Consider the following 134,074-nt stretch of genomic DNA (forward strand, 5'->3'; position numbering starts at 1 on the left):
TTATCCACGGATACCGCAAGTTCTGTAACAAGATCTTCCAAGCTACCAAATATGTTCTGGGAAGTCTCCCCAAGGACTTCACTCCCTCGACGTCAGGGGTTGTCCGTGGCGAAACTCTTGCCGAGCGGTGGATTCTTCACAAGATGAACACCGCGGCCAAAGAGATCAACCGTGCTCTTGAGGATCGCGAGTTTTCAAAGTCAACATTGATCGTCTACCGCTACTGGTACAACGAGCTTTGCGATGTCTACATCGAGAACTCAAAGGCCATCATCCGTGACGGTACTCCAAAGGAGCGTGAGTCTGCTGTCCAGACTCTCTACACTGCTCTCGAGGCCGCTCTCGCCATGATTCACCCTTTCATGCCCTTCATCACTGAGGAGATGTGGCAACGAATGCCCCGACGACCTGAGGATCAGACCAAGTCTATCATGGTCGCGAAGTACCCCGTCTACCACGAGAAGCTTAATGACCCCGAGTCTGAGCGCGCTTACGAGCTTGTTCTAGGCTGCTCCAAGGCCGCTCGCTCACTGATGGCTGAGTACGCCCTCAAGGATGAGGCTGAGGGCAAGTGCTATAACCCTGTGATCCCGTAAACAATTTTACTGACTCATTCATAGTTATTATCCAGGCCTACAACGATACTGCTCTCACCACCGCTAAGGAGCAGTCGTCTTCTATTAAGACCTTGAGCGGTAAGGGTATCAAGGGAGTCGAAATCCTCAACCCCGACGCTAATAGACCCGCCGGGTGCGTCGCCTATCCTGTCTCAACCGAGGCCTCCGTTTTCCTTCACGTCAAGGGCCGTGTTGACCTTGATGCCGAGATCGCCAAGGCGCAGAAGAAGCTCGACAAGGCAAAGAGCAACATCCAAAAACAGGAAAAGATTCTCAATGACCCTGGCTACCTTGAGAAGGTCTCAGACGCCGTCCGCGAGACAGACGAGAAGAGATTGGCAGATGCCAAGCAAGAGCTTAACAGCTTCGAGGAGACCATCAAGCAGTTTGAGCAGCTAAAGCTGGAGTAGATAAGATAAGATAAAAGGAAGACGTGTGAAAGAGTGTGTGCTTGGCAGTGGGTGTGCTCCAGATATAGGAAAGAATTGATGCGAGATGTGCATGTGATATTTATAAATGGGTTCACTCTGCAGATTCTTTCTTGTAGTTGACGAGACTAATGGATTCTTTCCATTTCAATTATTTCATGTCGCCTAAATTATTCTCCAGGATCAGTGTCTACCAGCCTCCTTTCCCTAACCCTTCTTCCTTGTCTTTCCTTGATCCTCCGCCGTCAGAACGTACTGGTTTTGACTGTGCAGCCTCATGTCTCTTCAACTCTTCTGGGACCTTGGAGATGGAGCTCTTGCTGAGGATTTGCTTGAGATCGTACATAGTATCAGCGTCCTCAGGACCCAGAAAAGTAATGGCAACACCACTCTTGCCAGCACGACCTGTTCGGCCGATACGATGAGTGTAGCTATCGATTTTAGGGGCCATATTGAAGTTGACGACGAGGGAGACATCGGGAACATCGATACCACGGCCAGCAAGATCAGTTGCAACGAGAACTTGCGTCGCGCCGTTGCGCACTGACTGGAGAGAAGCTTCTCGCTGTTCCTGGGTCTTGGAACCATGTAGTGTGGCAACCGTCCAACCCATCTGCTTAATGTCCCGGGCGACAGCATCACAGTTGCGCTTGATGTTGACGAAGACAATGATGGGTGGCGCAAAGTCGTTCGAGGCAAGTATCTCTTGCAGACGCTTCTTGCGACGGTCCTCGCCGGGAATGAACTCGACACGCTGCTCGACAGTGTCAACGGCTTCGCCTGCGTTACCAATGGTGACGACGGCTGGACGGCGGAGATACTTCTTCGCAATCTTTTCCACCTGAGGCGGCATGGTTGCTGTATACATCATGGTCTGTCTGTAACGATCGTTTCCACCCAAATAACGCTTCATTTTTGTTGCGTCCTCTGCATCTTCCGTATCCGGCTTCTCGTTGTTGACTGGTAGTGCTTCGAGGATCCTGTTAACAGGTTCCTCAAAACCCATGTCGATCATACGATCTGCTTCATCCATAATGACATAGCAACATTGTGCTAGGACGAGCATTCGTCGATCGAGACAGTCGATAAGACGACCCGGTGTAGCAACGATGATCTCAGCACCATCGCGCATGTTGTACATTTGTTCCTCGATAGAGTGGCCACCGACGATGCTCACAACGCGAAAGCCGAGGGGACCAGCAAATTTCCTGGCTTCAGACTCGATCTGCTGCACCAGTTCTCGAGTCGGGGCCATTATGAGAGCGTAGGGGCCATCGTTCTTATTGAGCTCGTCGAGGGGCGGTAGATCAGAGATGTAGACTAACAGTGGTAGCAGGAAGGCGGCTGTCTTTCCGGAACCGGTGACAGCTACGCCGATTAGATCGCGGGCTTGGAGCGCGATAGGAATTGCAGCTCGCTGAATGGGCGTCGGCTCCTTGTAACCCACATCCTCGACAATGTTGAGCAAACGCTTAGGGAGATTCGATTCTTGCCAGCTTCGCATGGGATTCGGAATCATACCGCCCTTTGTAGCGATTCCAAAATCTTCTTTGAAAATTCGCCAATCCCGCTCGCGCATATCTTCCAAAGACTTTTCAGTCCATCGCTTGCCCAGTCCTGTTCGATCAGCTCGTTGTCTCGCTTTGTCGCGTGCCCGGAAGAAGTCTTCCATGATGCCCTTTGCTCTCTCTTTTCCATTTTCTGGATCTCTCTGCTCTATCATTCGAGCTCTCTTACGAGCGCGCTCCTCGGCTTCATCGTCGAATTCTCCACCAACACCGGCGAATGATCCATTGTGGTTGACGGCCTGACGAGTATACAAGGGATCGTTGTCGCGTGACGTATCTTCATCAGCGTCCCACTCGAAATTGAACTTTTTCTCTGTTGTTCGCATTCGTTTCTTCTTCGCCGAAAAGTTGGACTGCTGGTTGACTTGGGGCCCCAGGTATCGTGACCGGAGAAGAGTGGCCTCGATATCCTCTGCAGACTGCTTATCCGCGGCCTGTTTATCTCCCTTCCGACCTTCTCTTCCTCTTCCTCTCCCTCGTCCTTGATCTCTATATACATCTCGATCACGCCCATTCTCCTGGTTCATAGCCTTGGGCCCCGTCGGTACGCGCGATGATCCATTCGTGGAATCGTTGTGCCTTGAAGGGCCGTTTGATCTGGCGGCCCATTTTTGTTCTTCCTCTCGCCGTTTCTGTGCGTCTTCGGAAGCTTTTCGCTTCTGCTCGTCTTCCTCCTTCTTTGCCTTTTCAGCTGCTAGTCGCTCTCGTTCGGCCTTGGGGATGAACCTAGGCTTTGCAGCTGCGGCATCTGCAGCCTTCTTTTGCCGCAAGATTTCTTCAATATCGAGGGGCATTTTGTGTGATGAAGGATTAGATACAAGAGAGCGATACGTTATAACAAAATTTGTATTAGGCAGTCGCCCACCACAAATAGAAGCGATGACTGATGATGTTGTTGAATGACAAGAGTTGACAAGGCTGAGGAAGTATGGATTTAGCTCCTGGTGCTTTTACGAATCATTGGCTGATGAAAAACGACGGGGGTCCACCTGCGTGGGCGGGCCGGGGGTCTGTTTAGGTAGGTAGGCTCAGTAGTTACCTGAAAACTTGGGGACCGTAGCCTTGAAGATTAGAAAGCTCCAGATTCGTGACCATTCTTTCAGTTCCGGGGCATGCAACCGGTTGCCCTTCAGCAAATTGCCATGGCGTCAACATCACAGTTCATTGGGCTTGCAAAGTCGCTGCCCGCACCACTACAGCGCTTCTTTGCCCGCTATCCTCCCGCCGCCATCCTCCCCGAAAATACCCCAAAGACCCGATACCAACAGGAGAGGCCGAACCCTTTCCGCTTCTACAAGCACCCAGTGACTGGCAAATGGCAGGATCCTGTCTACTCGCAGCGTCGTCAGGCCGAGTTGGTCAAGATGGCCCGTGAGAACGGCGTTGAGGATCTGCTGCCAGAAACACGAAAGGGCACTGAGTACAAGCTGGCTCACCGGGTTGAGCATGGTCTGAGAGTCAAGGGTACTGGTGTAGGACAGAAGGTCAAGGGTCATATTCACGAACGACATATGATTGCAAAGTAAGTGAACGCTCCCATCATGGCCATCACAGCTGTACTGGCTGGCTATAGGTTGCAATGAGCCTAGAACAACATTGACTAACTATACTGCAGGATGGAGACGAGAAGAAAAGCCATGCTGGATATGCCCAGTCTTATCAAGCGCTGGAAGAGGGTAAGAATAAAGATTAACTGCCTTGATCGTCCAGGGAAGCATGTTTTGCTAACTACATCAACAGGTGGGCAAATACGGTTGGACCAAGTTCCCCAAATAAACAGCAAGAAGAGAGATGGAATGCCTGCTTTGGCTCGCCCTATGCATTCACCATGTATTTTTATGTACAACAATATCAGCGACCGTCTTGTCGAGAACGGTTGTGCACTCGAGATCCAGCCTCCCTTCCGTAGAGTACAAACCATCCAACTACCACTGCGTCTGGAGGTTCTAGGACATGAACTTCTTATCTTGTGCACCAACTAACATTAATATGACACTCATTTCTCCACGTAACCCAAGGTAGATGGATATCTACGATATCACCAATAGCTCCATCTATCTCCGTTGAATGTGTATCACGTGATATCAAACGCTGAAGCCTTCAAGCTTTTAGCTGTCCAGATTTCACTTGACAAACGCGCATCTACATCACTCGACCCTCTAGCATGGCCTCTTCACAGGCTGTAGTCACCTCACCAGAGGTGGCAACACATTATCAAGTCCTCGGCCTCACGCCCACGCTACTCGACACACAGCACGATTCTACATCTCTCATAAAGCGCGCCTATCACCGGGCCCTCCTCCGTAACCACCCAGACAAAGTCACAAATTCAGATCCATCCTCTGTTTGCTTCACAGTCGACCAAATCACAACTGCTCTCAACACTCTTTCCGACCTTTCTTCTCGAGCAGCTTACGACGCCGCTCTGCGGGTGTCTCGCCAAAGCGACAAGAGAGATGGCTCTTTTCAGACCGGCGTGGAAAATGTTGACCTAGATGACCTGGCATTTGATGAGGATCAGCAATGCTGGTACCGCCCTTGTCGCTGTGGGAATGAGCACAGCTATGAGTTTTGCGAAGCAGACTTGGAAGAAGTGAGTGATGAGGGGGAGCTTGTGGTTGGCTGTCTCGACTGTAGTTTGTGGCTTCGAGTTCACTTTGCCGTTATTGAGGATGAACAACAACCACATCCTTCAAATAAAACATTGAAAGACTTGACTTGACTTTGCGGCTTCCTCATAATCTTATTACGGTTGAAACCCTATCCGCTTATATCTTGGCAAGGGCATAAACTAACCAAGCCAGGATCCATGATCCAAGAACCCGGCCAACAATCAGACAAGATACCTTGCACCATAACCTAGTGTTGTTGCTTGCATGCCAAAAACATCCCAATTCAGTTTCTTCAACTGCGTCATCACTAGTCATATATTTCGTGTGTTGAAAGTAATTTTAGTATTTTTATTGTCCAGACGGCCAACGCATTAACAGTCTAAGAGCAGAACGTAAAAGTGTTCTGTTATAGACTCGCCTAGCCAGCCCGTTGGTGAAAAACCCAGTCCTTTCCATGGCCATTGTCTGTACTGAAACGATGCCGAAGCTCTTGATCAAAAACGAGGTCTTCCGTCCACACTCCGTAGACACCAGTCCACCTGACACCTGCATAGACAAATCACTAGTCGACTCCTTACTCGGCCTTAGGCTCCTCGGCCGGGGCAGCTGGCTCCTCGGTAGCGGCCGCAGGTGCGTCCTCCTTGGGAGCCTCGGCCTGACCAGGAGCGGAGGTCTCGGCCTCAGAGGAGGTCCAGAGAGTCTGTCGTTGTGTCAGCTGTCGTCGAATAGGTGAAAATAGGCGATTAGAAAACTCACAAGATTGTCACGGAGCAGTTGCATAATCAGTGTAGAGTCCTTGTAGCTCTCCTCGCTCAGGGTATCGAGCTCTGTGAAAACCGTGTCAGTATAATGTTGGCCAAGTGAAAGCAGTCGCGAGTCGTACCAGCAATAGCGTCGTCAAATGCCTGCTTGGCCAAGTGGCAAGCCTGGTCAGGGGCGTTGAGAATTTCGTAGTAGAAAACTGAAAAGTTGAGGGCAAGACCCAGGCGGATAGGGTGAGTAGGAGGAAGCTCAGTCTGGGCAACCTCAGTAGCAGCCTTGTAGGCCTCGAGCGACTTGTCGGCAGAGTCCTTGCGGCGGTCACCGATGGCGAACTCAGCAAGGTAACGGTGGTAGTCACCCTTCCTGCAAGACTGGTCAATAAAAGTATGCAAGAGGATGTGATGAGTTGGCGCCTACATCTTGTGGTAGAAAACCTTGGACTCGCCAGACTTGGCAGAGGGAATAAGGTGCTGGTCGAGAACCTCGAGAATGTCGTCGCAGATTTTGGCAAGCTCGGCCTCGATCTTCTGTCGGTACTCCTTGATAAGGGTAACCTGAGAAGAGTTGCCCTTTGACTCTTCCTTCTGCTCGATAGAGGTGACTATGCGCCAGGAGGCACGGCGGGCGCCAATGACGTTCTTGTAGGCAACGGAGAGAAGGTTTCGCTCCTCGACAGTGAGATCTCGATCCTCACCAGCGACAATCTTCATGTTCTCAACCATCTCTGCAATGGGCGCGCGCCCCATACGTTAGCGCGCGGTTGACATATTGTGTTGAGTCCTAGAACATACCCTCATATCGCTCAGCCTGCTCGGCGAGCTTGGCAAGGTAGACGGCGTCTTCGTGGCCCATTTTGTTGATGTTTGGCGACTGTGTTTCAGGACAGTTAGTAAAGGGGGTGGTCAAGCTTGTCAGACGAAGCAAATAAAAGCGATATTTGCAGACACAGGCAGGCAGGCACAAAGAGAGTGGTAGAGTCGAACGGCGCAAGCTCGTGTATGCGTTGGTGAAAGCAACGGTAATGGAATGATGAAGGAAGCTTCGAAGTGGGCGAGGGGCGATAAGTCGACGGTTTTAGGCGATACAGGGAGAGGCAGTTGCGCGCCTAGTGCGTGGCTAGAGCGGCGGCGACGACTCGGTGAGGCTCCCCGCTCTTAGGCCTGTCAGTGGCGGAGGGGTTTCTCAGACGACGGCCTCCTGAGATGGGCGACAAGCGACAACGAGTACCGCAAGGTAACTAAACGATGAGTAGCCTCGAAATAAGGCGTTTTCGTCGTTGGCAGTACAGATAGGGCGGCTATCGCTTAATCGTAGTGGTGAAGGCGCCCGGAGATCCCAAGGGGGATAATGGGTGCGTGTTCGTTTCGGTCTGAGGAGGGGAGCAATGACGACAGAGGGGGTGGTGGAAGGGCACAACGAAACACAAACACAAACAACAACAAGAAGACGAGATAGCCGCAACAGGACATGGCGAGGGTTCTTGCTCACAAGTAGAAGTGTTGAGCTGGGCAGAAGTGTAGATACGTACCTTGAGTCGTGGAAATTTATAGTAGCTTGAGGGATTGTTTAAGGGAAAGCGAATAAACAAAATTCGGCTGAGAGGAGCTTCAGTTGAAGGAGTTGGCAGATGGCGAATGGGGCCAAGAGAAAGAGAAGAGAGATGGGGAAAAAAGAAGTGGTTTGGTTTTGCGGAACGAGTTGAGTTGAGAGAGTTAGACGGCGGAGTTATTGTCAAGTTATTGGTTGGGGGTGACGAAAGCGCGAGAGATATCGAGGAAGGGGCACCTCTGGGCAGTGACTGCCAGTGCCAGCAGCCAGCAGCCAGCAGCCGGGCAGTCAGCCCCATGTACGTACATTGATTAGCAGCACCCCCACCCAATAGGTGTTCCTCCACCTACCTGCCATGGTGATCCATTGAAACTTGCTGGGCCTTGGAACTTCAGTGGACACCCAACAATGGACAATCTTTCTTCTCATTCATGCTTAATCTCATTAGGTTGTCTCGTCACGATTAAGTTGCCAAACGAAATGGGCCTCCATTGAGGCCTCGCATTGATGGGTGATGGGTCTTGGATCTTGGCATCCTTACTACATTATCTCCCTACCTATGTAATTCGTCTGCCGAACAGTCACGCCTTACTTTTCAGCTTAGGTGGTCCCATAGAACTGTCCATGGTTCTTTTTAGTTCGCAACTCGACGTTAAGAACTATGTTTTTGGCCTTGAATCTCTGGCCGACAAAAGCCGTTAACAATAGCGGAAAGACACGTCAACGGCTAACAAACGGGCACGTTAATAAACAAGGCGACTTTACCAAAATAAAATTAAAAATTAAAAATAAAAATGAATGAGGGGTCCATGGTGTCAAGTGTCATCATCGTCATCATGCGACCCGACCTGATTGCTTCTTTTGCCTTGTTAGTCAGGCTGTTGGTGTGCTCGGAACAACCACAGAAGTGCCGACACGAGACTTTGGCTGTGGGACAGGAACGGCAATCTCAATGCTGCTGGTCAGACTCATCATTCTCATGTTGGAACACGAAGGAGATCTCGCTCTCAACTAAGTCGATTGACTGCTCTGCAGTGGATACACCTCGCCTCGGACGCCTGTATCGCCTCAGTCTTGCAAATCCGCGAGATAGCTAGCATTGCACTATATTACTCCGACAAAGTTGAGGCATCCGATTTCATTGATGAGTATTCTGGGGTACTAAGTCATAGAACTATGAGATGACTGGAATGTATATTGGCGGGGCACATACCCGGGTTACAGTTGGATTGCGTATATTATGTTGCTTTGGTAGTTTATCTACCTGTTTCACTGACGTCATTATCCAAAACTTCCAATATAACTTCCTCTGCCTGCCAGAGTAGTTGTCCTGAAACTCTCGAGGTCTACATATGCTGATAACTCAATCAGCTAGTGGGTAGCATGGAACACCGTACGGTACCTACTTTAGTACCTATTATGGTATTATGTCTAGTACTACTTAAGTACCTAGGTATTGAGAATAAACCCTGATAAAAACCCCCACCTTGACGAGAGCTCTGATGTCATGCCATGGCTACCTATGGGACCAAGCTGTGTGTGTGGTACATGTGATGCGCCATCCATAGGTACCTAGCTTGTGAAGGTCGAGTATCAAATGCAAGGAAAACCCGAGCTTCATACTATCTAAAATACCGATAAACTAAAGTGCGACTTCGTACAATCTAGGGTAGTTATGCCTGGTCCAGGCACCCTAGAGCTATATCCTGGTACCTGGCTGGCTCAATTCGGTTGTCTCGTAGGCTGAAAGATCATGACCCAGATCCGAGCTTGCAGGCGGAGGAGGCCGGGATTTACCGCTAGGCCGGCCACGATTGTTAACCCAGTACCTGGTTTTACCAGCCGGTCATGTGCTAATATCAGGTAACGGCCTAAGGCGACCATGGCATTCTACCCTTGGCCTGAGCTCGTCGTCAGATCATGGCCGACTCTTTCACCAGCAACCCTCCAACGTCATCGGCTACAAAACAAAGCACATCTCCAATCCTTCCTGGTCACTAGCAAGCCAAGATAAAAAACCAAAACTTCAACACCAACATGCTTCGCACAACCTTCCGCCAGACAGCCGCCTTCCGGCCTGTTCGATGCTTCTCTACCACTCCTCGCGTCATGACTGAGGGAGCTACTGGTTCAGTCCGTCCCACTGGTGGTTCCGGGTGAGTTCTCGGTCTACGGTCCAATTGACAGGGCGATTGAAGCATTCTGACATTTGTCATTCTCTAGTGATGCCTTCCAGCGACGGGAGAAGGCCAGCGAGGATTACGCTATCCGCCAGCGCGAGAAGGAGAAGCTCATCGAGCTCAAGAAGAAGCTCCAGGAGCAGCAGCAGCACCTTGACCGTCTCTCCAAGCACATGTAAGCTACCTATGTACCATCCGTGCAGTTGACGGGCCCGAGTTGAGCATACCTCTAACTTCAATTCCCCTTCAGTGACGAGATCACCCGTGAGCAGGGCGGCGAGAAGAACTAAACAACTCATACCTCGGATTACCGGATAACCCCCGGCAAAGGCTGCGGGGAGGAACCATCAGCTCTGAGTGAGGTTCAATCCCGCTCGCCAAGATCGATGGATGTATATTTATCAATTGGGGGAACTCGACCTGACTTGAGATTGCACTTCTTCCAGTGCTTGTCTTTTTCCCATAGTCTAAGGTAAACTAGTGTACAAGAACAATCACGCATTTGCACTCCTCAACAGCCCGCATCCCTGTTACTCTCAACTGAGCTCTACTGCGCGTCTTCTCTCCGTGTTCATTCATGTCTGATACAGAATTACCCGAATTCCTTGCCTAAAACTCCAAGCCAATAATTATTACTCCTCCTCATCGTCGACCCATATAAGAACGATAAAAGCTCTCTGCCGCATCGTTATCAGAACCAGCATAATGACTTCCTAGGTTGCTGCTTGATTTCTGAGCAGCCGCAACCTTGGCTTGCAGCGACGAGGCATTAGCATCAATCCACTGCAATTGTGTAAGGTGACCATTCAGGACCCGAACAATCTGGCTCAGCTGTGTACTGGGTTAGCAAACCTTATCCAGGGTAATAAAAATGGAATGTAACTTACAGGGTCCTCAGGCTTAGCACCCTTGTTCAATGTTCCTGAGATGTCATTGATTTCCTTGACCATCTTGGAGAGATCGCGCGACTTTTCGTCCAATTGTTGCGTCAGCTTCTCCGCAAGCTTGTACGTACGTTCCCGTTCCTGGTCAGGGCCAGCTAACTGCTCGCCAGGACCAAGCTGTTTCGCAAACATATCCTGAACCTCAGACTCATATCGGTCCAACCAAGCCTCGAGCTCATCTTGCTGGCTTTCTACGGCAGCAAGTTGTCGCTCGATTTCATGGCTGGCTCGTTCAGCCTCGAATGTATCCAAGTACAACTTCTGAATCTTCTCACCGTTATCCACGAGGCTTCTGTCCCAGGTCGACACAGTGGTGGCTTGCTCCTTGAATTCCTTCTGATACTTGGAGAGATCGGATGCCCAACGTGTAACAATGTCCTCCATAGTTTTGTTCTTGAGTCGCGCCATCTGGGATGTTGGGCCAGTTGTAGAAGCGCCTAGAGCCCCAGGGGTGGCACTGGAAGTCGCAGACTTAGCTGCATCCTTGCTGGTGTCTGTGGCAGGCTTCGCACCAAACAGGCTGCTGGCAGCAGCAGGAGTTGAGCCAGCCGCAGGGGCAGTAGTAGTAGTTGTTGCACCAGTTGTTGCAGTTGTGGTAGCTGCAGAACCGGCTGGTTGACTGGATGCAGGTGCTCCGAACAGACCACCGGCTGGCTTCGAAGTAGATGACTCAGTAGATGGCTTGGGGGCGCCGCCAAAGAGACTGCCAGCGCTTGCTGAAGTTGTGGCCGGAGCTGCAGTAGAAGTTGCAGTCGTTGCAGATTTGTTTCCAAACAAACCTCCAGCTGTTGTTGTGGCAGAAGCTCCTGAGACAGCAGAAGTTGTTGCGCCACCACCGAAGAGGCCACTCGCCGGTGTCGAGCCTGGAGTTGTAGTCGCTGGAGCTGCAGGTTTGGCACCGAATAAGGAGGCCGTGCTTCCGGCTTGCGAAGTCGCAGCAGGCGGAGCCCCTTCAGTCTTTGAACCAAATAGGCCTCCAGCTGCGGGGGTAGAGGCTGAAGCCGGCTTCGCTCCGAAAAGACCCCCGGTAGGAGCAGCGCTTCCGGACTGCGCACCCCCGAAGAGACCGCTGGGTGATGCAGCAGCTGTAGTGCTGGGTTGGGCAGAAGGAGCAGACGTGCTCGCAGGTTTTGCTCCGCCGAATAGACTAGAGTTTCCACTAGATGCTTGCGCGCCTGTGTTCCCAAATAATCCACCAGCAGGCTTCGAAGAGTCGGCCGGTGGTGCCCCTGCTGGAGTCGTAGATGGTAAAGCGAAAGTTGGTTTAGCAGGCGTTGCCGCCCCAGAGGCAGCGTTTCCGAAAAGGTTTGTGGGTGCAGAAGAAGGGGTAGCTGTCGCTGCCTGGTTGGCATTATTCTGGCCGAACAGACCAGCGCCATTACTAGTAGTGGTAGAAGAGCTGCCACCGCCGAAGAGACCAGTGGCTGGCTTGTTTGCATTAGCCCCATTGTTTCCAAACAGTCCTGAAGACGCAGGGGCCGTTGAGTTGCTGGTACCACCACCGAACAATCCACCGCTAGAAGGTGCTGAAGTAGCCGCTGGCGTGGTAGACGAAGCACCCCCAAAAAGACCACCTGTCGCAGGAGTTATAGAGCCACCAGCACCGAAGATACCGCCAGAAGAGGGAGTGGTAGAAGTGTTGACCGCGTTTGCGCCGCCGCCGAAGAGATTGCTGGCGGGCTTCGGCGCCGAGGTACCGCTTTGTTGACCAAACATATTGGTTGCGCTGCTGGTCGGTGTTGTGGTGTTACTGGCAGAGCCACCAATAGAGCCGAATGAGAAGCTAGGAGTTCCTGTAGCTGCTCCAAAAAGGCTGCCCGAAGCTGGCGCAGTCGACGTCGTGTTGTTGGGCGCGCTGGAAGAGCTTGCGTTTCCGAAGCTGAACGACATCTTGGGAGCTGAATGCCGAAATCAGCCTGCTCGAATCGGGAAATTTATCGGTCGCGAGTACCTAACCCAGTTCAGAAAAGTATCGAGATTTCGAAGAAGGAGTTTCCCAGTAGTCGAAAGCAGGAACTGGGATGATGACTATGTAAATCGAAATGGGAAGATTGTGGTCGTTGATGGCAACGGATGTGTTGGAGGCGGCTGGTCCGCATAGTATTTGGGAGCTTTTTTTGTGGAGACGCGTCTTGAGATGAGCATTTACCGCTGGCTGCACCGTGTCAACGCTAGTCTACTTCTGCAACCGTCTCACTCACTCTATAGGTACCTCAGGTACGTTATAAACGGTATTTACCTTTCCAGTTTGGCTCTAACTTCGGATCTTGATCAAGTCAAAATATCAACAAATTACAACAGGTGAATTAATAGAGCTTGGGGCATGACACCCACGAATTAAAGTTCTATAGTGGTATAATGTTTCATCGTGGTAATACAACACAAGTCATGAGCTACGCTGCCTTGGTTTGGCTTTCTGGACGTAAGCATTCAGTATATGGTGAAACATTTCGAATTGAAGATGCTGTATATGTATGATAGAGCAGTCTTGAAGTTAAGATCCTTTCGCTTATAACAATGATAGGAAGCGCAATGGGAGATGCGGCATTGTCTCAATGGGACGATAGGTATTATGTTTTATGTAGGTCTATTTGAACATGGTAAGCATTGTGCTTCAGCTGCAGATGAAGGATATATAGATCTTGTGCCAAAGCTTGACAATGAACCGCCTACAGGTAGTAGTCATCATCTCGACTTTCCTGATCTAGGTATGCTAATGCACCCAAACAGTAGAGTAGGTAAGGTAGGTACCTAAGGTTAGTAGGCAGGCCGGTAGCAATGAAGGTTACGAGCATCGAAAATTACTGGTTGCATCGTTCCTCTCAAGTTTCATGCAGTCTCACTAACATAACTAATGGACCAATATGCCAAGGATCGTGGCGTCAATCGAACCGTACGACCCAAACACGGTGACCATGCCGTGTTCTAGACTAAGGGTGATACAGGGATAACTCAAAGCCAGGGCTCGCGAATGGATGGGATGGACAAGAGCCGCCCAACTGAGTTTACCTAAGGAAGTGGAAAGAGGCCAGCGTCGGTAGCCCCACGTGATACTTGACCACTTGAGCTCTACCAGGTACCTTAATATGGGTAATACCTACCTACTAACCTTAGGTGAGGTAGCTTCTCACGAACTGCTAGACCTCTTTTCTTGATCTATTCGTACCGATCATATTCTACCATAAATTTCGTTGCTGTAACTAGCATCGAGTCGTTCTGTGCGCGAGCCCTTATTGAACGGCAGTCGTATTGCACTTTACCGCCCTCACCTCAGCACCTCAGACTTCCCCAATACCGCGTTAAAACCATTAAGCCTGCTCAGCTGTGTTCCTTGCACCCTACGCCGACCATCAGTACCGCACGTTCCAGTTAGATCTTGAGACACCATTTCAATCCAACTCGTCATCATGACAGACGCCGAGAAGCTTGAGCTTCCCAAGGGTGCTCCCGTTGAGGACCCTGGAGCCCACGAACTTGGTATGATGGCACCGATTATCGGACAATCGACTACCCTTGCTGACATGTTGTAGCTGAGGAGTCCGAATCCGACGACCAGTTTACCGATGCGGCATCTGGCGCGGGAAGCCCCAAGATTAGTTCACCAATTCCAAAGACACGAGTCGAGAAGGTCGACGATCAGCCATCACACGGTGAGGTTCCGGGAACTGAAGCATACGAGATGCGCGGGCAGGATGCTCAGCCTGACGAGATTGCGATTGCTCCAGAGACGGGCGCATCTCAAAATGCTCCCTCTACCCCCGAAATCAAAGCGCCCACGACCATCGTAGAGGAGGCTCCTGGGGCCAGAAGCCGGTCGCACTCAATTCAATATGAGGAGAGGCGCAAAGCAGATGCTTCCCCAGACATTCTCGTGGATTCTGATGGTCAGGTCAAGGAGATTCAAGGCGAGAGCGCACATGTTGACAGCAATTCTGGTACGGGAGTAGCAAAGTCCTAAAATCCAAAAGAATGATCATTGACCACTGAGACTCGCCCGCGTAGATAATTCAAGACCGTCACCCGATACTGCAGACTCGAAATTACAAGAAGATGGACCTTCTGAAAGCCCCTGTGCCATTGCTACTTCTTTACGAGATGCTGACGATGATGATGGCGATGACGAACCACAACAAGATAATGATGGCGACGACGATTTCGGCGACGACTTTGATGATTTCGAGGAGGGTAATGAGGACGATGACTTCGATGACTTTGAAGATGGCTTCCAGGAAGCAGAGACACCAGCGCCCACTGCCACACAGCCTTCGCAGCAATCAACATTACCATTCGTAAGATATATCTAGCCTATGCCCCTTGTACTTCGCTAACCACCGTGTACCTAGTCCATACCCGATTTTGATGGACTCGATCCAGAGGCAGTCGTATCTGCCTTGGAGCCTTTCCTCGCTACTCTATACCCCCCAGAAGAACTCGATCTTCCCACATTCCCACCTCTCTCCAAAGACTCGGTGTTTTTCACAGCAAGGTCCGCATCTCTCTGGTCACAACTGGTAGCGCCACCTCCTCTCGCACCCCCTGATTGGATCCGCTCTCGCACACGCCGCCTCTTTCTCGTGTCACTCGGTGTTCCCGTCGATCTCGACGAGATCCTCCCAGCCTCTAAGCAGAAGAAACTTGTTCTTCCCTCTCTCAACGTCCCTTCATTGTCGCCTAGAACGTCCACAGATTCCCGGTCTGTATCTAGGTTACGGCAGGGCGAAGGTAACAATTCATCTACATCAGTTGATACCCAAGGGAAGCCATCAGCCTCGACAAGAAAGCGGCGCGGGCCTCCACCACAACCCGAACTGGACCTTGTGGCTGCTCGTCATTTGTGCCAAACTACAGATGAAGCGCTTGATGGTATGACTGATGAGGAATTGAAAGCGCACGTAGCCAAACTGGAAGGTTTGCAGGAAGCGGCCAAGGAAGCATTGGAATATTGGAAGAAGAGAACCGACGAAAAGATTGGCGATCGAGAAGCATTCGAAGGCGTCATAGAAAACTTGGTCAAGCACGCGCGCAAAACGCGTAAATAGATGCTGCATATGAGTTTAGTCATGAAATCTCTTCATTCGTGCTATGAGCGTTTGGCTAAAACTTTTGGGTCTCCCTGTGAGGTTGGTGTAACCTCGACGCATTGCCAGCGTAACTACGTTTCTCATCCACTAGTCACAGCACAGCCACATGCTCTTTAGAGCTCGTGGCATGGACTCATCTAGCTCCCCTTATTCTTTCGTCCCCATGCTCTCTTGTAAAAGACCACCAAACACCAGGCCCCCCTCCAGCGCCAACCGTCTACTCAAAATGTCGCCTGGGGCTTTGCCTCTGCAATTGGGCGTTCTTGAGCTCTTCATGTCATGTAGCCGGGAAATCATGCGAAAAAGCTGCTTAAGTTGTTCGTTGGTCTAGGTGGATAGTCTAAGCAGTACTGGGCTCGAGGGTCACACCACTATAATGGAAGTCAGTTAAATTATTCTGTAATAGGGGGACTCATGAATGTGGAAACTTACGCAGCAATGGTAGCCCAACCAATGAGACGCCAATGCTTCTCAATACGTCTGCTCAGAGCAACCTTCTCGCCGATATTGGTACAGGCGGGGCTGGTCAGGACAAGCTTAGCAGCGTCGTTCTTGATGGCAGCAACCTTGGCGCCAGTCGAGGTAGAGCCAATGTTGACCATAATAACCTCGTTCTTAGCGAGCTTAGCAACCTTGGCTTGTTTACCATCGGCGGTCCTCACACCGAGCAGGCGGCGGAGAAGGTAGAAGTTGACCTCGATCTCACTGTAGATCTCGGGAAGGCGGCCCTTGAGACCCAAGACGAAACCGACCAGACGATCGGCTCGGCACAGAGTAGGATCGATTCGGGTGCCGACACCGATGAGACCGCCGGGTACGGCGTACTTGAGGTCGTTGGCTTCGGAGTTAAGCGAGACGACTCGACTGAAAATGGGTGTGCACTTGAGGGCACCGCTATCGTCTCGGGAGACAATACCAGGTCGGATCTCGATCTCATCACCAAGCTTGACAACACCGTGGAGAATAGAACCACCGGCGACACCACCTTTGAGGTCATCAATCTCAGAACCAGGCTTGTTGACGTCGAATGATCGAATGACGATCATATGAGGATCTATGCTGAAGTCTCTGGGAGGAACGGGAATGGTGTTGACAATGGCCTCGTTGACGGCATCGATATTGAATTTGAGCTGGGCAGAGATGGGAATGACTGGGGACTTGCCGGCGACAGTTCCTCGGATGAACTTGAGGATGGATTGGTAGTGCTGCTGCGCAGCCTCCTCTCGCATAAGATCGACCTTGTTCTGGAGAATGATGATCTTGTCGAGCTTCATAATCTCAATAGCAGCCAAGTGCTCGGAGGTCTGGGGCTGAGGACAAGATTCGTTACCAGCGATGAGAAGGAGAGCGGCGTCCATGACGGCGGCGCCTGACAACATGGTGCTCATGAGAATATCGTGACCGGGGCAATCGACGAATCTGTAAACATCAGCCACTATTCCGTACACGAGTTTGAATTAAGGATCAACTTACGAGACGTGTCGCAATAGCCTGTAAGTACCGCTACAGCCATCTCTCTCACAAGGAGGGTCAACTTCCTTCTCACTCTTGTAACTGCGGTAGCATCCAGGGCGAGGGCATGCTTGGTTGTCACATTTGTAGATCTTGGCGTTGGCATAGCCCAACTTGATGGTAATGTTGCGGATTAATTCGTTCTTAAAACGCACTGTCTGGACACCAGAGATAGCCTTGACGACGGTGGACTTTCCGTGAGCTACATGGCCGATGGTACCAATGTTGATAGTAGCTTGGCGGGCAATAATCTCGGGCGTCAAGGGGGTCAGGCTGGCAACATCGAGATCTTTGGGGTCTGTTTGTGGGGGCAGAGGAGGTTTTTGAGTCGCGGGCTCTGCGATAGCTGGGTTGGATTTCTTGAGAGCCGACTTGAGGGGCTTCTCGTCGCCAGCCTCGTTGTGGCCGACAGACTCGCCGGAGTCAGACTCAGACTCGATGTCGTCGTATTTGGGGTCGCCGTTGGCAGACATGATGAAGGCGGGGCAATTTGGACAGTATTTCAGAAGTGGTTTTTCGGTCGTAGAGTAGCGGGAGAGCGGTTTCGAGTAGGGAAATCGGTCGGCTGGATCGGTAGAAAATTACAGCCCAGTGTTCGAAGGTCTCACGAGTGGTTCTCCAGGTTGCGGGTCGTAGAGAGCCGAGATTTTGCGTATTTCGCCTTGGTGATGGCAAAATTCCTCGTGTGCAGTCTCTCGAAATGGCTATGACTCTTACGCTAAGCCCGATTAGGCACGATAGAGCGATAAGGATTTGATGCCCCTCCTCGGGCGAGCTTCGGCCAAAGTATTCAACGTGTCTCACCTCCAGGCATGATACCGGGCAGTGAAGGTTCCAGATTATGAGATAAATCCATACTATAAGATACCTACCTAACCTAGAGACTTTTGAGCAGTATGTTTCCTCACGGATTGGCGTTGATGGGTGTTGGTTGTATGGCTATTTTCCTTCTTAAGCGACCATATAGTTCTAATAAGAGGCGGGCATTATCAATTATGTCAATTGTTTCGTGCCCATCATAGGTCTTGAGGCAAAGCGTACTACAGGGTATCATCACGGTAATGGTTTCGGAATGAATTATTGCCTGTCAAGACTTAATTCGTCTCAAATCCTCCTCTTTTCTTTCATGTCGGAACAATCAGCCTATATATATACCTTGGGCACTTGCTTTGTGAGAGGACCTCCCGAAGCTCATGGAATGAATCAGGAATCTAACAATCATTGTTGTCAGCCGCTTTCAGCAAATGAGTAGCTTATGGATATATATATGTTAACGACTATATGATTGACGATGCGTCTGGGCTTAGGAGCAGATTGGCAATGATATACTGTAGACTACCTTACTCCTAGGTGATCACGTGCCAGGGATTTAGCCTTCCACTAGACGCCAAGATGAGGGGAAGCAGTGGAGGTAATCAGTTATGGAATGCATCAGCCAGCCTCCTTGGATTATCAAACATTCAAGTCAAGAACTCTCGACTTCTCAAGACGGCGAGAGACTTCTATGAGAATTGCTGCACAATTGGAAAAAACTTCTCAAGTCATGCTTGCATATGCCATGGGGCTTGATGCTATCTTTATCAACTTGTGTATCCCGAATCATCACTGACCTTCCTAGAAAGTCTTGACATGTAACCTTGGATGGGGATATAGCTTGTTGTGTTCATGGTGTCTCACTGTTACAGCACAGCCATGAGCGACCATGACTGCATTCTGCATCTTGGACAATTTTCCGGATACCGTGTGCAACCAACTACCAACTCGGCCAATGCCTTGAAGCTGAAAAGTCACTCATTCGGCTGCCAAGATGGATAAAAACGCTGGCCACCTGAGGTGCCCAGGAAAATGCATGCATTTGCTCGAAAATAAAGCTTCGGTAAGCGTGGATGGACCGAGTCACCCTGACAGATGCTTAATGCAACATCCTTGGTGGGCCACACCCCAGGCTCAAGCATGGATCTCAGCATATCGAAACAAAACTCGTTTGTTGCCGCCGAAGCCTGCAGGTGGCTGGACGGCCATCTGGCTCATCACGGCCCCCACAGTGCTGATTGGTCATACAGAAGTAAAGATGTGAAGCGCTTGCAGGTAGCAGCCTATCAGACCGGCAGATCAACGTCCAGGGACCAAAGAGCGGCTGCCTGGCACAGCCAATAGGGCAACAAGGGTGCCCTCTATCTAAGACCCACACTTCAACACCATGTCCTTTAACCGCCGGGCACCTTCTGCCATCCAGTGATGTTGCTCAAGCATGGGCAATCGACATGAGGGACCTACCCAGGTACCATGCAAAAGATGTCCCGGACAATTCCAGCCGAGTATCGCTGTTTCAATGGGACAATTGCCTTGTTGGTGTCTCGAGGTCATGGGAGGACTGGGTACCCTGTCCGCACAATACAGTACCGCTTCACATAACACCGCAGCTGTCCCAAATCTCTCTTGTGATCCCCTCTCTGTTTCCATACCGCCCGTGATCCTAAATTATTCAAGATTACAGAGGACTCAGAGTTCATACCTATATTGGTATTAGGAACCTCAGCAGCACAAAGTTCTCAAGCGCCGACTGCCGCTGACAAAACCAGGCCAGCGGAGTTTGACCTCACATCCTCACAATCACTTGGGCGTCTAAATCCAAACCGAGTCACTTAACGGGCGCCTGGCATCTGCCTATCACAAGTCTTGCTGCTATCTGCCCTTCTTTCTGGTAAGGCCATCCTCTGTTACTATTCTCGGCATCTCCCCCTCTCTCATGCACTGTCCCGTTGCTGGCGTTTTAATGGTGTCGAATGAGAGTGCTGCTTCCCTATGTTGCCGCCAACCTCAAAACTCGCCATTTCCCACTCGAGTCCGCCAGGCCGGACTTCTCTCCCAATCCTTCGATAGCTGGTCTCTCTGTTCTTTTGCAATTTGCTCTGTTCTATTGCGGCTGTGAGCTTGGACTGCGTCGAAGCTCTTATACATCCACTTGCACATCTTTCTGTTGATTTCTTTCTCCTCTCACACATTCACCTGTTATAAACATGGCTGGCCCAGGTTCGTCTTTGATCTGAGGGAGAGAGCCGATGGCGATCAACGATCCATGATGCTGACTCACCATTCTCTAGAAGATAGGAGGCGGCCTGCCGCACTCAACCTCGCTTCAGCACGGCCTGGTACCTCGGAATCTTCATCCTCGGACGGCTCTTTGAAACCCAGAACTCCTCGATTTGCTGAGGCTACTTCAGTTCACTCACCCGTCGAGGCTCGGTCCCCCTTTGCCGACCCCGAGAAGTCGCACGTTGCTCAACCTCAACCCGCAGACGTTGGGTTTGGCTATATCGGCCAGCGAGAATCCATTCCCGTCCCAATGACTCCCAAGACGCCACTCAAGAGTGCCATGAAGGTGCCAGGGACGCCTGCTCATCTCAAGAATCCCTTGAGCCCAACATTTCGGGAGGAAGATATCCTGGAGAAGCGCGAGGCGTCAACTGACAAGGAGCAAGCGCGCGATGTGGTATGTAACTCCTCCATAACAACTGACTCTGCGACATCCCACTTACACTTTGACAGAAAATCAAGGCCCGAGTCCGCTTGGCCAAGTTCGCTCTCCGTGGTGTTAACTTTAGCTGCTCTCTTATTATCCTTGCCATGCTTTCTGCTTCATTTACAATCTTTAACGCTACCAAAGCTTTGCCTGATCAAAGCAAGATGCCTTCATGGGCCAAGAACACCAGCGCATGGCCCCAGAAACTTGTTCTTGCCATGGCATGCGTGTCTCTTGTCGCTTGTATTGTTGTTTTCATCTCCTACTGTCGAGGTGGTCATCGACGTGCCGAGAAAGTCGGTACCTACTATACCATGTTCGCCATTGGCTGGGTAAGTCACGTACCTCGTGGGTTTGACCTGAGCTAGCATTGACTTCATATAGTTCATTCTTGCCTTGATTCTATGGGTTGTCACAGCTGTTATATTCCAGAACTCAAGGAACAACAGCGGAAACCAGGATATGTGGGGTTGGTCTTGTGTTAACAACCATCGATCTGAAGTCTTTGGTGAGAAAGTCGACTATGCTCTTGTTTGCCGTCTTCAGAATTGGGCCATGATCTGCATCATCATCGAGGTGGTCATCGAGGTTCTCTGTATTCTCCTGTACAGCGTCGTCTTCTATCGTTACTACACAAAGCGACGCCTTTTTAAGTCTATGGACATGCGAGACCGTGCTCGATCCGACCTCTACCTCGCCCAGCTCCGCAGCCAGTCAGCTCCAAACACTCCCGGCTTCGGCCCCAAGTCTCCCGCTCTCAGCGCCTATGCCATGTCCCCCCGTCACCCTCCCGCTGCCTATCGAAACCTGTCCGACATCAGCGAGAACCCCACCACATTCACGCCTGGTACCCAATTTGCTGAGCCCAAGTCTCAATTTGCTGTCCCGGAGACTGGCTTCAAGCTCCAGGCTCCTCCTATGAAGGCCCCTTCTGCTACTCCCAAGCTAAATCAATCTGCCTTCACACCCACTGAGGCCTCGCCTCCTGCCATCCCCACTGTTCAAGTCTCGCAACACGGGCCTGTGAGCAATGATGAACCCACTTATGAGGCTGTCCCTATCCCTGGTGCCTATGCCGGCCAGGCTGTCAGGAGTCCACCTCCTACGCAGACTCATTTTGGTCAGGGCTACTAGATGGCGTTGACTTTTTCCCGAAAAGACAAAAATGCAGGTTTGATTGATTTGTTAGTTCTGGCTCAGCGAGCTTCAGCCGCGTTCTTTAGGCCACGGCTTGTTTGAGTTTATATATTAAGGGGCGGCGATACCACACATGGCGTTACGACGGGCAGATCCAAGATTTGACTCGGGTCCACTTTATCTTTGACTTTTCCTTTGTTTCACTCTCCTCAAAGATAGCAGGAGTCGTATATAGTGTACTGTAATTTGGGTTTAGATGTACATTCGAGCATGTGCAGAGGATGACGAAGACGATGGAATGACGAGCTACACACAGTACTTTCGCTTACGAGGGCTTTGCAGGCTATCGGACTAGGTACTTTATTTTATCATCAAATTGGTATCTAATTTGTCGACGGTACAGTGACCTTCAGAAGGTAGCATTCTTCAAGTCGTTAATGTCTTAGAGACGCCTAGCACTGAAGGAGTGAATGAATAAATGGTAATTATGGATATCGGCATGTTATTAGACCACAACTCAGATACATCCTATCAAGTCACTCGGCATTTGTATTCACGCGAAATTTGGTCAAAATCTTGAAATAGAAAAAGGAAAAGCATTCATCATGATAACGACACCCTAAATAACAGAGACAAAAGCAGGTTTAAAAAAACCGTTGCATTACTTTTGGTAGCCCCCAATGCACCCCCCAAAGGTATTAAGGGCGCAAAGGACTGCCCCCGAAGCCTTTTGCCCCGCGGCCAAGTCGAAGTTCTGACCTCCTCCCCGACGGTCACCTTCCGGACCGGCGGCAGCTCGAATGGGAAGGCCTGCCGCCCTTCCAGCGCGGTACTCTAGAAACGAGATCTATCAACAACTGCCACAAGAGATTTCTCCGTAAGCTCCTCCCAAAGATGTCAGGCTGCCCTGTATCGTCCACTCATAAATAGCTGATGAGGCAGCCTGGTAACGGATATTGGAAGACTCGTGTTGCTTTTTTCAAATTTTTTTTAGCTTAAACTTAGATGAGGTCGGCAACGTTCATGGGCATCTCCTCAATCTGGGTGCTGTAGAACTGCTCAATCTCACGCATCATGCGGACGTCTTCAGCGGTGACGAAGTTGATGGCGACACCCTTTCGGCCGAAACGACCACCACGACCAATTCGGTGAATGTAGTTCTCACGGTTGGCAGGGAGATCATAGTTGATGACCAGGGAAACCTGTTGAACATCGATACCACGGGCCAAGAGATCAGTGGCGATCAGAACACGAGAAGAGCCAGATCGGAACTCCTTCATGATCAGGTCACGCTGAGCCTGGTCCATATCACCGTGCATGGCGGAGACGGTGAAATCACGGGCAGTGAGCTTGTCGGTGAGCCAGTCAACCTTTCTGCGGGTGTTGCAGAAGATAACAGCCTGGGTAATGGTGACAGTCTCGTACAAATCGGAGAGGGTGTCCAACTTCCACTCCTCCTTCTCAACGGCAATATAGAACTGCTTAATACCCTCCAGGGTAAGCTCGTCCTTCTTGACCAAGATGCGAACGGGGTCACGCATGAACTTGGTGGTGACCTCCAGAACGTCCTGGGGCATGGTAGCAGAGAGAAGGACAACTTGGGTGGACTGGGGGAGAAGCTGGAAGATATCGTAGATCTGCTCGGTGAAACCGCGCTGAGATGATGTTAGCATTTGGATCTCAATGGTAAATTGTTTTCCTTACAGAAAGCATTTCATCGGCCTCGTCGAGAACGAACATCTTCATGCTGTCGGTCTTGAGGAAACGGCGCTGGATCATGTCCTGAACACGACCGGGAGTGCCGACAACAACCTGGGGGCCGTCCTGAAGGGCCTTCATATCCTCACGGACACTGGTACCACCGATACAAGCGTGGCACTCGATTTGCATGAAATCTCCGATGGCAACAACGACCTTCTGAATCTGCTGAGCAAGCTCACGGGTAGGAGCAAGGATCAGAGCCTGGCACTGCTTAACGTTGGTGTCGATCTTCTGGAGAACAGAGATGGAGAAGGTGGCGGTCTTTCCAGTACCGGACTGGGCCTGAGCAATGACATCGTGACCCTTGATAACGGGCATGATAGCACGCTGCTGGATAGCAGAGGGACGCTCGAAACCGTAGGCATAGACTAAGAATTATTGTGAGCGGCATGCGAGGGATTTGTTGAGGTGTGGGAGACACTTACCACCTCGGAGGAGCTCAGACTTGAGGTTCATGTCATCGAAGGAGTCGACGGTCTCATCGTAGTTGGACTCGATCTGTCCTGCAAGGCATGTGTGGTCAGCAAGTCTGTTGGTGATAGGGGTGGCTTGTTCTCATTGCACGAGCCGCTCAGGAACCCAAGCGCATCGTGAAGGCGATGGCAGCGTGAAGGACGCAATAACTCACCCTCGGGGACATCCTCAAGACCCTTGTCAGCCATATTTGCGGTTGAGGCTTTGGAAAATCTAGATCAAGCACAGCTCGATCTAGAGTTGATAAATCGCGGGGTGACGGAAGCGAAAAAGGAGGGCAGAACTTCTACTGGAGAAGACTGCGCCGTTGTGTCGTTTGGTTGAGAGAAAAAGCTGGTATCGACTAGGATCAGGAGTCTCGTGAGAATGACGAGAATCAACAAGAACCTAGGATGGGGATGGTTATTTGTGTTGTTTCCTTTGGATGGAGTATGAAGGAGAAGAGGAAAAAAAAGTCGAATGAGGGGCGGTCGTGGAGGCAGTATATTTTTTTTCATTGCTGCCCACCCGCTTACCTCAAGAGAGGCACTGACCAATGATAGAAGACCTTAGCGGGGCATCGGGATTAGGGTACATTTGGTTCGGTGTCTCTGCCTTGCATTGGCAGGGCACTCACCAGTCACAGGGCAGCCACCAGTCTAAGGTCTTTACAGCACGGTACAGTACAGTATGGCGAGTAATTTTTTTTCCCTGAATTTTTATTTTATTTTTATTTTTATTTTTATTTTTTAGCTTTGGGTTTTCTAGCAACGTAGGAATTTTTTTACTTGCCTCATGCTCACCACCTACCTATGATAACACAGGCTGCAGTCATCCCACTATGCCCCGCCCCTCGCTAGAACCTTGAAAGAAAAAAAATGCCCCTCTACCCACGGATCATCGTCCGCCACCTACAACGCTGCTTTTTGGTGTTTCTAGTGACTGATTGTAGCCTGCCTGTGTGTGGCATGTGGCATGCCATTATTCTCAACTTCAATAAGAAGCTTGTCATAGGTTGGCCCATCCATACCCAAGGTATACACAGGATAACCGCCTAGTGTCTTTAAGGTGCAGGGGACGGAAAAAAGGATGCGGGTGACTCCTACTTTTGTTATGAAACTATTGTTCACAAAAGAGTGCATTTCCTGTTGCAAATGTACTATAACAATTATATTCCAAAACTGTAGAGAATGGTATATCAATCTTCGGGGTTGTCATCTTTCACCACACATCCAAGATATTCCCTCGCTCGCTGAGAGGAATGATAAACCATATCACTCAGCTTGTTATAAGCTACCAAGTCAGCTGGTGGTTTAACAAACTACAAACCTACCCTTCGCAATGAACAATCGTCAAATACCCATGATCAGGCAGCTAAAGTTAGCCCAGAGTCCCTACTTTATGGAGAGTCACCGTAGCCTCACTTTTGAGCAAGAGTCAAGCTGCAGTGTAACTCCAGGCAGTCTCATCTTTTCCCGTAAGGCTGTTACCGGAAACAATTCACTCAGCTGAATTTTCTTCCGCCCACACTAAATTTAGTAGGTAGAAGTTGGAACTCGCCGTACCCGGGTGATTTCAACGTGAGGTACCTACTTACGTATCGTATCATACCTTACCTTACCTTACCTTACCTTACCTACACTTCAGTCTCTTTTTTCTCATGAGTCTTGATTTTCAGCGGACTCTTCCCATTTTCGCTCTTCAAGTTACTTCTTTCATATTTTCTATAGCAGCCCAGGCAACTGCGGGCTCGACACCACTCAAATGCCTTCAGCCATCGTCAACAATGGCACTGGCCATCATGATTCACTCTGTGATAGGAGAGACGACACATATGAGTCAACTTCCCAAAGTGACTCAATTCCTCCTCATCCACTAGGACTCAAGCCGTTAGGCAACCAGTATTTCTTCACGGGTCGCAATGCGAGGCGCTCAATTGGGAGCTGGAGAATTCTGCCAGACGAGGTTCTCTCCCTTGTACTAGAGCAGTTTGATGCTGCGGCTCTCTTGAAGCTTGGCCACACCTGCAAATTCTTATACGCCTTTTGCCACTCTGATGAATTTTGGAAGCCTATGTTTCTCCGGTAAGTCACTTGAGACATAAAGGCACTCTGAAGTAGCTGTTAAACTAAGTTCTGTGAAGGTCACCACCACCAGATAACAAGGATACCCGATGGCAAGGATCATGGAGATCAACTGTTTTAGGTCTGCCCAGTGACCAAGGGACCAAAATCGACTGTAGCAACGTCTTCTCAGATGTCCTTCACCGGCCATTTGCCTGCAGTCATGTCATCCTTACCCGGTTCACCTCACATATTCCCAAGGCAAACCAGATCCGTCGCTTCGAGAACCTGACTTACGATCAGTATGCCGAGAAATGGACTGAGCAGCCATTCGTGCTTACCAAATGCATTCAGGAATGGCCAGTATATGAGCGGTGGACTATCGATAGCATGCTCCAGATGTTTTCCAAGGTCGAGTTTCGTGCTGAGGCTGTTGACTGGCCATTCGCAACCTATTACACATACATGAAGAACAACAGCGACGAGAGCCCTCTGTATCTCTTTGACCGGAGATTTGCAGAAAAGATGGGGATCAGTGTCGGTAAGAAGCCAGGCACTGCATACTGGAGACCAGACTGCTTTGGCCCTGATCTGTTTGAGGTTCTTGGAGACGAACGCCCTGCCCATCGATGGCTGATTGTCGGTCCTGAGCGAAGTGGCTCAACTTTCCACAAAGACCCCAACGCAACGAGTGCTTGGAACGCTGTAATTCAAGGATCTAAGTATTGGATAATGTTCCCACCAGCTACACAGGTGCCCGGTGTTTATGTTTCAGATGACAGCAGCGAAGTCACCAGTCCCCTTAGCATTGCGGAGTGGCTTCTCACTTTTCATGAAGAAGCACGGCAACTTCCTGACTGCGTCGAGGGTATTTGCGAAGCGGGAGAGATACTTCATGTTCCCAGCGGATGGTGGCATCTGGTGGTCAATCTCGAGAGCGGCATTGCACTTACGCAGAACTTCGTGCCCCAGAGCTTGAGTCTTGTATCAGAAGTTGTTTCCTTCTTGCGGGACAAGGCTGACCAGGTCAGTGGATTCGATGATCAAGTGGCGGACCCTTATCAACTCTTCTTGGAGAGAATGAAGAGTAGCTATCCAGAAGTTCTACGCAAAGCCCTGGACCTGGCCGATACGAAGAGCTGCAAAAAGCGTAAATGGGATGCTGCTGTTGGTGGAATAGACCATAACCAAGGGCAGGAAGGAGGTGACGGTTTCAGTTTTGGTTTCGGCGGCGATGGCGATGATGTTGAAATACCCTAGAAAGACTCCCCATTTCTACCCTTGCATTTCAATCCAAGTTAGCGATTTATGGCTCCTTTCTTAGGTAGTAGAGAAATATGGGGGAGTTAGCAGAAGCAAGCCCGCCCCCATCCTGCAAGTTATAACATCAGAAGCTGTGATACGCTCGGCAACCATCGAGTAATCACCAGAGTTGCCACTATTAGGTTGATGCAATTAGGCAATTGGCAGTCAAATAGTGAGCGACGCTCTGTACAATGATTAGTTCTAGGTATCTTGCATGAATGTGACGCCTGAGAGACAGACAGAATGTGCTATTCATTAGAACTGAAACTTCTATACTTGTTGTTACGATTAGACTCTTACTCAGCCGTAGAATCACTCAATTAGGGCATGTGAAAGTTTCTTTTGTCTTCGAAAACACTACTAAGATGTAACTACCTACTCCTAGGTAGTGACATGACCTTGCCAAAACGGAAGAAAGGAGAAGTCCTTTGTCCCTGAGATTTGTGTTCTAGTACCTCTTCCCGTACTAGGAGTCGAATTTATCGTGTCTGTCGTGGCCAAAACAAAAAGAAAGAAAGAGAGAGAGAGAGAGAGAGAGAGAGAGAGAGAGAAGAGAAATGCCGCATGATTTGACATATCAACTAAGAATGCCTTTATTTGATCACCAGCGATAAACGTGAAAGCAGACAGTCATTGTCGAATACGTGATGCCTGGGCTAGCTTGGCTGAATACATGCCCCGCTAAAAGTAAGGCAACTTATATTAAAACAATAACTTAAAATTAGGACAATGGTAATTGTTTTATACTGAAAGTGCCAAATTGTCTTCAGTCTCTATTCATTCAACCTTTATTGGCTTTATGCAAGTAACCAGAGGCCAATATCTCACATTTGCCTCAATTCTGTTCGGGCTGCCAGTTGTTAACTAACGGATACATAGTACCCAAGGTGCCTAGGTAGGCACCAATCAGCTAATGCACGCCTGGATGTCTCTCCTAACAGACCCAACGTCTTGCAATTCCGAAACACGATCTGAATCACTTTCCCCCTAACTTATTAATCAATAAATGAACACTTGCAATGAAGATGGGCTGCACCTCCACTCCATCCCCATACTACCTTACTGTACTTACCTACCTGCCTCCTACCTGCTAATGTATTGGATGGTAACCTCCACTGGAACTTTCCTCAACCTGCCACCCTAGCCTATGGAGGTACTTAGCCACTGTAGTTGATTCACCAACCCTCTACAGCTTAGCATCTCGTCTCCCTGAAGGCTTCCCGGGGGCCGTGTACTCTCCACTCGGCTTCCCGTCCGCCCTCCACCTTTCTATTACCTTAGTGATTGGACTAGTCCAAAGCTGTCCCTAACACTGCATCATCTCCCATCCTCTCCTCCTCCTTTTCACCGTTGTACCTAATTAATCTTTTGCTTGAATGCGCTTGCGCTTCTCTTTGTTTTCGCCTTCACTGTCAATTTCAGTTTCCCTTTTATTTCGTCTCCTCTGCGTTCTTATTCTTGATTCCTATTCTCGTCTGTCTGCTTTTCTTGCCATATCTTTTAATCTGTAAGTTCCATTTGCTAACCCCCGTCGCCATCTGGCCTAGAACTGGACTCTATGTCCAACTCTCCGCTATCTGTCCGTTCTTCAGCTTCTCTGCCTTACCTCTTATATCATCTACACGTAGCAAGGCTAACTGAAGACTATCCAGCCTCTGCATCTTCTTGTTCTTCTCGCAGAACACCACTGTAAAAGCTCGAAGCACGATTCCAGATGCCGCTGCGCTTCGCATCAGCTCCACATCAGCTTAAGAGACCCCTGTTCCGCTATTGTGAGCCTCGATTTGCTCTGAGAAACCTGTCCATAGCTTCGACCCCTTTCTGTTCGAACCGCATTGAATAAAACAAGCCGGCATCATGGTTTCCGACGAGCACTTCGAGATGTGCTTGCCCATCTTGCAGGATGCAACCCTGGAAGACGAGGATAAGACAGATAGACTCGAGGAGCTCTTCCGCAAAGAAACGAGCCTCACCGGCACTTCCCTCGACAACGCAATACTAGATGCTCTTTGGCGGTTTCGTGACGGCGGCGGCACATCAGTGTCACCCCCTCCCATCAGACAGACGATCTTACGACGCCCTTCACCCGCCTCCTGGCGCGGTTCGCCAACTCCCATGTCGGGCTCTCCAAGACTGGCCGTGAGCCCCCTTGCTCCCCCGGGCTTTGTTCCCTCGACCTTTGGCAGGACAATCTCCTCTACGGTTTCTCCCTTTTCTTCGCCTCGAGCATCGCCACGTCTGGCTCTTGCGACACCTGTCATTCCTCATAGTCCAAACTTGAATGCATACGAATTTGCTAGCGACCCGACCCCGGCCACAGAGATTCTAGGTGAATACCAGACGGAAAATGTTGAGTGGCTCGTCAGTGATGATGCCGCTAGCGTGACTTCATCTGTCGGTACTCCGAGTGCTCTCAACGCAGCAGCCCCCGAGTTCTCGTCCATGTCGGCACAGTCAGCTGATATGTCGCCATATGATATGTTGCGTTCCATCCTTGGGCAGACAAAATCCGATGATGAGATTGAAGCCGCTCTTGCGCAGAATGGTTATGATCTCAGCGCAACTATTGTCTCCTTTATGGAAAGCCAAGCAGGTGACAACCAGCCCGGCGGTGTTTCATTGGAAGAACCCAAAAACGTCCTGATTGGGAAATCCGTGGATCGCCCTACTACTCCCCTAGGTCAATCGAAGTCGGGGGTTATTTGCAAGTTCTATATGTCGACTGGTTCGTGCTTGCGCGCCGATTGCCGATTTAGCCATGATCTCAGCAACCACCTTTGCAAGTATGTTTTCGTGCGAGTCTCTCCGTATTGTAAGCTAAAAAATTTCTTGCAGATATTGGGTCATGGGGAATTGCTTGGCAGGAGAGACATGCATTTTCTCGCATGATCCTACCAAACTTATGAATAAGCTCGCCCTTGACGGGGCCAGTACGCCACCATCAAAGCACGGCGGTTTACAGCTTGGAGATCTTAACTCTTTTCCTTCTCTAAGACCTGGAACCCCCGATCATCTAAGTGGTTTCGCTGGCAGCAACAGTTTCCCTGCTGTGGGCATTACGCCACCACCAGGCTTGAAGCATTTCCAGGGAACTTCCAGTCCCCGTGCTCGATCTCGCCCTAGCAGTCGACATCAGACCAGAGAGCCAGATATCTCCGCCCCTGCTCTAGATGACAACGATGCCTTCCCTTCACTTGGTTCTGCATCTATCAAGCAAGGCAAGAAGCATCATGGCAAGCGAGGTGGCCATGGACATTCGCACAAGGAGAATAACGCGCCTAATTCTCTGGCTGATATTGTCAAGATGTCTCCCTCGCCCATCCCTGTCCGTCCCGAACTCAAGAGAGGGCTGGGGCGCAATGGAAGCTCGACAGTTGCACGAAATGGGGAAAACAGCGCTGGAGCTCAGGCCATTCCCAGTCCCAAGCATATCCCGTGGCTGGAGACCGGTGAGCGTGCTAACAAGGCATATTTGAAGGCTCGCCAGGAGGCCATTAAGCACGGCGGCCTTCGTAATAAGTTTCTTCAAAGGTGTGTGTTCTCGCAGTCAAGATTGGGGGTTTTCCGTGTGCTGACTGGCTGTCACAGTGCTGCGCAAGCATGGAATCGCAATGACGCTAGGGCGGCTAAAGCTCTCAGCCTGCGGGGACAAAGCGAGAACGATCTTATGCGCAAAGCTCATCGCGAGGCTGCAAAAGAACTATACGAGGAACGTAACAAGGGCAACTCCCGTGATTTGGAATTGTACATCGATCTTCACGGTCTTCACCCAGAAGAAGCTGTCGAGTACCTCGAAAAGGTTTTGATGGAAAACGGTAGGGAGTCGCAACCCATTTATGCCATCACCGGCTCCGGACACCACAGTAAGAACGGAAAGGATAAGGTTGGCAGGGCGATCCGGAACTTTCTTAACGAGTGGAGGTATGCTTACCGGGAGTTCTCTGTTCCTGGAGACCGCAATAATATGGGTGGTATTCTGGGAATCGATGCTCGTAGCTGGGACAAGTCTCTCGCCAAGGAGGGCGACTCAGATGGTAAAGAAGAGGTGGACATACTAAGTCAAGGCGTCGAGATTGGCGACGGCAAAGTCAGACTCCTGGTGCGTGATCCACCCAAGGGGCCCAGCGGCCGTCGATGACAACACGGGACATAATAGAAGAAAGCAGTAAAATCAGACTCCGTTCTATAAGCCAATGTGTTGAAAGTTGCATGTGATACCTGTCGATTTAGTCACCACCTTACCTGAGCTTGACTTTGATACCTACCTACTTTCTGATATATACAAGCCCATGTGTTTGGCAGGATAGGATTAGCGCCATGCTTAGCGGGGCACTTCCGCTCCAGATTCGCTTAGACTAGAAACGTCATGTAACTTTGGTGCAGCCCCAATGAAACGATGTCGACAGCTCTACATCACCATTAGATCTTCTTCGAGCGATATCGAATGCGAAAACACGATTGTTGTTGACTGGTAAAGCCGGACCTCTGATCTTCTATACCGCCAGAAAGCCACCCTGACCCTATCCTCAAGGTCCCCAATCTCACACTATAACCTCATTTCCATCCGCGCGTTCCGAATCTCACCTATATCGAAACCCAATACACAGTCATGGCCACATAGCCCCCGTCAGAATTCAACTCCTACTCCTACTCAGTCAATCGAAACCCAAGATCTTTTTATTAAATATGCCTGCGGATTACAACTCAACCGCCCAGGCTCTCGCCCTGTCTCCAGACCGTGGCTCATCTCCCTCGCCAAGCCGTCCTCCCTGGTCTACGACGTCCTCGAGCCGCCGTTTATCGAACCCGCTGATGAATCGTCGCCGCGCGAGCACTAGCTATACTGGCGGTGGTAAGACGAGCTTTGTGCGCCGCATATGGGGTACCGTCAATTTGCTTGGTGAGCAGGTTCTGAAGGTGTATCTGCGCCTGTCACCTTTCCAGAGGATTCTTGCCCTTGTAGGCGTTGTCGCAGCGGGCGTGCTTGGCATTCTGGCTATTATCTACTCGCATGTCTTCTTCAAATGGCTTGAGCCAAAGGCCGAGCAGTGGCGCGCTCTTCCAGGAGGTTGGACTCTGGCCTTTCTGCTGGTCTTCGTCACTTCGTTCCCTCCGATTGTTGGATACTCGACCGCGAGCACAATCGCGGGTTTTGTGTATGGGTTTCCCTTAGGCTGGCCCATTGTTGCATCCGGATGTACGGCTGGTGCTCTTTGTGCGTTCCTCGCGAGCAGAACTGTTTTAAGCAGCTATGTTGATCGCATGGTTGGTCGGGATCATCGCTTTGTCGCTCTTGGTCAAGTGTTGCGCCAGGAGGGAATTTGGTATCTTACGGCTATCCGATTCTGTCCACTTCCATTCAGTCTGAGCAATGGCTTCCTCGCCACTATTCCCAGCATTACACCTCTGGCGTTTACCATTTCCACAGCATTGTCAAGGTATGTTCACTAATGACTGGTATTTGCCCGGTCCTGATCGCTGATGCCAATATGATTTTAGCCCCAAACTGCTCGTCCACGTTTTCATCGGCAGTCGTCTTGCTCTGCTAGCTGAGAAGGGCGATAAAATGTCCGCTGGTAGCAAAGCCATTAATTATTTAAGCATGATTTTGGGTGCTGCCGTCGGTCTTATTGTTGGGCTTATCATTTACCGTCGTACTATGGCTCGTGCCGAAGAGCTCGCGCGTCAAGAAGGCCTTGAGCCTACAGATCTATCAGCTGAAGAGGGCGAGGCCGGCTATGCAGACTCTGGAAACACAATGCTCATGGATCCTGAAGATGCAGCCGTGTTAATGTCGGACGATGATATTTCACTGTGGGGTAGAGATGGTACAGACAGCAGATATCACGATGATGATGATGATGATGATGAAGAGGATGAGGGAAACACCAATAAGAGGAGGGACCGAAGGGTATGAACTCACATTTTTAACGGGAGGCTCGACTCAAATTGGGGATAGCAACGACAAGATTATTCAATACTAAAAGTATGGATATTGGGCACGGCTCGGTTATACTGACTGCACATCTTTAAATGGCCTAGACGGCGTTTTGGGCATCACTATATGTATTCGGTTGCGGTTGGGATCATAGAGGACGATGATGTGTTTGAATCAACTGCTTTTTCAAAACCATCAGAGCCATCGTTGAATGCGCTTAAGCCACAATCGAAACATGTAATCAATTGCAACTTGCGGCTGCTACGTCCGCCCGATCAGTATGTGTTGAAATAAGATTTTACAAAGACTTTCGTAATACCATCGCTTGCATCCCATAAAATCGAATTCGCCAACGCCGTCGCTTATGCACTCTCATCCCAATGCTATAACTGAAAAGTGAAACACTACCATTATGGGAATTACTGGTTCCCCCTATATTGGTTCATAAATTGTATAGCCTGATTCATTGGATACCCAATGAAAACAGGCCCAGTGAAGATCATTTGAGGTCCGTCGTTTGTCCCTTTGGTCATATCAGGGTTGATGAAGGCAGGCTGAGGAGGTGCCGTATGTTGATGTTGGTATTGGTATTGATGTTGATGTGGAGGGGGTGGAGGGGGTCCGCCCTCCTTATGAGGTGAGGATGAAACCGTGTGTTCTGGTACTTGCGGGGGGGCGTCATGTTTGAATGGTGAGGGCACACCCATGGCAGCCAATTTTGTATGATCAAATGGACATTTGCCTGGCGTCTTCTTTATTGATTCTTGGGCACTGGTTGCAGCTTGCGCGGAAATCGGCATGCAGACAGGCGCTGGTGGTGGTGAGAGAGGTTGGTCGTCGCCTTGGCCTGAGAGGTCGTAGACTGGAATAGATATTCCCCAAGGCCGACTGGGCGATTCTCCAACACGTACTTCCTTTAGGGGCCGATCGAAATGACTCTGCCGGTCTCCATCCTCCAGAGTCGGCACCTGTGTATTATCCGGGTCCGAATTTACACTAACAGCTTGTGCCCAGTTCTCAACTCTTTCATTAGATGGCTGGGCCACGTCATTTGGTCGATTTGGATCCTGTTCAGCCTCGGGTAGCATAGGTTGGTGAAGCTGACCCAGTCCTTCAATCATGCTCACTATATCGCCATACTTGGAATCTATCTTCTTGATTTGATCTTCGTCACGTTGGTACCGGCGGAGGCAAACTTCATGGCTTCGGGGGAGTTCATGTTTGTGCGTCTCAACATAGTGGGCGATCTCCTCAGCAGAGTGTTTGTCCATGTAACGAATGGGACACTTGACAGCTGATGAGCCGTTTGTGTTTGTGCGGGCTTGCTGAGAAGTAGATTCTTCGTACATGGCTGCGCAGATAGGGTCCGTCGAATGATGTGGAGTTGTGTCCTGTGCATCTTCGTCGCGGGCCCCAGAGGCGCTAGCCGTGGCAGGCTTGGAGAACGGGCATTGAAGATGGCCCTTCTTTCCTTGGACCGTGAAGTCTTGTTCTAGCGCCGTCGACATGGAAGTGGCTACGTGGGAAGGTTGCGACTCGGTCTCTCTGCTGGAGCCAGTGCCAGTGGTTTTACTCGTTTCGCCCAGCGAGGCAAGCTGATTAGCTACTCGGCGTCCGTCACGGATGACGAGGGCAAGCTGGTGCTGGGAACCGGAGCTGTACGCGCGTGGAAGAGGAACAGGCAATGAATTATCAACAGATGTATACGGAGGTATCTGGAGCTTGGCCAGGGTATCAGCTATTTCTGGCGCGGCTGGAGCATATTTGTCAGCCAGATACTGGAACTGTTTTTGGTTTCGAGTCAGCGATGAGTCCATTGCAGACGATAGAGGAGGAAGATGTTGATAGGTCAGATATCAGAAAAATATGTTATCAATCTCGGCAACAGGGTCATTCATCCTGATGCTCTTGATCTAGAGCTAATGGTATTCATCATGCTGACTTGGTAAGGGGGAAGAAGCCGACAGCTCCGGTATCGCCGAAACAATCCCAGGACATTGCGCAGCCAGGATACGTAGACAGGTATTGGGAAAAGCCGGGTTCGAGGCTTGGAACTACTGCGTGGGGTAGAAAATATTTCTTCTTACCTGTTCATGAGCAAAGCGAAGCTTGTGCTCCAAGACGGTCTTTCGATCTGTCAAGGTCTGGACTTCATCAGCAAGGGCGTTGAAAGCATCTGCCAACGTGTGCGCAAGATGAAGATATGCCATGCCCTTGGCTGTGAGTGAGTGCGATAGAGAAAAAGAGGAAGAAGAAGAAAGTTGAAAAGAAGAAGAGGTGATGAAATATTTATTAGATGGGGAAGAAAGAGGAAGAGATTTGCTAGATCCCGACAGGAGTGCTGTTGCCAGAGCAAGACGGCAACAAAGTGGAGATATAATGGCACTGATTGGCCTGTTTATATGCAACAGCGGGTACGGTAGGCTAGGTGGCAGCTAAAATTTAGGGTCCTTCCATCCTTCCAGTGGGTGACAGTGTTGTTGCTTCTGGGGAACAGGACGAATTCAATAATTTACAGCCGAGCCACTTCGGAGCGGAAAGTTCGTGATTCGCAAGAGGGCCGGGACATGACGATGAGGCTCTATTGGCTCCACGTTAGAGGTTCTTAGGCCATTTCTACCTACCGACCTTAGAAACCTATACATATATATTGTGGTCTGACGCACTATGTGCTGGCAGTAGGTGCTTCCTTGTCTGGGTACATAGCGCGAAGCCCGGTCCCTCTAGAGCGGATTATGGAGTGGAGGTGAAGAACAGACCGAGACAATGCTAATACATAGGTACCTAGGACCAGAAGCCAAAGCTACCTACCTACCCTGTAGATGTCTTTGACCGTTGTGATAAATTCCTCAAGTCAGGTAATAATAGATAAACTATATTATCTGGGCGACCGGGTCTTATTGTCTCTGTTATTATCCTAACAATCTTATTAGTTGATTAACTACAATACCTCAGGGGTTATATATACGTGTTGGGTTTGAGCATAATCATCAACCAGGAAAAGTCCACGAAATGGTGCACGTATTCTGCCTTATCAACATGGACACAGCTCGAAAACTTTGTGACATAGTAAACGAAATTTGAACTTATCTACAGAATATAACAATAGGGCTAAGCCAACATAAGCCAGTGCTATCTGTAGAAAGAGTCTAAGTTATGCTCTATTTAAGACTGCCTATCGATTCACCTACCTACCAGAGTAGGTAAGAGGTAGGTAGGTGGTTTCGCATTCAACATCTTACCCGCCGACCCCGCCATCACTAAAACACCATCACTATCACGCCCTGCTATTGTAACACGAGTCACCATGTCTACGCCTGATAGCTTGTCCATCCCCCAAGCCGAACTGGCCAGCAGGAAATCTCACGTGCTGCCTGGGCAATTATGTGTTACGGAGCTCTTCTTCAAAGTACCCCTCGACTACACGGACATCCAGGGCCCTTCCATCACACTATTCGCTCGTGCTGTCAAGAAACACGATGTTCCCATATTCCCACCCGATGATGAGGAGTCAGAGAACAGCCCAAAAGACGAATTTGGCGAGCCCCCAAAACCATATATGGTCTATCTTGAGGGAGGACCGGGCTTTGGCAACCGTGAACCGCAGGACCATCCCCTCACCCGCCACGCTCTTGCAAAGGGATACCAGCTTCTCTTACTTGACCATCGCGGCGTTGGCCTGAGTACACCAGTTGGTGCTGATATGCTAAGCCTTGTATCCGGAGACGTTGAAGGGCGTACTCGGTACCTCGGCCTCATGCGCCAGGACAACACAGTCCGGGACTGCGAAGCTGTAAGGAAGTATCTTACCGCCTCATGGCCCGCTGCCAAACAACCATGGTCCATCTTTGGCCAGTCGTACGGAGGCTTCATCTCACTATCCTATTTGTCCATGCACCCAGAAGGTCTTCGGGAGGTCTTTCTCACTGGCGGTCTAGCCCCTGTGGGTAAGAAGCCTGACCAAGTATATGAAGCAACATTCCAACGGGTCATACAGCGCAACGAGCAGTACTACGAAAAATTCCCAGAGGACGTCGAAAACGTCCGTCAAGTGGCCAAGTTCATAGAGAGTAAAGGTGGCAGTATTCCATTGCCATCTGGCGGTGTCCTCACCGTTCCTCGTCTCCTGACCATAGGCATTTCCTTTGGAAGCCATGGTGGCTTCGACCAGGTTCACTCTATGATCCTGACTTTAAAAGCATCCCTCGATCAGTTTGGGTTTTTCAACAGAGCATCCCTAGTACCACTTGAGGGCTGGAACCCATTTGATACCAACATCATATACGCCATCCTTCATGAGGCCATATATTGCGACGGCCCTGGTTTAGCCTCCGCCTGGTCAGCGAATCGCATTGGAAAAGAACTCAAGCCATTCTCCTGGCTGGATGACAACTACTCAACGGAATCTACCAGCGGATGCCTCTACTTCTCTGGAGAAATGATTTTCCCATTTCACTTCGAAACTTACCCAGAGCTCCAGATACTTCGCCAAGAGGCTGAGTTATTGGCCAGTCGTGATAACTGGCCCGCTCTTTACGATCAAGAGAAGCTTCAAAAGAATAAAGTTCCTGTATATGCCGCCTCGTTCGTTGAGGATATGTACGTCGACTATAACTTTGCAAGAGACACAGCCAAGCTTGTCAAGGGTACAAAGACTTTTGAGACGAACGTCATGTATCACTCGGCATTGAGAGCGAAATCGGACGAGGTGTTGCAGCAATTGTTTAGCCTGAGAGACGATGTCATTGACTAGGTAGAATTGAATGTCTTGCAAGACTGGCATACCTGCAAAAGTTAAAGCCGCCAAGAAGAATAACTTTACGCAAAAGATGAAATAGATATGAGAGCTGGCACCTACTTTATTCAAGTAAAAAACAAAAATCCCAGTGGCTGGCCATACTCATAGTGTACTGAACCGGCCTCCAGTGTGTAGACGCAACAGCAAAGAACAACGACCGCAAACCGCATCGAGTTTTATAACTAATGACTAGTGATAGGCTCGTGTTCGCGCAGGTGCACGACCCAAGTTCTGCCACTCGTCTTCATAAGCCGTAGTATGAACATGCTCCATCGATGGCAAATCCGCCGCTGGCTGCGAATGCCTCATGACTGTCTCTCGTAGAATGGTAGCAGCGAGCTCTGGGTTGCTCACCAAGAACTCACTTGTCTCTACAGGCGCGCGCTTCCAGAGAAGTGGCTGAAGGAACCCAACGCGTGCCATGACCATCTTGAGCAAGTCATCGACTTCTGGCACGCTGTGATAAAGTTTTCTGCAAAGATGCATCATCTTTGGTTGTGCAGCATCCCAGCCTGCTGTCTCGAGCATATCAATACACGACCGCATCACTGCCTTTCGAAAGTCGTCCATAAGATAACGTGTCGCGCAAATATAAACGTCGAGGTTGAGCTCATACGCCAGGAACCAGGTCCGAAGATCCTCTCCCGTGATACGCTCCGGTTGGCTCTGCTGAGGAGGCATCGGAATGCTGACAGGAGGAGGGAAAACACCTGGAGGATGGATCCCTCTTCTAGGAGCCCCTCGACCATAAGGCACAGGCACAGGAGGATTGCCTTCGCGGGATCGCTGAGCCCCGCACTGCCAGCACCTCGAAAAGTCACGCCGAGCGAGGCATCGAGGACACGAGCAACCCGGTCGATGATGTCCCGGATGCTTCTCCAGGGTTTCTTCCGCCTCAGCATGTCTCGTTTGTCGAGCCCGACGCCGGCGTCTCCATGAGGCACCCGAGCTCCCAGAACTGCTACTGCTACTTGACGAGCTCGAGTCAGAAGCCTCTGCTGGCTCTGGGTCAACTTCAATACCCTTTCCCTTGTCGACTTCTGGTTCTACTGGCATGTCAGTACTCGTGGGTCAGGACTAGGCTGTAAGCTGGTTGATTCACCTAAAACGCTCGCTGCTGGCTTGATAGGTTCATAGCAACCCTCGTATAGAAATGCAACAAGAAAATGAAAAATAGCCGGATCCTCCTCTGGCAGATCAATGAATTGCTCACTTGCTTCTCTGAAGTTTCCGCATAAGGCTTTTTGGAACCACTCTGCCTGGACAAGTATGTCTTTGTGAACCTGGAACCCTGTTAGTCCAACTGGCCTCCATGTCAATAGATCGCTACCTTCACATACGTAGAAGGTTTGCATGTTGTTCAAAGGACCAACTCGTATTGGTACAGGCGCAGAACAATATCGGCCATCTGCTGAACTGACCCAGAGATCTTCTGTTGTGCTAGGGAAATGTTCTTCTTTCTCCTCCTCATAGACTCTGTCTATCACCATAACCTGAGGCTGAGGAACGCCCATAGCATCGGCCAAGGTGTGCACTGTGACGGTTGAGCCTGCAATCTCTGCATTTCCCGCATCATCCGCCATAACAAAGCTACCAAGTACTGATCCAGTTCAGACCAGTATTTCTTCTAGTCAAGGGATGGCGTGAGGGCGCGTGAAAAGCGTAGAATGAGGCTTTCAGAACGTTCTATCTCCCGAAACACCGTAGAAAATAGGACTAGAAATAGACATAGGTAGCCATCAACCACACACACACACACACTCACACCATCTTGGTGTCCGGGTTAAGCCTAGAAACAGCCAACAAAATGTCAAGCATGTGGATGGTAGACGGCGACCAATTGAGTGCCACAGCCGCCCAACCATCTGGCTGTATTCTGGCGCAGAATAAGCAGGGCGCAGACGAAGTGCAGCGGTACAAGCGCTTGGTTGGCATAAGACAATGCTTGGTCACCAAGAGACCAATCGCTGATAGGCAAGGTCTTCATCGAGTTTCTGAACATTCTCAGCAAACAGGCCACCGAAAAATGATCAATCACGCCTCCTGCACGAACAAGGGACAGCTCCCCATTCATTTCCTCTAACGCAACATTTTCTCAATTCTTTGCTCAATTCTCTGTGAGAGGCGGCGGCAAGCCGGCAGGTCTAAACAGGGGTAAGTTCGTCCATTTCTTACCTGGGATCTATGCCTCCGCTCCCACGCGTATTATCGACGCGCGTCTGTGAACGACAAATGCATCATGAATCGATCTCAATCCGGAGGGTGATTCAACTCACCATCCTTACAGTTGGTGTTCGTGATCAATGTTTTGCCAGTACACAGGCCGACTCGCGAGGCACATGCCTCCCTCAGGCGTGCACTCCTAGGCCACCCGATACGCTTGATGCAGCCATCTATCACACGCCTGCATTCACATCTCAAGTCCGACTTTTTTGTTTGTTTTGTTTTTGCTGCCCTAGGCCTGCACTCACCAGAGTGAAAGCCTTGGTAAGATCCTGCAATGCTGGTCACCCCTGCTATTGCCTACTGATGCCATTTCTGGACGCGGCTACTCGTCCTCAATCTCTGCCTGCATTTGGAGTTCTTCGGGAACCATATTAGGCTTGTCAGGTGAAACAGAGGTCAAGATAACTCACTCCAAATCTTGCTTGCAGCATCTGATATGACTTTGGCCTTGACAAGAAGTTTCTCTTCGTATTTCTCATTGTCTTTACCCTTTAAACGGATCTTGTTTGGTTGAGCCTGCGCATAAAAATCAGCGTTACCCATGTGTGAATTTTCAATAACAGATCGGAACACCGACCTGCATCAATATAGGAAGTAGCTCTGTAGGATCTGCATTCGCGATCGTTGCCACGGTACGAAAACCGTTATCCCAAAATACCCGCCTGTGATATTTAAGCAACACTGCATTCTGTTGAGAGCAATTTACTCACGCTGTTCGGCTCTTGATGAAAGGAATCTTTGCCAAGGCCAATAGGTCAGCTCTCGCACCAGCCACGAGCCTGTCTGAAAAGTGTTCAAGAGCTGCGGCCATTACTCTGGATTACGGTTAGCTATGTGATGAAAAAAGTTGTCATGAACATACCCCCAGCTCATCTGTTGGCAGAACTTGATCATTCCTGCAGCGAAGCCTTGACAAGTCTGCGAAAGATTCTGAACTATTCCACGAGGCACGTCATATTTGCGTGCCACTATGTGTATAGGGATCTCGTTACACAGATCCCGCAGTTGGAGAGCGAGATAAAAGCGTCGGTGTACTCGAGCAACCTGCTTCTCCTCTGGCGTCGTCTCACGGAGCGTGGCACCTTGAGCACTACTTGGCTGTCAGTGAGTACCCCGTGGCCGTGAACACAACCTACAGCTTGAGTATTGTGGTAGGTTTGATGCCCAGAAGCCTCAGTACCCGTAAACCACTCTCGTCCAGACCCTCCATTTCATTCCGAAAGACCTGCCAGTTCACCATAACCCCGAATTCTTGAACAGGTGTGAAAGTGTATAAGACGTGCATCTCACCATCCATGACAAATGCTTGGAGCGCCCGACTGAGTTCGCTATGGACAAATACACCATCGTCGGGATCGATAGCTGATGCCACAATTGCCCTACCTAGTTGTGTTGCCGTGAACATGGACAAGGAATCGGAGGTTACAAAACCCATTGATTCTATCTCTTCCAAGCTTGAGGTGATACAATCATTGACAAACTTGGCGCTATGAGTATGACTCAACAGAGACTTCGAGAAGTAGTCCTCAATGGACTCATGACTCATAGCTAAGCGTATGGATATGACTTCTAACAATGCCCTGAAATATATTAGCTGGCAATCATTCATGCTTTTATAGGAAAGACGCACCGTTGGATACGTCGATTCTCAGTGTTAAGACAACTGGCGACGGGTGGCAGCTCCGCATTCATGAGGTCTACAACTTGCTCGAGGTCATTTTCACGGCAGCAGAGATAGGTTTCACCGATAGATGCTTTCCCCTGTCTTCCAGCTCGTCCTCGCATTTGCCTCAGCATCGATGGTCCAACAAATTCGCGCCCCATTCGACAGTTGTGTAAAATCACCCGTCTTGCTGGCCTGCAAAAGTAAATAAAGTGTTTAGCAATCGAAACAGCGACTCTTACAGGTTGATACCAGCAGCCAGACTGCAGGTCGCCACGCACACTAATAGTGTTCCAGAATCGTAAGCTGCCGCTATGAGATCTCTCTCTTCAGTCGTTAAGCCAGCCTATATAGTCAGAAATGTTCGTGAGCTTTAGCCGGCTAAAGCGACTTACATCTAAACCAATTAGGAACACATGCTCGATTTTGCAAAACGGACGTCTCACTTACGATGAAATGCAACGCCATAAAGGACCGTCTCTTCCAATACCGGATCAACCCCAGTGTTGAGACTGCGAAGCTCTCCCAGCAAGTCCATCCTTCTGTCAACAACGTCAGCCTTGAGCTCATGTGGCTGGGGCATAGCCCGACTAATCCATCGTGCGTCAGACTCGCACATGCCACGACTCCCGGCAAAGACGAGGGCACCGAAACCAGCAACGGCGGTCTCGTGAGCAAGTGTGACCACTGCATTTAATACTGGGTCGCGAAGCTCCTTGTGGGTGGATGGCTCTATTCGCCGGATGGGTCTCATCTGTGCCTGTGTCTGTGTAGACCGACTGTTCAGCTGCGCAGCTTTTTTGATGAGACTGCTTGTAGAACCTGCGGGATAAATGTTGCCGTCATACACGACATGTTCCTCGATAGGAACCGGTCGATACCGAGTTTCGTAACAATGCCCTTCGAGCCATCGAGCCATCATGTCCATGTTCTACTACCAAATTAGACGACTCAAAATGCACCACGAAGTCGACCGACTAACGTACCGGAAGAGTGGCACTCATGCCCACGATTTGTACACGCTGCTCCAAGCTGAGCAGTTTGGTCGCCACGAGTTCTAACAAATAGCCTCGATGATCATCATCAACCATGTGTAACTCATCAAGCACAACCGCGCGGAGCTTGGAGATCGAACAGTCATCAATAGCCGTATTCACGAGTGCGTTTGCCTTGGAGTGTCAATAATTTACTTGCTTAGCAGAGTGGGATCACGGTACTAGGCACCGACCTTCTCCAATGTGCACACGCCAATATCAAAATCAGCCCAAGTTGCTCTAACTTTTCCACCCCCAAAAAAACCAATGACACGGACTGTGTTTTCATCAGCTCGTCTACGCCAGATGCGTTTGTCGTCATCAACCGTTGTTTCAGAGGCGAAGCGTAAGCCTTGTACCACACTACGAAGCCAACGAACTTTCTCTTGAACCAAAGCAACATATGGTAACACAAGGAGGGCCTTTGTTCCCTTTTCTTCCAGAATTCTTTTGAGCATGAGCACTACAAGTGTTAGCTAAGATCCACGCACTACCGTCATTCATCTCACCGTCAGCCACAAGAGATTTGCCACCGCCAGTTGGTGCACAATATACAAGGTTCTTTTCTCCTGTCAGAAGCCCAGGGCCTTTGAGGCAAGCTTTTTGCCATGGGTATATTTGGTTTATGCCAAGTGAAGCAAAATTATCAACCAGCTGTTGAGGGAGACCATATGTAGAATGGCTTAATTCGAGTTCAGGATCACAAGACGACGTCGGAGTCGCAGCAATAGCCCTCCGTTGAGAATACTCAGACGGCCCGACTCGCTCATCCAGACGAACAATGCGACTCGCAGAAATTCGAGGAGGGGCAGAGGGGAGACTGACGGCTCGCTGAAACTGAACAGTCGCTCGAGAGGTAGAAGCCCTGAAGTGGTGTTCTTCTCCAACTGTTGATAGACTTCTTTTATGCCCAGCAACAGAAGTGGTAGCGAATGTAGTCTTTTGTTCATTTGAAGTTTCGACACTGGTTGTGTGCAGTAACCCTCGCATGCTCTTCATGATGGGTATCAAAAACGACAAAGAAAATAAGACGAAACAAGACGAGAGCGAAACTCAAATGAGCCACCAAATCCAACAATCCTTTTTGACTGGTCCTCAGGAAATGTGACGTGACACGCGTTGAGACAACGCGTCGAAAGAGACCTTGAAACGCCAAGTCACGTGGTAAAACAGCAGACCAGACGTGGGGTGTCAGGCACGGCGGGCAGCAGCCGATGCAGGGCTTTTGGTGGTGCCCCGCGGCAATGGAGGGCTTTCATTGGGTGGATGCGATCGATTGACGCTAAGAAGTTTATGAACCCTGCACTGTTCTTCAGGGCAGCGACCGCCAACGGCAGGTGGCATAAATATGCCCTGTCGGGTCTGCCTCTCGCCTCTCGCCCTCCTTCCACCCATCATCCATAAACTGACCTATCCCGTACGACCAACCAATCTTCCTGCTATGGAACCTACTACCTAAGGCAGCTAGTGCCCCTGCTTGCTAGGAGTCTGGCCTTTAAATTGTTTCCACCCAATAACTTGGCCATCCTCATCACTTATGTCATTTCCCTCTCTCAGCGTCAAACCTCGGGGCTTTCATCCCTTGTTCTTCATTATTAAGATGTCTCTGCCTTAACTCTGTAACACTATGGGAATAGACTCAGGCTGCCTGCACATGCTGCACACAGATACAAATAATCCATTCATTGCCTGCGTACGAGGTACCTTGCATCCATGGCGCCACTCCCTTCTTGGGCCGACCGCATGTGTACCCTGACAGCCAACGAGATCTTATATTAGATCGATGTACTTCCAAAGAAAAGGATCTCCCATGTACGGAGATGGATGGATGGATGGTCTCAGATTCATTCTTATGATTTTTGGTTAGCGTTCCTCCGTGATTAATCACAATATTGCAGTGCGTCGTGTGGATTGAGGTTCAAGCGTCGTTGTGAGCTTTCCCCTGTGGCCGGGTTGTGTATTGCCCCACGACCCTTTAACAAGGTGGTTCAACTGGCCGGTACGTTTTTTTCCCCTTTGCGGGAGGGGCAGTCACTTTTGAGGGGTGTGCTTTTTCGATCCATCCAAGGAATCTTGATTCGACGACCATTTGACAGCACCGTGCGGCATTGCCCTCTGCAGCTAGGATCTTGGCTGCCTACACTAATAAATCAACTCTATGTCATCTCTACCTTTTCTTGTGCCGAATCTGCACCAGAGACGGGTTTCAACGTACAGAAATGCACTTTGCCTCTTGACGTCTTCAATCCACAGGTCGGCTGTCTACTGCAGGATGTGATTCAGACCAGCCCTTCAACGAGACATGGTTGCCGTTTCAAATTGCCATCGCTGTGATTCATAGGTAACAACAAATTCTGCGAAACGCGACAGGACTGGGACCACATAGAAGCATCCAATGATTGTACTGATGCAAATCGCCATTTTCTCAAATGTGTTCTCCACCGACTTGCGAGAGCCTCATTCAGCTATATTCACAGTAGTATATCTCATTTGTGGCAATTCGGTGAAACAAGGGGCCACCTGTCAGGAGGATCAAGCAGTCGCTGGCATGCGCAATCAAGACCAAACTCGACACACTACTAAGGTATGTGGTTAGTAACGGAAAGTCCAGAGTAGCAAGGCCTACTTGGCATATCCGCTAATGCTATTAGCACCTGGTAAATTATAGCAATGAGGGAGTTGAGACAAGCATACCTTGAACCTAGGTATGCCTGCACTGGTACTATAACAAGTCGATGAAAGTCTCCTGGTCAGGATTGGCAGATGCCCGTACCGTACCTAGGCCAAGGGAATACCACCTACCATCCGATCATCAAATCGTCAACCTAATCTGAAGAAGACAGACCGAGCCCAGCTACTCAACTATCTACCTGCCTCGTAGGTAAGGTACAGTACAGTACCTACCTACCTACCTAAGGTACTCAGGTAGAAGACTCATGCAGTACGTACCGCTACAGGGCATGGACAATCTCCAAAGTAAGCCAGTGTAACCTCCAATCCATTCAATCCATCCAACCAGAGCCCCGGCCACGTTGGTGGAGCTGGCTTCACTACGCCAGCTCAATCTTAGCCCTATTACCAACTCCCTTCCGTCAGCTCCCACGAGGATCTCAACATCTTCACCACGCACTCGATTTTTTCCCTCGCGCCTAACGGTTAAGGCTACGCTTAGCCAGGTTTGGCGATGGAAGAAATTCCTAGTGATTTGGGCTCTTTACTTAAGGACCAGTTGGCATAGATTCAGCTATGCTAGCCATCATTGGCTACCTAATTAGATAGGCAATTAGGCATGATGGTGCGTCAGACTGGAAGTCATCGTCGAGATACTATGGCCGCAGAGAGGAAGGAGATATGAGCTGGTTCACCTTCATTTGGCATGGTTAGCGGTTATTCAAGCCAAGGTATCCATAGCTACGCTGAGATGAGTACTGTGGTCGATTGTTTGTTGAAGCCCTGTTCTGTTTTCAAAAGCATTGAAAGAGATGCGGGATGCGGTAGTCCATGCCTGTGGGCTTATTAGAATGTCCGACGATAGAAATTTCAGCGGAGGGAGGTAAATGAACATGCATGTCACTCTATACTGGTGATAGTCTATACGTACGCTAGACGCATGCCATTTGGGAGAGTCCATACCCAGAGAGCGACACAAAAGCCACAGTGTAGAAGATACGACCCAACTGAGTTAACTTGAGGCTCTCATCGTAATATCTGGAGGCTTTCTCGGGCAGAAGCCCGGAGCGTTAACAACTGAAGACAATTCTTTGTCAACTACGGAGTACCACGTATTTGTTCGATTCAGTCGAGGGAGGGCGTGCAAGGGTGTGGGAGATGCAACGGAAAATGTGGATGACTTGGCGCCCATGCTCCATGTTCCATGCTCTGAGTTCAAGTTCACTTCAGAACCACATTCTTCTTAAAAACATCGTCTCCAATGGCCTCGTTATCAGCAGAACGTAATTCTCTTTCTAGGCCCGTGGCGGGGCTTGCGGCGATAGTTTCTAGGGCAGTTTGGCTTTTCAATATGAACGTCGACATGACGAACTGGGCTGGGCAAATTTGGTATGGTGTTAATGGCAGTGAAGGACAAAAAAAGTTGCCGAGTCTAATTGAGGAAGAGACGGCCAGACAGAGAGATACCGCTGGCCAGATAGGAACCGGAAAAGAACATCTTTTTGTCTTTGACAATAGGTGGAATTGAATTACATAGATGAATGGCGGAAACTAAGGCCTGGTGATATTAAGGCTACTTAGATAGGTGGACTCCATCATTCGAGAAAGTTATGTATCATGTTGACGGGCGCACGCCTCTATCTTTTCTCTATGCTGCTTACATGGCCTGTAAGTGTTCTGGACAGTGACAATGCAGACCGTGGCATTGTATATGTGATCGACTTGGTATGAGCATTCGTGTTTCCTCAAAGTGGTCGGTTTAGCCTGGCCAACGCCAATCCCGACTTCCTTGGTCTTGTTAGCAGGCAGTCAGGCCCTAGGATCTTCCCACCAAAAGCCGGTCTGATGCCTCGACCGCAACAGTCACAACCAAGTCCAATGTAGTGACCGGCTTTGCAGTGGTTCTCCCCCCGGCATGGCCTGCTCTCTGTTGTGGGAGGACCCGTGGACCCATGGGCACGCCTCAGAGTTGGGTTGAGATCCGTCGGCTCGTCAGTGCTGCGAGACCTAGATGGGCCCCGTGGAGACTAGAGAGTAACACTGATGACTAGGGTGCGATATGTAGAAGTGTTGTTTATCTCTATCGTACCGGGGACAGAACCTGAGTTTCAGTGTCTGTGAATCAGCCGCCACCTGATTAGTGGCTACTTATCCGCTACAAGATTGGCCTATCAACGCCCCCAGTGTATTCTTAGCAGAGTGGGTGCATCGACCAGGCCAGGGCCGTCGCCTCGGGGTGCCAGTGCAGTGTGCAGTGCCAATGCTAGAACGTTTCTTCTCCCGGCGCCTGGGAATCATGCCTCTTCCTTCTTCTTCAACTTACACACTCCTACTTGCAGGGCAGACGATATCTATTTCGAGTCTCAAGTTATTCCTCCGAAGCAGTGAAGCACCTAAGCGGCCTCGATCTATTCTTATTCCACATCAGACAACTATACGAAACTCTCCTGCCGACTTCATCATCCACAATTTCCGCCTCAAGCCATCACCTCTGGGCATGCCTTGATACGCGATTCACCACATCTCGTTGTTGCGCAAGTGATTTCTCTTGAATGTCATGGCACAACACAATGTGAGTACCTAGATATGGAAATCTAACGCACCTTGATTACCGTCCACCTTTTTTCCCCCACACGATCCTTTTAAGTATTTGTACTTTTACTCTCGTGCCTCTCACTTTCACTCACACTCACTCACCTCACAAAGCTGTGAGGTCGCGATCGCGATTGGGCCCATTCTCTAACTCGACACTCAGGATTCCAACGCCTCTGACCCTGGTGCTCAATCTATGCCAGGGCCGATGACCAATCAATCGAGTTTGGACAGCGCAGCCAAGGAAGCTGGGGCAGATTCAGCCTTTCCATACGGCACACGTTCCCGTAACAGAACTGGTACCTCGCGTATTAACTACGCCGAGGACAGGGACATTGATGGTGATGTTTATGACTACTATCACGACAAAAAGGACAGTGATTCCAAAAAGACTTCACGTCAGTCCAGTGCTGCTGTGAATGGCGATGCGCCTCGTGGCGGTGCAAGCTCGCGCAAGGCTGGCACAGATGAGCCAAAGGCAGCGCAGGCAGCGAATGCTCCCAAGGAGCAACGGTTGGGCAGTTCAAACAATTTGCCCACGGCAACGCAGCAGCCGGCTGCTTCACAGCCCGCACGGAAGCGCAAGGTCGCGGGCAATACAGCCGGTTCCATTAACCCAGCGACATCCGTCAATAATTCGACCAAAAAAGCAGCAGCATCCGGAACGACTCCGTCTATCGTATGGCCAGAAACTAATATGCTGACTTTTGACAACTGCAAAAGTCGCCCTGTCAATGGTAAAATGGTGGCCGATGATGGTACATCGCTGGAGCCAAATGGTAACATGCTTCCTTCAAAGTGGCCCACCAGAAATTCGGACCAAACGTGGCTAACCTGGCGACGCAGATCATGTGTACCTTGTCTGTGAGCCACCTGGAGAACCCTATTACCTGGGTCGCATCATGGAGTTCCTTCATGTGCAGAATGACAGCAGCAAACCCGTGGAAGCTGTTCGCATCAACTGGTACTACAGACCCAAGGACATTGGCCGAAAGTCTACAGACCTCCGAATGGTGTTTGCGACGATGCACTCCGACATCAGCCCGTTAACGGCGCTACGCGGAAAATGTCAGATTCACCACAAGGCTGAGATTGAGGATATGGAATTATATCGAAAGGCTCATGACACCTTTTGGTACGATAAGCTGTACGATCGCTATATCCAGAAGAACTACGACTTGATTCCGACGCGTTCTATTGTCAACGTCCCAGCCAATGTGAAAAAGGTTCTGGACGAGCGCTGGAAATACGTGCTAGTCGAGCAGGGGCGTGGCAAGGAGCTCACTAGCGCCGTTAAGCTCTGCAAGCGATGCGCCGGCTATTGCGCAAGGTACGTACCTACTGACTTACACTGCCTGCCCCACGTCCCACATCCACATCATCACAAACCCATGCTTCAGTGGCTGACATGATTGGTTGTGTTTAGCAACGACTCGGTCGACTGTGCAGTGTGTCAGAACACATACCATATGAATTGCGTGAACCCACCTCTATTGAAGAAGCCATCCAGAGGCTTTGCCTGGTCGTGTGCAGCATGCAGTCGAGCCCAGGAAAGGAAGCTGGAGGCTCGTAATACACCTAATGTTAATGATCCAAGCTTCGATGCCGAAGATGATGATCCTATGGATGAGGAGGACGAGGAGATGCAGGGGCTTGAGACTAATCGTACCAGCCCCGAAGAAGGAGAACATACTCACCATGAGGGCACTGCCGAGCAAATCTACCAGGCCTCGCTTTGGCCGTACCGGTATCTGGGAATGCATTGCAAGCCCGAGGACGCACTCGATTACGACGACAGAATTTATCCCCGCGCAAGTACGAGAATTGGACCCAGGAATCAAGCAAATGTTTCCCCGTGGCCTGGAAAACCGGTCGAGTACGTTAAACCGCTTGAGATCAAGAAAAACGGCAAGAAAGACACCAAATCCAAGGAAGCATTGGCTGCTATTGAAGCCGATAAGATCTCACGCGGGAAGCGACCGAAGTGGGTTCAAGACATGCCACCCGGCTACACAGCTCGGGGAGAAGATTTTGACGACGACGACCCCAAATGTACTGCAACTCGCATGTGGATTCCCCCCCCAGAGAAAGTGATTGAAGAGAAGGACATTAACGAGTACATGGAAAAGGCCAAAGGGATGGCAAAAGATCTTGGATTGCCAGAACGTTCGACCAACCTGCAAGACGTGGCTGCCAACAAATTGTTTCTTGCAGAATTCAACATGGAACATGCTCTCAAGGATCTTTCTGAGACCAAGAAAGAGGCATTCAAAGAACCAGAACTGACACCAACAGAGCAAAAGAAGTTTGAGGAAGCAGTGATAAAATACGGCTCTGAACTCTATCTTGTGAGAAAGCATGTCAAAACTATGCACTATGGCATGGTAACTCGTTACTACTACGCCTGGAAAAAATCGGCACGTGGGAAGCAGGTCTTGGAGAACCAGGCCGGTCGCAAAGGAAAGAAGGAGGCCAAGAGAGCAGAAGCCGCTGCCAGTAAGTTGGCAGATGATGTTGCGGATAACGATGATGATTCTGCGTTTGATATTGAGAAAGCAAGTCAGAAAAAGCAAGGATTTATGTGTCAATTTTGCTCCACGACTTTCTCGCGACAATGGAGGCGCGCTCCGAACCCCGTTCCTGGGATCGTCAACGATGGGGGCTCGAAGAACTCGAATAAGGAAAAGGGCCAAGAGCGGGTGGTAGCTTTGTGCCGTCGCTGCGCTGAGTTATGGCGCAGATATGCTATTCGATATGAAGATGTGGACGAGGTGTCCAAGAAGGTCAACCAGGGCAGCGGTCGAAGCTGGAAACGGAAGCAAGACGAGGACCTTCTCAGGGAGTTACAAGTCGCGAAGGAAATGGGCATGATGACGCCGGAACGGGCTCCGACTCCTTCAACAACCCCAGCCGCTGCCGCGGTACAAGAACCGCCACGGAAGAAGCTTAAAGGTGCAGCTTCTGACAAGGATGTGGATAATGGTCACTCGGATGCTGCTAGTGCAGCCGGCTCTACCACTTCCAAGAAGAAGGACAAGAGTGTGGAAAACCTTCCAGTCCCCGCAATCCCCAAACCTCTTGTGCTGCCTTGTGCAGTCTGTGGTCAACTGGAACCTCAGGGGGACCAGCACTTGTCGTGCCGCGAATGCCGCCTGACGGTACACCGCAATTGCTATGGCATCATGGATAATCGAAACTCCGGGAAATGGACTTGTGATATGTGTGCAAACGATAAAAACCCACAAGTCTCGATCGTATGTTGCCTCAAACCCATCTATACGCCTGCGCTAACGTCGACCTAGCATTATAAGTGTGTTCTTTGTCCCATTGAATACACAGAACATGATTTCGTGGAACAGCCGAAAATAACACATCACAAAAAGAAGATGTCGGAGAAGGATCGTGAGCGAGAACGCCTGGAGATTCAGCAAGCTCGGAAAGCTGCGGACTTTTACCGCAAGAAGCAGGAAGAGATGAATCGCCCCATCAACCCTCGGGAACCACTCAAGAGGACCGCGGACAACAATTGGGTCCATGTTACCTGCGCTGTTTGGACCCCAGAAGTCAAGTTTGGTAACGCCAAAGCACTGGAGCCTTCGGAAGGCATTCCTTCGATTCCCAGGAGCAGATATGATGAGACTTGTCAAGTGTGCAACAAACAGGATGGAGCCTGTGTGTCGTGTCATCAGTGTCGCATTCCATGTGAGTCCCAATGAGAGAGAAGAAAAAGATTGGCCATCCTAACCAGAATACAGTCCACGCGGAATGCGCTCGGCAACATGGACACGTTCTCGGATTTGAAGTGACATCTGTGAAGAGTACGCGAAGAGACCAGTTTAACATCGTGGCCATCAATGGGGAGAGTGGCATCATGTCGGCAACCGTGTGGTGTAAGGATCACGCCCCCACGAAGACGACAATTCATCAGATGCAAGATATTGTGGATGAATTGGGACTTAATGCTTTGCAGCTCTATGTACAGAACTACAAGCAGGCCGACCTGGCACTGACAGGTACGGTCCGCAAGGCCAATCTCATGACAAACGCCGCCAAGTTGTCAGGTACAACGACTCAGCCTGGCCTACGCAGGTCCTCGACAACAAATATTCCCAATGGCGGGTGGGGTCAGCAGCGAAATGGGGACACGGGAGACGTGGCATCGGACTCAAAACAACCAGGAGAAAAGGTCTGCATCACCTGTGGTATTGACACCAGCCCGAAGTGGTGGCCGATTGATAATTCGCAGGAACGCGAACTCACCAACGGGCATTACGGCACACTCGGGAGCGAGGCGCAGAAATTCGTAGAACAGAGACGATTCCAATGCCACAAGTGTCGAAAGGCCCAGCGTACAGCAAAGCCGCACCCGCGGCGGTCTCCTCTCATGGCAGAAGCTCCATTACCTACGACTCACGGCTCAGGCATACAAGGTACGACAACACATGTTTTGCGCAGTCCGCCTCAGATGGTGCCTGCTCCTCGTGAAACCAATCCTTCTGCTGCTTATGCCTGGCCTCCACCAGTTCATGCTCCGACAGTTCCTCCACCACCAATGCAAGCACCTGCACTCGTCGCAGATCATGCACTGGGCGCCCGGCCTCCTCCCCCTGCCCCATACGCACCCCTCCCACCTCAACGACCATCATATAGTGACTGGGGACGACCTGCAAGCCAACAAGGTTCGCCTCCTCGACACATCAATGGAGGAGTCCCAATTCACAATGCACCACCGATATCCACACTGTCTTCATTGCGACCACCTCCAGCTGTGGGACCTGCGCTTGGATCTTCACCACCTGCACCACCGCCAGCAAACCATCATGGTGGCCCCGCGTCGCAGCCCTATACCAACGGACTTCCTCCATCACCTCGACGACTGAATGGACCAGCGCCGCCGCCTCGTTATACTCATCCGTATCAAACCCACGGACACAACGCTCCTCCGCCTGCTCCTCCTGCGTCGCATTTACCACCAACCCTGACGAATGGGGCACCACCACCTCCGCCGCGGCACGATGGTTTCTCTCATGAGCTTCACCCGCAGAGGCCGCCTTATCCTGCTCCTCATGGGAGCCCAACAGGCCCTCGAAATGGACCACAGCCTCCCTCAAGTCGCCCGGCGAGTGGAGCGAGCGCCAGCCCCTCGCTACGCAATCTCCTTTCTTGATCAGAAGAATACAGGAGAGTAATTGCCCGATGAAAATGGACAACGCTTGAGCACACAGGGGAGACACTAATGAGAGTCGAAGAGAGCGAGCAACGGAGTTTTTGCTCGTCTAGATGAGTTGGATTGGGATAAAATCCTTCCATCTATATAGTATATACCAACGGGCCAAGAGGATTGTGAGCTTCTGAAGTTGGTTCTGAGTGGGCAGGACTGATTGACTCATCAAAGGCTTTGATGCAACCCACCATCTGGAACGGGATTCGCAATTGGGTATGTACGTATGTATGAATGAATGGGAGTTAGCGGGATGCAAGTGAAAGCTGTCTTGTTCGAGTCCTTTAGGTATTGTTGCAAAATCACACTAGAAGTATGCGGCGAACTTCGCCGTTTAGTTTATTTTAGACCAAATTAGGAAAATGTTTCAACGCATATCCGTAACAGCCGAGGAACGTAACACCAGTTCGAGCAATTCAATTGTGAGCGGCCTGAGTGGCGAAGGAAATTCCCAAGGAAATTCCCCAGGAAAATGAATATCAATATAGAGACGGACGGCTATATAACAAGAATCTACCTTGGGAACTTCAAGTACCTATGCAGCTTACTTAAGGTATCCGGGAACTCCAGAGGGCCCACAGATGAGGTTGAGCTTAACTAGATCGGGCTAGTGTCTTTTCGCGGTGTTTCCAATTTGAGGTACGTAGCACTGCCTACCTACTATACCTAGGATGTAAGGTAAAGGTAATGCCAGCTAAAGGAACCTGCCTTATGCTCAAGGCTGATTGATGGCTGATGTGGCTCAGACTCTAACTAGAGCCTCTCAGCTCAGCTTCCAACATCAGCCAAAGACAACATCTCGACATTCAACTTTTCCTCTCCCCTTTTCGGCACTGTGTCGCTCTCTCTGCTCGGCATCAACTCTCGCTGTAATCCTATGGAAGCAAGCGGATAGGCAAACCACATTGTGATTGATAATTCTTCCTTTTGTTCAATTACGACGCATCGCCAGCAACCACAACCACAACCACAACCACAACCACACCTGTCCCTGACGATCAACATCTTGCTGAACAGCACGCAGCTCTCTCCTCGTCCTTCGGACTGCATAGCGAATCTCTGATTACTGGCGTCTGCTGTGACGAAGCTGAGAGACGATTAATTGCACATTGGAGAGGGTTCCAAGTCAGCGTATCACCATATTCACAACATATCATGGCGCAAGTACTTCTGGACCTCTTCTACTCGTTCGGGAACTGTCTTAACTGCTTTCCCGGAAACCCCAACCTCAAGATCAACAACCGGAGCTTCAAGATCTTAAGATTACTTGGAGAGGTAGACTAACGAACACCGCGCTCTTATACTCCACGTTGCTGACATTGGCCAGGGCGGCTTCTCTTACGTATACCTCGTCGAAGATACCTCAAGCCACGAACTTTTCGCACTTAAAAAGATCCGATGTCCTTTTGGCGCTGAATCGGTACAGCAGGCCATGCGTGAAGTCGATGCCTATCGGCTCTTTTCTCACGTTCCAACCATCATATCCGCTGTCGACCATTCCGTCGCAACCGAGCGCGGCGCCGACGAGGCGACAAAAACCGTTTATGTCCTTCTGCCATACTATAAGCGCGGTAATTTGCAGGACATGATCAACGCAAACTTGGTCAATCATGACCGGTTCCCTGAGCGTCGTCTCATGTTGCTCTTCCTCGGAGTGTGCAAGGCTCTGCGTGCCATGCACGACTATAAGCCTGCCGTGGAGCGCATGCACATGGGTCGGGAAGAGGATGAGCTGAACCACGGCGAGAGAAACAACACGCGAGGAAAGCGAACCGAGGAAGAAGAGGAGGGCGAGCAAGAACGGGGTTTGCTGGAGGAGGAGAACCAAGTCAGTGGAGGCAGGTCAATTCAGCACTACGCCCACAGAGATATCAAACCAGGTAAGGCCACCCATCAGGGTATTTGTCTCATTCATGCTCCCATGCTCACCTCTATTTTCAGGCAACATAATGATCGATGATTCCGGCTCAACCCCGATCCTCATGGATTTAGGATCCGTCGCTCCGTCGCCAATTCCTGTTACGTCACAGTCTCTGGCCCTCCAGATTCAAGACACGGCCGCTGAACATTCAACCATGCCCTACCGTGCCCCCGAGCTTTTTGATGTTCAGACTGGCATGGTAATTGATACAAAAGTTGATATTTGGTCCATGGGCTGCACTCTCTACGCCTGCCTTGTCGGCAAGTCCCCCTTTGAGATGCGCTCAGACGAGACAGGTGGTACTCTATCTCTATGTGTTCTCGGTGGCGATTGGCGCTTCCCCGACGAAGGACCTGCTGGCGTCAAGCGTTCTAACAGCATGCGCCCGCATCAAGGACAACAGCAACAACAAGCACCCGCGGTTGATATCAGCGAGCCGATTCGCGATGTCGTCAGGAAGTGTCTGTCTGTTGAACCTGCTGAACGACCGGATATTCACGAGTTAATCGAAATGGTTGAAGAAGTTATCGAGGAGCTTCCTGATGACTCCCATTAGATACCGGCACGACGCATGTTTTGAATTGTGCAGCAGAGCGACGATTTGGATTTGAATACCAATAAAGATACCTGCCTCCTTTGTTGCTCTCATACAGCTGGTTGGGTGACCCCCCGGATTCGACGGTTGATTGTGTTACATTTCTTTTTTATCACTTGAAGGAGACGGCGTTTAGGGTTTTGAATGATAGAGCCATTTGCTGGTAATTAACTAAGTTCTTGTCTGGTAGCCGTCCCTGCCAGCCACTCCCTATTTACGTGCCGTCTTGAGAGCTGCCGCTTATCTGCATGTCCTGCTCACAAAAGCAAGCTTTGCAATCTTAGCAGTAACCCGCGTATGCGAGGAAGAGCGGTTAGGTCAGACTTTTACGTCAAATCACGAAGACGCGCACCTCTGAGCCTGAGCAGACACAATTTTCCCACTCCGAATCGCCCTACAGCTTGAGCTTGAAAGTTGCTACCTCAAACGGTCGCAATGTGATCGGGAACTTTCCATCCTCCTTCTGGATCTCTTCCAACTCATCCTCTAGGATGTTCGTCTTGGTAACACGCTTGACATCAAAACTAGTTTCAATAACTCCACGACTGCGGCCTCCCAAGGACTCATACACACGAAGAACAATGCTCTGGCCCTTGTTGATGCGCAGGCCATCATCTCGGCCGACGTCTTCGTCATCCTGGCCTCGCTTGATCGTGTCCAGTACAAGGGAATCAGACTCATCAATATTGACAAGCTTGATCGGCGCACTCGACACACTTTCCAAGACGGCCTTTGAGGCAGTGACGGGCTTCAGGGGATTGTTGAAAGCATAAGCAGCCTTAACAGTAGTAGACGATAGACAACCCTTGTGAGGTAGGATGGCCCATCGGATGGAATGACGTCCCATATCTGCGTTGGCATCAGGCGCCTTGGGTGCCCGTAGGAGCGAAAGCCGCATCGTCTTGCCTGCAGTCGCAAAACCATACTTGCTGTCATTGAGAATAGAAACGCCGTAGTTGTTCTCCGAGAGATCAGCAAACTTGTGGCAGCACACCTCAAACTTGGCCATGTCCCAGCTTGTGTTGTAATGAGTTGGCCGCTTGGTGATGCTGAAAGCGGTCTCGTAGGAGGCCTCGGTATTGACTACATTGACAGGGAACTCGACCTTGAGGAACTTGGAGTCCTCATGCCAGTTGACGTCTGCTCTGACATCAACCCGAGAAGGTTGCCCTTTGAGGGCTGCAGAGAGGGTGGTGTATGACTTGATGTAACTGTTCTCGCTGATCTTGACATCAGTGACCAGGGTGACTCGATGAGGCTTCTGTTCAAAAATCTTTGTCTTTCCATATTCGACCTTTCTGCGTGCGTCGAGATGGTAAACCTCTACATCCCATGCTTGCCAGTAAAGAGGAATATCATCAAAGATGACAAACTTGTTTGCCTCTCCACCCTTTTCAATAACCTCACGATCGTTGACCACATCGTAAAGGGATGTAATGACACCGCTTTCGACGACAACGCGGAGTTGCTCGTTTTGAAGGACATAAACATCAGTAGACTGCTCCATGACGGTAACGGCTGGCTTTTCTTCTTGTGTTTTAAACGTGCGGAGATTGAGCAGCTGGCCATCACCACAAGCAACACCGACTTCAGTGTCAGAAAGTTCGACGAGCTCCTTACGATGCCATGGCAGGGTATTGATGGCAACAGACTCGTTGAGGCAGGTTGAGAATTCGCTAGAGATGTTGAGCGATTCATACAAATCCTTCAGGAGACGTTTACCAGTTTCAAAGACTTCAGCATAGACCTATGTCATATTAGCAAAGCTCCCACTGTCATGGAACGAAATACCTTATCCGAGTCATCGTAGCACATTTCAATGCTACTTCCTGGCAAACAGTCGTGGAACTGGCACAGGAGAACAGCCTCCCACATGTCGTCCAAATCCTTGGTCGGGTACTTATACGACTTGTTTTTGATTGATGCGAACGTTGCCAATTGTTCAATATCTCGCAGCATCACCTCGGCTTTTCGATTGTAATACTTGTTGTTGGCTTGTGTGGTGTACGTTCCTCTGTGTAGTTCAAAATATAGCTCCCCATACCATGTCGGGAATTCGCTGGCCTTGCGGTTGAGACGGTCGAAGTAGTCATCAACTGTCAGCCCCATCTTGATCTTTGGGATACCGCCGATAGTGTTGCTGATTCCGGCACATCGTCGGAGCTTTTCGAAGTGTTGCCAAGTTGGGCCACCGCCGCCATCACCCTTTCCAAAGACAAGTAGAGACGAACTGTCAACACGCATTGTTTTGTGGTTTGCAATGCTCCTCTTGAGATCACCGAAATCAGCGTTTGCTGTATATGTCTCGGAGGGAGGCATGTGGCAGATGACCTGACTTCCATCAGGGCTTACCCACATGAAAGTTGTGTGAGGAAAGTTGTTGATGTTATTCCAGCTCAGTTTCTGTGTCAGAAAACGGTCCATACCAGCTAATCGGCAAAGCTGTGGGAGCTGGCTTGAGTATCCGAATGTGTCTGGCAGCCAAAAGGTTCGACATCGAGAACCAAACTCGGCCTCGAAGAACCTCTGGCCATAAAAGAACTGGCGGACAAGTGATTCACCGCTGGGCAAGTTTGTGTCGTGCTCGACCCAGCTGCCACCAATAGGATGAAATTGACCCTCCTTTACCTTCTGCTTGACACGTTTGTATGCAGCAGGATAGTACGTCTTCAGCCATTTGTATTGCTGGGCTTGGGAGCAGGCAAAGTTGGATTCTGGGTAGCGATCCATGAGGTCGCATTGGTTCATCCACGATCGAACAACCTTGCGCTTTGTTTCAGCCCAGGGCCATAGCCAACAGCTGTCGATGTGGCAATGACCGATTCCAAAGACGACAGGTTCCTTTCCCCCTTCGTACACCTTATGAGAGTCCACATCAGGGCCAAGAATTTCACGAGCAATCTCGCGGCATTTAAGGATCGATTCCTGATTGTTGACCTCAAAAGTGTTGATGATCTTCATGGCAACAGATAAAGCATGGTTCTGTTCAGCTGAGTTCTCGGGCAGTTCTCGAGCAGCATCGCCAATCTCCCACATATCTAAGTGGAGTTTGCGAGCTGGAACATTGATGGCGACTATGTCGGCCTTGCTGAGGTTGAAACGCCTGTTGGGATCCGGCGGTGCAATGGTTGTCGTGCCGTTAGGGGCGTTTCCAAACATGCCGTTACAGGCCATTTCGATGTAAATTGTGTGCTCCTCTCCGTCACGGAATGAGTCGGGAATGATCCATTCAATGCGCTCACCGCTACCAGTGAGGCCTTGGATGGGAACACCATCTTCGGTCCAAATGGTGCCCTCATTGTTGGCATCCCAGTGAAGCTCAATGAGCTCTTCATCCTTTGCTTCATCCGGTATACGCAGGACGACCTTAAACCAATGAGTGGACCACGAGGGCCCAAAAGAGGTACCGGTATGGGTCTCCTTGAACTCGTGGCTTGTAGCTTCTTCAAAAGTTGGCCTGGTGAGATCCGGTGCATCCCACACTGACAGCTGAACATGAGGTTTGCCCGAGTATCTACCGTTGTACATGTTCCTAGGAGGCATGTTAGTTCTTTAAATTTCCGAGTGAGTGAGCTGATGATGCCATACGCTTGCAGGTTCACCTTATAATACTGTCCTGACTTGTAGAACGGTTCAATGCGGCCTTTCAGAATGCTTGTTTTTGGAACGCCGACAGGCCTTTCCGCGAAGAGAGGGTAGGAGGAGCCATCTCCCTTGTTTTCGCTGCCACCACCCATAGTGTAAATGTCGAGATGCCCAGGAGCAGGAGGAGCAGATCGATTTGAAAGGCGCCGAAGCTTTCCGGAAGATGAGTGTAGCGGCTGGTCTTCTGGTGAAGGGGAATGACGACGACAGGCTGCCGAGGTCGAGTGAAGGCGGTCGAATGTGTTGTCGATACTGTAAAGTAATTGTGAGCGGTTGCTTGGCACTTTAGCGGTATCGTCAAGCAATGAAGAATGAAGAATGAAGAATGAAAGAAGGAGCAGAATCTCGAGTTGGGGCACAGCACGAAGGGAGGAGGAGAGCTAAATTGGTATTGTATAAAGTAAGATAACTAATCCGCGTATGTTCAGAGAGGAGTGTTGGACGTATGTCAGTGAAGCGTGGGAAGATTTGTGTTAAGCTTTGTGTTAGGTCAAGTGAGCTCCATTGAGCTTCACGGAGGCGAAGACAGCTGCCGAGCGATGTATTGACAAAAAGGTCTCTGCATACCGCCACCTATCGATCGGCAGAATAATGTTGATGTATTTTTTTTCGATATCCAAGAACGCCAAGCTGAAATGGAGGCGGGGAATGCCCACTACAAGGTGGCCATCGAGTACCTTGACAGGGGTTGAAGCGCTTGCGGCACAGCAACCGGGGCAGAGGACACACTAGACTCGGAACGAACAACACTCTAAGCCAAGCAGAGTTTGGGAATGGGTCCAGGTGATTCACTGATCGGAATTTGGGGATCTGTTGGTGCGGGGAGATGGATCCGATGCTTCAACTTGATGCAGCATAAATCACGTACCTCATCACGTTGGTATACGATTCTTGATCAATAAATGATACTCAGATAGAAACCAGTCGCAATATTATAGAAGTCGGCACATCAAAGGAGCTTTGGACAGAACAGTTGCCGTGGGTTGGCGAAGAGTAATAATAGGACAACGATTTAGTGTTGAGGATAAGTACTAAGTTAGGGAGAATGCGAAGAGCGTCACGGGTTGATAGATCAGAGTTGCAATAAGCCTTGGGAAATGGAACACAATATTTATTTACACTTTCTTAGGTAACTACCTGGGAGGCCTTTTTCCATCTGTGATTTGACCTTCGGCAGCCACGATCTAGGTTGGAATTGAAGTACAACAGGTCGGTATTACAGCAAGTCACATTCACGGGCACGAAGCGACCTTCTCTTTCAGTCAGATGTTCCAAATATTACCTACCTACCCACCTACCTACCTACCTTAACCTAATTACCTACTAGATATGAACGGAAGCATCAAGTCACCAAAGTGCAGCAGATCTCACCCATATCAAGGCAAAAAAACAAAACAAAAAAAAAGGTGAGAGCATTAAGCCGGGAATGCCCAGCTTCAGTGAGTAGGTAGTGCTAAGGCAGTTCGTTGAATACGTAAAAAAGTGAGAACATACAAGGTAGCAGATCGTGGTCTGTGAAAGTTTCATTAAAGTTACCGTAATCTCTCGCAATATCCATCACAACCAGTAAGCCAATTGTGGGTGAAGTGATTTCGCGGCCTGAGTCGGATCTAGCAAACCTGACAAAGGCTGGAGATTTATACCTTGGGCTGCCAGGCTGCGTACAAACGAATCTAGTTGCTCACTTCTCACTCACTCACTGAATCTCAGAAAACGAGACCAAACATCATCGATTTACGAGGTGTTAGGCAAGGTGCCTAACTACCCAGGGACCTTACCTACTGTAGTTGCCTGGCTGTCTGACATTGTCACCTCATCCCTCCCTCACCGGTTCACTCATCACCTTGAAGCCCAGGCCAGCCTGCAGAACATGTCGCCTTAAAGCGAGGGAATATCGAACGATTCCTCGCCCTTCATGAGCTGTTTTACTGCCGAGTGCCCCGTACAGTACGCACTGCCCAACCCAGTCTGCCAGCCCAAGCGATTCAATGCTACGATAATCGATTTTTACCATGCCATTTCCCGCTCTTTTTGGCATTTCCCCTCTTGTCTCATCGCTGATCATTGAAATGCAGTGCTACTAGTAGAATACGGCAGTTCGACCACTCTCACGGTTCTACGAGGTGTCAGTGCTCGGTTTCTTTCCAAATTAGTAACACTCCCGAACTATGTTTTGTCTCCGCAGCCACAGATTTGAGAAACAGCTGTCCAGATGGAAATATCTTCATTTATGTCGATTGTATGTATACGCTCAGCTCGCGTACAACTGCCTACCGGGTCCACTACCAGGCAGACCTACATTGAAGTCCTAGTAAAAACCAACAATCAACCCAAATATGCCATGCTAGAAAAAGGTATCATCGATGTATGTATGCCATGAGAAACAGATATAAAAATGGAGATGCTCTTGACTCCAGTGTGTAAGTTCGTTGTGGACCATCACCCGCCGTGTTGTTGCGCCTTTCCCTGAAAAAGAAACCAATGTACAAATGTGCCCATAATTGTTGGGTTTGTGTTATGTCGCCGGGATGTAGATGCTTCCTTGTCGTCATTAGAGAGGTTCCTCGCCCTGCCCTTCGGAAGAGGGCTGATTGTTGAGATGTTGAGTTGGGGGAATAATTCTTATGAGGTTTCACTCAGGTTATTGTTTCGGCTGCCTGAGCCAGTACCCGTGCCATGGTGGACAACCTCTGAAGCACCGTCTCCTGTGTATTCGATTTCGTCCTCATCGTCGTACAGCTCATCATCTTCCACTTCGTAGTATTCGTCGTCTTCAGCCAAGTCCTCGGCTTCGTCCATCTCGTCGTACTGCTCTGGCTCTGGCTCGTCCAGATCACTCTCGCTGTCGTTGTCGCTTTCGTCAAAGTTGAGTACACCCATTATAGGAACTTCAATCTTCTTGTACTGGCTCTTTATAAGGTTGTCGGCCATCTCGAATAGCTTGGTGTCCTTGTCCGGCTGTGTCTCACGATCCATGGAGAACTCGGCCTCTTCACGGTCGGCAAGCTGAACGTTGAGAGGCTCATTGGGTGACTCGGGTCCCTCGGGGATCTGCTTAACCCAGCGACGAACGACCTCAGTCCGTGCGATTTTATTCTGGTCTGTCCTTCGCCTCAAGCCGGATCTGAAATGGCGCTTCTCCCTTCTTCGCCTGCGCTGGATGCGATCTCTCACGTACCATGCCACAACTAACATAGACGCCTGCATCATATCTTGACACTTTTGTCTGTGCATGTTGGCCCAAGCCTGGCATCGTTGCTGTTGGTAGTTGGCAACAGCCTGACACCTCTGCTGATAATAGGCAGCGATACGAGAAACCATAGCAAGGTACTTTGGGTCGAGATTGGCACCGGCGATACTGGGAAGTTCGGGGGTTGTTGACTCGCTGGACTGTGGAGTGCTGCTGGAGCTAGGCCCAGAACTGCGGTTTGGCGATGAGGACGTTCTAGGCTGTGAAGTCGGAGGGGGAGGAGGAGCCATCATCGTGGGAGTATTGAGGCCTGTCAGACCGCTGAAGGGTTCTTGCATCGAGGCCTTTCGTTTCAGGTTGTTCTGTAAAGGCCTTTGGGCAGGAAGTTTAGGAAAGGAGTGGCTCTCCGGCGGGGGGGTCACCGGTGTAAAGGGGTTGACAGACGACATCATAGCCGCCATAAGGCGTTCTTCGCTGAGTGAGGTTTGAAGAGTATATATATGTATGTATGCTGAATGGTGATCCAGGTTGTCCAGGCGCACTGTTCCAGGTAAGGGACTGTGTGCTGGGATTAAATGGCGCTGCGGAGTGGGATATTCGACTATACAGGGGTTATGTTCCTCTTTTATCTTTCGAGCTGATTTGAATGTTTATATCGCGTTATTTGAAGAGTTTTATCGTGCGGTTGCTGTCAGGGTGGCCGTTGATGTCGAGGATCAAGGGCGTGTAAGTGGTAATGTGGGGAATTGTATCAGATCAGTTGAGCAAGACACAGGGTCGATGGCTGAGTTCTATCTCTGTATATAAGTGAATGGGCACAATAACGATGCGTAAGCGTAGGGCGTTGTGTTTGGCCAGCGAACGCGCACAAAGGGGATATATAGCTAGGTCAGAATCGACAGATGTGGTCGAGGGTTTGGCGCTTTCGGGCAGGGGGGTGCGGCGACGTCGTGTGGCAGCGGACCCAAAATGGGCTGAGGCTCTCTCGAGAATCGGCCCACGCCGACCCCGCGGGAAGATATGCTTATGCCATTGAATTTCCAGCAGCACATCTATCGCCCAAAAGTCGATGCTGTCGCTGTGAATGGTTGGGTGGCAGCTCCGTCTGTGTTGATTTTGGTCATATCAAACCTGGAACCGTCTTTCTACGGATGGCATGAGAAATACAGTGCATCCATCCAGGGAGCTGTGTCTGAATTCCAGTGTCTGTTTCTTCTGCATGGCTCACAGTTGAGCCTGGTACGGCACAGTTCAATGCCATGACCCAGATGACCGCTTGGAGGTTATCAAGGGGGTTCCCTGGCTCTCATGGAGACGGCCGCTCAATCTGATGCTGACTCTGGGCCTCTCTTGTGTTGTCTTGGAGATGTAGCATGTTGTTACTATGTGCTGTTCAGAGCTAGGTATGCTGTGATGTCTCTCGCAGCGATGGTGTTGTTTTCATCTCTCGTCGTTTCTTTCCTACCCAATTCCATGCCATATCTCATAGACCCCCATCTGACATGATTGCTTAAACCGGAAGTGATGCTGTCCTGTTGTGACAAGGCTGGTTTTCGGACTTCGTTCCTTGGTTCGCTGAGATTCTTGCCTTACCTGTTCAGTACAGCAGTTCATTCGGAAATGGATGGATCCCCATAGGCACGCGAGCTTGCCGACTGCTACGTTGGAGAGATTCCGTCATCTACTTTCCCCCTTCCCTTGTCCAAAAGAGGAGGACAGTCGCTTTACCGCCCAGCAGCATACCGTGTGCGCATTGGTTAAATTGAGACACATACATCGTGAGTCGGGGCTTGGGTTGGAGGGGTTGAGGTCCAGCTCCGGCAGCTTGGGCAGATTTGCAGGGCCATCTGGTGTTGAGGGATGATGATGACGCTAACATGGGACCACGATTTTACGACCCATGGAGTAGTTGATAAGTCCCACTGGTCTGTCACCTACCTCGTGCCCGAAACCACTCCGCACTGTATAATTTCTGCCTGCCGAGGATTCAGCTCTTATTAGGTTTCGATGGAAGTTCTAGTGTACAGTAGGTCTCGAGATATCACCCAGGAATGGGGTAACGAAATCTCTTGATGTAGCATTGATTTATGGCACCACATGTCCTTCCACTTCCCACATCAAGCTCCAGATGGGAACTCTATTTCCTGCATCCATACCGGCAGGTCTGTTTCCAGGCATGATCGATTGCTTAGAGGGAACCAGGCCCTGTAGATCTCGGAAAAGCCGCGAATCGCCATGCATTAGCTACCGTCGTTCGAGGGCGATGACTCTCGACTGTTTACTCACACGTTGTTCGCGAAGACCCGGGTCCCTCTCGTTGGTCAACGCCTCCATGGTCAGATATCTTCCTTCCGTTTCATGGCTACATGTGCTGTTCGCTTGTGGGTTCTGGCGCTGTCCATCTCCGTAAAATCTCTGGAGTACCTTGTCATAAAGTCCCTGGATCATCCATCAGGATCGGAATTACAAGCCAAGGGGTCCTACTATTACCGAATGTTCCTTTCCTCATTCGTTACTTGAAGATGAGGAGATTCTGTCGTTGCCGACCCTAGTAAAACAAATTGTTGAAAACTGTGTCCTAATAAACAAGATGATAGGTAGGTAGTTATGGCAGCCCGCTGTGGTGTTTCTATGCTCGTCGATGCAGACTTGGTCTCTCAGATGAAGCTGTTACATTGGCTCCTGCTCCTGGGCTCGGTGCGATTGGTTTTGATTTACCTACTAATTATCATTCCTCACCGATATATTCCATAACGCTCATATCCGCTGTTCCCCACCTGGTAACGACCAGAAACTGCCTACCTATAGAAGACTTGAAGCTGCTGTCTACCCAGCGCAAGCTGTAACTCACGGATTGTGTGCTATTCTCGTGCCAGCAACGAATCGCGTTGGTTCTATGATAAAACTGATTTACGATACTCGGAGCCACTTTTTTATGCCCCATACTACATATCACACCTTGCCTTACCTTATACCTTGTACCCAAGGTAGTTTCGGGCATCTCGCACCAGCGGGGTTGTATGGGACTGCTTCCTCTTTTTCTTGTCATCATATGAGCCCTGCATGATCCATCCGTTAATCACCATACCATTCCTTGTTCAATGCCACCATTTTGCACGCCAGATCTTGCTTCTATTGTCGACAGCCCAAGGCCCCCCAACAAGCATTAATCAATCATACCTAGGTAGGTAAGTAGGTGGCTGGAGTGTTGATTGACGAACGACTCCTCTTGAGCTGGTCTCAAATCAGAAATTGACCTGCCCTTGCTTGCTGGATACATACTTCAAACGGATCCATATCCATTGGTTGCATAAACATCATCGCCACTGTAACAGCCCATCCCGTCTCCATGTTCCAGCCGTATGGTGCTCCCAGTGTTCGGCATCCGCCATCTGCGGCCCTTGGCATCACCATCAGCTTCAACTTCCAGGTCTATCTCTGTGCCTGGCTCTGCTTCAGCTTCAGCCTCAGTTTCTAGCTCTGTGCTCAAGGCAGCCACATTTGTTGTTTCTGACGCTGCGGCAACGGTAGTAGCTCCTCCACCTAAAGCTTCTGCCATTCCTCATGGGCACTGTCATGTTGAGCACTCACTATACCATGGCTTCTCTATCCGCTCATTCCGACATCCACCATCTCCCCACCGTCCTCTCCAAGCCAGGGGTAAAAAGACTACCACCACCATAAAGCTCTCCGATTTGCCTCAGGGGCTTATTCAACTAAAGGCAGCATCTCCTCTACCAACGTCATCGTCAGTTTCATCTCCCCATGATGAGTCGACAGAGGCTTTGCCGCTCCCGCTGCCGCCATTACCCCAAGATCCTCCCGCGTATCCCACCGTGCTACTTCAAGCCCGTCAGAACATGCTCAAGTTTGATGACTGTGTGTTGCTGACGCGAGTGGGCGGTTTCTACGAGCTCTACTTTGAGCACGCTGAGGAGTACGGGCCCCTGTTAAACATCAAGGTAGCTAACAAAAAGACGAATGCTGGTCTTGTCCCCATGGTATGTTTATTAATGCCCTCCTTTTCATCTTCCGGTTCAATATCTCACCACCATCACCCGTCTTATAGGCAGGTTTCCCCTTCTTCCAGCTCGATCGTTTCCTCAAAATTCTCGTTCAAGATCTCGGCCGCCATGTCGCGATCGCTGAGGAGTATCCAAACTCTCCCACGGCAAAGGTCAGATCAGGTGGGTTGATGCATGACCGTCGAGTTGCTCGTATCATTACTCCCGGGACTCTGATAGATGAGAATTTTATGGATCCATATGCCAACAACTACGTGATGGCGATTCATATTGACCCAGGCATCAAAGCCACAAATACCGTCACTGATGTAAAGACCGTTATCGGCCGAGTGGCAGGCTCGGAAGGAGAACTAGCGGGCCATGGACCCGAACCAGCCCACCCATCACCATCAGCTGTTGGCATTGGCGTTGGTCGAGGTGCTGGACAGTCTCAGGGGCTCCAAGACGCCGTGTCACTCGGCCTAGCATGGCTTGATCTCTCAACCGGTTACTTCTGCACCCAAGAAGCCAATCTTGCATCTTTACCGACGATCTTGTCCCGACTTTGCCCGCGCGAGCTTCTCCTGGACCAGGCACTGCAGTCTTGCCCTGACAATGGCCTATCTGACCTCCTCGCTGAAGATCGTCACATCATCTCATACGCACCCCGCCCGCATGATTCTTCGCTGTTTCATCCCGAAAACTGGACGCCCATGCTGGAGTGTGCCCTAGCTAAACATGAAGCATCCGCCTTTTCACCAGCTGAGGTACACGCTGCCGGCTTCCTTCTTGGTTACGTCAAGGATCGGCTGCAAGGCATGAGTATGAAGTTGCAACCTCCGCTAAGGAACAAAGACATTCAGGTCATGGCTGTCGATAAAAATAGCATGCGTGCTCTGGAGATCAAGCAAACCATTCGTGATGGTGTGTTCCGGGGTAGTTTGCTGCATGCCATTCGTCGCACTGTTACTAAAAGCGGTGCTCGACTTCTCAACGAGTGGCTGAGTGCACCGTCCACGTCTCTTGAGCTCATCACTAGTAGACAGGACCTCGTCGCCCGCTTCATCGACGATATAAACCTGAGTGACTCCGTAATCCTCTTGTTGCGTAGGAGCCACGACTCTCAGCGACTTGTTCAGAAATTCACACTTGGCCGTGGTGATGCTGATGACCTCCTCGATTTGGCCAGTACTATCGATGCGACCAGGGATGTCGTGAATCTCTTGAAGAAGGCCAACTTTGCATCTCGCAAGTCAGAGCACCACTGCCTAACTTCATTGATATCTCGAATCAGTCTCACGCAGCCCCTGAAACTTTCCCAGCGCATTAGAGATGCAATTGATGAAGAAGGTATTGTGTTACAGCATGATGTCCAAGACTCCGAGGCCAGCCAGATGTTAGCCCTTGCTGAAATTGTCGTTAGCAACGAAGGTTCACAAGACGATGCGGCATCTCTTCCCAAGGGCAAGCGAAAACGGCCCGTCAGTATTCGGGATTATTACACCGAAGAGAATGGAGCCTGGGTCATGAGACCTGCTGCGAGCCCAAACTTGGCAAAGCTTCACACTGATCTCGCGACTTTGACAGAAGAAAAAGCGACACTCAACGAGACCCTCCGCCAAAGATTCAATGCTCCAAGTCTATCCCTCAAGTGGACACCCGGCCTTGGTCACATTGCCCATACCAAGGGCAAAGACGCTCGAAATCTCACTGATGTACAAGCTCTGTCCTCGAGTCGTTCTACACGATCTTTCCACATCTCTGAATGGACACTTCTCGGGCAGCGTATGGACCAAGTTCGCGCCCAGATTCGTGCTGAAGAACAAGCCGTGTTCTACTCCCTTCGAGAACTTGTCGTAAAAAATCTCGTCAAGCTGCGCCGTAATGCCGCCGTCCTCGATGAACTTGACATCACGACCTCCTTCGCTAAGTTGGCTCGCGAGCAGAACCTCGTCCGGCCCGTTCTGAACAATGCGACTAGTCACACCATCATAGGAGGCAGACATCCCACTGTTGAGGGAGGCCTGTACGAGCAGGGTCGAAGTTTTGTGAGGAACGACTGTCTGGTTGGATCGCCAACTGACGGCCGGGTCTGGCTGATCACAGGTCCCAACATGGCCGGCAAAAGTACGTTTCTACGCCAGAATGCTCTCATCACGATCTTGGCCCAGGTCGGTTGCTACGTGCCTGCATCATACGCAGAATTGGGGATTGTGGATGCTATCTTTAGCCGAGTGGGTTCAGCTGACAACCTCTACCGCGATCAAAGCACATTCATGGTTGAGATGCTGGAAACAGCAGCGATCCTCAAGCAGGCAACACCGCGGTCTTTCGTCATAATGGATGAGATCGGTCGAGGAACCACGCCAGAGGACGGCACAGCTGTCGCCTTTGCATGCCTGCATCACCTCGCGACCGTGAACCAATGCCGCACTCTTTTTGCGACACATTTCCACTCCGTAGCCGACTTGGCTCATGAAGAGGGGTTGTGTTCAGCCGATGTAGGTGTTGTTCAGACATATTGCACCAATGTAGTCGAGGATGGTGAGGGAGGTTTCTTTTACAACCACAAACTTCAGAGAGGTATCAACCGACAAAGTCACGCACTAAAGGTAGCGAGGCTCGCTGGGCTACCGGATCGAGCTATTGAGGTAGCGAAACGTGCCTTGAAGCAAGACGACTTCATATAGGTGACTTTTGGTAGGTATTGACGGCACATACAGTCGCGCCTCTAACAGTGACGGGCGGCAGGTATGGCCAATAACAAAGATTTAAAGCTTTGATAGTGTCTTCTTGCAAGCTCATGAGATAATGGCAAGACAAACTACAAGGCGTGAGAATGCAATGGTTAGATAGTATTGATCGACAATGGTCTATCTCCAAACTCTAATCCGTACCTGGAAAATGTAACAAAAGTTCTAAACTTCCAATTATAATATAATATTAGGATTATAGAACATTGACTAGAAGTCCAAGTTTTTTCCTAGTACATATGGTTAGGTATCACCAGTCTTCTCATATCCTACAGTTTAGCTGGGCTATCAGGTTCGCTTAGGAAACATGCATAGACATCACATTGTGGAAGCTTGAGAACATTCGAGGGCGTGGAGATCTGTATGATTTGACCATTAGCTTTGATACTCTCAAAGAACATCTTGTCGAAGTAACATAATTGTAATGGGTGTCCGTCATAGGGTGGTGATGTGTGTGTCATCAGGAGATTCAGGGTTAAAAAGCTCTTGAACAATTTATATAATCATCCGGAAATGTAAAGGGAAAAAAGAAAGTTTGATGTTTGTCTGACTAACCTTTTTGAAGATCGCACTCCATCAGCAGAGCTGCATTAGTCGGTTTGGTAAAAGCTTTCACTCGCATGTTGAGTCCCAAAACTTGATTCGTAACCGTCGCGACAGATTCAATTGTCCAGCAGACGATCTATGTGCCCCTTTTTTAAGATACATAAGTCGTAAACCCAACCAAAGTCCTGGAAGGCAGTCGTTCATCCAGTTGATGTGACTACATTTAGTCGCTGCAGATTTGTTAGTCATACCCACACGGCATTGAAAGGAGTTCACATACAAAAGACCGCCGAAGCCCTCCTCGTCCTCATCTTCCTCCTCGGACTCATCCTTCTTCTCAGCCTCAGCAGGGGCGGCAGCGCCACCAGAAGCGGCAGCGGCAGGGGCGGCGGAAGCATAAGCATCGGGGTTGGCAATGCGGTCCTTGAGTTCCTCAATCTCAGGCCATGTGATCTCGGTGGAGATGGCAACAGCAAGAACCTTCTTGTAGCTGTTGACAACGGAGTGGAGAACCGAGGGCAGGGTAGGGAAGTTGAGAGCCAGAGAGATAGTGGCAACGGTGGTAATAGCCTGAGACAGAGTCTTGAGGAGCTGCTCCTCACCGACGTCGAGAACGCTGGGAGGGAAAGACTGTCCCTGGTCGTAAACCTGAGAGATACCCATGCCGTAGGTGAAAGGAGAGATGTTAAGCATGTTGAGAAGCGTGGCCTCGGAGGGACCGACCTTGGAGCCGGCCTCAACGAGCTTGAGATCAGTGGTGATTTCAATGGTACCACGGGCAATCTTGGTTGGGACACCGAGGGCCTGGAAGAAAGAGGTCTTTCCAGGCTCCATACCAGTGTTTCCAGCAGGAACCCAGACATCGGCAGGGGCGAGAGCACCGGCACGAGCAGGAGCGGCGACCTTGTTGGCGAGGATGATGTCACGGACCTCCTTAAGGTCGTCGTTGGTGAAGACGAAACCAACGTTGCCCTTGACGTGGGGGAGGAGACGCTCGTACTCGGGGGAGTCGGGGATGAAGGTCTTCAAGGCTCGGCGAACCTGGAAATACTGTTAGCAACCCGATGGTGTCTTCTTCCTCGAATGAAGGGACGCACCATGGTGTTCTTGCCCATGAGGACAACACCCTTGCTTCGGAGAGCCTGTCGGATCTCGTGCATCTGCTGGGAGCTGACATTGTCAACCTCAACGATGAAGATGGACGTGTAGGCCTCGAGCAAGCCCTTGAGCTTGTCGAAATAGTTGGCCTTGTTCTCAGACTTGCCCCCCATATCTTCTTATTTTTCTGAAGGCAGGAGTATTTAAGGGCAAGGGGTATCGTAAAATGGAAATTGGAGGTTGATGAGGATGTTGATGAAGACAAGAAAACTCTTTTGACAGTTTCGGAAAATGTAATGTGTGCTCACAGCCAATTCGCTTAGGGCATGAAGGCGCTAGTCTACTCTGGGTGCAAAGGTGGCTCAGGTGGGGAACTACAGTTAAGGTAAGGTAAGGTACCTTTAGGTAAGCATACACCTACCTAGGTACCTAGGTACATTCTCAATGTATCTTTTTTATCACATCCACCTCATGAAAGTGGAACTTACTCCGTAGAAGAGTCTGATTTGAGCTGTCGCCGAGCAATTGCTCCAGCATCAAATCTCATCAATTTGATAATCAATCTTTAATCAACTCACAGGGGCTCAGGCGTCATGAAATTTCCCTTCAACGTTGTCCACGTCAGTGGAAATGTTCTCTTTGCTGCTCGAGGAGGCAAGATTCATTCTTTTAGCCTTGAGGATGGATCTCACTTCTCGACGTGGAAACATCCAGATGTTGACAGAGTAGACGCGGCAGTTAAGGCTATTTCAGGTGATATCTTAACTGAGAATCCCGTGACCAAGACTCATATCGCCGAGGAAGAAGATGGCAGTGGACCCCCAGCCAAGAGACAAAGAACTGAAGAGCCAAAAGATGAGACAACTCCAGCCAAGGCAGAGGTCCAAGAGGGTGCTCAAATTTCGGAGGAAACGAAAAGTGAGGGCAAAAAGAAGGGTGGAAAGAAGAGCAAGAACAGACAAAACCAGCAGCGAGCAAAGGATCACAACATCTCACGCGTACCTGATCGCCCAGTCATTACGCATCTGACAAGTACTCTTGATGGCTCCCATATCTTGGCTATCACTGGACATGACAAAGCCATCTGGGTCTTTGAGAATGATGGAAAGGGCTCTCTCAACCAAATCAGCAAGCGGTAAGCTCGTATAGGAAAAAACCAACTCCTCAGCCCGCATACTAATTCTAGGCCAGAACTCTTCCCAAACGCCCTAGTGATGTCGTTATCGGACCAGACTCTCAGATTATTGTCGCTGATAAATTTGGAGATGTTTACTCTCTGCCTCTCCTCTACGATCCTACTCTCCAGACTGCTTCAACCCCTGCCCCCGCCAAACCGGCTTATAGACCATCTGCCAATACTACAACCGTTCACTCGAAGCGTAACCTGCGAGCTCTTCAAGAGCAGCAAAGACAGATGGAGCTTTCTACACGGACTAAAAACGACAGCAATTCCAAGGCCGAAGGTCCAGAATTTGAGATCTCTCTATTGCTTGGCCATGTTTCTATGCTTACTGCACTCGTGATGGGTGAGAGTGAGGGTCGGCGATACATTCTTACTGCCGACCGTGATGAACATATTCGTGTTTCAAGATACGTTCCCCAGTCATACGTCATCGAGGGTTTCTGCTTCGGTCACACAGAGTTCATCAGCTCCATGGTCATTCCAGCCTCGCGTGGTGATGTTCTGGTGTCGGGTGGTGGTGATGAGGACTTGTTCGTCTGGGATTGGAAATCAAACAAGCTCCTCTCCACAATCAGCATCTTATCTTTAGCTCAAAATATATTGCCCGAGATTACAAAGGTAGCTGTGTCTGGGCTTTACAGCCTGGTATATCCACACGGTGGCTCGGATCTTGTTTATGTTCTCGCCATATGTCAGGAGTAAGTGTATTATCCCTCGATGCCCTGTATCTCAACTCACATTGATTAGCATTTCGGCCATCTTCTCATGGCAACTCACCAAAAATCACGCCCTTAATCACCCAGCTATTATCCAGCTTCCTGGCAAACCCCTCAGCCTCTCTATCAAGCCCGGCAGCGGCAATGAAGCACCCAAGATCGTCGCTGCTCTGGACCCCAGTGATCCTACGCAAGCAAGAAGCCTGGCCGTCTACTCACTTACCATGACTGATGAGAAGCTCGCCACAAACACAATAGCTTTGGTGGATGACGATGATATCGAAGACGCTGAACTTGATGTCAATGAGAAAATCGTGAGGAGTCTTTTATATAACACTGAGCCTCTAAGAAAACAAGCCACAGAACGGGAAGAAGAAAGGGGTGAGGAGCAGGTGCCCGAAGACCAAATGATGGAAGAGGCTGGGCCTGCTGAGAAGCAGCAATAAGAATGTACCGAAAGTAACAGAAAAGAAATTAATTCTGCAGTACCACAATGGACAAGGGTCATTTCCACAATCCTACGAAGACGAGTTTGTCACCGAGGCAGATACGCCTAGACTTGGTACCTAGGTAAGTGTCCAGTCCTCGGGGAGCAAGAAAACACGAGACCTTCATATAGGGTGCCAAAATAAACCCAGTAAAAGATATCCTAAACTTAATAAAGATATTCTAAATTTATATAAAGTTACTTAAGTCTTTTTGTCATTTAGGATCAAGGTCTCGAGTTTTCTTTCCTCCCCTAGGTAGCCAGTACATAGTGAACGAGGCAATGTGCTTGGCACTTAGCAACTTGGGTATAGTATCTTGAGGGGATGTGGACCAGGTATCCCTTTGAAGTTTTGATGGTTCCTGGGTCCACTACTCCTGTCACTTGTGCTTTGCTGATAGATTTTACCAACCATTATTAGAATAACAAACAAATCATCATGTTCATGGTCTACGTCTGCTACCACCAAATTCATTTGAATCGTCTATGTCCTCAAAACGCCAGCCAAGCCTGATCGAAAGCCCCTTCCCCTTCATTCACCCCTCAAACACGATCGTTCGAAGTTAACTCCGGTGCCCACTCAACTGCACCTTATCCCCAGTACCACACTCGCTCACAATTCCTAGTAGACCATATCCTTTACTAATTTTGGTATCATTGAGCGATTAAGCGACGTCGTCGACAAGGACGGACGTCCACCCTCAGCTGCACTGTCTCTGACCAAGACTGTGGATGTGCGAAATGCTCTATTCGCGCATGCAACTGATGCAGTTATGGCACTCGCCGTGTGTGTTTGTTGCGCCGCTCTCTTTCGACTAGCTTACTGCGAGGCGCACTGCACACGCTCACCGCCGGGATGGCCATCCTCGTCGTCTTCGTCCATCATACCGTCAGAGTTGCCAAATACTCTGTTCTGGGTTGTGTTATCCAAATCCTCGAGACTGGCGGGTTCGGACATAGCGTCGCCAGGAGGTGCGTTCTGCGTGGCGGGCGGGAGAACCTTGCGGAGGGTCTCGAAAACTTCGGGATCTTCGGTCCAGTTCTTCTCGGGGAACTTCACGTTGAACTTGATGTACATGTTGCCGAAGTCGTGATGCCTGGGAGAGGGCATACCTTGGCCGCGAACCATCTTGACGGCGTCTTAAACAGTTAGCTTGCGGTTGTTGAGCGCATTTTAGTCAAAACATACCTTGAGAAATAGCCTCGCCAGGAAGAATATCGATGGCAAGCCATCGGTCGTCGAGGTGCTCGATGTAGACTGTGCCACCAGCCAGAGCTGTGACAAGCTCAATGTCGCAGTTGTATAGAAGGTCATCATCCCGGCGAGTGAAGCGGGCATGGGGCTTCTGCTCAATCTCGAAAACGACGTCGCCAGCCTGGACACCAGGCGCTTGATCACCCTCACCTCGGAACTCAACCTTGGTGCCGCTGCGAACGCCCTTGTCGACGTGAACGTGGAGGACCTTACGGTCGACGGTGGTCTTCTTTCCGTTGCACTGCTTGCAACGATCCTTCTCCTTGATGATCTCACCCTCTCCGTTACAGTCAGGGCAGACAGTCTGGAAGCGCTGGATCATGGGGCCCATTTGGCGCATCATTGTCTTCATGCCATGGCCGTCACAGCCAGTGCATCGCTTGACAGCACCCTCCTTGCCACCGAGACCCTCACACTTGGGGCAGATAATCGACCGTTGGAGAGCAAGCTTCGAGATCTTACCTCGGTAGATATCTTCCAAGGTAACCTTGTGGGTGTGGTGGATAGTACGGGCCTTGGGGGGGCCGCGGTTCATACCACCGCCGCCAAACATGCCGCCCATGCCACCGAAACCACCACCACCGAAGAACTGAGCAAAAAGGTCCTCGGCGGCCATTCCACCACCGCCGGCACCTCCCTCGAGGCCGGCCTCACCATACTGGTCGTAGATCTGTCGCTTCTGAGAGTCGGAGAGAATTTCGTAGGCATGAGAGATTTCCTTGAACTTCTCTTCGGCATCGGGGTTGTGTGCGTTCTTGTCTGTGTTGCATTAGACATGTTGAACTGACTAGAGAAGGGGGTCTTGGAATACATACCAGGGTGGTACTTGAGGGCTCCGACCTTGTAAGCCTTCTTCAGTTCCTGCTCAGTAGCAGTAGGGGCAACCTGTGATCTGGTTTAGCAGTTGTTCGAGGTTTGTTCGGGGATCGATAGAACATACACCCAAGGTATCGTAATACTTGGTTTCCTTGACCATTGTGTCGGTTGTTCGAGTTGTGTTTTGTTATCCTAAGGTCCGAGATAACAGGGGAGCGAGGACTATTGTTAAATATTAGTAAGGCCCAGGAAAAGCAAACAAAGACGCAGATTTTCACACGCGCAACAGCAATGTGATAGGAAAAGAAGATGAACTATGACAACATCATACACCACGCATCTGACATAGGGAGAAGACAGCGGTTTTATATGCGTACCTTGTTCGCCAAAGGGTGTATGTATCTCGAGTCTCCCGACGGCGGGGCTGCGCTGCGGCGAGTTTGAACGGGCTTTGGTCTCTAAAATTCGATTCGAATATGTAATAAGTGGAGGGGAGAAAGAGGCGATCGATAAGAGCGGTGCAACTCGCAAATGTCGAAACAGAGGGAGTTTATCCCACTGAGAAGAAGAGAGAAAAGTGTCTCAAACAAAAACGTCAGAGTCAAATGTCAAGTTCAGAACGAGTCGAGATTCGGCGCTGAGACTTGAATTTGGATTGAGCGGACGGGTTTTGAGATGGAAGAAGGGAGGCTGCAGCACAGTCGCGCCTCATGGAATTGTGTGGAAGAATGTAGATTCTGTGGCGGTGCTGATAATGCATGACCTGCGTCTTAGTGCGTCGTAGTAGTGACCACAACCACATTGGCGGGCGGGCTATACAGTAGGAGTCAGGTCTCGGCTGAAGGTTGTGACGCGGCAAAAGGGCGGAAACCCGGTTGAAGACCAAACAAATTTACATTTTTACTTTCACTTTTCTGTATCTTTCCGCACTCTCTTCTGGAGTGTATTCGGACTTTCCAGGGGCTTCTACATACTCCGAGGCCCATCCCAGGGCCACACTGCAGAATCCGATACTAGTAACTACCTGCTTACACCCGTAACACCGAACAAACAATCTACCTCTAGTACCTACCTACCTACAAGACACGCCCCCGTGTCTCAACAGGTGTCACACAAGGCTGTCCAGGCTGTGTAGGTACCTCACTAACAGACCTCCCTGCAAGGCGTCCCCAGAACCCGTCCAGAAGGCCCCTAGGGCCCTTCCTGCAGTGGCCAAAAGTTCTTCGATTTTTTTCTCTCCAGCCGCAGGGTCCGATTTAGGACCCCACAACCCGACCCCGATGTTCCTGTTCGGGCATGCAGCGTGTTGCACTGATTCGCTCACTCTTCGCCTCCTCAAAAAAGCCTGCCCGACATCCCCTGTCACCGCGGAAGCTAGATTGCTAGAATACCCGACTCGGAGGGCGCATGACAGTTTATGGTTTGATACCGTTATATTCCCTACATACATCATTCGAAGACATGTGTCTATGAATGGTTTTCTAGAGCCTGGAAACTTCCACCACCCTCTCTTAATCAACCGGGGTACCCGAAGTACATATTGTTTGTTGTACAATAAACAAACCCTGCGTCCTACCTCCCTGACCATGCAGAATTGAATAATGCGATTACACAGAACATTGACATGTGAGGTAATGGCCAGGCTTCTCTCGGACGATGAAACAACCCATGGGATTCCACGAGTCTCCAGTTTCGTCGTTCAAGCAACCTCAATTATGACGCAAGTACCAGACTTTTCTGATCTGGTTTTATGAAAGATCTGGGAGGTACCCTTCAGAAAGCAGGAAACCTCTCTGATCAGGAGGTAAGATATCACAAACGATAGGAACCTCCCTATTCCTACCCTAAAATAACCTGAAGTCTTGTGATTTATAATGCCTTGGGTAAACAAACATCTTCAAGTTTGCTTTGCCTTCCCTAGGGTACCTTACCAGAGCCTCATGGAACTCTTTGGGGGCTAAGGTGTGTACGATTGGATAGAATCAGTAAAGCGATTGCTGTGATTGATCAATAAACCCTACGTTTAAGGAAGTCCAAAGGTGGGGTTGTTTAACTCACAACTTCAACTCTATCTTTACTTATGCACTAAAGCATTAAGTAATGTTGCTGCGACTCAGAGACATTTCAATACTTTTCAACAACAAGAACGGAAAACCCTAGGTGCCCCCAATAAGCTGAAAAGTGATTAAAAACGAAAGAGAAAAACTCGACCTCCTTGGCACCGCAGTTATCATCATCCTTCTTATCTGCTGCGTCAGTTCCACATCTGCTTACCCTAATCTCACCTCGTTGCCATCCAATGGAATATTATGAGTGAGACCACAAAGATCCAGAAGGGCAAGGTGCCAGCCAAGCGCAATAGCGAGGCACGCCGTGAACAGAACCGTCTTGCTAGCCGAAACTATCGTATGTACTTTTCCTGAAAGTCGCATGTCATATCGGCAGAACTTCATCATACTAATACCATCAACCTTGGTACCACAGGCGAAAAGCGGAAGCAGAAACTGGCCCTTCTAAATGAACTTTTGGACCCCAGCAACCTTCCTAGTATCACCGGTAATGGTCATATAGATGAAGTTCCCGGCCACAGTGGTCCGAGTGACACCAGCGCTCCTCCAGTACCTCTGACTAACCATCTCATACCATTAGATCTCAACAGATTTGATGGCACTGGAACTTATTCTGTGCCGCAAGCTTGTGGAGGTTTTACCCAGGAGTCGATTCGAACGGTCATTTCTAACCAACTGGCACCGGAATTTCTGCCAGTACTTGACAAAGGCAACCCTCCCAACTTTGGATCTCATGAGCAATGGGAAGCTGTCATGCCTGGGCTTATACAACAATCCCCAATGTTTACAGACCAACCCCTAGCAGACCTCATAGGCTACAGGGCCATAGAAGAAGTCCTAGAGGATTGTCAAGACTCTAGCCACAGGCGCTCTCAAGCCTCAAGCAATGACGATAGTTCTCTGAAAGAGGTCCTACATGGCGTAGAGAGCCTTAGCATTGAACAAAAACGATCTCTTCTTCGTCACCTACAACAAGATACCCGGGAACTAAAATCTCCGTCTTCTTCACAAAAGATGCTACGTCAGACTCCTGGTCAACTTCAAGCCATCCGATTTGCCAAAGCATTGTTCAAGACAGCAAATGCGAAGCCATCGCTTTTCCCAGCGCAATACACAACGGAGCCGGGGATATTTGGTGCAATATTCGCAAACTGCTACGCTCTCGGTATGGGGGGTGTGGACGAGATACTCCGCGATGATGGTTGCAGTGTGTTCTCTGTCACGCCGGACGAAGGTCACCGTCCATCCATATTGTCCTTTGTGAAGTCAAAATTCCTGGACGTATCATCTGACCTTCAGCCGATTGAGAAACAGTTAACGTTTGGACATCATCCCTATATTGTGTGTCAGTATGGATGACTTCATGCTCTCATGTGCTAATGCAGCTAGGATGTTATTCCGTTTAAAACCTTCCGTGAGAATCTCATCACCGTTCTCGACCAAGATCCTAATGCCATTGATGAAGGGGCCTTGTGTCATGATATTCTTTCCGGCGGTTTCACATGCTGGGGAGCTGGGATGAACTCACGTGGCATGGGTGCAGGTGTGCCGTGGGACTCACGTAGTTGGGAGCCCAGTATATGGTTTTTAATGAAGTATCGTGCTTTAGCAGGTGAGTGGGACGGTGAGCTGTGGAAGAGTGTTCGGTGGTGGCATAGTGCTCGAGGGGAGAAAATACAAATATCGCAGGAAACAAATATAGGCAGCGACATTTTTCAAGGTACGCCAAGGCGATAGATAATACACAACTACGGACTTCACATTACCAAGGGACATTGACCAAAAAAACAGTCTGATACACCATGTCATATAGTTTTACAGGGAAAGTGCTACAAGACAGGTTTATGACATAAAACACAAGTAAGAATATGGTATCACGAAGAGTGCCTTACCAGACAAAGACCAAGCACTCAAAACCTGACTGCCGACCCAAGCTTCGAAAATAAGAACATGAAAAGGGGGTACACGCATGAGGCGATTTTCATCACGCCCCTTACACCAAGCATAATTTAATGGTCCTTCGCGAGGCCTCAAGAAAAGCCACGCTGATGTTCGTTCCAATGATTCTCCAACATGCTATGCGTTAAGAAAACAGATATTTGAATTTGACCCTCAAAAGGCATCCTCGAAGGGGCAATCCACGCTGTCATGGCCGTCACGCTCACATAGAGCACACCACTTCTCGGGGTCCATGATGCCACTTTCCTTGCCAGCAACGGGGCCTGACTCCATGGGGTTCGGCATGATCTTAACTGCGGGAGAGGCAGGCCCAGCATTCTTGAGTCTGAATGGTGTGAGAGGCGCAGGGGCATCATCACCTGTAGGGGTATGCGGCTTAAGCTCCTCGCGGCTGGCCTTCTTGATGGCCTTAGACTCGCCGTTGGTCTTTGCACCATCAGGACCGAACATGTTGGTGCAAGTTAGGATATCGTGACCGTTAGTCTCACAGATCTCACACCAGAGGGTGCTAGTCTCTGTAGCATTGGAGTAGTCGTCACTCTCTGGCATTGTGTCGAGGGTGCTGACCCGCTTATGTGTAGCGGTACTGGATCTCTTGAGGTTCTCGACTGGTCGGTTCTCCATTGCCTGGGCCATAACGACAGTGTCTCGGGAGTCTCTGAAAGAAGACCTGTTGGCCGCTGTACCATTCTGACGGATTGATTCAAGTTCCTTCTCGAGTTCGTCCTCGCGGCTGTTTTTCTTTTCAAGGAGAGATTGCAGCTCAGCAACTTGTCGCTCGAGATTGTCGCGCGCGATCTTATTCGCCACAACATCTTCGGCCATCAATGAGCCAGGCCTTGGTGCAGGGGGTTTGGGCTCCCCAGGAATAGAGTCTCGGCTGAGGGAATGAATGATGGCTTTGAGGCCTCTAATCTCATCGTCTTTTTGCTCAAGCTCTTTGGAAGATACTGTATGATCGCCATTTGCTGGAGGAGCTGACGATGATTTTTCACGCTCGCGACGCAATTCCGTCCTTGTTCGCTCAACCTCCCCTCGCAAGAACTCAACTTCCCCTCGAGCTTCTGCTTCACCCCGACGAGCATCCTCTAAACCTTCCTCGAGTTCTTGGACCAGTTCTTCCAGTTGCTTTAGTTGGGTCGCGACAGAATCGACGTCTAGATTACGTGACTCGAGTTCTCGAACATCGGCCATCAGCTCCTCTATCCGTTTCTCGTACACGCGCTCCGTTTCGGTGCTGGCAAGCTCCAGAGTGTCGATAGTGCTCCGGAAGTCAGCTCGATGAGCGTCAAATTCTGCTGTAAGCATGGCTATCTTGTCGTTCTTTTCTCTCAGCAGTTGGCGCAGCTGCGCGGTGTCCTTGTTGTCCCAGCTGTTTCGTTGCTCTGTCGGCATGTCTGCTTGCTCCATGAGACCTTGCAGTTCAACTAGGCTACTCTCCATGTCGGCTAATGTAGCGGATTGTTCCTTTAGTTGCCGATCACGATCTTCAATCTGTGATCGCAGTCGATCGAGTTCCTCATCATTAACGTTGATGCGCGACGCAGGTCGAATCTTCATGGCGAACGACGAGACTGACCCGGAGCTTCCGTTAGTACCGGTTCGCTGGATTCCCAAAGGTGCGGGATCATCATCAAGGCCTGATATCGACCCCAAGGCTGAAGCACTTCGCGGCCCATGACTTGGCTTCCGGTCCATCCTCTGTGGTCTCTTGCTCGGATCACCTGATGTACCGCGGACGCTCTGAGCGAAGCGTGACTGCGTTGGGCTCCCATATCTGGTGGGAGTTTTGGCTGGTGTTGTCATGGATGGTCTTGGGCCAGGCGTCATCTGCATCCGGCGTACAGGAGAGTCGGGCCGGGGAAGGGAAGTTCTGGGTGCCAGCTTTTGCTGAGGACTGGGAGCCCGGGCACCGGGTCCAACAGAAGCACTGAACTTGGGAAGACCAGGTGTTGGGGAAGCGTAGTTGAGTGAGTTTTGGTTGCCAGCCCGAAGTCCACCCATCGCGCCTGGTGTCATGGGGAAGGGCGGAATCGAATCGCGACGAGGAAGGGCCTTGGCGGCTGGTAAGAAGATACCGGCGCCAGGGATCGTTGTTGTGAAGTATGATATGCTGTTGGCTCCTGTCAGTGTCTGAAAACCCATGAAACAACACACTGCATTATTCTTACCCGTCCACATCGCCATCATTTTTGCCTCGGCTAGCAAAGTCTTGGTCGAGCTCGACACCAGCAAAAACTCCCTTCTTACCTTGCACAGGACCAACGAAACGAACAACGCCATGCATTCCACCAGGGACATCAACAATATCACCAAGTGCAACGTTCACAGCCTGTGAGCGACCGGGCGTCGTAGGAGGCATCATGTTTTGTGAGGAGTCGCTCAGGACAGTATCAACGGCGTAGCTCTCAGAAACATCGGGGATGCTGGCGAGGGACCCTTGTGTGAGCTGGGCCAGGGAACCTTTGCGCGGTAGAGGCGGCGGCGCGGCGCGCGAATGCGAAGAGTATGCGGTCTTGAGGTTAGGGGTTGATGCAGCACTGTTCGGTCTTCGGATAGCGCGTGAGGAGCTCCTGGGACGGAGTTTTGGAGTCGTTGGTCTATGAGGAACCGTAGATGTTGTTGTTGTAGCAGAAGGCATCTTGGGAGGCGGAAAGGCCCAGCTGGGGGCCCTTATTTCGGTGTCGGGTACTGATTGCGGGCGTGTCTCATTTGTTTACACCCCACGCCGCATCTGGCAAAAAGGGGGGCAACCTTTGTTCTCGGGGAGCAACGAGCTTTTCTTGGCTGTGCTAACAATATTTTTAGTTCCCGTCAGGTACCGTCGGCTTTTAGCTTTGGCTTTCGTTTTAGTGGGAATGAGCACGGGTATTGGGCACTTGATCGGCTGGTAGTCTGTTGCTGATGAGCTGAGGTACCGACGTTTCTGAGGCGGTTGAGAGACGCAAGGTCTTGTCCAGGAGAAGCGAACCGGAGAAATTGAACGCCGGGAGAAATGCGGCAGGATGGATGTTGTCGCAGCGGGCCAACTAGACCGGAAATTCGAAAAGGGTGAGGTGGTGGGGATTCAACGAGATGATGGGAGTATTTAGTCTTGTCTCTGGGGAAAAGAGAGGGATAGAGACAGAAGACGACGGGAGTCAGGAAGCATGCAGCTATTATGGGTGAGATGTATGCCTGTAAATAAACAGTCGACAGTTGTTGGATATGCAGGAGAAGTCGGCTGTGCTCAGACTCAAAGTGGAGTGAAGGTATTGACAAAGAGAGGATAGCAATAGATGAAGAGTGCCAACGCCGTGAATGCTCACGGAACAAAATGAGAGGGACTGGGTTAGATCAGAGAAGGGAAGAGTTAGATCCTCTTCATTATGAGGGCAGCCGGCCCTCTTTTACTTTCCCAGTCTCCCTCAATCCTATCATCCCTCTTCCTCTTGCCCTCAGGTTCAGGCTTTGTTTGGTTCGTTGTCACCGCTTCTGAACCCTCTCCCGGAGGGGTTCGGACAGGGACTATACAGGGGATGGACAGGGAGACAAGCAAAGAAACCCGGGGAAGTCTGAACCGCAACAAGGATTTGAGTGACCCGCGAGAGTCTGAAAATGGTGGTGCGATGCAGTGTGATGTGATGGCCTAGGGTGTCAATGCAGCTACAGTATCCGCCTCTAGACAAAGGAAAGGGCCTGAACAATATCATGACTGCAGCACCAAAACAAAGAACAACCAATGAGCGAATACAAACGGAAAGAAAAACGCATGGCTTCTCTCATGTTTAAGTTTAGTGCAAAGGAACACACTCCTCATGGGCTGGCAAATCTTCTCTTTCGAATCATGATGACCTCCAACCAACTAAGCTAGAACGCTTCCCTTGCCCACTTCGACATGTTGTCATGATGAAGACCATTTGTTTACACGCAACTAAGCGTCTGTCACCACGGCATCGTCCCGCTGCCATGCATTCACGCTGCATCAAGTGTGCCATATCCTTCACCGCCAATGGCGAACCATGTGCTGATGATAAACTTCTCCAATTTACGTCCTTCAGCTCTAGGGGTCTCATTCGCTCCCGCATGCAACTGCACGGTGCATATCATGCTACCCTGGCTTTGGAGGCTTGGATTCGTTGTAACGTATCGTACAATCGTCTTGACATCAGCCCTCGGGGGCAAGAAGACAGCGAACCTTACTGTAGGGTGTCAAAATAAACTTAGCAAAAGTCATCCTAAACTTAGGCTATATTACCCCAAGTCTTTTTGTCATCTAGGATCGAGGTCTTGTGTTTTCTTTCCTCCCCTAGATCAGCCATACATTACTGTAGCCGCCTTCCTTGTGTTATGAGAAGCTCTAGGGCTGTCGTTGGATGATATAAATGGGGCTATTATATTACTTTTTCGTCTCTCGATTACAATGGATCCATGGTTACGATACGCTTTGACTTTCTGTCGACGAAGATTTGAACATTCAGGTGACTCAATATCCCTCTGGGTTAAAAAGAAAAACATAAATAAAAAATAAACCGAACTATTTATTCCTAAATATTACTGTGCCCATGTAACTCTCATATCGTAAAAAACGTCGTTGCCCTTTAGGATAGTCACGCTACCGATCCAAGCCGATAAGAACACTTGGGGTTCATATCTTAGCAATATAAAACCTTGGTGGGCGTTAGACTAGGTGGGCTGCTGTATTTGGCACCATACCTACCGAGCTCGAATTGCCAAAGGTCAGGTTAAGGCACCTACACGTCTGAGGTTACTCGGTTGTTTGGATCAATTCACCATGCCGGGGGCTGGAATAGCTGCAGAGGCTTCATAAACAGATTTCCCAAGTGGATGTAACTAGTTAACTAGAAAAGCACAGGATGCAAATTGCGACAATGCGGATGTGCGTCAACACTAGTAATGACATACAAGCTTCTGCCTGATGAGAAAGCTCCTTTCCACCTCTTTCTCGTTCCCATAAAAACAACAATAATTAATCAAAGTTCGCCCGTCTACTCAAATACAGTCCCTCCCCTTCAGCCTCTTCTCTAAGCCCTGTCCGAAAGAGTCTGAAATATCGGTCCTACTGGGTTCCGTTGACAGGTACATTATCAGAAGGGCTATGGGGGGCAGGTTGCTTCGTTCGAAGAGTGAGGGGGAATGGGTACTCGTCGGGGTCTTCTTCCTCACTGCGAACGATATTAGTAAGGGTGTCACATCAAGCACGAACGTTCACTTACGGAAGCTTCCATGCAACATAGTCCTCAGTGTTCAAGCCTTCACGGCCTTCCTGAAGACTGGCAAAATCGCCGGGAGTCATCATGCCAGTGCGATCTCGTGGTGAACCGGGAACAGAGAAGGGTCGGGAAATCTTTTGCTCGACACCAGGTATAAAGTCATCCTCCTCATCGTCGCCACTGAAGGAATTGGGGTAGGCACGGCGTAGCGCTAGCTGACGAGCCTTGACATACTCCATGCCCATACGCTTCCAGTCGAGGAGGTCGCTAAGACGCTCTGTTCGGTTTCGTTGGTTGATACGCTGGCGGCGACTCTTGCCGCAAAAGTCGTACATGAAGGAAGTGAGCTGGTTAACGGAATCGTCAACGCCCTTGGTTCGTCGATCCACAATGTAGATACCATAGTCGCTCGAGTTCTCGATAAGCTCTTCCATATAGCATCCAAAACCTGAAAGGTTAGTGGTAATGCTGGGCACGCCCATGACAGTACATTCGGCGGGAGTATAGCCCCAAGGCTCATAGTACGAAGAGAAGACGCCCAGATGACAACCTCGGACAAAGTCGTCGTAGTCGAGAGGAAGAACAGGGTTGGCAGAGTTGAGGAACTCGGGGTGGAAGACTACCTTGACTCGGTCAGTGGGGTGATTGAAAAGTTGCACACGTCGAATCTGGTTCAAGACAGGGTCCTCATGATCGTTGAGCATATTATGGGTGACAATTGGGGGAAGTCCGTGACGCTTCATGGCAAAGAGACGACGGCGAAGTAGAACTCGGTCTTGAGCAGAGATGAGTTCCTTCTCATCGGGCATGGGATCACCCTCGTGCCACTTAAGAGACCGCTCAAAGATGCGACGGCCAATGCTTTGCTCAATAACGTGTGTGGTATCTCGGAGTGACTTGATAACCGCTTGGCCCTTCAGCGCCTCCACAGTGAGCGAAGTGGTCTGAGCAGGCATGATAATGAAAGCAACAACTGTCACTTTACTTCCAGCGGCCTTGAGACGATGGTTCAATCGTGCTAGGGACTCAATGAACATGTCGACACCCTTATTCCTGAACTCGTAACGACCGGCGGTGAAGAGGTATAGTGTGTTGTCGGGATCAAAGTCGTAGTGACCGTAGAAGTGGCCTCGAACAAAGTCATGAATCTTCTCCTTTGCCTGCTGATGCAGGTTTTGGAATTCGTGAACCGCCGAGAACTTTGTGACATTCAGACCATTGGGCAGAACACCGTCAGGCTTTCGCTTCAGCAGATGCTCAGACTCAAACGCTGTAATGTGAGAGACTGTGGTAAAAACATCACATGCATGCGCGGCTGCTCGTTCAATGCAGTATCGGTGGTAGATACCGCGCTTACCAGCCTCAGCATCGACATCGAACCATTGCAGGTTGTTGTAGAAATCCACAGAGCCAGCGCAGAGGTATCGGCCGAGAAGAGTGGCGTGCGTGGTAAAAATCGTCGTCACATCGATGCGGCGCTTCTTGCAGAGGGGCAGGGCAACGCCAGCAAGCCACTCGTGAAAGTGAGCAATGACAGCTCTCTTCTTCTCATGGCAGACGAACTATAAGATATTACGGTTAGCAGATCTGACATGAGTGGAATGGTCAAGCGAACTTACCTCTCCTAGGAACCAGGCGACCAGATAACCGAAAACAATGGCCTCGTTGGTCTCATCGTCACCAGGTGGTGAAGGAATGCTCGCAGCTTCCCACAAATCGGCCTTCCACTCATCCATGCGACCATAGGCAGTCTTGGTATCAATGAGAATAACTCTGGGAGCCCCTTCAATCAACCAACGGCCATAAACAATGTGAACTCCTCGATCTCTCATGGACTGTAGGGTAGCAGCGATCTCCGGACTGGTGGGTTCCATCTCCTCCACCTCGACGGCGGCCTATTGTGGTCAGTACGTGAGAGTCATGGGAATCTTCAAGCTGAAGTCTTACAGATTGATGGTTGAGGGGACCAATCAGGGTGTAGCGATCGCCATATTCAGCTGTTGTAACAGGAGCCTTGGATTTGATAACCGAGTAGATACCACCGACTGTATTGCGCCGCGGGTTAGTATGTGAAGACTCGGGAGAATGAAGGATTCAGCGGTCGCAAATGACTGACCTCGATGAGCTACCTCAGTAGCAATCTCAAAGAGAAGGTGGTTCTTGATGTCGCGAGTCTGCTGCTCGCCTTCACTCATCTTGACGTGTTTACCTCAATTCAAGAAGTGAGGAGTAAGTCGCTGAGGGGAAGAAGAGTAGATAGTAAACGCGATGATCTGATGGGCTTCGGCCAGGGGTCTGGTCGCGTTGAATTGAGCAGTGGAGCTAGCGCAGAAATCTTTCAGGTGGACAGTAACAGGAGAGCTGGAGAGCTGGGAAAGGAGCTATAATAAAGGAGTAGGAAGCTGTAACGATGGTCCACGAAGCCAATTGAGAAGTTTTCTCGGGAGTAGCGAAGCGCGTGGCTGGGGGAATTCGGCAGAAGCGAAACGGAGGGATCGAATCGAGATGGTGGTGGTCTCGATGTTGCGTCACTGTGCCGCTGATGAGAGTGAACCTAGCCTAAGAAACGGATCTGCGTGCGATGGATGGATGAGCACTGAGCGAACATGGGGCATTCACAGGGGATGGGGGATCCATTGGCAGATGGATATGTGCCCATGGGGAGCGGAGATGTAGGAGCCAGAAAGACTAACAGCGATGGGTACTGCTATACCTAGTACGATGGATCTCAGGTCCAGGCGGTGGTGATTGATTTGCTTTGGTGTTTTGAAGCGCTACACCAATTGAGATGAGAGAGGGTGAGAGGGGACCCAATTGTGGTGAGGAGGAGAGGGAAAGGTAAGGTAGGGAAAATGAAAAGGAAAGATGGAAGTATAAGGGAGGAATTTCGAGCCCAGGAAGTTGGAAGCAAGCAAGAAACCAACATGGAGGGGGATTGTGTAGAGGGCGTTGAGTTCACAAAAAAGATGGTGTAATAATGTACTCGGCAGGTACCAAGAGGCCACTACAGCAACTATCGGCCGTGATATTGCCTGCAGGTGGTGTTGATGCTCTTCGGGTACAGCTTTTAGGCTTCAGCTCGTACTTTGGCGTACTAGCGGCCCAAGCTTGGGTGGGGTCGGTGGGATGTCGGGGCCCCAAGCTCCTAGCAACGGCGCCTAAACAAAAGCCAACCTAAAGGCCCGTATACCAAGCCCAAATAACTGTGGAATCCAGGGCAGGTCTCCTATCGCCACATGGACCCGTTCTCTTGGCTCCCAAGGACAGGGACCAGGGTCAACGTCTTACATATGTATGTACATACTTTTAGAAAGACAATGTCCTGGGTTAATGCCTGGAGGAGTCGATTGAGCGTGACATTAGTGTGTTCTTCAACTGAGCCTCCAAGTAAAAATATATCAGCGATCACCATATGTCTGACTGCCATCAGATCGTTGGAACCTCTTTTTCTTTACACCTCACGCGAAGAAACTGCTTTGAGAGGTCTCAATTGCCAGCTTCCCTAAACTCAATCAAGATTAACCGCGCAGAAATGGACTTGGCCAAACGCCACAAACTTGACATCAAAGGGAACGCCACTCCGGTCAAAGAGCCGAGGCCGGCCCATTGATCAAGGTGTTTCACTGCCATTTCCAGGTCTCGATGTTACGCCATTATGAGATTGAGTCCCTTTGTTGAGGAGCATGGGTAGATTTTTCTCTCTTCCCTCGCCTGTTACATACATAGTATTAGTCGATACGCCTCGACGTTTTTCCTCAACGGCATGCGCAAATCTCCCACCCGTTCTGTAGGGCACGCGGCGCAGACTTTTTACTTCTCACCACACTAGCGACTAAGTTAGGTTACAAGGACCAGTCAAAACTTTTCATTCTAAAAAATTGACCTGTCTTGTGTATGGCCAGACGCAGGTCTGGCACTTCTTTGGAGATGTCGGGATGAGGTCATGGAATGCGGGGGAATACCAGAGATCGACATGTTCAGCAGATGTGGTTTTTCCCCAAGTTCACTGGAATCCTGTTTGTATCATGATACGTCTTTGAAATCGATGCCAGCATTATCATGTCTGTTAGCGCAAAATACATGCTCCTACTCTATAGAGTACTAATCGGAGAAGGATAAGAGTATTAATCCTACGGCAAATTACTAAGTGTCTATGGATTCATTATCTCACTGAATTAAAAAAGCACACGGGGCTTTCTATACCTTAAAGCTGGCTAAATTGTATGTAATCTTTTAGCAAAGTCACTCTCTAAATTGCTATTGCCCTCGGCCAGTGCATCATATTTTCTTGCCAACTGCAGATCTATAACGTATAAGGAAACCTCTTGTCACCTACAGAGAATCCACTAAGTTTGCCCGACTTGATCGGAAATTGACAACAGATTTCAAACTGCGAGTAAACAAACTGAGATAGGTGGCCTGTTGCTACGGACTGAACCTCTGCGGCTTAAGTCGTAATACTCTCGTCTCGAACAACTCCCTTATCCAGTGTTGTATGTCTCTCCTTTAAAACACTACAAGATTAGCTCCCCACGGTTACGGGATTAACAAGCATGTATATGTCAGGACTGCTCCGTCAACCCGACTCCCTGCCTCTATTGAGACAGATGGGGGTGAGTTTGAAGAGCTTCATTACTCCAAATGCCACGGTAACAGAATACGCGTTTATTTTGTCCAGCAATAATGTCCCGGATTTTCTTAAAGCAGCGATACAAGCGACCAGATGTAGCAGCAGTCGTTAGCGAGAATCGTCATGATTACTTCGTCACAAAGAGACAATGCGTTTCTCCCTCAACAAGAGTCGCCGGCATAAGTTATCGGCTCGCGAGCTGACTCAGGAATGGTCCTGTTTCTAGAAAACAAGCATGCAAGAAACATTGTGACTTCATTCGACAAACCTCAGCGCAAGAGTTCATATGATTTTAGACTATTATAAGTCCAGATCTACAAATCTTAGGATGAAGTTAGAATGACTTATTCAAGATCAGGGTCCGACGAGCTAAGACCATTTATGCATCTAGTAAGATTACTTGCATTGTAATACTAGGAGATGATGTATCTATACCTATATTCTCTATCTAAATGCTCTAGGGGAGCCCTTGGAGATTGCGTTGAGATTAAGATGAAGTAAAATGGTCCAAGTAACACCTACAAAGTAGCTCTTATAACCTCCCTGATGAATAATAGTTTCGAGACTGAACTTACATAGAATGTATTTTTTTGGCTAGTTCTAAGGGATCGACTTAAAACACAATGGACTCATTGAACCTTTGAGAAAGGATTTGATACCAGACTCAAGTTCTTATTCGAGAGATGGAAACATCCAGTTTCAAGAGCTCTTGAACTGGATCACCCACATCGTAATTGGATTTGCTTGACTGGATGCTTCAAAATAGTAAGCCAGCCCTGGTTGCTAGACTCCCGAAGAAGTTGCCCTGCAAAACATGTCTTTATCCTACCTTATGTTAACGTATCATGTTTGTATACTTATCTCAAGTCTGTTATGAGCATCAGGAAAGTGGTTCAGCCTTGCAATCACCAACATCGTCATTGGCCAGCGTCTCGGATTTGGCTCCCCGCAGTGGGGCCGAAGGTCCTGCAAGGCTACAAAATTTTCCAAAATTTTCTAGATTTTGCCAAGATCTTTGCAAGCTGATCTGCCACAAGCATACTTTTCACCACAGCAAATTGTTCGAGATACCCGGAGCCCAATAGGCTTCAAAATCAGTAAAAGTCTTCTATTCTACAACCTCAAATCGACTTACCTGGAAAATAATTCGAAGGATAACAACAGTTGATCAACCACGCCAAAATGGGGGACGCTGCACAGGTGAAGGTCGTCTTCACCACCACTGAGCAGGATTTGGTACTCCCAGACTCTAAACAACAATTGCTCGTGCCTGCAGGTCAGTTATTGGTGTTCTTGGATACCTTGGAGTGATTAAAGGGCTAATACTCATCATAGATATTAAACGATATGGCCTCTCTCGCATTCTCAACTCCGAGTCTATGCTCGATACCTCCTCTCCTATACCCCTCGACTTTCTCGCCAATGGCACATTTCTCCGAACTTCTATCGAAGAGTATCTTGCAAAAAATGGTCTTTCATCTGAATCCACCCTGACTTTGCAGTATGTTCGAAGCCTGCTTCCTCCGGTATACGAAGCGAGCTTTGAGCATGACGACTGGGTCGGAGGTATAGACCTCCTATCTGCCACTTCACGAGCAGGCCTTCTGGCTGGTGGTGGTAACATCCCCGAACGAGTTGCGAGTGCTTCCTATGACGGCCTCGTTAGAGTCTGGAACCCTTCTGGAGACGCAATCGCAGTGTCTCCTGCTGGTCGAGCTGGTGGTCACACGCAGCGAGCGAATGCGGTTAGGTGGATCTCACAGAAGCAGCTGGCTTCAGTTGGCCTGGATCGCAAGGTTATTGTCTGGGACTATAGCGAGTCCGAGGATGGTTTCTCTGGTGCCCTCAAGTCCAGCATGGAACTCTGGGGTCATGAGAAGGAAATCAACAGTCTTGACATTAACGGAGCCACTAAGCGCATTCTCACAGCATCATCTGACGGTAAAGTTGGCCTTTGGACATCGTCAAAAAGAACAGCTCCCCAAGCGGACCCTGAGAGCTTGCCTTCTGCGCATAGCACGAAGCGAGCCAAGCTTGCAAGTGCCGCCAACACTGCACAGCGTGGCCCTCTTGCTTTGATCCTTGTCCATGATGAGCCTGTGACTGCTGCCATCTTTCATCCCAACGACGCAACGGTCGCCTATTCGGCATCCAAAGATCATACTGTTCGCACTATTGACTTAACAACCCAGCGCGAGGTCAGCCGACTCACTACCATGCACCCACTATTATGCGCAACGGCGCTCCCCGGATCCTCGCTTGTTGCTGCTGGTTCATCGGCCCGACATATTACCCTCCTCGACCCCCGCGAGTCAGCTACTACTACCTCAGCCATGACACTCCGCGGGCACGTTAATATGGTTGTTTCTTTGGCGCCTTCACCCGAAAACGATCACTCGCTTGTGTCTGGCTCTCACGACAGTACATGCCGTGTGTGGGATCTTCGAAGCGTGCGGATGGGTACATCGGAAGAGGGTGGCGGAAGCGTCAGTGAGCCAGTGTACACCATAGGCCGAGAGTGGCTCAAGGGCAAGAAGCTCCCCGCCGCTGGTGATGGAGCCAAGGTGTTGGGTGTGGCCTGGGATCAATCCTGGGGTATTGTGAGTGGTGGTGAGGACAAGAAGGTTCAGATCAACAGAGGCCGTAATCTGTTTGGGCCAGGATCATAGTGTAGTAGAAATGGAGACCCAAACCCGGCTTTTACTTTATACCAAAAATAGTTATTGTGTTCTTAGATGATATGGCTGGAATATTTTAAGGATCTTAAGTGTCCAATTGGCAATAGGACTGAAGGTCACGAATTACAACCTGATCCAAGGTAAAAAGCAGTCTTCATCAATTCGTTTCCAATCCAGTTTGCAGCGAAGCTGCGTCCACTCGAATCCTAGAATCGATTTTATAGTTCTTCTTCTTCAGACGCTTGACTTGCATCCACTAATGCTCGATACCTGGCACTCACTAGTGATTGGGGGGCAAGGTGGACTAATACCTCAGTTCTAAGCCTCGCCTTGGAATAAGGCAACCCTCCAGAGACGATGGCATCAAGAATATAGGAAACAACAGTGTTTGTCTTAAGAGGAGGAGTACGTAAGAGTGTAGCAACAACCTCTGGTGTAAGATCTTGGTTGTTATACCACATGTAATAAGTGCGAAGAGACGACAATGGTGGTGTCAACTTGGGGCGCGTTATGCTGTGGTATTTTTGAGCGTGCTTTTCGGCAGCAAGGATACGGGGATCCCTTGTATCATGAGGATTGTCCTCTGGTTGGGGTGTAGCCTTTGTTGTGGGCTTTGCGATCGATGGCGTAGGTCTGGTTTCTGGTGTTTCAAGTCTCACCTCAACATCAGTAACAACCTCATGTTCCCCAGAATCTGAAGTCGTATCACTTTCGTCAACATTATCAGCGGTCAAGAACCGAATAGGAAGATTCTGCTCGACGAAAGCTGGTCGAGGAGGAGTAGGCTGAAGCTTCATGCGTTCCTGCTCAAGCACGTAGTACAGCTGGAGACCAGCATATGCATCTGATGCGGAATCTATGTATGCGTGAGCTACAGAAGAACAGATGGCGTAAATTTTAACTCACATGCAACTTGATCTGCTGACAAACGCATCATCCAATTACTGGACCGCACATCATCTCCTTTGAACAACGGAAGACCTAACATCTCCTGTGTCTGCACGGCTAAAGACACCATGACCTTATTGATTCGGTCTAGCTCTCCAGCCTTCGAGTACTTGACAAGTTTGTAGAGGTGAGACAGCTCGAAAATCCCTTTACTGTTTATGCCGAGGTTGTTCTTCAATCTTGTGCAGTCACCCTTGATAGCCACTCCGACTTTTGTTACGCTTTCGTCTTCCATAATCCTCTTGAAGGTTGGGGCGACAAAGTCGTCCCTGGGAAAAAGTGCAACGTGGAACAAGCCTACACGACTTGGGCTAGCGATCTGGATGAGCGAAACATTTCGTCGAGGGTTGGAGCTGGCAGGACCCCTCGCAACAAACCACTCCAAATCGAAGCCAATGACTTTCTCGTTAGAAAAGTACCTTTCACAAACATGTTCCATCGTATGTTTTGAAGTGCAGTAGTGGACTTTAACTTTCTGCTCCTCGCCATTTTCTTGAACTTGGCGATACATTCTGTAGGACCAGAACGACTGGCTGGAGCCAGCCTTACTCTTCCGGGCTGTATCCCAAAGATTGGCGTCGATTGTGTAGTCTAAGGATGTGAGAGGTGCAGTGACGGATTCCGTCAGTGCTTTCTCCTGCTTTGAGGCCTCGACGAGATCGCCGCCTGTGTCTGATGCAACCTGGGTGCCTTTAGAGATTGTTTCAGTAGTAGGCAATACCAACCGATCTTGTTGATCGAACCATTCCACCGCATCACGCTCGAACTCTTCACCTTCGCTGAACTCGTCAGCTTCGATATCTCCCTTTTCGACATCACCAGACCCAGAGGCAGAGGTATGGACGAAGCGAGCAATATCTAGGAAAGGGTAAGGTGAATGATGATCATTTTTCGTAGAGAACCTGATCCCAAAAGCCGGATTCCACAGACGATTGTTTATAGTTGGTGGCATGCTGGAGCTGAACTCTTTCCTTTATAGATAGAACCGTCAGGAAGTTTTAAATCAAAGACGGGTACCTCAACATACCTACTAACAGAGAGGAACTGACGCGTTCTTGTCAGGGGTCTTGATACACTGCCAGCAATGCGCCCCTGTGAAGACAATATCATTGGGGGATGAAGTGATTGAAATGTAGCCAGCGTCGGTGAGCCATTGTGGCAAAAGCCCATGACCCTGATACGCGAAGACTACTGCGCAGTATGTGAGATTCGTTAGGCAGCCGCGTCAATAGGGCGATCATTGATTCTGAGCGTTAGCGGGTGGCTTGGGGAGGGTGGAGGTGGGCAATGAATTGGCTTAGTCACCGCGATTATCGCGAGAGCACGTGGGGACGTGCTCTACCTGCCTAGGTACCTTACCTATTCACACCTCCATAATCCATCCCATTTGAGACTTTGAGACGACGACCTTGACGACTTCAGCTCAACTTTGAGATAAAGCATTTGGCTTTCGGTAACTAAGACCGGCACTTCAGTAATCGTTCTGAGCAAAGAAGACGCTTCAGATCGATAGCTCTTCATTCGATCCACCCACGTCACATTTTCACAATGGCATCCCAACTGTTACCTCTCGGTGAGTAGCCCTCCATAGAGATCCTTGATGTATCAAAGCTACATACTAACTCTTCTGTGCAGAGCTTATCGACAAGTGTGTAGGCTCCAGGATTTGGGTCATTATGAAGGGCGATAAGGGTGAGAGATGAGTTTCTGCATGCTCATAGACGATTGTACTGAAAAGGTGATAGAATTCAGCGGAACTCTCGTCGGCTTTGATGACTACGTCAGTGAGTATTACTCTGCCAGATCGCCGCTACCGAAACTAATCACCGGTATAGATATGGTTCTGGAGGATGTAACCGAGTTGTATGAGCAACATCTTCATTGTTGCATTTCCGGCACTGGCTAACTCAATAGTGACTATTCGGGTAACCACACTAAACTTCCCAAGATTCTACTGAACGGCAACAACATCTGCATGGTGAGTCAATCGGAACTCGTTCCCTGCTTTTTGTACTAAAACTCTGTCAGTTGATCCCCGGTGGTGAAGGTCCAGAAGGAGCTGCTTGAGAATGGTCTACCAGGATCATAGACATCGCGAAACCTCTTTCGATCGAAACTCATCTCGAGCCCAGGCCTCCCCTCTTTTAAACTCAAGCAAACCTGGCGCGTCCTATTTTTTATGTGTGTCACAACATGCACATCAAGTGGAAACAAGGACCGCAGTATAGCTCAGAAGAGTCTGATCTCAAGCTCATTCCAGTTTATATCTGGTTAAAAATAAATAAGCAGTAACCTGCAGCCCCAACGCCGACCTTCCATGATGCCTGTCCGTTTTAGATGATCCCTGATAATGAACGCGGAACTCAGTGGCCGTTCTGCATGTTTCCCTGCTCACCAGTGTTGGTGATGCGTCTCAATTCCCATTCTCGCGTGAACTCCTGATGCAGCATCTCGAGTTGTTTAATGAGCTTCTCACAGACAGAAGTAAAGACATCGCGGGGAGTGATGGTACCATCTGTCTGGACTCGAATGAAAAGCTCAGGAACATTGGGATGAGCAACTGTGTACGATGTCAGCACAAGATTCATCAAGGGCGGCAGGATCTGTACTTTTATACCCAGCCATGTAGACATTGGGGTGCATCTTGAGGTGCTCGGAGAGAAGGTTACCCAGAGTGTGGTCTTCTTTCATGAGGACAAAATCGGAGGTATTGGACATTCCTAAAAATCTTGTAAGCAGAGGATAGACATAAGTCGTAAGAGAGCTGACCTGAGAAGACCTTTTCTTCTATCTTCTTCTCGCCCTCTCCGAGCAGGAACAACTCGAAACTGTCAAGTTTGTTAGCTTGCGAAAGACGTCAAGTAGTTCAAAGTAACGTAACGGGTCATCTTGGAGATTGAAATGCTTGGGGTTACCACCAGCCATTGTTTGATATTTGGTGGAAAGGCAAATATATGCTATGTGCTTTTTATGGCGTTGAAATAGATGAGATAAACCTGACTCGCTTGAGGAAAATGGTTTTTTAATTGCTTCGCAAAGGCAGTTCGCGAGATAATTTTTTCCCAGAGACAGTGCCCGCCACTGACGCCGCAAATGAACGCAGAACATAGAACCAAGGAAAGGATAGTTACTTGATGACTTTCAGACATTCGAAAACCCATACTGCCTTAAAAAAGGCTGGGCATTTATACTTAGGGGTAATGCCAACTAAGTAACACTGCCAGTCGCATAATGCTTTCTCAACCAACTGACGGCAGGGTGATGAGACAGACCAAGCTAGCAACTTGCCAGAATGAAAGATGTTCCCTATGCTAAGGAACAGACCGATTGTCGAATCAATATTGGGCATTTGGCTTCACATGGCGCTTGACCAAGCAGGATAATAAGAGCGTGTAGTTTTGGACTCTGACCTGATATCTGTGTTTTTTTCTTTCTTTGCCAGACTTAGAGAAGTGCAAGCAGCCTGAAAACACACGAGAGGAGACCTGAATAAAGAGAGAAAGTGACAGACAAAGAGAGAGAAAAAAAAAGACGGTCTTACCGATCAGGCGCGTTCATCTTCAGTTCTTGATCAGAGTGTTAGGTGGTTTGAGATTTGGCGGTAAAGTGGCGATTGCAACAAAAATCCAAGAATGTCAGCAGTTTGCGTTTCGAATCGCTCGAATCGCTCGGCGAGAAATTCTAGAGAATACAGCACCAAAAAGATCCAAAAGGAGGTTGTATCTTGAGCGAGTTGGTCAAGTTGTGAGCAAAGAGTTAAAGAATAAAGCAAGGTGATGCAGGGGCTGCCCTCAGAGGCTCGAAGCTTCAAGGCGCGACAGGTTAAAGGTCGGTTAATCATGACAATATGTACATCCAACCTCAACTTGCTGATGGCATGCTTCCAATTCTGCCATACATTAACTTTCACCATTGCAGGCTCAACAATGAAGTTCTTTCGTCATGCCGCGCATTCAGCCATCTTTGTTGCGGCGTGCTAGGCGCCTTTCGCCACATATCGCAAGCCTTCTTCCAGCTTGCCGGGACTTGAATTCTGCCCAGAATGAGCTCCGATGGCTAAGGAGCCATGTCGATGAATCACGGTCACGAAACAAATCATGGTTGTTAGAGAATCTATGTCGAAGAAGGGGGCGTGGTGAGCCACTTCAGTATATCATCGGCTCTCAGCCATTTGGCTCACTTGACATCAAGTGCAAACAAGGTGTTTTAATACCTAGACCAGAAACCGAAGCATACACTTTCCATCTAATAAACCTCATCAAATCAGGGGAGCTTCTAGGACAAGATGTAAGGAAAACGGCCCGCGGAGTAAACATAATCGACTTCTGCACAGGAACTGGTTGTATACCTCTTGGACTTTTCTCATCCCTCCAGCACTCAGTTGACAATTTGACCGTGCGAGGAGTGGATGTTTCACCTGTAGCCCTCCGACTCGCACAGGAGAACATCGCACGGAACGTCAGGCTTGGAAATTTGGTTAAGCCCACAAAACACAAGCGCCTTGACATCACAAGGGCAAACGTTTTCAGTGATGGCGACATGCAGCAGCTCGCCGTTACCCCCTGGGATATTCTCGTGTCTAATCCTCCATATATATCAGAAGATATCTGGCATCATGGCCGTGGGCAACTTGGCTATTCAGTCCGAAAATATGAACCGCGCCTCGCATTGGTCCCCGATAAGGACCTCCCTTGCCCCAGTAAATGCAACCCAGCAGACGTCTTTTACGCACGGCTTTTGGACATTGCAGAACTCCTTAAGCCCAGTGTGGTCCTGTTCGAAATCGGTGACGATGAGCAGGCCCGTCGTGTGTTGCAGCTGTACTTCAACCACCCAATTGCCCAAAAGTCAAAGACTGAAATTTGGCGTGACTTGCCTGATTTCGAGGGAGCCAAGGATGTAGAAATCCTCTTGCATCTCACTGAATCAAAGGAAGAATGCCGAGTTCCAGTGAAAGGTGATGGCCTCATACGATCCATTCTCATCCACAACCTGGAATGGGTGGAGCGATAGGGTAGTAGATGAACCTTCAGGAGCAAGAGAACTTCTGTCTTGGGGCCAAAGTGTCAAAAAATATATAATCTAAGGTCTACCAAATCTACACTATGTTGTACGAAACTTGCCTAGGTCTTTGTCACTTATAGTTGGTGTTCCTCAGAGAGCAAAAAAATACCAGACCTTTATATAGGGTGCCAAAATAAACTCAGTAAAAGATATCCTAAACTTAATAAAGATATCCTAAATTTATATAAAGTTACCGAAGTCTTTTTATCAATTAGGATCAAGGTCTCGAGTTTTCTTTTCTCCCCTAGGTTAACAAGTGCAAAACCGATGATTCATTTGATGTATTACTTCACACCATTACCTGAGATGTCAAGCATTGCAGAGCTGGACAGGCCTACGCATGGTAAGATAGAACAGGCATCACTCATTGACGTACTGACACATTCCCCGAGGCGATTATATCAGCCAATCCTCTCACCTTCCGCCCACAGTTGACCCCACACTCAGCAGCTTCCCCAACACGTGATCCTCAGTTTTCGAGCTAAGCAACCACTGTAGACTCATCACCAGAAGCTTTCACTTGGTGGTGTCATCCAACATATCCATATTCACCCATTGGCGCTGGGACTCCGAGTTCTCGCCATATACGACTGTATACCGGCCTCAAATATTAGTCAATAGCATCGCTGGCTTGAGCCGTGCTGCCCCATGAGATAGCACGGCGCTCTCAATTACCTTTATCTATACACACAACCCCGGTAGTTCCGCACTTGCGACAGCCTGCGTTGCCCGCCATGTCGAGATTTTTAAGACAATCAAGCCAGCTCGCACGAGCGACGAGATTGTCAACACAGCCTGCACTGCGCTTATGTGTAAGGCCGTCACTTGTCACCCGATCGATCCCCGCAAAGACTTCTGCCGCATTCGCCATTCGAGCAAGGACATATTCCTCGCAACCCCCACCTCCCGGCAAAGGTCCCCGATCAAACCCCGAAAAAGATGATGAGCATGGAAGCAAGCCATTGAATCAACACAGTGCAAAGAACGGGCCCGATGGAAGCAAGTCTGACGCACCAAAGCCGCCACCTCTGCCCGAAGGCTGGATTCACTTGAACAAGGAAGAACTGGCACATCTCGAGGAATTTACAAGTCGACTTCCAGAGGCTCAGAGGCCGGTGGCGAAGGACATTCTTGAGAAACTTCAAATTGTTGGCGCTCCTGCCGAGACCCGAGACCTTCTTCAGAAGCAACGCCAGAACGGGAACCTTTCGATCTTGGACAAGGGAAGGCTTATGCGATGTGTATACATGGTCACAGAACGGATAATAGAGTTGGAAGATCAACAGGAGAACCGGGATGGGCAATTTTCCTCCTTCCGCATGGACCAGGAACCGAAGACTCAGGACGGAAAGGGTAACACTGACAAGTCGAAGCAACAACAGCAGCACCAGCAGAAGGGTGGCAAGCCACCGAAGAATGAGCGCAGCGGGTGGCTGGAGGCTGTTCAGACTGGTATCGCCATTGGTGTCACTGTATGGATTGCGGAACTCTTTGCCAACCCTTTCTCTGAGAAGGAGATTACTTGGCAAGAGATGCGGAAAGCATTCCTGGATAAGGGCCTGGTTCAGAAGCTGATTGTCGTTAATGGCTCACATGTGCGGGTAGAGCTTCATCCATCTGCAACTGGAGCTACTGGTGAGGGCGGGCAACCTGCGAGAAAGAGCTACGTGTTCTCCATAGGGTCTGTTGAATCCTTCGAGCGAAAGTTAGAACAGGCGCAAGATGAGCTGGGTATTCCGCCTTCTGAAAGGATACCTGTGAGCTACGAGGCTGGCGGCAGTACCCTTGGCAACCTTCTTCTGGCCTTTGGTCCTACACTCCTCTTCATCGGTTTGATCCTGTGGACTCAGCGGTCAATGGGTGGACGTGGTGGCGCTGGAGGAGGTATGTTCAACTTCGGCAAGAGCAAGGCTAAAAAGTTCAACGCCGAGAGTGCTGTTAAGGTCAAATTCTCAGATGTTGCTGGCCTTGAAGAGGCAAAAACCGAGATCATGGAGTTTGTGAGCTTCCTGAAGCAGCCCGAGAAGTTCGAAAAGCTCGGTGCCAAGATCCCCCGAGGTGCTATCTTAGCTGGCCCCCCGGGTACTGGCAAGACATTACTTGCCAAGGCCACAGCCGGCGAGTCTGGAGTACCATTCTTCAGTGTGAGCGGCTCTGAGTTCGTTGAAATGTTCGTCGGTGTCGGTCCTTCACGTGTGAGAGATTTGTTCGCCGAAGGACGTAAGAACGCCCCTTGCATCATCTTCATTGATGAGATTGACGCAATTGGACGTGCGCGACAGGAGAGCGGCCGGGGATTCGGTGGCAACGATGAGCGGGAAGCAACTCTGAACCAGATTCTCACTGAAATGGACGGTTTCAATACTCGCGAGCAGGTTGTTGTTCTTGCTGGCACTAATCGAGCGGATATGCTCGACAAAGCCTTGATGCGACCAGGGCGGTTCGACCGACATATCTTCATTGATCGTCCTACGATGAAAGGTCGCCAGGAAATCTTTAAGGTGTATCTAAACAAGATTGTGACGAACGAGAACCACGAATACCTTGTTGGTCGCCTGGCAACTCTGACCCCTGGATTCTCCGGTGCTGATATTGCCAACGTTGTCAACGAAGCTGCTCTAATTGGTATGTTCTACCGGCTATTTTGATATTGTGTGTGTTACCTGGCTAACTTGCCTAGCTGCCCGAGGCAATGCTGATGAGGTCAAGATGGACCACTTTGAGCGGGCCATTGAGCGGGTTATCGGAGGTCTTGAGCGCAAGTCTCTCGTGCTGAAGCCAGAGGAGAAGAAGACTGTTGCATACCACGAGGCCGGCCACGCCATCTGTGGTTGGTTCCTGGAACATGCTGACCCTCTTCTCAAGGTCTCCATTATTCCCCGCGGCCAAGGTGCTCTGGGTTATGCTCAGTACCTGCCCCAGGATGCTTACCTGATGAACACCAACCAGCTCATGGACCGTATGGCTATGACAATGGGTGGCCGTGTATCTGAGGAGCTTCATTTCCCCACCGTGACAACAGGTGCTAGTGACGACTTCAAGAAGGTTTCCCAAATGGCACGAAACATGGTGACTCAATGGGGCATGTCCGAGAAGGTGGGCCCCGTTCACTTCGAGAATGACCCCAACCGCATGCAGAAGCCATTTGCCGAATCTACTGCCCAGCAGATCGACCAGGAGGTTTCCCGAATTGTGGATGCAGCCTACCAGCGATGCCGAGACCTTTTGACCTCGAAAAAGAAGGAAGTTGGACTAATCGCCCAGGAGTTGCTCAAGAAGGAGGTTCTCGTGCGAGATGACATGGTTCGCATCTTGGGCAAGCGACCTTTTGGTGACAACGAGGACTTTGAGAAATACTTTGGCGGCGGTAAGGAGGAGAGTACACCCCCACCATTCCCCGAGGAGACAGATACGCCTAAGGACCCCCCTACCCCTGCCCCAGCTTTCAAAAAGCTTGAGTAGAGTCGAAAAGACAAGTCGCCAAGCACATGGTTGGCGAAGGTAGCTTCCGTGGTACGATCGACGACGATTGGTCGTGCGCAGTGTTGCGGAGGCAAGACAGGAGGAGGAATACAGGAGAACTTGAGGCAGAGCGAGGATTGGCTGTGCAGCAACGAGGATAACGGCGAGGCCTATTCCAGAACCGAGGACTCTGATGTCAGGCCAGGACATTACGATAATTCGTCAGGAGGAAGCAACACAGGTCATGGAGGCCACAGCAAGGCGCAGAGAAAAGCGGCACTCTACTCTACCAAAACATTTGATCAATTCCTTTGGATGTTCAATGCGTTATTAGCAGAACCGGCACATCGCAACCATCAGAAATTACCCTCATCGTGTTGGAAAGCCTGGAGGTCGAGGCTAGGAACAACCGTGTAACAATGTATTCTAGGCTATAGAACTGTAAAACATTAAGTATATATTGATGATTGAATTCTCTGTCCTGAAAATGATGGTTTGAAGACGTTGTCGAAATTGTCTGGCTCGCCAATCTTGTAACAGTTGATCAAGGACCCATCAGGGTTATGCTGCCATGTATCCCATATTTCAGACAGGAGGCAGAATAGGCCTTGACAAGCATCTCGAGATGACGAGTTGATGTTAGCCACTGGAGGGTATGTCATTTAGAAAAGAGATCCCAGTTTCCTTGCGTCGCCCTACCAGACAACAATGCCATCTAAGGGACCGGAATATGAGTCGTAATTTATGGCTCCCAGCCCCGCCGAGGAACTAACAGAACAAATAATAACAGAGAATGCCGATCCTAGTGAGCTTGGCATGGTCTGAAGCAACCGGTGGCCGTCAAACGCTATTCTACCTATTAGTATAAGTCAAGATGTCGCGATTATCATCGACCGCGAGCTGGTGCTGTGAAGCTGATTGGCTGAGAAAGTTCCTCTGCTGACCGAGGTTTAGGAGGCTCTGCTCCCTTGGTGTAACCGCGTGTGTCGAAAAGGGTAATAAAAAGGTACAAGTTTTTACGACATCATGCACTTGTCGACAACAGGGTCAAGGTGGGCTGTCAACGTCGATACTTGCATCCATGTGGGATGGCTGGTAACTAGGACTTGGACGAAAGGTTCCGTGCATGTCAGGATGAATAAGGACTGGGAGGACCTAGTCAGTCTTCCACGTAGTAGGTACTAGTACAGCCTACCTAGGCTGTTGTAGTGATGATGATATTCTCATGATATCCATTGCACTGTTTATTGATTACCTATCTCTATACGTATTCGGGTATACATACCTAGGTAGGTACCTACCTATGTGTGTGACAGCCCTTAGTCGAGACACTGGATGTTGTCTTAATAAGCATCCCGATCCCCCACAATCGAAGTTTTTGTCTTGTCTGTTTGGCCGGCAATAAACGAGTATCGCTTTTGGTCTAAGCATGCATGCAATTGAGTCGCTTGCACTCTATTGGCTGCCAAGGTGTCTGGATCGCATCACTGTCATTATGGAAGCCATTCTTACATCACACTCCCAAAGAAGCGTGGTGGAAGTGCCTCTTTTTATGGTGTTACCCCCCTGTGAGACCCGATTAGTGGGTTTTATCGACCCGCACCGCAGTCCCTTGAACTGCTTCGATAAGGTATATATCGATGTAGTCTATTTCCCTTCCTTTTCCCCGTTACCTACTTACTCATTTCGGTGAGCACTGAGCATTTGGATGTAACCAGGACAGGGATGTTGTCGTGTTTAGTTACTGAGTGGAGTCAACAATCAATCACTTTCTCCGAAGACTGGTAGCCTAAGTCAAGACAAGTCAAGACCCTTGCACCGGTGACATTCTTGGGCGGCCGATTCTGATCTTTTCTTATATGTATGTATGTATATCAACTTTGTTGGTTTCCGCTTCCTACTGTCTCGTCTATTAATCACGGAACTTCCTCACTCAAAAGTCATCTTTGAAGTGTGCCACTCGTTGTTCGATACAGTCTGCATGAGGTACAACAATTTCTTGTCAGGCCTAATACCATTACAACAGTTCTTCGTCATTATCTCTAGAGGCAGCCATCATGGTTTCAGCTTCGCCAGGACACGAAAGAGACCACGATGGAATGGCCTCACCTCGCCAAAAACAAGAGGCTTGGTGGAGAATCCACCTCTTTCGTGGTATGATCAGTGACATCCGTCGACGAATACCATACTATGTCAGCGACTGGACGGACGCGTGGGACTATCGTGTAGTCCCTGCTACAGTGTATATGTATTTTGCCAAGTCAGTATCTCCATCTCATCTTGTCTTGCCTTCGTTACATATTAAACTGCGTGTGGCGCTGACTTCTCATCAAGCATCCTCCCTGCCCTGGCTTTCTCTCTCGACATGTTCCAGAAAACAGGGTCAAACTATGGCGTCAACGAAGTTTTACTCTCCTCTGTTCTTGGGGCGGTTATCTTCTCTCTATTTGCTGCACAACCGCTGGTCATTGTCGGAGTTACGGGTAATTTGATCTCCCTTTCCTACTACGCCGAGCTGTCCCTCTAACCATGCTTCTCTAGGCCCAATAACCGTCTTCAACTAGTAAGATTACTACTACTCACAAATGAATTTGCATCGTGGAGCTGACCTGGGCATCTGAAGCACCGTATATGATATCATGAAGCCAACCGGCGTCAATTATATTGGCTTCATGTGCTGGATCGGCATGTAAGTCGGCGTTCACCGTGCAACACGGGGCTCTTTTCAATTCCCACAGTTTGGTAACTGATCCATCCAGTTGGTCACTTATCCTTCACTGGATTCTCGCCGTAACGAACTCGTGCAACTGGCTCCGATGGGTCACGCGCTTCCCCTGTGACATCTTTGGGTTTTACGTCGCTTTTATCTACCTACAAAAGGGCATCCAAGTCCTCGAACATCTCGGTAGAGGACAAGAGTTCTATCTCTCCATCGCTGCCGCTCTTCTTGTCTTCATGGCAGCATACGTGTGCGGCGAACTTGGCGGGAGCAGCCTTTTCCGCCACCCCTTGCGCGTGTTTCTCAAGGACTACGGCACACCTTTGACAATCATCTTTTTCACTGGCTTTGTCCATTTCGGCCGTATGCAGGAGGTTGATCTTGAGGTTTTGCCCACTGGAATCGCCTTTGAGCCTACCAGTGGCCGCGATTGGCTCGTCCGCTTCTGGGATTTGAGCGTGGGTGACGTCTTTCTAGCTCTGCCCTTTGCAGTCCTTCTGACCATTCTCTTCTGGTTCGATCATAATGGTATGTTATAGAATATTGAATTCCTGGCAACCTTGCTTACAACCAAAGTTTCTTCACTTATCGCCCAGGGCAGCGAGTTTCCACTTCGCAAACCTGCTGGTTTTCACTGGGATATATTCCTCCTCGGTTTGACAACTGGTGTTGCAGGTATCCTTGGCCTACCGTTTCCCAATGGCCTCATCCCTCAAGCACCCTTCCATACGGAGTCGCTCTGTGTTACAAAAGCTGTCAAGGAAGATGATGACGATGGCAACCCAGTAGGCGGTGGCTATTCCTTCGAGGCCACACACGTTGTAGAGCAACGGTTTTCCAACTTTGCTCAAGGTCTCCTTACTTTGGGTACTATGACGGGACCCCTTTTAGTGGTCCTTCACTTGATTCCCCATGGTGTGCTCGCGGGTCTATTCTTTGTTATGGGTGTCCAGGCCCTTGAGGGGAATGGTATCACGAGCAAGCTTATTTTCCTAGCGCGCGATCGGGCCCTCACGCCTTCAAACAGCCCCTTACTTCAAATTCGCCGGCGCTCAGCTATCTGGTACTTTGTCCTCATCGAGCTCGTCGGCTTCGGTGCCACTTTTGCTATCACCCAGACTGTAGCCGCTGTCGGCTTCCCTGTCATCATCTTTGCTCTAATACCAATCCGTGCTCTCCTACTTCCCTGCATATTCTCCCCCGAGGAACTCTCTCTTCTTGACCAGCCAACAGCCTCCGATTTCATCATGGAAGGAATCGGGGGGTCATGGGGCGGCAAGGACGACGAAAAACCTGCTTTGCAACAGAGAGATGCCCTCCGACGTCCAGAACATCGCGATAGTGTGCTTGCGTATCCTGGTGTCCCTAGAAGGAGTCAGGAGGATCTTGCAGAGCTAGGTCAAATACAATCTAGGCAGAGCACAGCGACAAGAAGGAGGAGTTTGGAGAGACGACAACAAAGAAAGTCAACCCCATAGAGTAAAATATGACTTATGTTTTTGATAGAAAGATACAAGCCGATGAGATAACATGTTTGGAGGATATACCACTGTTTGATAGTCTCTCATCCCCAATAGGGACTGTATACGTTACTTAAAAATCTAGAAACAATCTTCGTTTACCATATAAGGGGAAAAGCCACTCTGGTCTAGGCAGGCTAGGGGAGGAAAGAAAACTTAGGACCTTAACCCCTAAACGATAAAAATATTTGGTAAGTCTAGCTTAAGCTTAGGAGGCATTTTACTAAGTTTATTTCAGTATCCTCTTTTTAAGTCTTGAGTTTTCTTGCTCCCTAAGTGCAGGCCTTGCACCCAGTTCTCCCGAGTCTTGGCCATGACTTCCACAGGATAGTATGGCAGAGCTTTGGTGGTGGCATCCGTTCATTAAATCTAGACGTATCATCCCTCTGCCCCTTTCCCACCATGCTATATAGCATGAACGCTTCAGACGCCAGTAATTATGCTACTTAATATCTACTCATCATCATCATCACTATCCACCACAAACCCACCCCGTACACGCGGTCTTCGAGTTACGACAGGTGCTTCATCCTCATCCTCATCCTCATCTCCATTCCTATTCACGCCGCCCATTTCCTCATCCTCGTCAGGCTGAGTCTTTTCAACACTGATTCGTCTCCTCTTGCGACCCTCTCCATCACTGCCATCTGGCAATGCTCCTTCTGGCTGCCCCCCGTTCTCTTCCTCAAGAGTTGTATTCATTGCCCTAAGAATGAAATCATCACCAGAATCAGAATCGTGACCAGAATCAGAATCGTGACCAGAATCAGAATCGTGACCAGAATCAGAATCGTCACCTCCTCCCTGATGCTCCTCACTACTTGATGCAGATTCTGTAGCTGCAATTCCACGCTTTCTAGTTGGCTTTTTAGATACAATAAGGCGTTCCGCAACGTGGCGGATGGCGGATGCCTTTGCTTCTGCCTCTCGTTCCCGAGCGTAGAAGACTTCGTCGTATTCAGAATCCGTTTCATCGTCCTCGGGCCTTACATACTTTTCTGATCTCAAGCGCTTCACCTTTTCTTGCTCTTTTCTTCGCCTTTCTTTACGCTTCTTTTGTCTTTCTTCTTCGGTAAGTTCTTTTCGAGGCCTACGTTTCCTGGGTGACTTCTTGGGGCCATCTTCTTCGTCAATGGGTTTGCGCACCGTGGGACCGAGGGGTCCGAACATGGGGTCGTCAAGCTCGCCCTCCTCATCATCATCGAAATCGGCCTTCTTGCGTGGCGCACTCTTGCGTTTCAGCTGGTGTTCTGCCAGAACTCCCTCGTCAAATGTTGGAGGGCTGAACTCGGCTTGGTTGATGTAGTGGATGGCATCCGTGAGAACATCGGCAGATACATCAGAAGGTATAATCCATGCGGACTCGGGTGTTTCATCTGATGCCGGGCCTAATAGCTGAAGACCGACAAGTTTCATAAGAAGTCGCATATGAGAGTTCTTGAACATGGCATTACGACGGTCCTTATCATCTGGACGCACGACTAGGCATTATTAGTGAAGGAACAAATACTCGAATCTCATTGAACTCACAAAATATAGGAGGAGCTTTTGGCCCCGACTCTGTTGGCTGTTCCTCAGCATCATCTTGTACAGGCTCAACTGAAGCCATTGCCTCTTCCGCTGCCATAAAAGCTTTACGTTCGCTCTCAGCGTCGCCGAGGATTTTCTTGATCCAGGCGACATGGTTTGCCTGGTTCTTGTCCAACATTGCTCCAACGACAATGGCGATCTGCCGGTCTAGCTCTTCAGTGTTTTTGAAGACCAGCTCAGCTGCAGATTTGGCTTTGCTGGCTGCAGTGACAGTTTGTCGTTCGAAGCCGTACTCGAGAAAGAAGGCAGTGCTAGATCCCTTGCTGAAGAGCATCTCCACAAGCAGTTCTGGTCGCTGTTCAAGCTTCTTGAAGCATTTGCGCAGTATCTGCTTCACCAACTCTTCCCACTCCTTGAACACCCTAGAGGACTTGTCAAGCGCAGCAGGGCCTTTGATCATGTTATAAAAGAGGTGAATTATGTCCACACGAAATAGCATGACACTCGCCTCTGCTTTGAAAGCCACGCGATAGAAATATCGATGCGCTCGCTTGAGTTGCGAGTCTGTCAGATCACGGTAATACTTGGTGAAAGCGACAAATGTATCCACTACGCTCTGGGGCGTGAAACGCGTTGCAAAGCGATGAAAGTCGAACTTTCGTTCTTTAGTTATTCGTTCAGCGGATGCGGCGTCATTGTCTGAACCGTCATTCTCGTCATTGTCATTTTCGATTCCTGCAGCGTCTTGGGCAGCCTTCTTCTTCCGTCGAGTTCGCTTCCGCGAGCGAACTTGCATATCGATGTTCTGCTTTGAGTATCCTTCCAGAATACGGAGGAAGTGGTGGACCAGTTCCGTGGCAGCATCAAGGTAGTTGAAGCTTTGGTCCTTGTAAGTTCTGATAATGGTGGCAATTGCATCGTGGGTTGCTTCTTCGTAAAATAGACGACTAAGCACGTTTTCGGCGATCTCTTCGTTGTCCTCGTTGCCTGACTCTGACATTTCCTGCACGGTGAGAAGGATCTGTGTAAAACAACGCATAACAGCGGTTAATTCATGCCAATCCTTCATCTCCAGCGACTCATGGAGAGCTTTATTGAGAGTGATGAACATCTCCTGGTTGAGAACACCTGCAACAAGGTTGAAACTGCTGATGTCCTCGCTGGGATTCTTAGTCGACTGTTTCCTTGCCTTGCGCCTCATGCGCTCGGCTTCCAGGAACCATGCTACCAAGTAGAAAAATTGACGGCGGTGATACTGCATTACATGTGGTGCCTCCCTATCAATGGTTTTGCGGACATGTTGGAACAGGGGGTTGAAGCCCGAGTCAAGGAAATCTTCGACAAACGATCGCAACTGGTCATAAGCACGAGAATTAAGCTTAGTTGGCAACCCGAGATCTTTCTCATCTTTATCCCCTTTTCGTGCTCGGCGAGGAGGTCGGAAAGTTTTTGAGTTATCCATCTTTTGATTCCTCATGGAGGCATCAGCCAGCGCATCTTGGCCCGAAAGTGATGACATCTTGCCGTCGTCTCGCTTCACCCAAATCATGGTACCGAATCGGTTGTGGCGAGTTGGGCCTTTGCGGTTGTATGCCTTCAACATGGACGACTCCTTACTCATCATATCGGCGAGCTCTCCAGCCTTGGCCTTACTTAGCTGCTGCTCATTCATGAAGAGCTTTTCAACGTCAACTTGTTTCACTAAATGATATATAATTTCCATGACAGATGTATCTTCGGTTCGAAAATCCTCTCCCATATTCGATGCAAGCGTCAATAGCACGAGGAAGATGTCTTGGTATGAGAACGCATCGATAGTGGCGGATCGAGATATTTGAGACTCATCGCCTTCGTATTTAACATCAGGGGGAGGCTCGATCATGGCGATGTTACGGAGGAAGAACAATACCAGCTTGATGATACCATGATCACGTTGTGTTCGGTCGCCAATCGGTATTGCCATGGATGGGAGAGCCACCCGTACAGCTGTATGAAGTACGCGAGCTCCGTCGTAATTGATAACGGCTCGCTTATATCCAACCTGGGCAAGCTCCAGGACCGGCATATGGCGGTGGTGATTGACCGTCATTCGCTCTCTGTCCCTTGCCATCGGCCACGTGAGAGGAACCATGAGTTCGAAGCAAGCCAAGGCTATCCTGGACTTGAATTTGCTGTCCGTGGCGTTTTCGGGCCACGTCGAGAGAATGGGGAGCAGATCACCCTCGATCAGGTTCGCCTCGTGTATGCATCGCGCAACATCCATCCGATTCGTCTTTTCGTCGTAGAAGCGTATCCATCGTTTTAGATCGCGAAGAACCTCGAGGGCATCGTCACCGAGTTGATAGCCGCCATCATCGTCGGCGCTGATGCCTCCAAGCTAGAATCCGCTTGTCAGAACATTCTAACTTATTGGTAATATGGGAAAACTTACCGCTGAGACAAGACTGTTGATATGCGCTCGCACTTCTGGGTGCACAATATCTGTTGATCCATCTGCCAACTCCATGATCTTGTTTCACTCAACATTGACAGACAAATAGTTGCCTGCCTCTATTTAAAGGTCGTGGGGTTGTGCTGCCTTGACAACATGAGAAAACATTAGTACTTAGGTAGTCCCACTAAGGCACCTACTTCATTATACGACGCGCTTAGACGCGTCTTGTCTGGCGTGTCTAATTAACGCGAAGCTCGATAAGAGTTGATAAGATAAAGAAAGTTCGGCAATTGATAAGAAAGATCCGCCGGCTCCGAGCCGAGGTTACCCGCCATATGATGGCATGAGCCGTTGATTTCGGCGTCGGCGTCGGCGTCGGCGTAGATACCAACGTCCCCGTGGGGAAGAACTTAAAGAGTCCTGGCACTTTACTATTTTATCGTGATTTCCAAAATCCCCCCACACAGTCTTCGAGAACAAAAAGAAAAAAAAATGGCTGCCCCAATGTTTCGAATGCCTTCTATGGCAGTTGTGCGTCATGCCCGCTGCTTCAGCTCTTCACCTCGCCAATATGCCGCCGCAGAGGTCAAGGAGCTTGGTGTTATCGGTGCGGGTCAAATGGTAAGAGCATGTGAAAGACATTTCTGGCGTTCAGACAGTTAACAGCACCACGATAGGGATTGGGGATTGCTCTTGTTGCAGCTCAAAAGGCTCAGGTTCCCGTTACTTTGATCGATACTTCAGACAAGGCTCTGGCCCGGGGCATTGCCTTTGCTGAGAAACTCCTAGCAAAGGATGTCTCAAAGTCAAGGATCACGCAGGAGCAGGCCGACAGCGCCCGTTCTCTTCTCAGTACAAGCACCAAAATGGAAGACCTCTCCTCTGCAGACATGGTTATCGAGGCTGTTCCTGAGCTGCCCAATCTCAAGTTTGACATATTTGGCAAGCTGGCTCAGATCTGCCCCAAGCACGCTATTCTCGCTACAAACACCTCTTCTATCTCCATCACCCGCATCGCCGCGGCCACTACCAAAGATCCCACTGATACTTCGGCTTCCTCTCGCGTTGTGTCGACCCATTTCATGAACCCCGTCCCTGTACAGAAGGGCGTTGAGATCATCAGCGGCCTGCAGACTAGCCAGGACACTCTCGACACTGCCGTTGAGTTCTGCAAGCGCATGGGCAAGATCACTTCGGTGTCAGCCGACTCTCCTGGATTCCTTGCCAATCGTATCCTCATGCCTTATATTAACGAGGCGATCATTTGTCTTGAGACTGGTGTTGGAGACCGTGACTCCATTGATGCCATCATGAAGAACGGCACAAACGTGCCCATGGGTCCTCTTCAGCTTGCTGATTTCATTGGTCTCGATACATGTCTATCTATCATGAAGGTTCTGTATGAGGAGACCGCTGACTCCAAATATAGGCCGAGCGTGTTGTTGAAGAACATGGTCAACGCTGGTTGGTATGGTAAGAAGAGTGGCAAGGGCTTTTACGACTACTGAGTCACTTCCTTGACAGATCTTCGGTGACAGAAATACCTGATTGAACTTCGGTGTGCTCTTCACGAGACTGTATCAATAAAAACAAAAATAAAAACAGTAATAATGTTCAAGTTACCCTATCCTGAGTTGCTATGGGCCAATCCATACATCACATACTAGGTTTGCAACATCTTGCCATTAGCGATAACCTAGGAAGCAAGAAAAGTTCTTGACATTAACTCAATATACCATAAATCACTAGTATAGAGCCTCGTGATCCTATACTAAATTCATCTAAATTGAACTAAGTCTTGTAATCGCTCAGGATAGAAGTCTTTTGATGTTTCTCCTCCACCAGCTAAGATCTGATGGCCTTTACAAAACGATCCCACTTGAACATCAATTGATAGGAAAAGAACGACTCAAGATGGTTGCAGACTCTGTATTCCGCCAGGGAGTCCCTTATGATGCCGTTGGTCTGGACAAGTATTCCACATCATTGCTAGCCGCTCTTGACATCAAGGAAAGTAAACAAAGATATAGGTACGATATTTTTGTCCTCCGCCCCGCCTGGATATCTGTATCGGTGACATAATGAGTGCTACTTAGGGGGGGCGTTGGTCTAATTATAGCAGAGGCCTCTCATTTGATTACCGTTGAGCCATCCTGGACCACGGCAAGAGAGGATAAGGTCACTGAACATGCCTACGACAATCGCAGTTCTCAACTGGAATACATAAAGTTCTACATGGGACTCTCTTTGGTGAGGATGACGAGGTTTTCAATAGTTACTGTCAGCTCTGGCGGCACCTGAACAGAAAGAGGAAGTGGAATTGCCCGACTTGGGGGAGACCAACGACGGTATCATGAGGAGAATCAATGCTGATTAATATAGCTTCGGATGAGGAAGGAGACTCTGGTACTGAAGTAAATTCATCAAGGGGCCCCCCTAGGCTTAGATTAAATTACCAAAATATTTTCATTGTTTAGGATTCATTGCTTAGGCCCGAGATGCTGAGTTTTCTTGCATCTCCTAGGTACCCGGGAATGATGCCCGAGAGCACGCCTCTCTTTGTCAGAATGCACCGAGTACATCATCGTACGACATAAAGCCGAGACCTTCTCAAGAGGTCTGACCGTGCAATCAAGGCTCATGCAGACACATCCGATATCCTGATGGGTGTCAGAGCAGGGCGGCAATAGCCTCGAAATGAACCACCCGTCAGCCTCTTCGGCAGTTGTGTCTGTTGAATCATTACCCTTACCCTTGCCTCATAAACACAAGGGTAGATTCAACGTCTTTATTGTACTGCGTACCTTCTGCGTGGTTCTATAACTTCTTCTTATGGAAGAAGAGTCCGGGTCTTTTGCCTTAGCACCAACCAAGCAAGGCCCACAACACCAATTACTAACTAAAATGTAGAGGTCAAAGCTCGAAACAACCATCACCGAGTCCACCATATCTTGTTAGCTTGTCTAGCTGCACTGACACCTAAAAGATGAAACTGTCTATCTGCGCTCAGTCACTTTTTGTTTGGTTTCGTGCTTCTGTTTACGGGCCTTCTTTGCGAGCCTTCGTTCGACCAATTGATTGAAACACCCGCCGATCATTAGACCTTGTCTAGGTAGCAGGGTAGGTAGTCTTTACTGTACGAATAGGTCTCTCTCAGTGATAGACCGCTCGGGGAGTTATGAAAACAGGAGACACTGATCAAAGTTGAGCAGAAGTGAGGCATAGTTTCTCTGGTAAGGCATGCTTAAGATGTACGTGTCGAATATGCAGCCAAGAGAATCACCTGTTTCGCATCAAGTGACAGTTGGGGATAGATTTGCGAAGTGACAGAAGTCTCCTACCCGCGAAATAGTCAGTTAATCTGCATCAAGACTCTGAGACAAACCCCTAATTCTTTCGGTATTTGCTCCTTTCTGTTTCTCGAGGCAGATTTATTCTGAATCACCACGAGAGGGCGAAGGAAATCCCAATGATGAAACTGTTTAGAATAACACAATCACAGAGTATATCGAGAAATTAGGAAATAAATAGCTGTGATTTTCCTAGCTCAATGAGATATATCCTATATCGCCATCCAATCCACACGTCCCCATCAACCCCGATAAAGATTTTAGAAATCGGTTTGATATTACTGAAAAGATGCAACTGCAGAGCAGACAGATTGACTTGAGCTTGCCCCGAAAGCGAAAGATACCAACAAGCGTAATTGACATGTTTCTAGGCTGTGTCTTCTCCAGGATGGAGAAAACACTCGATCTTCTGCCAGGGTATGTATACGGCAGTTGCGTGAATACAGCTGACTACTGTGGACTATGTTCCAGACATGAGAGGGTGTTGGAAGCCAGACTTTTTGTCACTACTAGCCTATATGACATCCATTACATTGATACCTGCGACTACAGACTGCTATCAATCTTGAGTTAGGATAGCATAATAGCACAACTAGACTCTCAAGTCAGACTCTCAAATGGTGTCGAGATTCCATGCTCGTTACATGTTGTTACGACCCGGCGGTCGAGTGTTTCATGCTTCGGCTTCAGCAAACAAGGGTCACCTGAGCGATTCCAGCTGGCTAGGCTGTAGCCATTGGATTGCCACAAGCTTCATCTTGAAACCTGATCATCTCCATATTAAACAGGCCACTTGGAAACTCTCCGTATTTAGACTTGCGACCTGCTAGATCAAGGGGAGGAAGAAAGTGCCAACAGTTGTGGGGGAGAGATGGCCCTCCATATAATATCTACAGAACATTCTGCTGGAGCAATTCAGGTTTATACCCGTATCGTAACGACCATAGTAATTTCTAGTAAGAATTAGATAAATGGTAAACACGTAGGTTCTCTCCTTGTCTCCTCGCAGGTTCCATCACTACAGGTAGGAATTAGAATATCACCGCTCATTAATAGCATATGGATTCAAAGATTGCAGAGTTGGGCATTTGTCTTCCCCATCTCGGCCAAGAGGGCATGTCGGTTTCATCTTGACCAAAACCCTTTGTTGATGATTATCACCCTCCTACCCAGAAACGAATGCGAGTGGTTAATCAGATTGAAGGGTGTACACCTCCTGTCCCAGAACAAGGTCTTGGGACCATCAAGACTCTACTATGCTCCTTCACAAGATATCTTGGTAACATAATGCAATAAAAGCGTACATATACACGGGAAACACGGTTAGTGCCCGATCAGTAGAGGGCCGCCAATAAACAGCAGAGTTGAATCATGTGCGTAGCCTAGAGAATACTTAGATTAGTGGTGTTCAAGAGTTACGACATCACCGTATGGATTGGTGTTCCCTTACAACAAGAAGAGCAGCCTACTCTAATAGTACGTACAGCTAACTATAAGTTTAAGAGACTGGACACGAGTTTCGGGCGGTTGAACAAAGGTTATGTAAATTTAGGAGAATTCAGGCAGGGACTTGCAAAACATACGGCTTCCAGGGATCCCCAAAGCAAATTCTCTGAACCTGCTGAGGATCTATCCTCGCAAACTTGCCTACAAGAAGAATTGTAATAACAGTTTAAAATCAGGGCAGGTGATTACGGGCAGGGGCCCCCAAAGTATACCTAGGATAAGGTTCTCGAAGAAAAAGAACGTTGGCATCCTGGTCAAAACGTTAGTGGAACTAACAGAAGATCCCACTCGGAATTCTCAATCACGGTAATAAACGACACGAAGTGACGGGTGATTGGCAACTTCAAGACAGAGCATGGATATTTTTTCTCTTTACAGACAGTAGAGGCTCACCTCTTTAAAGTCTTCTACTTCAATAACGACGCGTAGGCGCTTGTAAAAATTGTAGATGCAGAAGAAATCTGTGTTGTGTTCTTGTTGTGTGCTTGATCAGGTTGGATAGATTCGAGGTATGATTAATCATGTCCTGTAAGATCATACTGCCACGGGGGAGGTAAGAAAATTTAGGGCCTTCATCCTAAGTGGCGGAAAGACTTAGGCAATTATACCTAAGCTTAGGGGGCTCTTTTCTAAGTTTATTTTAGCAACCTCTTCTAAAGTCTTGAATATTTTCTTGTTCCCCGAGTACTGCCTAAGAATCCCTAATCATGAAGGTTTTCTGTTTTTAAGAGATAGTCAGCTTCGGTACTCAATCATCCATGTCTTGAAAGTTCCAGGGCCCGTTCATCGAAGGCGGAGCAGGCACTCCTGAAATCTGGGGACAAAAGAGGTGTGGCTGTAACATATTCGTTTGTGTATGTACATACGGAAAGCTGCAAATCAATCGCCCTTTTGAGGTGGCTGTTAAAGTTTGGTTGATGGACGAATATTTCCGGAAGAGCCCACCACAATGGAGCTCAGAGCCTGTTTTGAACTAGGTGCATCGTTGTGTCTCCATAACCATGAATATTCATGTTCTGCAGCCGCACAGAACGATGGACGGACTTGTGGAATGGGTGTTCTAACTGCTTCCTAACATAGATTTGCCCGACAGTAGCCAAATGATTTGTTTGTGAAACGACTCGAAGCTCTCTCCTTGAAGCGAAAGTATGCATGGAGCCGACTGGATACCGTGCGAACGGGATGGGCACTTTAGCAAGAGAACGACTTTGCATTGTAGTGCGAGTAACAACATTTTCAATGTTAGTGTTGCCTATCCTGCATTTTGTGTTCGCTTATGATCAAGCTTGTACCCTGATTCGGCTACTGACAGAGCACTGAACCGTACCTATATGTGATCGCAATAGTACTATGATCAGCAAGATTCCGTTGCATTACGAGATGTTAGCTTGTTCTCTGGTTCCCCATGCTGCGCTATGGGCAAGTCAAGACTCAAAACTTGTCTCAGCAATACCTCTGGAGCAGTTTGGTCAATGCTAGTTTCGATGATGCTGTGTAATCCCAACCTGACTCAGTTTGGTCAGCTTTCCTTGAGAATATAAGAGGCTCATCTCAGAGGAAATGAGACAACAAGCAAAGCTTTCATGTTAGCAGGGTGACCTCTTCGTCTTACCCAGTATGACAGGAAGGAAGAGCGGCAGTTTGAGAAATCATGTGGTATTCGGCAAATTAGAACTGTTCCTAAGCTTTGGGACCTTGGCACCAACGGTAATTGCAGTACCCCATGTCAGGCAATAAATGTGGACGTCGAAGACATTCTTGGGGCTTTAGATATGAAAGGTCCTGGCCTGGCCTTTTGTTGGTGCTAGAGACGGAAGATTGAGGCTCATAATACGGCCCGTGTTTCTATGCCGCAGAAAGAAGGGTCGTTTCAGTGAGTGCTGGAGTCGTCATCAATGCTGTTGAGCAAGTATTGATCACATCAGGAACAGCGTCAATCCATGACGGATGTGTAAAAGCTCAAGCCCAGTCGAAGGATGAAACGTCTAGACCCGAGCTCACAAGGCTAAACACGATCCCTGATCCTAGACAGCACTACTACCCGTTGGCGGGCACCTGGCATCGCATGAAATAAGGTACACTAGGCGCTGAGAAGGCATGCTGTCGGGTTGTTTGATGTTCTTCAGGAGCAGATGAGTACTAGGTACTAATGTTAGGAGGAGTCTACCGGTATCGGTATCTAATACGATATAGTAGGTAGGGACAGTACTACAATTGGTAGCTACATCCCGTCTACGACGCAAGGTAGGTAGGTACCTACTAAGGTAATCAATCAAGTCTACACCTAACTACCATAGTACCCTGCCCACTTCAGGTTTGATGAGTGCTCAAGGTAGGTAGGTAGGTATGGAGCAGAAGCAAGTGCATTTGGATAGTTGTCTGTCAGAATCCAAAACATGTTGCCTGCTAAACTTAGATTGTCAGGATCGAGGCAGGAACGGCCCAATGATCGGCAATGCGTCTTTCCAGGTTTCCCTTCCTATCGCGCCACACCACCAACAAATCTTCAACAAAGCACTGTCCCGTCACAATCCATCTCAAGATCAAGTTGTGCGAACAACCAACGCCCGGACAACGACGCCGATATTCATCGCAGGTTCAGACCCGACTCACATGAAGCACAAAAATCTGCACTGCGGACCTTGCGGCCGGTAGATATATATAGGACTTCTATCATTTGCAGTGGTTTGTCAACACGACCATGTTTGCTCCAGTGCATGACGGAACGGGCACCAACAATGAAGTCGTTCCATGTGGTCTACGGATACCCGCGAGTCAATGCAACCGCTGCTACTCCCACATTCCTTTAGCAGCACAGATGATAGCCTGTGACAACTAGAGGAGCGACGAAACATCCCACCGGTCTTACCCGCACAATTCACAAGTCACAAGAGTTCATTGTTAGCCACCAGAAATAGAATCTTCCTGAGCCCTTCGACAGGATCCCTAAGGCTCAAGAGAGGCTCCGTTACCCGCGACTTCACATGGGCTTTACTGTTGTCTCCCTTCGAGCACCGGAGACTTCTATATGCCTGCAAGAGTCGACCAAAGTGCCGCCCCTCTCTCGTCAGGCTGGCCCTACACCGCACTCCATGTATGTATGTATATATACGTACGCAGTAATTTCTGGATTGATCCTGTCATTCTGCTTTCACCCCCGGCCAGGACTCCAAGTGCCGTCCTAACAATAACGTTTCCATGGATTGTTTGGCGGAGTCTCTGAACTTTTGTTGCTTGTCGTCCCCACAATCTCAAACTTGGAACAGAAACACAAGGGGTTCAGTTCAGTCATCTGTCAGACTTGGTTGGAGAAGGTCGAAACAAGCCCAGCTACAAACTAAGTACATATGACAGCCTCTAGCTGATTCTTGCCCTACTTGCGAATGCCTCCGAGGCGGCCATTTCGACCGCCTTCAACAATGTCTTAACTCTTATCTCTGATCTGGTCAGACCAGCGATGGATGCGTCGTTTTGATACCTTGTCTCGCCTCACCTCGCTTCATACCATCACACGGCCCAGCCTTGCACGTGCCTTGTTACATATCTCACAGGGTAGAGGACGATCATCCTTACGATCTCCCCATCCTTCATCAACCTTCTTCCTGTAACAATCTATCAGCCTTCTTGGCCAATAGTCCCTCATCTCATCTTGCCCATGTCTTTCATTCAACACACGTCCTTGCCTCCCGCCCAAATATGCTTTTCCCATGAAATACCCCTGCAATCTTGGAGGCCAGTCAGATCCTAGAGAAGATTACATGTACAATCCTACCCACAGTGGGTGGCATTGCACCCCCCCTACACCCCTGTCAAGACTCTACTGGCTCGTTCCCGCACAAGCCGCGACAACGGTTATGCGCAACATGCACTAACTAAAGCCGCAACATCGACTCAGATTCAGAAAATCCAGTAACAATTTCAGAGGAAACCTTGCCCGGCACTGCATCTTTCCTGACTGTGTCAATTACGTCCAGGCCCAGTCACGAACAACAGCATCGATGCCTCAGCACCTCAACCGATCTAGTTTTGTTCTCGACACATGTCGCTATCCATCGCCATAGTACAGACTTGTCAGGCCCAGTTCGTCGCCAATATGCCATAAGAAAGCTCATGAATCAGCTCGAAAGCTTGTTTCTGCCGTTCTAGCATGCGTATGTAGCATTAAAGAGTGGGATAAGTATCTCCGATATGGAACCCTGTCCGGAGAGCTCAGGCATGCAACGGATCGCTCGTTCAACTCTCCGCCAGACAGCATCAGATATTAACCCCACCTCTTGTTAGTCGTTGGTGTTCACTCCTGACGCAGGCCGGTCCATGGGTGCGTGGGCAAGCACCACACTTTTTGCTTTCTTATTCTACACCTTCCATGACAGGGGAAGTCCTCAAAATGTGATGACCTTGCTCGGCCCCCCTGGGCAAGGACATGGCAGTGACGGCTTCATTCGTCTGACTCCGCCATAACTTGGGCGTGTTTTGACTTACCAGTTTGAATTCATATATCCATCCCAAGCCCAGCGCCAATGTGAACTGTTAACATTCTGGATATCACTCCTTCCGATCCAAGACATATCAACTGTATCTTTCTCCAGGTTGCGGTTTATGTTCTTATCCATTCTTTTCATTACGCAGACCACAGGTCTCAGAGTCTTTCGTTTAAATCATCACCATCATTTCGTTTCGCCCCTACCTTAGGATACGATATCTATTTCGTCGTCCCTACTTCAGGATCACCTCTTCTTCACATTCCTTCTCTTCCAATCCAGTGATACTCTGCTGCATGCTGACTCGCCGCTAAACTATCACGCCCTTGTTCGTCCTTCCGTTGCCATCTCGGAAGTGGTTTCAACCTTTCTGCAGCAGGCCGACCCGTCCGTGAAAGCAAGACAGAAAAATTGGAGGTGCACTGTGTTGGTGTACCTGTCTAGCTACAGTCGTCGGTCTCACGACCATTCTTCTCATTCAAGTTGGGCTTGTCCCCCTTCAACACATCGTCCAAATGCTTGTCACAAGGCAGTACGAGACAGAGCATAGCCGTTGGCCATTCAGCAGATACGAAGCATCTCTTACGTCTACAAGCCCTCGCATGTCTAATCCTTACGATGTCAATGTTGAGCTGCCGGCCCCTTCGAGCTGGCAAGCACACAATCCAACTACTTCCCACAGTGGTAGTGGACCTGCACAGCAACATCAACCACGGAACGAAGCCTCAAGACTTTCTCTAATGCGCCACCCGGCAGAAAACAGAGGCAATGCTCTGGGAATTCACATGAGACCCGGGGCGACTCAGGTGTACTCACCCCCTTTCCAGACGATAGACCGAGGTAGGATGTCGTTGCCAGGGCCCAGGGACTCTGTCCTTCAAAATGATAGCTACGGGATGAAACCCAGTACCGCAGATATGGAGGACATGATTAACTTAGGGCTGATCGGAACCCCGAAAACTGCCACTAACAGTACTTTCGTGCCACCAAGTCGCCAAACAAACGACCTCTCGTCCACTCAATCCAGCCAAAGAGCAAGAATCGACTCGCCACAGGATGAAGAGGAGGACGACCTCGATGATGACGATATGCTTGACGGGGAGGGAGAGCATTCAGCCCAAACTCCAGCAGAAAGGGCGGCTGCTCGACGTAAGATGAAGCGATTTAGGTCAGTGTACGTGTTGCTCGTTCAAGGCAAGAGCTTATTAGTTTAGACTCACCCACCAGCAAACACGGTTCCTCATGAGTGAGTTCGCAAAACAGCCTCACCCAGATGCGGCACACCGTGAGCGGCTCTCACGGGAGATCCCTGGCCTCAGTTCGCGCCAGGTCCAAGTTTGGTTCCAGAACAGGTAGTTAATCATCACACTAATTGCCGACATAGTCCTCGCTAATCCGTGTGACAGACGTGCCAAAATCAAGCGTCTGAACGCTGATGATCGCGATCGTATGATAAAGATGAGAGCAGTCCCTGAGGGATTCGACAACGTCCAGGCACTTCATTCCCCCTACGGAGCAGTCCATGGCATGAATGCCCCTATGCCCTCACCAGGACATTTCAATACACAATCGTATGCCCAGCACATGATAAGACCCTTGATCGTCGACGGACGAAGGCATGATACGAGCGAACATGCTTCTCCGACTACCATGACCCCAGGATTTGGTGGGATGGGCTACAGTCCCGCCGGCAGTTTGACAAGCTCAGGTCTTGCATCGCCGCTTTCACCAGCTCCGAGTGACCGATATCCATATGGCGGCCACTTCACAGCCCCTCTGACAGGCAGCCCGAGAACATCGCACCCATTTGCGCAAAACCATGGGCTTGGAACTCCTGTTGAAATTCACCGATCGAGCCCCCAGCCCATCCCGCCTCCTCTGCTTCGCGATCCCCTCTGCAGGGCCAGATCGGAATCCTCACAGTCGCCGCTGCGACCCAATATGCCATGGAAAGGCGATGCAGTTGACTATTCCTACAGAGGGGGGAACACAAGCCCGAACCTCTCAGACCGACACCCATCTATCTACCACCCTACGCCACTCAGCAACCCCTCTGTTGCCATGAGTGGCTACGATGCAAACTCAGTTCCCGGCTCGAGGGCTCCTCCCGAGAACCAAATCCACAGAACAGAAATCTGATGGCCATCGATGGGGAGCCCGTGGCCAGTGTACTCCAATAGTCAAGTCCTAGTCTGGCAGTTCCAAATTGCCGACACTTCAAACAGCTTGTGGGCAAATTCTACAGAATGTCGTTACTCTATGCCTAGCCCATATGCCGTCTGGGATCCTTCATAGGGGAGTATATATTCTCCTTCACACTGTTCGATTTGGCCTTTACTTCTTCTATTTCCAATACCTGCTGTTCTCTGTTTAATTCTTTCCTCTCTTTGAGTTTTTGGTCTGTTTGCATTACGAAGTGCACCGGGTGCATTAAGGGCGTATAATGTTTTATCTAGAATTGATGATTTGGGTATCTGGTAACGATCATGACTCTTTCTTATGTTCAGGGAGTAAGTTAAATAGCATGATGATGCATCTAAAGCTGGGATTTAGTGAAAAGTGGAGGGCGCAATCATCAGTGGCAATCGGCGCAATTATTGTTCTGGTATGTTTTTGGGCAGACTGGTTTCTGTTCCCTTTTGATGTTGGTTGAGCAACTTGATAGTAAGAATATACTCAATATAGGCAAGGGGAGGGAAAGAATTTAGGATCTTGACCCTAAATGATAAAAGACTTAAGTAACTTGGTATAAACTTAGGATATCTTTTATTAAATTCAGGATATCTTTTACTGTATTTATTCTGATACTCTATATTAAGGTCTAATATTTTCTTGCTCCCTAAGGATAGATTAGGTAATCAGCCTAGGTGGCATAACCGTTAACAGCTTGTTCCAAAGAATAAATCCAAATTCCAAGGAATGTTCATCTAATATATTTTTTTAAGTTCATATATTAGCCTGGAAAGGTACCCAGGTATCTCCAAGTCTACCATAATTTAAACATTCATTGCCTTACAGGCGGTAAAGCTTTATTAAGTCAATATCATTAAGTTAGCGGCCTCAATGGCAGCCTGAACCGAGATGCACTCGAGCCAGCTGGAGACATGATACCTGATCAATCTCCTGGTTGTGCAATGAGATATCGCTCAGAACCCTCTTGACTAGTAAATGTTATTTAGAACTTGTCTTTCGGTCACGAACACTAGTAAATTCGGGCCTGTCGCATTTTAACAGCTAAGGCAAGACAATCATATTTCTGCATGACAATGAGATCTAGATAAACCATTACAAACTTAATGGGCTTTTTCGCGAGTTTGTCACTGGCATCCTTTGTTGGGATCTGAGGTTTTCTTGCTTGCTCCTTGAGGGCGATGTCAATTGCTAATAAATAGCAATACTATAAAGCAACAACATATTAAAAAATTGCTTTGTATCATAGAAAGAATTAACCTCCCGTACTAATATGTAGTGATGATCTGGGATCTAGCAGATGCTAAGAATTAGCCTTGCTTCAATTTCTAAACAGAACCCTGGAGACTAATGCAAGCTTTTTCAAGTCAGACAAGCCAGTTTTCCTAACAGCAACCAGGCGGTTATCAGTGGTGATATACATCGAACTGAAAACAACAGACAAGGCTACTAGGTTTACCAGATGTTGGGCGTCATCACGGTACCGATAGCATGAACCAGATCATTATCGGAACTTACAGAGGAGTAGTTGAGGATAAATAGATACAATAGTGATTCACGCCGCGCACGATATCACGGTCAATGGACCAATCAATGAGTATTTATTGTTGTCTTTGAAGTAAGGCAATAAATGACCCAAAAGGATGAGGATATGTCACTTGCATCAGGTCATCATCGCATCATGGTAGCCGCACGAGGGGCCCTCGTGATGATGGTTTTAGGCAAGGTTACTGAAGTGTGCTCTCGACCACATATCCCAAGATGTTACAGCAGAGTAGGATCGAGCAAGCTGACAGTTGTTGAGGGATGGTGGTGGTCTTGTTTGTATGAAAGAAGAGGGAAAAAATTTGGCGGGTTGAACGAGATCTTATCGACGCGACTTAGTCACGTGATGCTGTCATTCACCCGCTCCCGGCCGTACCTACCTAGGTAGTGGAGATACAACAGCATCATCATCTCAAACAACACCAAAAGCCATTTAAAATGTCCAACTGTTGGTTCCCTCAAAACTATCAGGCTTCGGGGAGCAAGGGAACTCCTGGCATTTATTTAGTTACAGTGCTAATAATAAGTAACTGTCTAAAGACCTATTAAGCTATATAAAAGTTCCTTAAATCTTTATCGCTTAGGATATCGGTTCATAAATTAATTAAGATTCTGTTGAGATAACTATTACTGACCTATTACTACTTATTAAGCTGCCTTAGTCCAAACTCTTACCTGCTTGCCACTAGTACCTTCAAAGTGTCGACTACAGAATGAACAGGATAGGGAAAGATCAAAGGGAGCACAAACTCGTCAGGACGATGCTGCTTTGTTGGAACTAATTTAGACTAACTAATAATCTGATATTAGAACTCAAGATTGGTATGCTCCGACACAGTTCACAGGCTGAGACGTGATTCGGTGTCACCGTCTTTGTGGAGCTGAATGCGACAGTGCAGAAGTCAAGCCAATGAATGGCTGCGATCACTCGGGCAGGAAGGCGAAATGTATGTATGTACGGAGTACGTTCTTTTGTCTTTGTTGTTCTGGCTGCCAGGCTACCAGGTTCAGGCCAGCCACTCAGATTAGCGGATGATAGTACCGAGAAGTGGTCAGTGAGCCGAAAGGCCACTGAAAGAGCCCTTAGTTTAGCCAGTGAACAGCACCTCAGCCTGGGAACAGCGGCCAGCCCGCCTGGCCTCCGGCCGTTTTGCTGACGGGACTGACAACCGGCAGACCCACCTCACCAAAATGCCTTGTCTTTCAGGCTCAAATCACCATCTACCTCTCCCTCATTCCAAACACTCCACACAATCCACACCTCACCTCTCGCCCCCGACCCTGATTCAACCTCCGACATCCCAACCTAACATCGCCCTATTCGACGTCAAACCCTCGCTCTGCGCCAGCGACATTCGCCCATTTCTCCTAAAAAATCGTCGATTCCTTTCCTCGAACTCTGCAAAGACCACTACAAGACTGTTATCTGCCCGCGCCGCGCCGGCACCGCTCACCGAGTCCCGAGGAAAACCCAGTGCAGTGCATGACGTTCGGCTGAAGAGAGAAGCGGAGCGCAGCGACTCTCGGTCGACGACCGGCGCGACTCTCGCCCACAAATCTCCCTCGTGGAGCCGTCCACGATGTCGTTCCATCCTCAGACTCCCCAGAGCCCATCGCAATTCTCCTCCGGGACCTCGGAGCCCGTGTTAAGCGTGACAACCTCAATGACCTCCACAGCCACGCCAACCACCTTGCCGACTCCCGCCCACAGCGTCACTGGAAGCGCCCATCACGACCTTGCAATGACCGACGACTCCCCCCACAAGCGGAAGCGCTCTGTGGATGACAGTGGCGACCGCGAGCAGAAGAAGGTTCACACCGAGGAAAGCAAGCTGGGCATTGAGGACCTGCATCTCGATGTGGGGAAGAAATACCTTCTTTGCCAGACTCCTCATCCGGAATCATTACCACGCGTCTCGGAAGATCTTTATGACATGTTCAACCTCAGTGGGCTCGCCGCCGAAGTAGCTCGGGAGAAGCCAAACGGCGAAAAGAACGCATTGCGTTCATCTTACACAGGCCATATGAAGAACTTAGGTATTGCTGGCAACTGGAAAGTGCGAGTAACAGACAAGGACTCTAACGCCGAGAAACCCGACTTTTTCGACATCCTGCACATGCCCGATGAGGATTGGGATAATACGATAGTTAAGGGTCAAAACATCAAACACGGGCTATCACAAGCAAGTCTATCCACCCTGGGACGAGCAGTAACCATGGCCAAGGGACCTATAGGCAAGAAGGATTGGGATACTTCAAGATTAGGACTTCAGTCACCCGGCCTGGATTCAAAGCAAACTTCGTCAGCGAGACCTACCGCCCCCAACACTCCGCTCAACGTACCTGGCGCAGTAGGACGACTAAAGGCTCAGGGTGCCTCAGCAAACGATCCAAACCGACCAAAGCGTAACGTGAAGAAGCGAACGTATGGTGATAGCAGTTTCGAAGGCTATGGTGAAGGTTACCCTGACGATGACACAGCCGTGGAAGGGGGCTACTCAACGGGAGAGGGAGAGGGCGGCCAGAAGCGACGCAAGAAAAACCCGGGAAACACCTCGCCATACCCGAGTGCTATGCGCCAGCAAAGCTACGGCCCTGGCATGGTGGGCGCATGAAATATCTTGACGGTAGATGCCCAGTCATGTCTCATGTTTCACGACTTGTATACACACTATGAAACGATTCCAACAGGCCATTGTTCCCTGGGTTTCGTACACGCTACACAAACAAAAAAATCTCGGTGCTACTTGCTTTGACAGCCTCGTCGGCTTTTGATCTTCAATCTTGGGTTTTCTTTTTTTTTTTTTTTTTTCCCTCTTCTGCATTCTGAGGGGACGGACATACGACATGTGCGTCCCAACGAGCATGGCGTTTGGGCAAAGGAGAGAGGCGGCATATGGGTAAGGTTGGCCAGTCACTCGGGGGTAGGGGAGGCATGTTTCGACGTTTCTTATTTCTCTCAAAAGACGACACGGCCTAGCACGAGGGGCGCGGACACTGGGCAGTGGTGATAACAATAGTCAGGGGTTTGGGCAAGATACTAGAAGGTTTAGGTATAATTTTTGACCTGTTTATGCCATTTCACCTCGTACCAAAACAAGTTGTTGACTATCCCAACATCAATGGACGGCTACAACAGTGAAGTCGGGCATACACTGCAACAATAACGCAAAAAGTATCGAATATATTATATGGTGTGCATGATGGACAACGCCAGGAGACGAAGAAGAAAACAGATACGTAGATTAGTTGAGCATCACAGGCAATCCACATCAGAATATGCATATGCTGGGCCCAGGAGATAGTCCTAAGGGATGAAGCTCCTTTGACGAGTTGAGGATATTCAGGATATGCTTAGGACAGGTCTAGAATATTTATGATAGGTTCGAATAAAATTCAAATTTTCATCGGTCGCTACCTCGCCTTCGTGTAGAGGTTGCCCGACCCTACAATGGGCATCTGCCTCGACACTCTGGTCTCTACGGGCAAGGAGGCAAGATGATATCAATAGTTCATCATCGACGAATTACATGCGACAAAGAAGAAGGATACAACTCAATCAAGCTATTCATCAGTAGAAGTAAGGGCATACATTCATAGTCACCAGAGCACCTTTCTCAACACACAGTTCGACATCGCTGGTCAGCCCATGCTATTCCCAGTGAGCTTGTCAACAGCACTGCTTCTAGTCAGTCAAACGCGCGCAGTAAGAAATATTCGGCGATCCTGAGGGTCATTCTGACGTCAGTAACAGCCGAGAGACCCAAGGAGATCCTACAACTGCCACCAATCCGATATCACAAAGTAAGAGTCAGCATGCCCTCGACAAAACAGATACAGCCACGGTACTACCTTAGGCCTTTAGCTAAAAAAGCACCTCAAGGACTAGACAGTTTTATCAAAGGCGAGATTCAGGAGAAGAGGACGAGGTAGCAGATTTACACCCAGACCGCAATGTAGCAACAGTCAACGCTACGGATTGGGGCCTCATGATCCATACTAAGAAAAGGAAGAGGAACAAAACTCCAAAAGACGACTCACCGAGAGGAGCAAGACTCAGATCATATACTCCGTACAATTGTCTTCAGTTACGATGCAGAAGGCGATAACAAGGAAGAATACCTCAACCTAGGGGGTGACGGGAGTGAGGAGGATGAGCCAAGCTTCGAGCCAGGAGGTCGTGTTGCATCAGGTTGACCGTACACAAAGATATTTGACCATTAACGCTTATCGCTTGCTAGTATTCGTATGTATCCGGCACAAACAAAAAGGAACAGATCTAGGTAGTTACTTGAAAGGGAAAAAACCGATACTCGCTCATCTTCCAAGCTTTGCATGTAGCATCATTGCGCATATCTCGTTACATCCAGCCATTACATCCTCTCACCGCATGGTATATATGCATCTCAAAATGCATTGCCACCCACTACTCTCACATCCTTTAACAATTGTTACAGTCCTCTCCGAAGTTGCCGTTCTCAACTGTTGGGTATGCGCCAGTAGTCATCTCAGCCCAGCTCCAATCTAGCGTCATTGGCAGAGAGAACAGGTCTTGCGGAAGAAGGGGTTGCTGGAATGCCGCTACTGGGATCTGCGGGGATGAATTCATGTTTGTGTCGCCATAATTCATTGAGTCAAAGTCGCCCGACTGAGGCACCGGGAACTCTTGAGGCCAACCAGCTGACATTGCCGAAGGGGAAGGGTCGTTCATTGGACTACCCATAGAGAACTGTCCCATCGAAGCACTGTTCTGGGGAGGCGATAGTTGGGCTTGTGATGATCTTCTCTGAGAACTAGAAGACACTGAAGTAGTTGTTGCTGATTCTGCAGTGCTAGGCTGTCGAGCCGTAGCCGTAGCCGTAGTAGCGTTGGTAGATGATTTATTTGTATCCTGGTTCTTACGCTTGCGTCGAGAAGACTGTTCCTTTTCAGCCTTGTCGATTACAGCCTTTGCTATACGCTCAAACTCAGCACATATACCGAGCATTCGATGCACACCGCCCTGTTCGGCCTCCTGTCCAAGCATGGAGAGGAAGGTGACCACAATGTTCATGAGTCGAGTGTCTGACTTTGCTCGGGGATCGAGTGGGTTCTGTAAGATATTTCCAAACAGCGTCACCAGTGCGGAAACAGGAAAATAAAGAATCATCCTGACAGTGATGTTAGTGTATCGCTAGTGTGATGAGAGCTCGAAACCTACCAAACGCAGGCAAAATCGCCTTGAGGCACATATTTTAGCAACGAGACAGAAGCTCGTGCTGCAGCCGTGCATAGTGCTGCAGAAGAAAACACCCGCGGGTTGAGTGGTCGGGCATTCAGACCTTGGATGGCATAATTGGCCAGTCGACTAGTCCAGAGTCCATGGGCAACTGACATGCGGTGAATGGTTGTCAGGCAGTTATAATAGGTAAGATGCAACATGACAACGTGAAGAATCAGAGGAGTGTGCGAGGCATTGATGTCGTGCTCGGGCCGATAGTCAATCGGTATGCGATCCTTCCATTCTTCCAACTTGTGGTCCAGCTCGCCAATGGTATGGAGTAGCTCACCATCTGATTGCTTTGTAGCTTGAACAGAGTACAGCCTCTTATAGACTTCACTTTCGATAGTGGCAAACTCACACATAACCCGGAAGAGATTCATCTTACCCTTGCCGTCTGCCAAGGGGATATTGCCAATGTTGTCCTCCGGGTCAGCATCCGGGAGCTCAACGTTCATGTCGTCATCGTCCTGGGCAGGTGGACGACCGGCTCGGAGGCAGAGATCTTTGTCTAGCATATATGCGATCCAGAAGACTCTCTTCCGTTGCTCAATCTCTATGGGGTTTAGGTTGAAACCAGTCCCGCGCTTATGGAGACCGATACTGTGCGCCAGGCGCATGGCTGCTGAGACCAGCAGCAAAGTGGGCTGAGGGTTTGGCGTTCCTTGCAAGAACAAAGCCATACCAAGGAGAGCCTGGACACTCAACAAATCGGTGTTGCGCATGGTCAGCTCAGGAAACACCCCGATGGCATTCTTCAAGTGACCCCACGCCTTTTCGTCCTCATCCTGTGGTACCAGATTGCTCATAACTCGCAAACGATGGGCAATCGCGAGCGCACAGTTGAGACTAGCCCACCATCCAGAGCCTTGGTAAGGGTCTGATGAGTATTGAAGGTGTACTAGGTGCATGAATGTTGGCCGATGAAATAGGGGGAAGATGCAATTGAAGTTGTCGAAGAAGTCCTGGAGAAGCGAAAGTGCCTCAGGCTTGGGGGGCAGAGGCCGGAAGATCGGTCGTTGAAATAGGTCGCCAAAGACTTCAGGTTTCCAGTTAGTCCATTTGTGGTCATCGACAGATATATCCGATATGGTGCGTTGAAAAGAATCATCCCCTGTTTTCGAATTTACCCACGAAACGCCCTTTGGTGAAAATATGGAGAAGCCAGATGACGATCCTGCAGTATGTCAGTAAAGGTGTTCACACATATACAGTGTAGTAACTTACCAATGTATCTGGTCTCTCCAAAATTATTTGTTACCAAAGAACACATCAACTCGGAAAGAGCCTCCACTTCTTCCTGGTCTTCCTTTTTGATATCGTCCACATTCGCAGTTGGTGCCGGAGCTGTCGATGGAGCTGTCGATGGAGCTGGTGTTGCTGATTTGCGTTTATCATCCTTGGGCGAGGTAAGTGAGCTTTGAGGGGTCATCTCGCCCCCATCTGCAGCAGCCGATGGGCCGGATGTCGATTGAGATGGTGAATTAGGGTTGGATGCCGCAGGCATTGACACCTGTCTCGACTTCTCTTGTCTTTCCAGTAACCTTTTCTCTAGCGCGCCAAGGTCATCATCATCTTCGTCGAGGAGGCCTGTATATATAAGGTCAGTATAACGAGGTCGTGTCAGTAAGGCATATTCTTCAAACCACTTACCAGAAAGTCTCAAAAGATGCTCCATACGGTTCAGCCGGTTCTCGAGTCCCTCGATGTACTTGGCACTTCATATGTCAGTAAGCACATGATTTCGCAATGAGGTCAAGTGTCATACCCTTTGGGAGGAGCACGCTTCTTCTCAACTTGCGTGAAGACACATTCAGTCTTATAGTTGATACAGTGGGTACAAGAAGGCATCTTGCCGTCACACTTGATCTTTTTCTTCCGACACATATCACAGGCCTGTTGAAGTTCCGATCAGCACACAATACTCTAAAACCGGCTGCGCCGGGATCTATCCTAGGTCCCATACCCTAGCGATTCTCCTTCTCTTGGGGTCGTTTGCATCTTCAAGCAACATAGCCGAATCATTGAACATCTGAGCAGCAATCTCTGGGGGCAACTGCGGTATGCCATCGTAGCCACCAAAAACCTGCGGCGGCTGATTCATGATCGGCGGGGCCATGCCCGGGACCTGAAAGCCCATATGGTCCATCCTGTTCGAAGTGAAAGGGTTCTCTGATTAAATAGTCGGTTGAAGTGGGAGTATCGCGGCTCGAGGTTCGCAAAGCGGCGGTCCCGTGGGTCAATTCAGCGATAATGAGTCGTCGCCTTGCGACACGAGGGTTGGAATGCGACAAAGCAACAGTTATAGTGCGATAGGCTGGGCTGTGAGAGTCTCAGTCACGGTGAGATCATCTGTGCGATACGGAGAGTGGGAGCTGGAGCTGAAGCTGGCGCTGTGGAGTGAAGAATATTTTGTTGGTTGGGGTAAATCGTAGATCGGAGCCCACGGATCACTAATAGTTATTAAGGTATGATAATTCAGACAAGGAGCAAGGAGACGGAGTCGAAAAGGAAGAAGCCGAGGTGGGCGATTTGGAGGCGCCGGTGCGCTAAAAAGCTCCTAGAGACCCAGACCAGGTCAAGTCTGCGGTCGACTAACGTTAGCTTGGTTATGACCCGACTCTATGACTATCACTGTCAGACTGAGGCGGAGATGGAGTGGGGTGGCGGAGTTTGGTTGGGTTTGTCTTGGTGTGAACTCCTCTGGCGGGTACTGACTGAGCAGTGAAGTGATATCAGTAGGGGGGAGTCGACTTTCAAGTCACGACGGCGACGGCGACAAAGGTGAAGATAATGATGGAATTCAAATCCAAGTCTATGTAGCCAGATCGTGGTGTTGAAGAAATTTTCATTCTTCCGAGTCAACCGATAATGACAAATTCAAAGCATGAACCGGCAAGTCAAGTATCCGTTAGCACTTGCAACTGGAACTGGAACCTGCTACAGTTACCAATTGGTACCTTGCTAAGCTCAACTTGGACCGGTGAGACAAGAGAAGTCGCAGGGGAAGGCAAGGACTCAATGCGCGGGTATTTGTTTCGAACCCGGGAACGACCTCGAATGAAGGTAGGTACCTACCTGCCACTCCTAGGTAGGTAGGTGGTGCATGAAGATGGGACCTTGAGACCCTCAATCAGTGGAGGGGAGGGTGTTGAAAAACAAGCGGCCAAAGAGTGTGCTAAGTTTGTCACAAATCATCCTGGGCCTGTCCAAGTATTTCTTTCACTGCCCTGGGTATGATGTCTTGAGACTTCCTACTACTATATACCTACTTACCTAAGGTAGTAGGTACCTATTTAACTGCCATTGAGCATCAAGGCGAGGCCGCCGGCAATCGTCAATAGACGCTCCCTTCAATAGCTCAAGGCGGTGTCATTGGCTTCAGCCAATCGTATCAGCCAATCACCCTAGAATAGAATAGGACTCTATGGGATGCCCTAATGCAGCCGCAGATCAGTTGAATAAACAGTCATTTGGTAATTGGTTCTCTGCTGCAAGCAATGATATGATGTACAGATTTGTGTATATGTAAACACATATTCCACCTCTCCTACAAATGATCGCCATAGGGACCCCTGACTCTACGGCAGTCAATTTTAACTGCTGAAGGCCTCCACTGTAATTCGTCTCTGCTCTTGGCGATGGGTCGCTGAGAATAGCCAACTGTTTATAGAACAGGGTACATGACCCGGAATCCTTCTCTGTATGGATCAAGTCTCCTTGTATACACTCTTTACTTGCATACTAATATATCTTACTATAACGCAATTCTAAACTTGGGCATTGCTCGACTGGCAGGCACTTTGTATGTCTTCTATCTACCTGAGGTAGGTTAATCGAGATGCCTTCTACTCGTTCCAGCGTAGTCAAGCCACTCTTCCGCAAATAGTATGGCTTCAGCCTAGTAGACCTTGCTAAATATTGACAGCCAAAGTAGCGACATTGGCGTTAAACATGCTGTTCATCTCAGGGTTTATGTCCGTCAAGTGGCCGTCAGGGCTACATAGATAGTTAGGTAAGGTAGGTCACCAAGTCTATGATCAATACCTCTCTGACAGGCTTCAGTATTGATCCCGGCGTCGAGACTGGAAAGACTTGTTATCGCTCGTCTCTCTTGGCCCCCGATCTTACAAAGAATCTGTATGCGACCTTGATCCCCTGATGACGTGTCTCAGACCTAAAACACACAGACAACCGTTGGAACCTAGCTAAACTACTTTATCTAGCGACCCATGCCAACTTGTGTCAGCCTACCTGGTCTAGTCAATGTCAACCGCTCTCCAAACGCCTGGCAACTTTAGTGGATTCAATTTCAACTGGAAAGAGATCGTCCATCCCGAATACGTCGCTTCATCCGAACCCAAGGGGGGCTGTGCATCCCGAAACACTTCCTTCTTGACTCGTAACAGTATTAGAGAAAGCAGCTAATTCTTGGTAGAATGCGCGGGCAATTTAGGCTCATCAGGCCACTGTATTAATTAATAATATTCAATATCGTGGAGTCAAAGCCATTGCCCACGTCAAGATATAAATCTCATTACTTGAACTGACGATGGATTTCGAGGCCATCGCTTGGATTCCTTATAACACTGTGGTGTCTACCTCCAAGAAGGCAGTTGAATGTTTCTTGCAAATCCGTCATCCGTAAGAACTCGCCTCGTCTTTCAGGGCCCCCAACCCTTTATTGTTTCGGATTCGCCGCGGGTAGTGTTTGATATGCAACAGCCGATGTGTACCGAAAGTCTAATGAGACTGCCTCTTTTTGTCATTTAGGATCAGCAGCAAAAGGTATCATAAACTTATAATCAGTCACCTAACTCTTTCTATCATTTAGGATCAAGGTTCTGAGTTTCTTTTCTCCCATAGCCCAGGTGTAAGGAAGAGCTCTGAGCTCATAAGAGGATAACGGATGTTTGAAGCCATATGCTTCGAAATTGGATCAGTTATCAAACTAGGTAATTATAATAGCTTGGATTACGGATACTACAGCAGAGAATATGAGCCAAGCGTGACTACCAACACGTATTAAATACCAAGCGTAGCAGTTCATTGAACCGTACCTAATTCCATGCATTCAAGAATCGAGATTTAATAGATTACATCAATAGATGTAATTCGAGCAAGGCACAATGAACGGCAATCGTTTCTCAAATAAAGCCTTCCAGGCCTTTATATCTCTTATTCAAATCATGGCTAGCAAGCCTATTATATAGACTAGTTCTTCCTCTCAACCTTTTCTAATCCTTTGTCTACAGTTTGCAAATCCATCCAGGGATATATACCCCCTTCCCAGTAGAGGTCGTAATGTCGGAAGCGAAGAAAAACAACAAAATAGTTGCAAAAATGTCGTTAAGGAGAGTCAAGAAGAGAATGGACCATCAAGCGTCGCATAGTATATAATTTTCAGGTGAATCAGTCCAGCTTCCTCCGTTTTGTGGCAAAAATGTCCTCCTCCTCTTTATATATGTGACTCCACCTCTAAAACCCATATCTTCAGATTTTGTACGTCCAAAGAGATCCGCAGTAGTGCGACGACCACCGCTAAACGCCAAACAATATGTTTCGTGCGCCACTTGGTACAGGTGGCGGCGACCAAGTTTATGATGACAAAGAAGTATGTGATGACCATGAGTTCACAGTTGCAGCTTATTCATGTAGCAGCAGTGGAGGC

At 49.3% G+C, this 134,074-nt stretch overlaps 44 protein-coding genes across 44 annotated transcripts in view; 26 read left to right on the top strand and 18 right to left on the bottom strand.

The window, feature by feature from the left end:
* FPRO_04789 (putative valine--tRNA ligase) overlaps positions 1 to 1,027 on the top strand; it is a gene marked incomplete at both ends in the record, with an annotated part of 3,503 nt that extends 2,476 nt beyond the window's left edge. Inside the window, 2 exons of the mRNA XM_031230337.1 lie at positions 1 to 584; positions 632 to 1,027. The exon at positions 1 to 584 is cut by the window's left edge and continues 1,476 nt beyond it. Coding sequence (XP_031080484.1) covers positions 1 to 584; positions 632 to 1,027 — 980 coding nt within the window. The remainder of the gene's footprint in view (positions 585 to 631) is intronic.
* A 208-nt stretch (positions 1,028 to 1,235) lies between these two features.
* Positions 1,236 to 3,407, bottom strand: FPRO_04790 (putative U5 snRNP 100 kD protein; the record flags this gene model as incomplete). Its single annotated transcript, XM_031230338.1, has 1 exon — positions 1,236 to 3,407. The coding sequence occupies one exon, from the start codon at positions 3,405 to 3,407 to the stop codon at positions 1,236 to 1,238; it is 2,172 nt and encodes a 723-aa protein (XP_031080485.1).
* A 348-nt stretch (positions 3,408 to 3,755) lies between these two features.
* Positions 3,756 to 4,389, top strand: FPRO_04791 (putative ribosomal protein YmL25, mitochondrial; the record flags this gene model as incomplete). The annotated part of the gene is made up of 3 exons (XM_031230340.1): positions 3,756 to 4,135; positions 4,229 to 4,289; positions 4,354 to 4,389. 3 exons carry the CDS (start codon positions 3,756 to 3,758, stop codon positions 4,387 to 4,389), a joined length of 477 nt encoding a protein of 158 aa, XP_031080486.1.
* A 388-nt stretch (positions 4,390 to 4,777) lies between these two features.
* FPRO_04792 (uncharacterized protein) lies at positions 4,778 to 5,335 on the top strand (the record flags this gene model as incomplete). The annotated part of the gene is made up of 1 exon (XM_031230341.1): positions 4,778 to 5,335. One exon carries the CDS (start codon positions 4,778 to 4,780, stop codon positions 5,333 to 5,335), a length of 558 nt encoding a protein of 185 aa, XP_031080487.1.
* Positions 5,336 to 5,799: 464 nt separating this feature from the next.
* FPRO_04793 (putative 14-3-3-like protein) lies at positions 5,800 to 6,839 on the bottom strand (the record flags this gene model as incomplete). Its single annotated transcript, XM_031230342.1, has 5 exons — positions 5,800 to 5,925; positions 5,982 to 6,052; positions 6,109 to 6,350; positions 6,405 to 6,711; positions 6,779 to 6,839. 5 exons carry the CDS (start codon positions 6,837 to 6,839, stop codon positions 5,800 to 5,802), a joined length of 807 nt encoding a protein of 268 aa, XP_031080488.1.
* A 1,490-nt stretch (positions 6,840 to 8,329) lies between these two features.
* FPRO_04794 (uncharacterized protein) lies at positions 8,330 to 8,720 on the top strand (the record flags this gene model as incomplete). Its single annotated transcript, XM_031230343.1, has 2 exons — positions 8,330 to 8,403; positions 8,441 to 8,720. 2 exons carry the CDS (start codon positions 8,330 to 8,332, stop codon positions 8,718 to 8,720), a joined length of 354 nt encoding a protein of 117 aa, XP_031080489.1.
* Positions 8,721 to 9,572: 852 nt separating this feature from the next.
* FPRO_04795 (uncharacterized protein) lies at positions 9,573 to 10,005 on the top strand (the record flags this gene model as incomplete). The annotated part of the gene is made up of 3 exons (XM_031230344.1): positions 9,573 to 9,691; positions 9,759 to 9,890; positions 9,966 to 10,005. The coding sequence occupies 3 exons, from the start codon at positions 9,573 to 9,575 to the stop codon at positions 10,003 to 10,005; spliced, it is 291 nt and encodes a 96-aa protein (XP_031080490.1).
* A 352-nt stretch (positions 10,006 to 10,357) lies between these two features.
* Positions 10,358 to 12,549, bottom strand: FPRO_04796 (uncharacterized protein; the record flags this gene model as incomplete). The annotated part of the gene is made up of 2 exons (XM_031230345.1): positions 10,358 to 10,546; positions 10,603 to 12,549. The coding sequence occupies 2 exons, from the start codon at positions 12,547 to 12,549 to the stop codon at positions 10,358 to 10,360; spliced, it is 2,136 nt and encodes a 711-aa protein (XP_031080491.1).
* A 1,517-nt stretch (positions 12,550 to 14,066) lies between these two features.
* Positions 14,067 to 15,698, top strand: FPRO_04797 (uncharacterized protein; the record flags this gene model as incomplete). The annotated part of the gene is made up of 4 exons (XM_031230346.1): positions 14,067 to 14,136; positions 14,190 to 14,594; positions 14,662 to 14,948; positions 15,003 to 15,698. 4 exons carry the CDS (start codon positions 14,067 to 14,069, stop codon positions 15,696 to 15,698), a joined length of 1,458 nt encoding a protein of 485 aa, XP_031080492.1.
* Positions 15,699 to 16,080: 382 nt separating this feature from the next.
* Positions 16,081 to 17,725, bottom strand: FPRO_04798 (putative translation initiation factor eIF-2 gamma chain; the record flags this gene model as incomplete). The annotated part of the gene is made up of 3 exons (XM_031230347.1): positions 16,081 to 16,111; positions 16,173 to 17,159; positions 17,214 to 17,725. 3 exons carry the CDS (start codon positions 17,723 to 17,725, stop codon positions 16,081 to 16,083), a joined length of 1,530 nt encoding a protein of 509 aa, XP_031080493.1.
* Positions 17,726 to 20,272: 2,547 nt separating this feature from the next.
* On the top strand, positions 20,273 to 21,909 carry FPRO_04799 (uncharacterized protein; the record flags this gene model as incomplete). The annotated part of the gene is made up of 4 exons (XM_031230348.1): positions 20,273 to 20,285; positions 20,357 to 20,745; positions 20,802 to 21,107; positions 21,160 to 21,909. The coding sequence occupies 4 exons, from the start codon at positions 20,273 to 20,275 to the stop codon at positions 21,907 to 21,909; spliced, it is 1,458 nt and encodes a 485-aa protein (XP_031080494.1).
* Positions 21,910 to 22,913: 1,004 nt separating this feature from the next.
* On the bottom strand, positions 22,914 to 24,335 carry FPRO_04800 (putative translation initiation factor eIF-4A; the record flags this gene model as incomplete). The annotated part of the gene is made up of 4 exons (XM_031230349.1): positions 22,914 to 23,567; positions 23,617 to 24,041; positions 24,099 to 24,176; positions 24,302 to 24,335. The coding sequence occupies 4 exons, from the start codon at positions 24,333 to 24,335 to the stop codon at positions 22,914 to 22,916; spliced, it is 1,191 nt and encodes a 396-aa protein (XP_031080495.1).
* A 1,555-nt stretch (positions 24,336 to 25,890) lies between these two features.
* Positions 25,891 to 27,449, top strand: FPRO_04801 (uncharacterized protein; the record flags this gene model as incomplete). Its single annotated transcript, XM_031230351.1, has 2 exons — positions 25,891 to 26,210; positions 26,270 to 27,449. 2 exons carry the CDS (start codon positions 25,891 to 25,893, stop codon positions 27,447 to 27,449), a joined length of 1,500 nt encoding a protein of 499 aa, XP_031080496.1.
* Positions 27,450 to 29,351: 1,902 nt separating this feature from the next.
* Positions 29,352 to 31,632, top strand: FPRO_04802 (uncharacterized protein; the record flags this gene model as incomplete). Its single annotated transcript, XM_031230352.1, has 3 exons — positions 29,352 to 30,277; positions 30,330 to 31,025; positions 31,083 to 31,632. The coding sequence occupies 3 exons, from the start codon at positions 29,352 to 29,354 to the stop codon at positions 31,630 to 31,632; spliced, it is 2,172 nt and encodes a 723-aa protein (XP_031080497.1).
* A 548-nt stretch (positions 31,633 to 32,180) lies between these two features.
* Positions 32,181 to 33,411, top strand: FPRO_04803 (uncharacterized protein; the record flags this gene model as incomplete). Its single annotated transcript, XM_031230353.1, has 2 exons — positions 32,181 to 32,932; positions 32,994 to 33,411. 2 exons carry the CDS (start codon positions 32,181 to 32,183, stop codon positions 33,409 to 33,411), a joined length of 1,170 nt encoding a protein of 389 aa, XP_031080498.1.
* Positions 33,412 to 33,851: 440 nt separating this feature from the next.
* Positions 33,852 to 35,642, bottom strand: FPRO_04804 (uncharacterized protein; the record flags this gene model as incomplete). Its single annotated transcript, XM_031230354.1, has 2 exons — positions 33,852 to 35,216; positions 35,520 to 35,642. The coding sequence occupies 2 exons, from the start codon at positions 35,640 to 35,642 to the stop codon at positions 33,852 to 33,854; spliced, it is 1,488 nt and encodes a 495-aa protein (XP_031080499.1).
* A 1,097-nt stretch (positions 35,643 to 36,739) lies between these two features.
* FPRO_04805 (uncharacterized protein) lies at positions 36,740 to 38,185 on the top strand (the record flags this gene model as incomplete). The annotated part of the gene is made up of 1 exon (XM_031230355.1): positions 36,740 to 38,185. One exon carries the CDS (start codon positions 36,740 to 36,742, stop codon positions 38,183 to 38,185), a length of 1,446 nt encoding a protein of 481 aa, XP_031080500.1.
* Positions 38,186 to 38,419: 234 nt separating this feature from the next.
* FPRO_04806 (uncharacterized protein) lies at positions 38,420 to 39,813 on the bottom strand (the record flags this gene model as incomplete). Its single annotated transcript, XM_031230356.1, has 3 exons — positions 38,420 to 39,276; positions 39,333 to 39,513; positions 39,571 to 39,813. The coding sequence occupies 3 exons, from the start codon at positions 39,811 to 39,813 to the stop codon at positions 38,420 to 38,422; spliced, it is 1,281 nt and encodes a 426-aa protein (XP_031080501.1).
* Positions 39,814 to 40,778: 965 nt separating this feature from the next.
* Positions 40,779 to 44,152, bottom strand: FPRO_04807 (uncharacterized protein; the record flags this gene model as incomplete). Its single annotated transcript, XM_031230357.1, has 12 exons — positions 40,779 to 40,813; positions 40,867 to 40,972; positions 41,034 to 41,118; positions 41,167 to 41,271; positions 41,319 to 41,546; positions 41,593 to 42,036; positions 42,087 to 42,314; positions 42,362 to 42,465; positions 42,610 to 43,050; positions 43,106 to 43,288; positions 43,348 to 43,616; positions 43,663 to 44,152. The coding sequence occupies 12 exons, from the start codon at positions 44,150 to 44,152 to the stop codon at positions 40,779 to 40,781; spliced, it is 2,718 nt and encodes a 905-aa protein (XP_031080502.1).
* A 4,228-nt stretch (positions 44,153 to 48,380) lies between these two features.
* On the top strand, positions 48,381 to 53,582 carry FPRO_04808 (uncharacterized protein; the record flags this gene model as incomplete). The annotated part of the gene is made up of 6 exons (XM_031230358.1): positions 48,381 to 48,395; positions 48,579 to 49,194; positions 49,262 to 49,745; positions 49,842 to 51,669; positions 51,718 to 52,117; positions 52,171 to 53,582. 6 exons carry the CDS (start codon positions 48,381 to 48,383, stop codon positions 53,580 to 53,582), a joined length of 4,755 nt encoding a protein of 1,584 aa, XP_031080503.1.
* Positions 53,583 to 54,791: 1,209 nt separating this feature from the next.
* Positions 54,792 to 56,113, top strand: FPRO_04809 (uncharacterized protein; the record flags this gene model as incomplete). The annotated part of the gene is made up of 3 exons (XM_031230359.1): positions 54,792 to 54,911; positions 54,964 to 55,516; positions 55,578 to 56,113. 3 exons carry the CDS (start codon positions 54,792 to 54,794, stop codon positions 56,111 to 56,113), a joined length of 1,209 nt encoding a protein of 402 aa, XP_031080504.1.
* A 433-nt stretch (positions 56,114 to 56,546) lies between these two features.
* FPRO_04810 (putative alpha-mannosidase) lies at positions 56,547 to 59,889 on the bottom strand (the record flags this gene model as incomplete). The annotated part of the gene is made up of 3 exons (XM_031230360.1): positions 56,547 to 57,899; positions 57,944 to 59,684; positions 59,741 to 59,889. 3 exons carry the CDS (start codon positions 59,887 to 59,889, stop codon positions 56,547 to 56,549), a joined length of 3,243 nt encoding a protein of 1,080 aa, XP_031080505.1.
* Positions 59,890 to 62,419: 2,530 nt separating this feature from the next.
* Positions 62,420 to 63,436, bottom strand: FPRO_04811 (uncharacterized protein; the record flags this gene model as incomplete). Its single annotated transcript, XM_031230362.1, has 1 exon — positions 62,420 to 63,436. The coding sequence occupies one exon, from the start codon at positions 63,434 to 63,436 to the stop codon at positions 62,420 to 62,422; it is 1,017 nt and encodes a 338-aa protein (XP_031080506.1).
* Positions 63,437 to 66,349: 2,913 nt separating this feature from the next.
* Positions 66,350 to 69,681, top strand: FPRO_04812 (related to MUTS protein homolog 1; the record flags this gene model as incomplete). Its single annotated transcript, XM_031230363.1, has 2 exons — positions 66,350 to 66,988; positions 67,057 to 69,681. 2 exons carry the CDS (start codon positions 66,350 to 66,352, stop codon positions 69,679 to 69,681), a joined length of 3,264 nt encoding a protein of 1,087 aa, XP_031080507.1.
* A 675-nt stretch (positions 69,682 to 70,356) lies between these two features.
* Positions 70,357 to 71,561, bottom strand: FPRO_04813 (putative RPP0-acidic ribosomal protein L10.e; the record flags this gene model as incomplete). Its single annotated transcript, XM_031230364.1, has 3 exons — positions 70,357 to 70,507; positions 70,571 to 71,331; positions 71,388 to 71,561. 3 exons carry the CDS (start codon positions 71,559 to 71,561, stop codon positions 70,357 to 70,359), a joined length of 1,086 nt encoding a protein of 361 aa, XP_031080508.1.
* A 420-nt stretch (positions 71,562 to 71,981) lies between these two features.
* FPRO_04814 (uncharacterized protein) lies at positions 71,982 to 73,733 on the top strand (the record flags this gene model as incomplete). The annotated part of the gene is made up of 3 exons (XM_031230365.1): positions 71,982 to 72,523; positions 72,580 to 73,269; positions 73,319 to 73,733. 3 exons carry the CDS (start codon positions 71,982 to 71,984, stop codon positions 73,731 to 73,733), a joined length of 1,647 nt encoding a protein of 548 aa, XP_031080509.1.
* Positions 73,734 to 74,594: 861 nt separating this feature from the next.
* On the bottom strand, positions 74,595 to 76,005 carry FPRO_04815 (putative YDJ1-mitochondrial and ER import protein; the record flags this gene model as incomplete). Its single annotated transcript, XM_031230366.1, has 4 exons — positions 74,595 to 74,914; positions 74,964 to 75,788; positions 75,845 to 75,914; positions 75,970 to 76,005. The coding sequence occupies 4 exons, from the start codon at positions 76,003 to 76,005 to the stop codon at positions 74,595 to 74,597; spliced, it is 1,251 nt and encodes a 416-aa protein (XP_031080510.1).
* Positions 76,006 to 78,154: 2,149 nt separating this feature from the next.
* On the top strand, positions 78,155 to 79,651 carry FPRO_04816 (uncharacterized protein; the record flags this gene model as incomplete). Its single annotated transcript, XM_031230367.1, has 3 exons — positions 78,155 to 78,251; positions 78,330 to 79,255; positions 79,304 to 79,651. 3 exons carry the CDS (start codon positions 78,155 to 78,157, stop codon positions 79,649 to 79,651), a joined length of 1,371 nt encoding a protein of 456 aa, XP_031080511.1.
* Positions 79,652 to 80,026: 375 nt separating this feature from the next.
* On the bottom strand, positions 80,027 to 82,514 carry FPRO_04817 (uncharacterized protein; the record flags this gene model as incomplete). The annotated part of the gene is made up of 2 exons (XM_031230368.1): positions 80,027 to 81,986; positions 82,045 to 82,514. 2 exons carry the CDS (start codon positions 82,512 to 82,514, stop codon positions 80,027 to 80,029), a joined length of 2,430 nt encoding a protein of 809 aa, XP_031080512.1.
* A 727-nt stretch (positions 82,515 to 83,241) lies between these two features.
* On the top strand, positions 83,242 to 83,505 carry FPRO_04818 (uncharacterized protein; the record flags this gene model as incomplete). The annotated part of the gene is made up of 1 exon (XM_031230369.1): positions 83,242 to 83,505. The coding sequence occupies one exon, from the start codon at positions 83,242 to 83,244 to the stop codon at positions 83,503 to 83,505; it is 264 nt and encodes an 87-aa protein (XP_031080513.1).
* Positions 83,506 to 84,932: 1,427 nt separating this feature from the next.
* On the bottom strand, positions 84,933 to 87,281 carry FPRO_04819 (putative glycogen synthase; the record flags this gene model as incomplete). The annotated part of the gene is made up of 5 exons (XM_031230370.1): positions 84,933 to 85,038; positions 85,090 to 86,648; positions 86,706 to 86,981; positions 87,034 to 87,131; positions 87,203 to 87,281. The coding sequence occupies 5 exons, from the start codon at positions 87,279 to 87,281 to the stop codon at positions 84,933 to 84,935; spliced, it is 2,118 nt and encodes a 705-aa protein (XP_031080514.1).
* A 3,617-nt stretch (positions 87,282 to 90,898) lies between these two features.
* On the top strand, positions 90,899 to 92,385 carry FPRO_04820 (uncharacterized protein; the record flags this gene model as incomplete). Its single annotated transcript, XM_031230371.1, has 2 exons — positions 90,899 to 90,992; positions 91,052 to 92,385. 2 exons carry the CDS (start codon positions 90,899 to 90,901, stop codon positions 92,383 to 92,385), a joined length of 1,428 nt encoding a protein of 475 aa, XP_031080515.1.
* Positions 92,386 to 92,612: 227 nt separating this feature from the next.
* Positions 92,613 to 94,294, bottom strand: FPRO_04821 (uncharacterized protein; the record flags this gene model as incomplete). The annotated part of the gene is made up of 2 exons (XM_031230374.1): positions 92,613 to 93,250; positions 93,301 to 94,294. 2 exons carry the CDS (start codon positions 94,292 to 94,294, stop codon positions 92,613 to 92,615), a joined length of 1,632 nt encoding a protein of 543 aa, XP_031080516.1.
* A 596-nt stretch (positions 94,295 to 94,890) lies between these two features.
* FPRO_04822 (putative u6 snrna-associated sm-like protein lsm5) lies at positions 94,891 to 95,409 on the top strand (the record flags this gene model as incomplete). The annotated part of the gene is made up of 6 exons (XM_031230375.1): positions 94,891 to 94,915; positions 94,978 to 95,034; positions 95,088 to 95,126; positions 95,178 to 95,205; positions 95,257 to 95,320; positions 95,371 to 95,409. 6 exons carry the CDS (start codon positions 94,891 to 94,893, stop codon positions 95,407 to 95,409), a joined length of 252 nt encoding a protein of 83 aa, XP_031080517.1.
* Positions 95,410 to 95,705: 296 nt separating this feature from the next.
* On the bottom strand, positions 95,706 to 96,900 carry FPRO_04823 (uncharacterized protein; the record flags this gene model as incomplete). The annotated part of the gene is made up of 4 exons (XM_031230376.1): positions 95,706 to 95,902; positions 95,952 to 96,062; positions 96,112 to 96,170; positions 96,884 to 96,900. The coding sequence occupies 4 exons, from the start codon at positions 96,898 to 96,900 to the stop codon at positions 95,706 to 95,708; spliced, it is 384 nt and encodes a 127-aa protein (XP_031080518.1).
* Positions 96,901 to 97,284: 384 nt separating this feature from the next.
* Positions 97,285 to 98,355, top strand: FPRO_04824 (uncharacterized protein; the record flags this gene model as incomplete). The annotated part of the gene is made up of 1 exon (XM_031230377.1): positions 97,285 to 98,355. One exon carries the CDS (start codon positions 97,285 to 97,287, stop codon positions 98,353 to 98,355), a length of 1,071 nt encoding a protein of 356 aa, XP_031080519.1.
* A 785-nt stretch (positions 98,356 to 99,140) lies between these two features.
* Positions 99,141 to 101,868, top strand: FPRO_04825 (putative matrix AAA protease; the record flags this gene model as incomplete). The annotated part of the gene is made up of 2 exons (XM_031230378.1): positions 99,141 to 101,031; positions 101,087 to 101,868. 2 exons carry the CDS (start codon positions 99,141 to 99,143, stop codon positions 101,866 to 101,868), a joined length of 2,673 nt encoding a protein of 890 aa, XP_031080520.1.
* Positions 101,869 to 103,925: 2,057 nt separating this feature from the next.
* Positions 103,926 to 106,065, top strand: FPRO_04826 (uncharacterized protein; the record flags this gene model as incomplete). Its single annotated transcript, XM_031230379.1, has 6 exons — positions 103,926 to 104,128; positions 104,203 to 104,351; positions 104,410 to 104,431; positions 104,492 to 104,557; positions 104,628 to 105,115; positions 105,164 to 106,065. 6 exons carry the CDS (start codon positions 103,926 to 103,928, stop codon positions 106,063 to 106,065), a joined length of 1,830 nt encoding a protein of 609 aa, XP_031080521.1.
* Positions 106,066 to 106,560: 495 nt separating this feature from the next.
* Positions 106,561 to 110,143, bottom strand: FPRO_04827 (uncharacterized protein; the record flags this gene model as incomplete). Its single annotated transcript, XM_031230380.1, has 3 exons — positions 106,561 to 107,588; positions 107,638 to 110,014; positions 110,069 to 110,143. The coding sequence occupies 3 exons, from the start codon at positions 110,141 to 110,143 to the stop codon at positions 106,561 to 106,563; spliced, it is 3,480 nt and encodes a 1,159-aa protein (XP_031080522.1).
* A 420-nt stretch (positions 110,144 to 110,563) lies between these two features.
* FPRO_04828 (putative 3-hydroxybutyryl-CoA dehydrogenase) lies at positions 110,564 to 111,579 on the top strand (the record flags this gene model as incomplete). Its single annotated transcript, XM_031230381.1, has 2 exons — positions 110,564 to 110,692; positions 110,749 to 111,579. 2 exons carry the CDS (start codon positions 110,564 to 110,566, stop codon positions 111,577 to 111,579), a joined length of 960 nt encoding a protein of 319 aa, XP_031080523.1.
* Positions 111,580 to 111,985: 406 nt separating this feature from the next.
* Positions 111,986 to 112,448, top strand: FPRO_04829 (uncharacterized protein; the record flags this gene model as incomplete). Its single annotated transcript, XM_031230382.1, has 3 exons — positions 111,986 to 112,101; positions 112,168 to 112,321; positions 112,347 to 112,448. The coding sequence occupies 3 exons, from the start codon at positions 111,986 to 111,988 to the stop codon at positions 112,446 to 112,448; spliced, it is 372 nt and encodes a 123-aa protein (XP_031080524.1).
* A 7,475-nt stretch (positions 112,449 to 119,923) lies between these two features.
* FPRO_04830 (uncharacterized protein) lies at positions 119,924 to 121,547 on the top strand (the record flags this gene model as incomplete). Its single annotated transcript, XM_031230383.1, has 3 exons — positions 119,924 to 120,576; positions 120,623 to 120,760; positions 120,815 to 121,547. The coding sequence occupies 3 exons, from the start codon at positions 119,924 to 119,926 to the stop codon at positions 121,545 to 121,547; spliced, it is 1,524 nt and encodes a 507-aa protein (XP_031080525.1).
* A 3,176-nt stretch (positions 121,548 to 124,723) lies between these two features.
* Positions 124,724 to 125,758, top strand: FPRO_04831 (uncharacterized protein; the record flags this gene model as incomplete). The annotated part of the gene is made up of 1 exon (XM_031230385.1): positions 124,724 to 125,758. The coding sequence occupies one exon, from the start codon at positions 124,724 to 124,726 to the stop codon at positions 125,756 to 125,758; it is 1,035 nt and encodes a 344-aa protein (XP_031080526.1).
* Positions 125,759 to 127,584: 1,826 nt separating this feature from the next.
* FPRO_04832 (uncharacterized protein) lies at positions 127,585 to 130,552 on the bottom strand (the record flags this gene model as incomplete). The annotated part of the gene is made up of 6 exons (XM_031230386.1): positions 127,585 to 128,293; positions 128,344 to 129,580; positions 129,631 to 129,993; positions 130,057 to 130,121; positions 130,172 to 130,299; positions 130,370 to 130,552. The coding sequence occupies 6 exons, from the start codon at positions 130,550 to 130,552 to the stop codon at positions 127,585 to 127,587; spliced, it is 2,685 nt and encodes an 894-aa protein (XP_031080527.1).
* Positions 130,553 to 134,074: the final 3,522 nt, after the last annotated feature.

The sequence above is a fragment of the Fusarium proliferatum genome, assembly GCF_900067095.1.
Source record: "Fusarium proliferatum ET1 genome assembly, contig: FPRO_scaffold004, whole genome shotgun sequence".
Classification (NCBI taxonomy): domain Eukaryota; kingdom Fungi; phylum Ascomycota; class Sordariomycetes; order Hypocreales; family Nectriaceae; genus Fusarium; species Fusarium proliferatum.